This window comes from Chionomys nivalis, chromosome 25 (genome assembly GCF_950005125.1).
Source record: "Chionomys nivalis chromosome 25, mChiNiv1.1, whole genome shotgun sequence".
NCBI lineage: Eukaryota > Metazoa > Chordata > Mammalia > Rodentia > Cricetidae > Chionomys > Chionomys nivalis.
This window is the reverse complement of record NC_080110.1, coordinates 4,416,168-4,531,778: the sequence shown is the minus strand read 5'-3', so window position 1 is coordinate 4,531,778 and position 115,611 is coordinate 4,416,168. Positions and strand designations below refer to the sequence as shown.

General features: G+C 41.5%; 3 protein-coding genes and 1 pseudogene across 3 annotated transcripts; 2 read left to right on the top strand and 2 right to left on the bottom strand.

The window, feature by feature from the left end:
* Positions 1 to 13,189: 13,189 nt before the first annotated feature.
* Positions 13,190 to 46,187, bottom strand: Nup37 (nucleoporin 37). Its single transcript, XM_057757845.1, has 10 exons — positions 46,132 to 46,187; positions 44,759 to 44,964; positions 39,631 to 39,755; positions 37,014 to 37,086; positions 34,606 to 34,700; positions 21,255 to 21,345; positions 16,880 to 17,061; positions 16,500 to 16,550; positions 14,393 to 14,486; positions 13,190 to 13,475 (listed from the first exon to the last, which is right to left on the bottom strand). Exons 2-10 carry the CDS (start codon positions 44,912 to 44,914, stop codon positions 13,362 to 13,364), a joined length of 981 nt encoding a protein of 326 aa, XP_057613828.1. The 5' UTR covers positions 44,915 to 44,964; positions 46,132 to 46,187; the 3' UTR covers positions 13,190 to 13,361.
* On the top strand, positions 31,164 to 31,274 carry LOC130866699 (U6atac minor spliceosomal RNA; annotated as a pseudogene).
* Positions 46,188 to 46,303: 116 nt separating the features above from the next.
* Positions 46,304 to 82,383, top strand: Parpbp (PARP1 binding protein). Its single transcript, XM_057757583.1, has 11 exons — positions 46,304 to 46,347; positions 50,094 to 50,231; positions 53,970 to 54,200; positions 58,534 to 58,611; positions 66,629 to 66,799; positions 68,140 to 68,294; positions 73,035 to 73,215; positions 76,541 to 76,719; positions 78,009 to 78,090; positions 81,351 to 81,483; positions 81,875 to 82,383. The coding sequence occupies exons 2-11, from the start codon at positions 50,097 to 50,099 to the stop codon at positions 82,201 to 82,203; spliced, it is 1,674 nt and encodes a 557-aa protein (XP_057613566.1). The 5' UTR covers positions 46,304 to 46,347; positions 50,094 to 50,096; the 3' UTR covers positions 82,204 to 82,383.
* Pmch (pro-melanin concentrating hormone) lies at positions 82,367 to 83,649 on the bottom strand. Its single transcript, XM_057757582.1, has 3 exons — positions 83,372 to 83,649; positions 82,840 to 83,038; positions 82,367 to 82,597 (listed from the first exon to the last, which is right to left on the bottom strand). The coding sequence occupies exons 1-3, from the start codon at positions 83,609 to 83,611 to the stop codon at positions 82,548 to 82,550; spliced, it is 489 nt and encodes a 162-aa protein (XP_057613565.1). The 5' UTR covers positions 83,612 to 83,649; the 3' UTR covers positions 82,367 to 82,547.
* Positions 83,650 to 115,611: the final 31,962 nt, after the last annotated feature.

Sequence of the window (115,611 nt, the reverse complement as noted above, 5' to 3'; positions counted from 1 at the left end):
GGGAGGCAGAGATAGGTGGATCTCTGTGAGTTCGTGGCCAGCTTGGTCTACAGAGAGAGTTCCAAGTCAGGCTCCAAAGTTACACAAAGAAACAAACAAAACCACAAAAACCCACAAAAAATTGTCTCGAAAAACAAAAACAAAAAAGAAAGAAAGAAAGGAAGAAAGAAAGAAAGAAAGAAAGAAAGAAAGAAAGAAGAAGAAAGAAAAGGAAAGAAAGAAGAAAAAATGTTGGGAGTGCTTCTTAAAAGGCCCATTCCAGAGATTAACCTCAGACAAACTAAACCAGGATCCTTTTGGGATAAACCCTGACACCTGCATCGCACTCCCTGGAATTTTTCTGAACTGTGCTGTCTTCAGCAGCAAGGTCTTAGTGCCAAGTTCTACAGAACCTCAGAAGCCAGTAATTCTAAAAGATGCGGGCCATTCCTAATACTAGACTTCTTGTTAGCAGCAGTGCCTGTAGTATCTAGTAGGGGCATTGCTGCCTTATAACAGGGTAATTCCATTTAAATGATGAACTGTATACATACATACATACATACTTACATACAGATATGTGGGCATATATACAGCTTAGGAACCTTCTACAGTAGGTTTCCATATGCCTTTCCCGAAAGGTCTTTAGCGTTTCTTAGTGTTAGTTAGTCCCTCCTAGATCCCTCCTCTACCCCACCCTCGTATGTTTTCCTTATCCTGTCATTAGACGGCAGACATCTAGATGGCTTCCGCTTCCTGGCTGTCGTGAATATAGCAGGAGCAAACGTGGGTGAGCCGTATCTCTAGAACGGGATATAGACCTCAGGGTATATGCTTGAGAGTGGCAGAGTCAACATGTGGCGCGTCTATCTCTAACCTTTGGGGGACCTTCCCAACTTATTTCCAAAACGGTTGTAACAGTGTGTACCCCCATTATTAGCTCCCCCTTTCCTGCAGATGACATCTGTTGTCATTCGATTATTTTAATCTTAGCAATTCTGACCGGGGCTAAGACAAGATCTCCAAGTAGTATCCATTTCTATTTCCCTGGTGGCCAAGGAGGGTGGACATTTAAAAACTGGCCGCCATTTGTATTTCATCTCCGGTGAATTCTTCAGTTTCGTTCCGTGCCCCGTTTACTGAATCTCTTTAAGTAAGTCAGACATGAAGTCTGATGCAGCTATTCTCGTGACTTCTCTGCACATCTTTGGCAGTATTTTATTCATGCTGGTAATGTATTTCCGACATCGGGATCAGTTCCATCCATTCCTGCTGCTGCTTTGCCCACTAAGTCTGTGTAATCCTAGATGCTTTCTTCTTTCAGGGGCATTCGCCGCCTCCTCTTTGAGTGGACTCCATCCTGAGAACCTTCTTGCTTTGCTCATCAATTAAACGTCCCCCTCTGTTGAAGTGTTTTCCACAAGATTAGAAGTAATTCAGCCACATCGTCAGGCTCCACTCCTAACTCCAGTCCCCTTGCTGTGTCTAGCATCTCTGCAGTGACCCCCTTCATTGAGACATGAATTCCCTCAAGCCACCCAAGCTTTGGAACCTGCTTCTTGCACACTGCCCCCTTCCTCCCCTTTGGGACTGGCTCTCCTGTAGCCCAGCTTAGCCCCAACCTCACGTAAAGGAAATGAACTTTGAACTCTTGAACTCCTGCCTCCCCTTCCTGAGTACTAGAATTATAGGTGTGTGCTGTCACAGGCAGCTCAACTTTTCTTGGCATTGATGTTTCAACCTCTGCCCATGGATCACAAATGCTCTAAGTGGCGTTCAGTGAATTCTTTCGGAGATATTCAGTTTATTTTGCCGAGATCCACAAGAATTGGTGTGTAAGATGCTGTAGCCCTGCTCTTCCGTCTTCCTTCCCCTGTCTCCTCATTCCCTCCCTCTCCTCCATTTCTCTCTGGCTTCCTCCACTCGCTTGGTTCTTTTTTCTATCCACTTCATTCTCTGAGACACGGCCTTGTGTATTCCTTCCCGAACCCAAACTCATTAAGTAACCCAGAATGACATTGGATTTGTGATCTTCCTGACCCTATGTCTTGAGTTCTGGGATTACAGGTGTATGACACTGATATACAGGAGTATGTCAGTATTTATTTATTCAATAATAAAACTTGAAAGTAAAAATTGTATCCATTGCAGAATGGATTTTCTGTCAACAAACAAAAACATTGTGGAGCTCTTGAGTGAACAAGCAAAGCTAATGTCAATTAGCAGTGATTCTTCGAATTGTTTTCTTTCTTTTTTTTTTTTAAATTCCTGGCTGGTATGTCTCAATAATGGGCTTAAAATTGTCTGCAAACCATGTTATAAACAGACATGATATCATCTGGGCTTTGTTCCATTTACAGAATATAGGTAGAATAGATTTAGTGTAAGTCTCAAGGGCCCTAGGCTTTTCAGAAGGGTAAATTAGCATTGGCTTCAGTGTAAAACCTCCAGGTTCATTAAGCCCTAGCAAGGAAATCAGTCTGGCTTTTGAAGCTTTGACAATGGCATTGACATGTCTCTGGCTATAAAGTCTGACATGGCATCTTCCAGTCGAAGGCTGTGTTCATTTGTGGTGAAAGTCGGTTGACTAGGGTAGCCACCGGCATCCTTTATTTTTCCTAGACCTTAGGGATAACTTGCTGCATCTTCTGCATCGGCACTCAGCGCGTCGCTGTGCCCTTGTATATTATGAAGACAACTTCATTCCCCAAACAGAATGAAACACCCTTGTTAGCATCAAATTTGCCTTCTGTAGGGCCTTCACCTTTCTCAATTTTCATAGAACTGAGGATAATTAAGACCTTGTTCTGGGGTTAGGCTTTGGCTGTGGGGAATATTGTGCTGTTTTGACTTTCTATTCAGACCAATAACTTTCTCCATATTAATAACAAAGCTATTTTAGGTTGTTTTATTATCATCCATGTTAATTCCCTTCAGAAAGTTATTTTCCAGTGTGTTTTTTATTTGCAAGTTTTAACAATAAAATTAAAAAGTAATCAACATATCCTTTAAAAGTTTTCCTCCGGAGCCGGGCGGTGGTGGCGCACGCCTTTAATCCCAGCACTCGGGAGGCAGAGGCAGGCGGATCTCTGTGAGTTCAAGGCCAGCCTGGTCTACAAGAGCTAGTTCCAGGACAGGCTCCAAAACCACAGAGAAACCCTGTCTCGAAAAACCAAAAAAAAAAAAAAAAAAAGTTTTCCTCCGTCTTTACAACCTAAGTGGTAGCTTTTGGTTTGCCCATGCTTTCTGCTTGTCTTTCTCATCAACCTTAACCTTTCTAGCATTTGGTTTAAAGAGAGAGAGAGAGAGAGAGAGAGAGAGGGAGAGAGAGAGAGAGGGCGGGGGGAGATTCATCTTTCATGTGTGAACTTAAGGATTTAATTTCATTACTGTGTTTTAGGGGCTCTAGGGAGACACGGGTAGATGGACCAGTTAGGACACAGACAATGCTAATGGGTTAGGCCTGCCATCTTATATGGGCATGATTTGTGGCCCTCAAAAACAATGACAGTAGCAACATCAGTGCTGACTGATCCCAAATTACTGTACCAGTCATAATGAGGATGCTGGAAAGTGTGTGAGAATTGCTAAGATGTGGCATAGAACCCTGGCATGATCACCCACAGTGGAAAGAGGACCAATAAATAGACTTGCTCCATGCGGTTGTTACAGAGCTTTAGTTTGTCGGGAGATTAAAAAGAAAAAAAAAAAGCAATTATCTGGAAAGCCCAGTAAAACCAACCACAATAAAATGAGGTATGCCTAAACTGTACTTGTGCCACGAGTATAAATAACATAGGCGCCGTGACAGTTCTAGGCAACTGGGCTTATGTTTTGTTTTCTCCCCTTGATAAAGTCCATACGACTGGGAATTTTTCCACCAGGCTGTAAATTCCTTGGAGCAAAGGCTCTTCTCTTCTTATGAGTCCTCAATTAGTACAAGCCATGCTGCTTTTCAGTGAAAAGTCATTAATAAATTAAACCCACAATTATAAGTGCTTAGCATGATGCGGGCACGGTCCTTGGCGTTAGTCAGCCATGCTCCCATTCATTCCTTCACCCAGCTACTCAAACACATTCCACACCATGAACTCAACATGTTATAAACAGACACGAGACGTGAACAGAGGAGAGATGCAGCTTAGGTGCTCGGGACTCTAAACAGATAACAGAGACATGCAGTTGCTGGAATTCTAGACTGGGAGACAGATAAATGAGAGATGAATTTCTCATAAAGGTTCCGCTAAAGTGTGTCCTGAGGAGCAGCATTTAATGGATGAATACATGAAAATGGGCAGAACTTTCTGGAAGACCTGCTGCTTGGTTTTGCAACCGTGAAAGTTATCGTGGTATAAAACAGACATACGGACTCCACGGCATGTCCAGAAAATGGCATCTGCATGGATGACCTTATCCTTCCCAATCTAGCCCTTTGCTTTGACGCACAGAAGTCAGTTAGGGGTGAAATCCCCATTAGCCTCTCCCGAGCACACTGCTACCTGTGACTCTCTCCTCATCTTCATCCATCCCCTTGTATCATCAGGGGAGACAGCAGTTTCCCCTGGTCCTAGCTGCTTCTAAGCCATTGTCTTTCTCTTCGCTGTTGGCATGCCACCATAGTTCTGAGTTCATGTTCTAAGATGTGATACCTGGAGCTCTTTCTTCATCTTCATTCATCCCCCGAATCATCAGGGGAGGAAACAGCAGTTTCCCCTGGTCCTGCTTCAAAGCCATTGTCCTTCCTTTCTCTGTTGGCATGCCACCATAGTTCTGAGCTTACGCTCTAAGGTACGATAGTCTTGTAGTTGGGTTTTTCTCACTCATGCTCCTTTGAAAGCTCAGAGGTGATACTGCTACCCTGGTTTCTCGGTCCCTTCAATCACTCTCCAAATATCTTTACTCTTCAGTCACGGAGCTCACTGATGCTCAGTCTTCAATCCCTGGGATTTGGCAGTCTCTTCGCCCCTCCATGTTTTTACTGAAACATTTCTATCTGTCCACTGATTCAGTCTTTCCAGCTTACTCCTTATCAGCCCACCTTTGATGGTTTATTGAGCTATAAGGAGTCTTCTATTTATTGTTCTTGTTTTGGTTTTTGGCATTTTTGAAATTTCAAAATAATTACATTATTTCTCTCCTTATCCTCCCTCATTAACTTCTCCCATTCGCTCTCTCAAATTCATGGGAGGCACCCCCATGTATATATATGTATAATGCATGTTTATATATGCATATACACAAATATATGTGCATAAATATGCACAAATATATAAATATAATTTGGTCAGCCTATTTAGTGTTACTTGTATGTGTATGGCTTCAGGGCAGGCCAGTTGGTACTGGATAATCCATTAGAGACTTATTCCTAGGGCAGACTATTTTGCCCACTCTACTCTTAGCCTGTCTTAGTTGCGTATAGTTCTTCGATTAGGGGTGTGGTCCTGTGAGGTTAACATGGAAGAGAGGACCAACCATCTGTTGGTGCTGTACTTTTCTGGGTCTTGCTTAGGCAGGACATTGTTGAAGTGTCACGAGGGAAGCTTCCCTGCCATTTCTAGGAGATGCACTCCCACAGATTTCCTGGAAGTCTTCGCTTCCGTCACTTCTCCCTTCCTCCATGTCCTTCTGTCCTGTCTTACCCACTGGGACCCTGTGCTTTATTATAACAACTCTGTGAGTCCGCTTGTCCCCTTCTGTCATATTTACCTGGCCACATTTAGTACCTTTCCTGTGACTGTTACCATAGTATACAACACTTGCTGGCTGGCCTCTACCAGATCCCTTTAAATTCCTGAGGCTAGGCCTTGCAGTGGTCCCTCTGCCACATCCATTCCTGATTCCTGAGGCTAAACCTTGCAACGGTCTCTCTGCTACATCCATTTCTGATCTACATTAGTCTTTGATCAGAGGGAGCCTTGTCTTCCCTTCAGTCACTTGGATATGCACTGTTCTTATCCTTAGAAAAAGACCATTCCTCTTTACCTATGCCCTAGACACTCACCCCTGCACATCATTCCAATGGCTGCTTCCTTCCCTCCTTCACCATCAGTACGGCCCTTTCACTGGCTCATTTTCAATAAAATAAAACATGCTATGACCTCACCTTTTTCTCCTTCCTTCCTTCCTTCCTTCCTTCCTTCCTTCCTTCCTTCCTTTTTGAGACAGGGTTTCTCTGTAGCTTTGGAGCCTGTCCCGGCACTGCCATTCTTCTGAATATATGCTTCCAGCCAGCTCTGCTTAATCTTGTATTAGCGAGTACTATATTTGCTCGCTTGTGCAGATCCATGCTAGATTGCAATCTAGGACAGACTGCCTTAGATTCCAGCCACGTTAGCTGCACAGCAAAGCCTCCTTGAGTATTTGCCAAGTATGGCAACAGACCTAACAGCCTTTGTGCTTCCTCACCTTTATCTTCCATGAACTCTCAACTGAGGTATGCCTCACAACTCTGGATGTCCAACCAGTCTTTCTGAGACGCATCCTTATTTGTTAGCCTGTTCTACCTCTCTAGAGCCACACTGGGCTCCCAGTCAGAGAGGGAAGATTCGAGAGTGGGTGAAGGGGTGAGACAAAGATCACCACTAGCCACTGCCCATCTATGAGTAAAGTGTTTGTGTGTGCATAAAACAAGATTGTCAATTTGTGAACGTCTCAGTCATCAGCAGATTGGCTATTTCCGGCTGCCTTCCTGGATCTTTGATGAGGATGGCTCATCAATTATCCATAGCTCCTGATAGCAGCGCCATTCTCATTTTGAGAGCAGAATTTCTAGGACTAATAAAAAACAATCCATAGCTGGAAGTTTTGGCAAAAAACCAGGAATCTTCTGACATACATGGTTTTGTGCAGACTTTCTCCCACTAGCAAAAAATAAAATATATTGCCAGATTTCATTTACTGTAGTGAATTTTGGCAATAAAGAAAGATTATAATGAACACTGACTTTAAGGGTAGAGGCTGTATCTGTCACTCATTTACTCATTCAAAAAAAATCTTAAGAATTTTCTGCAGTTCCTTTTGTTTTTCTAGGTGATTAAAACTTAATTTTATCGTGGATAAGTTCTTAGGCAGGAGAAAGGATGAGAAATGGGCTCCCATCTTTACTCTATTCCCTGCTTTAAGATGGAAAGGTTAGTGGTGCACAAGACTGGCTCGTGATCCCAGGAAGAATGGAATTCCTTCCTTCTTATCCTCTCCGCGATGCCTCCCTCCTTAAGAGTGATGCGACCCTCTGTCGAGACTTGGTGAAGGGAGGGAATCTCCGTCTAATTACTCCGGTGTGTCTGTTTTAAACTGCGCCTGCTAAGTGATCTGGCTTTCCCCAGGCTGCTCAGAATGCTGGACTATAAACTGATATCCTGCTGGTGGGACGCTAGATTCTCTCGAGGAAGCCAGTCACCTCAAGAGAAGGGCCTAAAGACATTTTAAAGTCCCCAGTAAAACAACAGGCAGCCCAATGTTATTCTGAAGGTTATAATACACACGCGCGCACACACACACACACACACACACACACGACTTTGGAGGAGGAATCTATCTCATTTCTACTCATGGGACTTTTATATAAGGTGACTAGGTGACAGTACAAAGAAGCTACTGGCATTGAAAGCCTTACTGGTCTGCTGGCTGGCCCTTTCACCCTACAAGATAAGAATCCTAGGTAGGTGGGGAGCCATCTGGGGCTGGCAAATCCAGGTGAGTGCTCAAGGCCTTCAGGCTGCAGGCTGGACTGGGAGACCCAGTGGCTTAGAGGCTTTTGGCTGGGCACTGCCAGGGTGAAGGCTCGTAGCTCTGGGGACTGACATCCAGCAGCTCTGGAAATTGTTGTCTTTGGCTTCGGGGAGCAGACAGCAGCAAGCAGGAGTGGGGGGCATTCTCTAGTGCTGCTCTCCTAACCTGAATGGCCAGGTGTAAGGCCGAGTGTTACAGCTCTTGACCTAGCATGTCGGGGTTCTTGGTTCTTACGCTTGGATATCCCCTGGAACCCTGGAAGTCATCAAAGAGCGCCATGCCCACTCTCCAGTTCCTCCCGTCTCCTGTTTTCTTTGTCCCTGCCTGGTTCATCCTGTATCGCTTCTGCCCTGTCTGTTACCAGGGACCCCCAGCGGCCTCTGCCGCTGTCCGTTCTTCATGCCACCAGGTCATCCCACCCTGCTACAGGGGAAAATCAGAAGCGGCCAAGAAAAGACTTCTCTAGAAGCCTTCTGAGGGCCTCAGGTTGCATACTACGGAGCAGTCCAAGAGAGGCGGTCTTCGGGCCAGCCCAGAAAGTGAGCACAACAGCGCTGCCACCGCTGGCAAGGGGGTGCAGGCATCGATCGCAGAAATGATGGACCAGGCCGGAACCAATCAGAGGCCTTCTGCTGGGCCATTAAGGGGACTATTCTTCCTCTGCCCTGGGCAGAGAAAAGGAAACCTAGATTTGCACAGGAGATTCTTGATGGCAGAAAGCTCTGTGCCCGATGTTTAAAACAAGTGTGACTGGGGCAGGGCCTTGAGGAGTCTAGCTCTGATTTAATAGCAAGCAGCTGTGGTTCCTGGCTAACTTCCTCAAAGCTGTCGTGTAGTTTTCAAAGCGCCCATTGCTGGCATGAGGGGAATGCAGCAAGCTGCTGGGCTGCTGGTCCCCTGCTCCAGGAGGCCAAAGCGCTAGGGAAGGATCAAACAGCTGTCAATCAGGGAGTCAAACTTCCCTGGCCTCCAATACCTTAGCTTGTTTAAAGGAGAAATAAATATTAAAAGGGTGATTACCATAGAGACACCATTAGCGATGCTGTTACTGCCAACGGCCCCCCCCCCCAAAAAAAAACCCCAAAACAAAGGATTGGGCCAGAAGTTCCGAGTTCACCGGTTCAGAAGAGCGGTTCCTAAGGTTTGCCAGCACGAGGATCACGCTTCTCTTCTGCTTGGATTTCTACTTTTCTGTGTTAGAGACCACACTTAGGGCCTTCTATGTGCTGGGCAAAGGCTCTACAACTGCATGCGCGTGCGCGCGCGCGCACACACACACACACACCCAGATTGTAACAAGACATCTAATCGTCATTGGACAAAGGGATACACACACATTGCTGGGGAAACGGGCGTATTAAATCCAAGTGGGTAAACTTTATTGGAAAGGCCACAGCAGTATCAACTGTTTCCAATCAAACACAGTGTTTCCCCGTTGTTTTCTAGGCTAGAGTTGATGAGTTTCCCTCATGGACCCTGCATTAGAACGCCTTGTCTCCTAGGGAACTCTGAAGTACTCTGGTTTCCACTGCAACACCAGAGGCAAACCCAGAACTACATACAAGCCACCAAGCAGAAAGACCCACCTGGATGTATGAACAGTCAGAACTGAAGTCTCGCTGGGCGGTGGTGGTGCATGCCTTTAATCCCAGCACTTGGGAGGCAGAGGCAGGCGGATCTCTGTGAGTTCAAGACCAGCCTGGTCTACAAGAGCTAGTTCCAGGACAGGCTCCAAAACCACAGAGAAACCCTGTCTCGAAAAACAAAACAAAACAAAAAACAAAACAAAACAAAAAAAGAACTGAAGTCTCTCCAGAATTCTAAATAAGGGCTCCAAAGACCACTGTGCCTGAAGACTAAAGGCCTTGCTGGCAGCTGCACTTCCCTTTCCTATGACGAAATTTTAGGGTAGGAGGTGGCAGATGTCAGGACACATGAACTCAGTGTCTGCTAGAAATATGTAAGCAAATTGGATTTTGGGGTGTCTATTATTCCAGGATCCTAAGAAATCGTCACTTCTAAGATTTGATAGTGATGATTTGAAATTATTTCTCTCCAAGGTATATTCTTGAAGTTTGAGGAGGAACGAGTCAAAGTCTTGCTAAGATTATATATGCAGAGGAACACCTTTAGAGATTGCAGCATGTGGGTGGTGGCATGCAGAGAGGACTCAGTAACACTGCACAGGCTCAGAAATGCTCCTCATACAGGAGAGTAATGTACTTGTCAGGAGAATCCAGGAAGTGCTAAGGCCCTTTAAGCACATGGACATGACTTGCTGAAAATCCATACCAGGGACCTCTTCGTAGACAGAAGAGAGCCCCACGTATCTCAGGTGGGGGTACCTCCACAGGCATTCTCCAGGAACAGACAATCGGAGAGCGTGCATGTCTGAGCGCCTATCACATGGCTTGAGGCAAGTCTAAGGAGAATAACCCACAAGAAATTGGCAGCGTATCTAAAACTCCTGAGTCTAAATATCACTAAAAAATGATTTTTCTGTATGTTGGATATCAAAATGAGTTATAATACAATAATTGTAATAAAATCCATCTGTTCTATTTTAATGAAAAAAGACTTCATTTTCACTAGGGTTAGTGAAAGACCAAAAAAAAAAAAAAATACGAACAAGAAGTTCATTAAAAAGTAACTTGTTTTGGTCTGATTTAAACTTGATGTGAACTGAGAAAAGTAACTTCTTAAGATGACAGTCTAAACAGAGATGAAGCAAAACGAACTAACTTGGTGACTCTCCATGTCCTTATCACTGTGTTAAAATTCATCATTAGCTGTCTCTGGCTTGCTTCAGAGGCTGTCTGGGGCCTATTTCCTTTGTACCCTGCCTCAAAAGCAGAGATTCCCTAAAACAGTATTAGAAAGCTCTTCTTCCTTGAGATGTTTGCAAAGATTACCCTTAATTTTGGCCAGAGTCTAATCTTGTCTGGATTTTGCTCAATGATAGGATGACAGCTGTGTTTATGAGAAAGATCAAAGTTCTGTAGTTAACCACTTTCCTAAGCAAAGAAGCCAGCTGCTTTTGCCTTTTATTACAAAGCAACAGAGACTCAACAAAGCATTCTGAATACAGATGGCAGAAATGCCTACTTCATAAAGAGTAAATCCACTGCATGATGCAAATTGCTCGCAAAGGTCAAGAAACCTGGTGGCCTCATTTTGTTTATTATTCGACGCTCATATGGAGTTTATAAGCTTGCAGAAGAGTTACGAATTCCAAGGTCTTCTGTCAAAAATTACCACGGAATGCAAATACAGACAAGACAAAGGCATACATGGAAATAAGTCGACCCAAAGAAATTTCCAGACAAAAGGTCACTTGTTTCTACTCAGAGTGGCCGTTGTTTTATCAGGTTAGTTATAGAACAGCTGAAAAGGTCAGAGAAGAGATTAATGCTCTGGTTTCCCATAAAGACCGTGTCCATGTGTGCAACAGAAATGCTCATGCCGAACCTGGCAGTAAAAACACCAGAAAACATCAAGTTTTCATTTTACAAAATGAGATCTTCAAAATGATGGCTCAATGATTTTATTGTATTATTGTGCTTAGGTAATGTCTTAGGATTTTTATTACTGTAGAGAGACACCCTGACCACAGCAACTCTTATAAAAGGAAAACATTTAATTGGAGTGACTTACATTTTCAGAGGTTTAGTCCATTATCATGAGGTGTGACATGGTGGCGGGCAGGCAGACACGGTGCAATTGCATTTAAAGGTAGAGCTGTCTTTGAATCAGCAACGTGCACTACGGAAGAGACTGCCTGCTCTGTCCTGTTCCGGAGGACACAGGGAGTGTTAAAGACGCACTGGAGCAGAAAGCTGCTTCTAAGGGCCTGACTGAGCTCCTCTAAGGGAGTCTGAGGAGGCAGCAATCAAAACAGCCGCTTCCAGTTTGCAAACATTACTTCTGCTTAGAGCAAAGGCATCACTGGTAGGGTCAAACTGAGCTAACTTTTTAACTATAGAAAATTATAAACAGTCTGGAGTAGCTATTTCTTAGAACCATTAAAAGTCGCCTGGGGCATCACGTTGTCTCATTACTCCCTCAGCGTTTCTGGGATGTCTGATATTGGACAAATTAGATGCAAGGAAAGCAACAACAAACAAGTCACACATACGCAAGAAAGATTTCAATATTTCTTTCCGGACACGAGATTTCAAACAGTTATCTGATTTAAACATATCTGAGTCAGTGTCAACATGCAGCCACAAGTTATCATAGTAAGCAAACACGAGTGTGATTCTGTTCTGGCAGCAGAGAGACACTGAAATTTCTCAACAGCCAGATCAACAAAAGCAAAGAAGCCCTTAACTGTATCCTCCTGAAAGCAGAGGATTAGTCCTGATATCCTGCAGGCTCGAGAGATCCTGACTGCTCAACAGTGCAGTTAGAACATATCAGCATGGCTTTTTCTTTCCATGATGCTTGTGAGGGAAACTGGACTTCAAAAGAAGGAAAACCCTCTCAGACATATTTATAAACAAAAACAAGAATACTGAACCCAGGAACACAGTATCAGAACCAAGTTATCTAATATGAACTGGAGTGATGACTAATAACTCCCAGTGGACATTTCCCCCCATTTTAGTCTGACTTTCCTATCTATCCATCCACCCATCTGTCATCTATCTGTCTGTCTAACTGCACAGGCTGGCCTGGAGCTGATGGCAACTCCTCGGATTACGGCTTCTGTGCTCGTCTAACGGAAACACATTCCACAGAGCAGGCTTACTAAGGAAAGAGTTCCACGAGACCGAGGAGAGCCGCTGGAAAGCGTCCTGTAGCCTGTCTATAACCAAGGGCAACGGTCAACTTTAATTCTTTCAACTAAAAGATCAAGGAATCCCTCTCATTTCTAGATAATATCTTATTGTATAGAAATACATAATTACAGTTGGAAACAGCATTTTCTTCCCTGTTAGGTTAATACCTCCTGTCTATTTTTGGCAAAACTGTATTTAAACATCTATAAGTTATCTTTTCCCAATATAGGCACTTTTAATAAACGGATGGTAGTATAAACTGGATAATTTCATTATACAAGTTTTACATTCTGAATTAATTTACAACTGGCAACTCATGCTTGATCCCAACTTCTGCATACTCACGTCCCCAAACTGGATCCCTAAATATGACTATGTTTTTACAACACTTCTTAAGTTTACAATAACAATTTTCAAATATGGTGGCACAGCTGATTAACTTTGGGTTCTCAATGTTTTTATTTCTGACAATTAGGAAAAGCTTATATGTCCTCAAAATGTAGAGCTGGGATGTTCAGCTTCATATTCCTTAGCAAAATGTAGACCTAGGACATACAGCTTCAAGGCTCAGAATAGAGCTGGGACGTACAGCTTCAACACTCCTTAGCATGTTTCTTGTCCTCTCGTCTCTGGAGCTGAGCTCTTAAGGTCATTACACAGTTCTTACAAGATTTTACAGAGTATGCACACACATTTGACAGGCAATAAAGAACAACAAGAACATATGTTTCAAGAAGTCTTCATCATTTTATTTATCAAAGAAGACAACTGAGGCATTTCTAGACTTACAGTATATTTGATATAAAAATAAGGATTTCTCCAAAATATACACCAAAATACAAAGTATAGGATAAAAAATACAGAGGAACATCATATTTCTGTCACCCAAAACAAGAGCTTGTGGTCTCCTCCAACCGCACACAGTGGGAGTGTTCTATGCCAGGAAAGACCAGATCCGACTGCCACAGAACCAGTGAGGATGGGCTGGAAATATGTGAAGAATTGAAGAAGCACAGTGAATTCTTAAAAAAAGGAAAACCACTGTCTTTCTTCTATTTCTTTTTTTTAGAAATGTATTTTACATTTATAACTGCTTGTTAAGTGTTGATGAAATAATTGTCATTTATAGTAAGGGATGTTACTTATTAAGCTACTATCCTCTAGAGTCAGAGACAGCATCACAGAACAGAGATCTGAATAGTGCAACATGTGAGCAGGCGTTCAGATGACTGGACAGGTGCTCCTCTGTAAGAATTACGTGGAGAAAGAGAACTGCAAAGCGGTGGGCTCTTTGCCAGCCCCTAAACTACTCTTATAAGTTAGAAATGGGGCTGGAGAAATAGCTCAGTGGCCGAGGGCCCTTTTCGAGCCCCACATGGCTGTTCTCTATCACCCCAACCCCAGTGCTAGGGATCCAAGGCCCTTTCTGACCTTCGTAGGCACCAGGCATGCATGTGGTGCACACATGCAGGTAAAACACTCACACACATAAAATAAGGTAAGAAACTATTTTTGTAATAGAAGTATAATAATGATAAAATACAAATTATCTACTTGTTCCTGACTTGAATGAAAACCTATGTACCACCTATGAATAGTGGTACAGTTCAGAGTCAAATATTTCTGTAGTCTACACAAACCAAGCAAACAAAATCAATATACTTAAATGAAAGATAAAATGCAGATAGAACAGATGAAATATGATTTTTACATTAATTTTGAGGAAAAATAATCTGTTGCTACTGGTGATCAAAACATTCAAAGAAACCTTTCATTGAAGCAGAGAGCAGACATAGTATCTTTAGTTACTAATTGCAAACTTGGGAGCTATGGATAGAAAAGTCAAATATCCAGTTTAAAAAACACCTACCCACAAATGCCATGAAACATTTTTATATTACCTGAGAGTGTCCTAAATGGTGAATCTGAAACTGACTTGTCATTTTGCCAGGATACCCAGTGGTAGCAAATAAGTTTTCGCTGATTGCAGACCACCTAAGAAACAAGAGGGCATAACCGTAAGCACTGTCCTGCAGGCAATTATGTTTGTTTGAAGAAGGCTATATCCGTCTGTCAAAAGCAGTCATTTCATAATTCCACATCTGTCAATATGGCTTCCAGGTAGACTTTCAGCTTATTTAGCCACGAATGCCTCCCTTTTCTGGATATTCGCTGAGTGCTCACTTGGAGCTCAGGACTACATTCTACCATTATGCAAGGTTAGCACAGTCTCCACAGATGGAGACACAAGGCATCAGCCATGTATGGACATTCTGAAGATCAAAACAGCTATGCTCTGTCATATGGGTGCTGAGATCAAACCTAGATTCTCTGGAAGAATAGTGTTCTTAACGGCTGAGTCATCTCTCCAGGCCCATTCGCGGTCATTTCTTTTAAATTCATGCGATACACTTGTGTTTCGGTCACTTGGGATGGCATAACCACTCAGACTATTCAAGTCTTCAAGGTATCAAGGGAACTCTCTCCATTTCTCTAAGTCAGCGAACGCTCTTGGAGACATGACAGATGACTGTCGGTGTCGTGAAGGAGGCAGAGGAAAACAATTCTTTGACAATCAATATCTGGCTCAGACATTATTAACTGTTCAACAGTGCCCCTGTCCTTTGTCTATACCAACTAAACCTCCGCACTGCTCTGTGACAGGGTCCAGCTCTAGGAGGTGAGATGTAATTGGTGAAGAACGCCATAGCCATTCTCCACAAATGTGGGAGCGCTCCATTTTCTCGTGATCTTAGGCAACGCTGCAGCAGACTGAGATATCAGCCAGAGGAACACATCCAATACCTTCTACTAGTCTCCTTCCTACTGCCTGCAGGCAGGGTCTCTCCCTGAGCCAGAAGCTCACCATTCCTTATAGGCTGGCAGGCCAGTGAGCTAGGATCTGCCTGTCTCCGCTTCCCAATGCTGGGGAGGTGGTGGAGGTTGGAACTCAGGTCTCAATGCCCGCATAGTAAAGGTCCTTACCCACCACACAGTCTCCCTACCAATGTCTGGGTTTTTAATGGCATTTAAGACCTACTAACACACTGAGCAGGTGACTCTCACTCTCTGGAGAAGGGGAACTCTAACATCTTTAGAGTTCTCACAAAGCACACATAGTCACTGAGTTTAAAACATGCCTTTGCTCATATCTCTGAAATTTGGGTTATCTGATAATCTATGGAATTTTTAAAAATATATAATTCATTTTTATGTGCACTGGTATTTTGCCTGCATGTCTATCTGTGTGAGGGATTCAGAAGTCCTGGAACTGGAGTTACAGGCAGGTGTGAGCTACCATGTAGGTAATGAGATTTGAACTTGGATCCCCTGGAAGAGCAGCCTGCACTCTCAACTGCTAAGCCATCTCTCCAGCCCCTAATCTATGGAACTGTAAGACTATAATGAATATATTTCACTTTTAATAATAATGGAGTCTCCATGATCCTATTAGGGGTATTTCAGACTTGATTTAAAACAAACAAACAAACACACAAACAAACTCCAGCAAATTTCAAATGTCTCAGTGTTTTCAGTCTGGTTATATGCTTTTTCTATTATTTAAGACTCCTAATGACTATATAATGGAATAAAATGACAAAAACAAGACATATTAATTTAAGTGAAGAAACAAAACTAAACTTCAGCATGTTAAAGAGACATACTAGCTGGCACGATCTTGCTTACAATCCAGTGATATTCTCATGCAAACATGGGCCTATGTATGCTGTAGTTATCGGGACAGAGCAACGCTGAGGTCGCACTGGAAGACTGGCTACACGTTCTCTGTGAACGATTATTTCCTAAGTGTTTGAAAAAGTAGATTTTCCACTTGCTTAAAAAAACTAAGCAACTACATAGTAGGGAAAGCAAGATAACCCTGATAAAGCGAGCAGACAAAGCAAACCAACCCCCAAACTCTAATGCAAAAGGGAGGGCTGGGGAATTCTGGTAGTGGCATACCACCAAATCAAGGATTCACACAACTCCAAAAAAAGAGAACATTACCTAAACAGATGTGCTCGGTCCGTGTGAACGGGTCTCGTCTCTTGAGGGTAACTGCGAAGCAAGAGTTTGCATTTTGAAATTACGCGTTAAACTCAATAGACAAACTTAAAGGTTTTAAAGGTGTTTTTTTCTTTGGAGCTCAGTAAATTTAAGGTGCAACAAAATTCCAAGTAAGCACTCAGTTGGAAATAGACAGAAGCCAACAGACACGACTTAGAATCACCCCGGGCACCACAGACACTAACATTCCCAGAACTCCTGCCCTTCTACAGGAGACACTTGTTTTCAATGTACACGGAGGCTCTTATGTGTAAGAAAGGCCCACCGGGTCACTTAACAACGTACTTACGTAATGTAACAGTAGATATACTAACAACTACCTGGACCGAGTGATGTCCCAAATTATCCAATCATTTCCTGCGACAGCACCAACTTTGAAGGTGTTTTTCAAGCACCAGTGTGCTGACATTAACGGTGTCTGTTCTGATTGAAGAGATAAAATTGCCTGTTGGGCCATTAGATCATAAAACCGGATTGTTCCATTCTTCTCAGCAACCATCAACTGTAACACACAGAGGAAGAAGGGAATTTCATGTCATCTCATTAGCTAAATCTAAGAAGGAGATTCAACATCATAAAAATAAACATGCACACACAAACACACACACACATACATATCACAAACAGAAGGCAGATGCATAAGAAATGAGAGGCTATATAAAAGTATCAATACAAAAACATTCCAGAGGAAATTGGCAAAAAGAAACAAAAAAGTTAAATTTTAGGGTATCAGCTTTGTCACTAGGAGGATCAAGATTAATACTCTAGGAAAAGCTATATTTACGCTAGTTATAAAAGGCCATTATGTATCCTTTGACAGGTAATTTGTTACACGTGTGTTTGCAGATGTATGTATGTATACATGGCATGGAACAGTCAAAGACAGACAGGTCTGGACAGAAAGATGGCTGCTTCTTCCACTTAAAAGTGATTAAGTGCTATGTGATTGGCGGCTCTTATCTCTGAAATGGAGATGTGAGGATAAGACTCTAGCCACTGTGGGAACTGTAAGATGGACCAATGCTAGGTACCACTGTGTCCTGAAGTTTACGACCTATGTCCTACCTCTATAATGCCAAAACAAACAAACAAACAACAAAAGCTGAAGTAGATACTGACAGAAATAAGGCCAAGCCACAGAAGAGCCACATGCCCATCTGCTAAACTTTAAACTTGTTCCTGCGAAGTCAGGTTCCAAGCTTATCAAGGTCTCTAAGAAGTATTGAAAGGAAAAAGCTAATCCTGGCAAGGAGGGGAGCACCCTCCAGAGTCTGCAGAATCTGAAACAGAAAAGGCTGATGATGCTGGAGATACTTCCAAGCATGTGTATTGTTGATAATTCTACTTCTGTTGGCTAGAAAATTTGAAAAAAATATTTTAAAAGCAAGTCTTATAAAAATGCAATCTTAGCCGGGCAGCGGTGGCGCACGCCTTTAATCCCAGCACTTGGGAGGCAGAGGCAGGCAGATCTCTGTGAGTTCGAGGCCAGCCTGGTCTACAAGAGCTAGTTCCAGGACAGGAACCAAAAAGCTACAGAGAAACCCTGTCTCGAAAAATCCAAAAAAACCCAACCAAACAAAAAAATGCAATCTCTCTTTTCCAAGCTATATAGCTAGCACACAGAACCCTTCACTGCTGTAGGGGAGAGAACATGTGTTACTAACAGTGTTTCCAAAGTCAGACTGAAGTATAGGAAGGAGAGCACCTCTCCCTGCTAGTTTTAAGACTTTCTCTTGAATCGTAGGATGAGGTGTTCCCTGACATGCATACACTTGGCTACCTTGTGAAGATGCAGGAAAACTCAAATTTATTTTTATGTCCTTTTCCCCTTCTACCATCAACTTAGATTCAGTTGTCTTAAGGCAGAGATAATTTGAAAAGGACTCAGGGGAGTCTTCAGATTGATACTTCTGCAATTTTCAATTCCTGGATGTCAGGGCTGGCTTATAAAACGTTGTCAAACATGATGTGACGGCTAATACCACTTGTCAACTTGACAGGGTGTAGACTTGCCCAGGAGACATGCGTGCCTCAGAGTGAACCCCCACCAAGAGTCAGCCAGTTCAAGTGGGAGGATCCACTGCAGGTGCTGGGGTCCTGGACTGCACTGAAAGAAACCGAGCTGAGCACTGGCGATTATCACGCTCTGCTTCCCAAGTGCTGTCTTGTGCTGTCATGATTTCCCCACTTTACCAGGCTTTTTTGTTGTAGCAACGAAAAGAACAACTAATACACAACCCTAATGTGAACTGTCCATCCTCACTTTAAGCTTCCCCATTCAGAACCAAGTATAGACTTTATGCAATCTGATGGCATCTTTCCCATTTTGATAGCTCATGTATGAAGGTAGTTTGAAAACTGTTGTATACTGTTAATGACTGCCCATGTCTTGTTTGAAATATCATAATGGCTCATGAAATCTATCTCTAGTAAGCTACATATAAGCTGGCACAGAAAGAGTAGTAATAGGCTCGTTTTGCAAAGCATCTAGTAAATATTGAATTTTTAAATAAAGAATATTACTACCTAAATATTCCCTTATTCTAAGATTCCATTAGTCTTAGATGTTTAATAGACTAGTTTTATCACTATATGAAATATGTAATCAAATGTACTTTTATACAATAACTCCCAATTTTATAAAAATTACATGAAAGTTGTTTCTTCGACTCACAAAAGCATGCCATTAGGATATCATCTATGGGAGAAAAGATTAACAGCTAATGTCCAAAGAACACGCTTCATCTCCTCTGTAAGGCTCCATCCTCCTGAGAGTGTCCTTTGATTTGGACTACAGAACGGTGGCGACGGTGACGACGCTCCTGGACGTGAAGGAAGAGCTACGGAAGAAAGAGCAGGGCTGCTGGGAGACCCTCGGCTCTCACACTCAGTGTGTCACAAAGAGGGAAAACAGTTCACAATCAGAATGCAAGAAACGGTGACAGAGCACAAAGGGAAATACACACACACACACATTTATTTAATGGGATGAGTTTTAAGAAATAATCAACAATGTGAAAACTGTCTCCATTTAAGCATTTTTTAAGAAAAAAAAATCCACTAATGTATTGTTTTTTTTTTTTTTCCCACTAATGTATTGGAAATACCACTCGTAATTTGAGAAAATCTTGGTAACTAAATGACATTATAGAGTTAGACTAAGATGAAATACAACTAAAGTCACAAGAGGGCTGACCTCGACGCCCTAGACCTGCCGCATTTATACACCTACATAAAAGTTATTCTAGGATCCGCATCGGAGAGAAGACATGAGCCTCACTCAGACTTAGTTACTTAGTATAGGTTCAACTTCCATCTACTGCCCTGCAGCTGTCGTGTCTTCGTTTTCCTCCATGGCTGAACACATATACCACATTTCCTTCATTGATCTGCTGATGGACATCTAGGCCACTCCATTTGTTGGCCATTCTGAAAGGCATAGCACTCGTCAATAGAGTCATGAGAAGTGGAGAAGAAAAGGGATTAGGGAGGTAACAGAATACATGTGACATGAAGAACAGTGGAGGTGTTGGGACAGGAAGGCGACAGGAGGCGACCAGGCAAGAGGGCAGGAAGACAGTGGAAGGGGAGTGGGTCAGTGACCAACAAGAACATACATGTACAATAACGAGATCCACTAATCTGTATTTTAATTTTAAGAAAGCTAAACAAAGGAAAATATACCCAAACATTTAGAAATAAAAGGTACAACAGAGACAGCTTAAAATTTAAAAGGAAGTTGGAATGATTTAATTGTTAAGAGAAAAAGCTTTACCACTGCATATTTGCTAAATTTAATCAACTCTATCTTTTTGTGCGAAATTGAGGACACAGGAGTGAACTGGAGAAAGGCACGAAGCTATTAGAGGTCTAGGAAAATCAGGTGCTCAAAGAATGAGGGTGCCTACAGGAAAAGCTGAAGGATCCATTCTGAGATGAACACAGACAGTCCATAAAAAACATATTGGCAGATGAGAAAACTTGTTGAATGGCTCCTGTCTTCACCATGAATTAAGGGTAAACAGCAGTAGTTAAGAACTCAGTGTAGCTTTAGTATCTTAGGAAGCTTTAATTTGAACAGCCCTGATGGCTCAGTGGTTAAGAGCACTACCTGCTCTTCCAAAGGTCCCGAGTTCAATTCCCAGCAACCACACACATGGTGGCTCACAACCATCTGTAATGAGATCTGGTGCCCTCTAGAGGTAGAGACCTGGTCAGTCTTCCTCATCCACTTAGACCATGAAACCCAGTATGCACAAGTTCAACAGAAACGCCATACATGGGCTGCCCATGCATGCTTCAGCATGGGCAGGGCATAGATTTCATTTCAATTTTTTTTTTTTTAAATTTGAACAGGAACGGGATGTCACTAATACAGAACAGATGAGCCTTATGCCACTGACATGCTTGTCTGTATGTAACTTCTGATGTTTTGTGTTTGTGAGCTGCACACTGCTAACTGGACTGAGCCTGGGTCTCCAGGCTGCAGACTCCACAGGCCAGGAAAAGTACATTCTGCATATATGAACGATGGTTGCTAAGGCAACGTGAGAGAAACAAAGTGCTGACTTCTGTACTACCTCAAATGCACTTGTGCTCGTTGTGTTTGAGGTAGAAAGTCACTGGGTCTCCTTTACAAGTATAGGCATTATACCTGCGTGTTTGCTAAGGGAAAGCCGAGTTACAGATAATAACCTTAAAAGCTTCCTCGGGGTGCCAGCATACACTCATTCCAGGAGAATGAAGAAGAAAATGAGCCGTCTGCTTTCCTTCCAAGTTCCAAATCCTAATGAAAAGAGTTTGAGGTTAAATATTCTTGATACATCACTACCAAAAAAGTGAAACTTTGACAAATGTCATCAAAGCCATTACCTACAGATTATTACATACACTTATATTTGATAAACATCTCTGAGCAAATGAAAATACTGTTGTTGAACAATGTCAAGTTGACATAAAGAATTTAAGTTTCACCATGCTCAATTATGGAAACAAAGACGTATATTTTCTAATTAATCTAACATAATAACATTAATTATTTATGTGTCCACTGCAAGCAAAATCAATGTTTCGAGGCCATTAATCTGGCTGCATGCCTACTTGAGTCATTTCAATTAATAATCCTTCCTATCAGTGGTGCTCACACACAAACACACACACACACACACATGCACGTACGTAGTATCTATACACAAGCCTTTCCATTTTCAACATAATGAAGTAAATATGAAGTGACAGTAATTTAGTGCATAGCCATTTTCCATGACACTTGTTCCTTCCAACTTTGAGCATGTCTCATCTCACAGTATTTTGGTCTAGCTGACTTTTCTAATGTTTTCTCCCCAAAGCTGGACATGCTTAACAGTTACCAGATTAAAGAAACAGGCACTTGGTTCTTTCTAACGTCCATCAAGAAGCACCAGCCTACTCAAAATTAAGGCTCTTTTTCTCGGCAGCTTTTTGAGACAGGGTTTCCTGGTATAACAGCCCTAGCTGCCCTGGAACTAGCTCTTGTAGACCAGGCTGACCTCAAACTATCTGCCTGCCTCTGCCCCCCAAGTTCTGGGATTAAAGGTGTGCACCACCACACCCCAGGTCTCAGAACTCTCAGGCAGGGCACTGTCCCCAGGACGATGCTCATTCATCTCAGAACTCTCAGGCAGGGCACTGTCCCCAGGATGATGCTCATTCATCTCAGAACTCTCAGGCAGGGCACTGTCCCCAGGATGATGCTCATTCATCTCAGAACTCTCAGGCAGGGCACTGTCCCCAGGATGATGCTCATTCATCTCAGCAATCTCAGGCAGGGCACTGTCCCCAGGACGATGCTCTTTGGCTTGCTCACAATTCTCACCCAGTCACTGTTCCACTGTGCAGAGTGGATTAGCATGGCAGGAGACAGAAACCCGAGGATCGGGGTGGCAAAGTGCCTCCAGCGTTCTGGTCTTAGTGAGTACATTCACAGCTAAGGGGTACAACTCAGTGGAGTGTGTGATGAGCACATGAGGCCCTGGCTCCGTCCTCAGCAACCCTCATCAAAACTGATAATCAAGATTAGGAGTTCTCCCCCGTTTTGTGTAGGTTTTATAGTTCCTACTTGCTTTAGGACTCTGGAGGAGTCTATAAAAATTGAGGAATGTAAAGTAGGGAAAGTTTACTTGTGAAAAGCATAGGCCGTCAAATTTGAAATGCCGTAGTAACATATAAGCTAGACACATACGTTTCAGGATCACCTACTTGATTAAATATTAGAAGCATATCTTTTCTTTTACCAAAAGATACTTTTCATTTCTTTTAACTATATGAAGCAGACAGCTCTGGTTTAACTGAAGAAGCAAATCAACAAGAGTTTAAACTCCTGTCCTTCAATACCTAGGATGAGACTGGACATTAAGGCAACTAAGTCTTTCTCCTCTGTTACCATTTCCATAATGAAGCATTGGGCTAGCAACTATTTTATCACTATTGGAATAGCAGAAATCTGTCTTCTCAACTCAATGAGTCTCATTGGGGGTGGACTAAAACATCCATTCTTTTGATTTTATTTTAAAATGAATTTGATTTTTGTTGGCTATTATATAAATTGAGCAAATACATGCCAAAATATTTTCATGGTTCTCCCCTCTTCAAATAAAGAAGACAAAAGAGGTGAAAAATAGAGAGACAGTTATGAAAATAAGTCAATTAACTAAGTATATTGTGGTCTAATGAGCCAAATTTTAGTCTAATTTCAGCAGTATTTTATCCCGATCAGAACCCGATGATCCTTTTAAAAAAAGGGGAGCTAGTTCAAGCATGAGGAGGGTCATATGGATTATATTTCAGAGGACTAGGATACAATGATTTATGATTTGTAATTATACACTGATTCAATAATTCCCAAACGTTGCATAATCTCAGTACTAAGTATGCAAAATACAACAAATTGGACTAAAATAAGTTATCCTAACTAAATTAGCTGCAGATGGTACAATTTAAGTTGTTATGTCTTATTTCCCTTTTTGATAGATTCCGTAATTAAGCCCTCTGAAATTCTTTTGTGGAGCTCAACTCATTTTCTATCTTTACCAAATATATTAAGTCCATCTGATCATGTTGCATTTCATCTTCTTGTGTGAAGTATATCACAGACACAAACGGTAGATGAATCTTAAGCACACAAAACAGAATACACTCAGAGAGCAGCAGCTCAATCTAGACATCCCAAACCACCCCACACCACCCACAACGCTCTTTTCTAGCTGTTTCCTCACTCCCGGACAAGGTAAAAAGTCACCATTATGACTTCTAATGAGGCAGCTTACTTTTCAGTAGCATAAAGACAACGCCACAGTGTGCACTTTTGTTCTGGCTTCTTTTACCCGCTGCCATGTCCTGTGAGAACGCTGTTATAATCTCCCCACTCGTTTCAGAGTTCCCAGTTCAGCACACAGCCACACACACACTGCCACAGATGTTCAGACTGTACTCTCCTAGTCCATGTCCACCCTTGGTGCCTACAGACCTCCATGTCCACCCCCAGCCCCCCTGCAACACATAGGCATTCCCACAATCCCTACTGTCTGCTCAGTATATACCTACGCATGGGACTGGTGGATCAAGTTGACAAATGGGTTTAACTTTGACAAGACAAACATTTGCCAAAAGCTTTCCGGGTGAGCCACACTGCTTTATTCTTCCTCACTCATGGCTATAATCACCACCGTAAAAAGGTAAAACTCTCATCTTATGTGCTCATAAAAACATCACTGGTCTGAATGTCCAAAGCTGCAGTTTTCCAGATGATCTTCTTTCATGAGACTGGTTTCATTTCTAAGATTGAGTTTTTATTTTAAATTGTGTGCGGTGCCTGTAGAAGCTACACGCATCAGATTTCTCTAAAGCTAGAGTTGTAGGCGGTTTTGAGTATCCTGGGCACTAAGAACCAAACCTGTTCTCTACAAGAACTGTCCTCTACAAAGCCATTATGAACCCTTAACCATCCAGTCATCTCTCTAGGCCCTAAGACCGAGTTCTTAAATTATTGTTCTTTCCTGTATTTGATGTCATTTCCCTGATCTATGCATGGATACATTTGGACAAATTTTAAGACGTCTTTACCCTTGTTTTTGTTTTGTTTTTCTTTGTTGTTTGTCAATTTGACACAAGTTAGAGTTATCTGGGAAGAGAAGCCTCAGTTGGGGAGACGCCTCCACCCAGATTGACTACAGGCAAGTCCGTGGGATGTTTTCTTGATTAATGACTGATGTGAGTGAGCCCAGCTATTCTGAATTGTGTAAGAAAGCAGGCCGAGCAATCCATAGGGAGTAAGGCAGTACACGCCATTCCTCCAGGCCGAGCAGTCCACAGGGAGTAAAGCAGTGAACGCCATTCCTCCACGGCGTCTACTTGTGTTCCTGACTCAAGGTTCCTACCATGACTTTCTCAATGAGGAGTAGAACGTGAGGGCTCAAGCTTTTCTTCCCAAGTTGCTCCTGGCCATGGTGCTCTAGCACCACAACAGAAACCCTGACTGAGACAGCAGATCCCCGCTGACAGTTCTTCCTATCCCCCCCCCCCCCCCCCCCCGCCGCTCTGAAATCACAGGAGAAAGCTGTTTCCGAATGTCTTCTAATGCCCAACTGCAGTATGCTCGCCAAGATGGACCGTAAGTGCTCTGTCCAGCAAAGCACTGTTTGCATGTGACTTAAAACCTTATTAGTTTAATTAATTATGTAAACTGACAACACATGAAAATAAAAGAACTATTTCAATGAAATGAACTTGATGGCAACGAATCAATATTAAAAAATCTAAATTAGGTGTGTGAGACAAGCAAGCACCAAACAAACAAAAAACCATCAAATATTGATGAATTATAAACTTTTTAAAACCATGCTGTTTACACTGTAGATATTTTATTATGGTAGTTGCTCATAAAACAACAAGAGAGAGACAGACAAGAGAGGGAGAGAGAGAACATGAGGAAATATACACAAGAGCAAGAATGCCTCAATGGCAATCAATGGATTAATAACCTAAGACAAAGGGCTTTGCTCTGCTAGCAAATCAATCTTCATACATGTGTTGGATATTAAAATGAGTGGCAGGCATGATTTTAAGATAGTTTCCCAGCTTTCTGCTTTTCTAAAACTCACTGGTATAGCCCATACCACATAGGAGGGCTTCCCATAAGAAGACATTGAAATCTGAAAATCCAAATCTATTTGAGTTCAACAATGTGTTCATAATGTTTTTCAAAAAAGCTGGCACACTAGAGAACAAGAAAAGCTTTAGTCGGGGAGCAGGCAGAGCACTTGTCTACCACGTCTAAGGCTTGGGTCAGATCTCCCGCACCTCACAGGGAAAACAAACAAGCATTCCCAGTACACATAGCCAAACTACGGGAAGAAACAGACAGTTTATAAAAATATGGTGTAAACGTCGCCAGGTTAAATTACTGGGGCCAAACAGCCAAAAGCTATTCGAAGTGGACAGGTACATAAATGTAAATGATTGCAATTAAATATCAGAGGTAAAGGGTTTAAGGTCTCAATCAGGAAGCCAATCTCCAATGAACCAAAGGCACTAGAGAGTGGATGATAAAGCACCATCTTTAAAGAGAAAGACAACAGCAGTCTTCACCCAACGTGAACTAGAACAAAGAACTTCCCATTCCAATACCATCCTGTAAACAGAAGTTAGATTTAACTGTAACATGGAGGAATCAAAACTTAACTGGGCCAAGTTTATGAATTATACTTACTCTAGTTTTTCTAGTAAAACCATTGCCTTATTTTAGTCTAAGAGCTTTTTAATGGGATGTAAAATTTCCTTACCATATGGTATGAAAATATAATTGTCATGTAATTAATGAAAAGATCCTACAAATTGTGTGTTGGCATGAGATACCATAGTATTTCCAAGGACCTTTTCAACTGACAACTGGTGGTGGGTAGTCTGAGAACTCTAGAGGAATCTCATGCATCACACACTGTTCTTTTATTTGTTTACTCTGTTTCAGTTGGCAGCTCACTGTCAGTAGAAAGTGTGTCACAGAAGGACATTTCTGCTAGCAAATGTTTTCAAACAACAGACAAAAGAAGGGATGAATGACATTAGGTGACGCATCTGTACCCATTAAAGCCAAAATACAAACCACAGGATTTCTACAAAACACCACTAGATCACATGCGTCGGTGTTCTGGTTAATTACATAGAAAAGAACAAAAGTAAGGGGCAGAGATACAGTCGTAAGGATGAAAGGGACTTTATCTGTCCTCGTGCACAAGAATGGGACTGCCCGTGTTGACAGGAAATATATTTTGTTCAATTTGTTGTGATAGCAGAATGAAGATTTTCCTTCTTAATTATGAATTATCAAGCAACTCAGGTTAGACGATCAGAGAAAGTGACGGGGAGACAAAAGACTTAAGTGTTTAACAAAGTTCAGAGGTATGTAGTGGCATTTCATCTGTATTTTAATAAATAAAGCTTGCCTGAAGATCAGAGAGTAAAACAACCCCACTGGTCAGCCTTATGACTAGATAATGGTTAACACACACCTTTAATCCCAGTAACCACACTGGCTGCCATAAGAACCAGGCAGTGAGCCGGGCGGTGGTGGCGCACGCCTTTAATCCCAGCACTCGGGAGGCAGAGGCAGGCGGATCTCTGTGAGTTCGAGACCAGCCTGGTCTACGAGAGCTAGCTCCAGGACAGGCTCCAAAACCACAGAAAAACCCTGTCTCGAAAAACCAAAAAAAAAAAAAAAAAAAAGAACCAGGCAGTGTTTGCCTTTAATCCCAGCCCTAGAGGATTATAGACAGGAGAACACAGCCCTCAGACACAGTCTCATTCTGAGATTCCTGGAGGCAGGATCGCCATTTCAGACTGAGGCTGAGGTAAGAGTCAGTGCCCTGCTTTGCTTTTCTGACCTTCAGGGTGAACCCCAATTTCACTCCCTGAGTTTTTATTACTTGTGCTAGAGGTGGGACTCTAATAATTAAAAGCCCAAATCTAGGAATTAAATCTTTACAACTTTTGTTAGTTAATAGCTTGGACTATAGTAAAGTTTGGCAGCTATGTAAAGCCTTAGAAGTAGAGGTAACCAGCCTGGTCTACAAAGGGAGTCCCCAGGACAGACCTGTGCTTTGAATGCAGACTGTCCTCTTTGAAACACTAGGGAACGAGTCCTGGACTCTTGAGATGCCACCAGCCTGATGACCCGAACTCAACTCCTGAGATTCCCGCGGCGGAAGGAGATACTCCTGTACGTTGTCCTCTGAACTCTAACGCACACCCCCGGTATGTTTGAGCCCACACATGTATAAGTAAATAAATTCTAATTTAAGAAAAAAAGTAGAGACAACTAAATAGTATGATAATTTGAAGCAAGGATTTCTCAAAGGGTATGTCAAAATATGTCATTTTCAAATACACTCTGAGGGCTGGAGAGATGGCTTAGCCGTTAAAGGCTAGGCTCACAACCAAAAAATATAAGAGTCAAATACACTCTGAAATTAACATTAGAATTGATTTTTACCTTTTTATAATACTAATGTGTACTAAGCAAGCAGCATCACAAACTTTAATATGCATGCAACATTAATGATGAAAGAAATGGATTGCTAGTCACAAAATGAGAATTAAAAGATTAATTTTTAATTAATTGTCCCTGCACTGCCCTGTTCCCTTCCACAGCCAATGTTCCCGTTCCTGCAGATAGGAAGGGAAAATCTCCATCCTGTCTCCTCCATGCTGTCCTGAGCTGCAACCCTGACTTCCCCACTAAAAATAAGAATCTGAATGTGAAAAAAAAAAAAAAAAAAAAAAAAAAAGATTAAAAATGAGAACTGCGTATGCTTCTATTTTATCTTTCATTAGCATTAATTCATTCACTGAATTAATAAAGGTATGCAAATGTGATCCAGTCTGTAGTGTATTTATTCCCTAAAACCTCTAGTCATAACATAACAATGAACAATCCTGATTTTGCTCTATGTTGGGAACTATTAGGCATTTCCTATGAGGTCTTCAATAATGATTACTCTTAAGAAATGTTACATTGGCCTCTCTTCAGAAGGCTCAGTTTCCCCTTTGCTACTTCCATCAAGGGCATTTTTTTGTTTTGTTTTGTTTTTCAAGACAGGGTTTCTCTAACAGTCCTAGCTGTCCTGGAACTAGCTCTTGTAGACCAGGCTGCCTCTGCCCCCAGTGCCAGAATTAAAGGTGTGTGCTACCACCGCCCAGCTAATGGTTATCTTAAAATATTTCACATATTTTATGGTTCCAACTGAAGAGAGGTAGTAGAGAAACTCCATATTAGTAATGGATCCTAAGAGATTTTCCACTGTATGTAAATAGACCGCCTATGGCAAGAGCTTGCGAGTGTGTGGTACACGCTTCTCTTGTAACAGCCGTTTAAGCGACGACATAATTGGTTCAGTGGCCATCTTAGGGCATCATTTAGTATCTTAACCAGTTATTTGGTCATACCTGTAAAAACAAACAACAAAACAGAGGGACTACATACAGAGACGGCCCAGTCCATACTGCTCCTGCAGAACCTGCATTCATCTCCCAGCACCCATTTCAGAGGCTCACAGTTCCCTGTAACTCCAGTTCCACGAATCTAATGCCATTTCCTGGACTCTGGAGGCTCTGCACTGCATATGCAAATCCCCAACCCCACCAATACACACAATTAAAAATTATACAATTTTTAAATGAGTCTCATCTCGTAAGGAAAAGCTGTACCCTACCCTTCTTCCATTCTTAGCAAGAACAAGAGAGCTTTAACAGCCCATGTTTCAGAAAGAAAGTGAACAGTATATACACACCTCACATACGTTAGTCTTGAACTAAGAACCCCTCATTTGAGGGAGTCAACTTTTCCTTCATCATAATTTTATCCACTAGTGTTAAAGGCTAAGGGGTAAGGAGGAGAAAAAGGTTCTTTTTGACATCTTTTGTAATTACAGTGAGCACCGAGTCTATCCTTTTGTATCACCCAGAGGACAAGTGGGATCTGTACTAACGTGTTTAACACGTGTTGATAAAACTCTCCTTACAGAATGACACTGTTTCTAATATCCAAGAACATATGTGACTTGGTACTGACTAGGAATGGGATGTTGTTCATTAATGAATTTTTAAAGTAATAATCTAAACCCATTAATCACTTAAACACAGGCTGGAAAGCTGGTTCTCCAGCTAAGAGAACGCACTGTTCTTGCAGATTTTACTCCCAGGACTCAAGACTGGGCTGTTCACAATCCCTCCCCTGTAACTTGAACTTCAGGATCTGATACCCTCTCCAGCCCTCCACTGGTATCCACGTGTATGTGGAGAAAGAAGCACTTATTTACACATCAGTGATTTCAAAATGAAACAATGACAATCAGCGAAACGCATGCCAGGAGAGGAGAGTCGTCAGGAGGACTCCCTGCAGAGGTTGAGCACAGCAACACGAGGCCCTCAGTGCAAGCTGGGCTTTTTTTTTTTTTTTTTTTTTTTTTTTTTTTTTTTTAATATTTATTGAGAAAGGGTCTTGGTATGTAGCCTTGGCTGTCCTGACACTCAAGTAGCTCTTGAAGGCTTCAAACTCAATCTCCCAAGTGACCAGTATAGGTGTGTGCCACCACGTGGGAGCCCACAGTGACTCAGTTTCCATCTGGAATCCTTGCTGACTTAAAAAGTCATTTGAGTTCAAGCTTGCCTGCTCTGTCTGCTCTAGTATCCTTGAGAGTTGTATGAATGTCCTGACTAACTCCACAGAAAAGAGCATTTTGCCCACGAGTTACAACACATTATCTAAGCCACAGGCTGGAGAACGCCAGCCGACTGCACAATCAGATAGAGAAAGCGACTGCTTGCGGCTAGCGGGACCCACATGGTAGACAGCGAGCCTGCATGCACTTTCTCCCCAGGACAGTGCAGGGCGGTAGTTCACTGACTGTAGGCTCTGCCTTCCGTCTTCCACCCTTAATCTGTATAAAGACAAGTTCTGAAATAAACTCTGGGCTGTTTGGCGTTGGCCAGTAGGCCTCCCAGATCTGTCCGTGTGTCCGTCTCACTCTCTTTTCACCTGCATCTCCTCAGCCTCGCACCGCCCTCCAGGTGCCCAGGCTGACTCATCGGCAGGCTCCAACACCTGAATTTGACAGGTTCTTTTGGGCATAGTTTTGCAAAATCCAGTTTATTTAAAGGACTTACTCTGAATTCACATTTGTTTTATCTTTTAAAAATGTTTTTTCTTCCATAAGATGGTGGTAGTAGAGTGTGAGATCTTTAAATTTCTTTATACTTGCTAAAAATTTGTTAATTCTCATAATATTGGGAGAATTTAACTAGTCTACAAAAACAAAACAAAACAAAAAACAAACCAAAAGAAACTCAAACAAACAAAAATAAGCAGCCTCTCCGGGCGGTGGTGGCGCATGCCTTTAATCCCAGCACTCAGGAGGCAGAGGCAGGTGGACCTCTTTGAGTTCGAGGCCAGCCTGGTCTACAAGAGCTAGTTCCAGGACAGGAACCAAAAGCTACGGAGAAACCGTCTCGAAAATCCAAAAAAAAAAAAAAAAAAAAAAAGCAACCTCTCAGTCTAATCTAAGGAAAACACAAGTGTTGCACGCATGAGAGAAGGTTGGCACGCCCATGACAAGGATGGAGGCCGCTGGGAAGCCCGTGTAAAGGCACCACCGCCTACTTTGTGGCATCTAGCCACTGTTTTAGAATCATCAGTAACAGAGGAAATAAAGGTCCAGCTAGATCTCTCTTACCACCAAATAAAACCTCCAGTGCAGGAAAGGGTTATATTTAATTGAATTGTTTGAATTGTTGGCCAAACAGGCAAATAGAAACCACCAAACAATCCAGGATGTTGCCAAGGTTATTGGTTGCTCTCCAAAAACTGATGGTAAGGCCCTATTGCTGGAGACAACATCAACAAGGCTAATCATGTCAGTGGTGACGTGGAGAAGTAGAGCTGATGCCTACAGAGTCATCACCGTTACTAATTCATGGCAGTGTAAGGAACTCTGCACACTACCAGAGAAGGGCAAACACCAACCCAGCTGCACACCGCTGATCTACAATGGTGGTCTGCCTTCAAGACAGGCTGGGGCAATCGTGGAACAAGGCTGTGTGAACAAGCAACCGCTCAGTACTGCTCAGGAAGCCTAGAACCTGAGACTAGATAGTCCCTGTACTGGGGAACCACATCCTAATGTTCTCAAAAATCAGTGTCTTGCTCAGCCATCATCAGAGACACTGCCTCCTGCAGCAGATGGAGCACAGGGATCCACAGCTACACAACGTGCAGAGAACAAGAGACTTTGAACAGTTTTATGTCTCCATAAAAATCTCTCTCCTCAAAGCTTAGAGAACTCTGTGGAATAAGAGGCGGAAAGATTGTATAGGGGTGGAAGACGGCAAGGAAAAAAGGCTCCAGACACAACAGGACGGACACACATGAAGAGACTGGCAGCGTGCACAAGGCCAGGTCCCAGAACTGAGGTGAACACAGTCCCTGCCCTTAAACCAGAAAGTTTTCTCCAGCTGATAGCTAGCTACTCACAAAGGAATCTCACTGTGCATACAAACCACACTTGAGGGTAGGTCCCAGGCCCAACAGCAGATGCTAGAACAAAATGAGCCAATCGTGTTTTCTGAGGGTTTCTGGTCTTACCATGCTTTGCTTAGACATTTTCAGTCTCTCAGTCTCTCAGTCTCTCAGTCTCTCAGTCTCAGTCTCTCTCTCTCTCTCTCGCTCAGTCTCGATCTCTCTCTCTCTCCCTTTATATATATACTGTTTTAAGTATATTATTAAATATACATAAAATAATGTTATTTATATATTACATACCCCATATAAAATAAAATGATATATAAATAAGCATATTACTACAGTAAATATAATTATAATATGTAATTAATATGCTTTAATGTATATTTTATGTACCTTACAGGTTATATAGCAAGGTTTCTGGTTTTGGGCTTTGTTGGATTCCTGTGTGCCAATGTACATGTTTCTGTGTCTATGTGTGTATCTTGTTAAAGGAGTTGTCGTGGGTCCTCCAGCCAATTGAGGAGCGTTTTTTTGTTCCAAGAGGTGCATTGGGGATGGACCTGACCAGGAGAAAAAGTGAACAGAGGTTAAGATGTCCCTTTCAAGCCATGAGCCAGCGACTTTGGGAGTTAGCTGTGGCTTGTGATTCGAATCAGGTTCCCCTTTTGTTCTTTAGTATTTGTCCATGAACTTTATTTATTAATAAATGGTAAAGAAATTTTACATCAGTTTCTGTGGGGTTTTTTTTGGCTTTTTACTTTTTTCCTGTTCCTTTTTTGTCCCATTCATATTTGTTTGCTTTAATTTTATCTTTTTCAAATTATTGTTGTTATTTAGATGCCTGTTTGTTTTATAGTGAGAGAGAGCAAGAAAGGGCATGAATATGGGGGGGCGGTGAGGATCTGGGAAGAGTTAGGGGAAAGGGAAACCCTAATCAGAATATCTATTATCTATCTATCTATCTATCTATCTATCTATCTATCTATCTATCTATCTATCTATCTATCATCTATCTATCTATCGCGTGTATATATACACATATATTTGCTTTTCAATAACAAAAAGGAAAAGCAAACAAATGACTAAAACTAAACCAAACTAAGCCAAAGCAGAAGAAAAGCCCTGGAGGAACAGTCCCAGACTATGGAGTGCGCATCGCTGCAGTCTGCTACTCGTGGGTTCCTCCTTGGCTGTCAAAGACATTAATTTTTCCCCTTTCAGGCTTTATTATTCTATTTTTTAAAAACTCCTATTTATTTATTTATTTATTGTGGTGTTTTATATGCATGCATGTCTGTGTGAGGGGGTTGGATCCCCTGGAACTGGAGTTACAGGGAGTTTGTTAGCTGCCATGTGGGTGCTGGGAATTGGATCTGGGTCCTCTGGAAGAACAGCCAGTGCTCTGATAGGTTTCATTATTCCAAATGCTTTTGATTAGAAAAATCATTTCACAGAACCAAATTATCAAAATTTATTTCTACTTTCCTATTATTTTAAATGATCTGTTTATTATTTAGGTCTTATACAAACGGGTTAGTAAATAAAATACTTGGGGACTTAGGTTTTATGCCTACAAACCTTTCATGCCCCTCACAAGGAAACTTTAGCAGGTAGTACATAGATACAATAGCCTGTAACTCATTATGCCTTTGACAAACTGTAAGAAGCAGCTGTCAGGCTGACTTGCAGTGTGAAGCACTACATGTTTAGACGCTGTACAGAGATCTATGTGCATTGACAAACACAGTGCTGAAGGTGCAGTCAGTCAGTGAACTCTGCTCAGGGCACCGCTAAAGCCATGAAGCAAATGGCACCCTCACTGACTCCCCCAATTTACCCTGCACCCTTCAGCTCATTTCTACCTATACCATTGCATTGCATATTAATTATTTCTGATATTCTACAGCTTTGAGCGTTATCAAAATGTTACACATATCCTATCCATTCTGCATTATCAAAATGTTGTATTTATCCTACCCACGCTGCACTGGGAAAGGAGCCTGTGGGGGACACACATCATACTGAAGTGTATCCACTGAGACAGACTTTACGATTTGTCAAATTACTCAAGTTTCCTTCTTAGGCAGCATATGAGAGTTATAGTTCACTAATGAACAGTAACCTATCTTTTGTGATGTAAGAAATAACTTCACAATATGATAGGAGACTGATATTATCCTTCTGAGCTTGCCCAGTATTGGAGACTTTAATTCAGTGGTATATATAGGCTTATAAATCCACACATACATATTTATAGGCTTACAAATATGCAGATCCAAAAGAAGAGGACAAAACTACTGATGAACCAGCAAGAGGAGTACCCATTAATTGTATGAAAACTTAATTTATTGCTTTTGGAATATTTGTGCCTTGTCTACAATTTAAATAAAATAGATTTCATTTATGATACTGCATGATATTACAATTTCCTAATTTTTAAAATGTTCACTAAACTACAACGACAATTCACAAATGTGGTTGTAATAAACAACATACCTGCAGGTGTGGTCGTCACTCACACTGGCAATCTCATGGCCTTCCTTGGGATGGAACACCAAGTCATTGATGAAATCTGAATGGCCCTCCAAAACCTGGGAGAGAAAGAGCATTAGGGAAGCATGGCCACAGCCTACAATCTCCCTATATAATGTTTTCACTTTGTAATTTTTCCCTCCTATTTTTTTTTTTTTTTTTTTAAGGTTTTTCGAGACACGGTTTCTCTGTGTAGTTCTAACTGTCCTTGAACTCTGTAGATCAGGCTGGCTTTGAACTCAGAGTTCTATCTGCTTCTGCTTCCTGAGTGCTGGGATTAAAGGCGTGCACCACCACAGCCCAGAATACTTCTTCTCTATAAATATATTTTAAGAAAGCTGCCATTTTAACAGTATGTTTTATATAGCCACTTTCCTAGAAAGTTGCATTGGAAAGAAGTCAATCATTCGACACACAGTCTTTCTTTGCTAGTATGTATTCCTTATAGAAACATACTAATTTTTTAACTGCATCTGTTTTCATAGCATCTCTGTGCTCTGTTATTACATAAAGCTCAAATAAAAACTGAAGTTGTAAAAAACATTTTGGGCTTCCTGAGACAGAGTCCTTCTAGGCTTCTTCTCGTGGATCTGTTGCTTTACACACTACAATCACCTAGCACATATACACAATGTCAAGTTCACCTCTAATGTATGCAGTCATTTGTGCAATGTGAACAACAGCACAGGAGACAGCTAACACTATAAGCCCACAGCCACAACCAACACAAAAGTCCTCTTCTGGTCCTTGAGGGAACGAATGGGAACTTGCAATGACCATTATTATTCTGTAAGTACAATTTCAATTCATCATGAGAGCTACTTACTAATAATAGAATATATCTATATCTCTTTATATAGATACACATGCGACTTACTATGCATAAAGCATCAGTCTGAAGGTCTTACATGAATTAGCTCACTCAGTATCCACAACCCAGAGGGAGGCGCTAGACCCCAAACTTTATCAGTAGGAGTAGAGTTGCCAAGAAGAGTAGAGTCCCTGCAGGCAGGACTGAGCTTTGAAGGCAGGGAGTGTGACTCTGGAATCTACAGTCTTTGTTCTTTTTTTTTTTTTTTTTTTAAAAAAAACCTTTCTTTTTATTTATTCTTTGTGTTTTTTACATCAAGCCTCCTGATCCCACCCATCTCCCCTGAAAATAATATAAAATAAAAACTTAGAGAAAAAAAGGGGGAAAAAAAGGAGAGGAGGGTCTCATCATGGAAGCTGCAGTGTGACACAGTGAGTCACACAGTAAACTTTATCCATACATTTTTACACGCAGGCATTCATTTCCAAGAACCAGGGGTCTGGTTCGAGGCCCCTTTCCTCTGTCGCACTATCAATGCTGGGCCCTTGCTGGGACTCCTCATGGACATGGCGATGCGCCCGGTGTTGCTGCACCTATTTTCCTAAAGAGATCTGCGTTTAGTTTTCTAAAAATCAACTTAAATCTTTCCGGCCTTTATTGAGGCTTCCTACGTTAATTTAAGGAGTATGTTCACACTGTAAAGATTATAGTGACAGAGCTGGCCCACCCACAGCAAGTTTTTAGACATACTTGTCCCACTTTCCTTATGTGTACTATGGGAACACCTAGGACCTATGCCCTCAGCAAATTTTAAGAATGCCGTATACAATTTTTCATTTTTGTAGTTATCAATGCATACATCATGCTCATTCTCCTTCCCCACCACTCTGTGATCCTGCCTGGGCTACTCTGCACTCAATACTTGTCTCCTGAAGCTACATTTCATTCTGCCCTTACTACATCTGCATGTAAACCCCTCTCTTGCTGGCTGTTCCCAGCACCTGTAAGTGTTGTGTTTACTAACTAGCTCCTTTTAAAATTCCATCTACTAGGGTGTATAATACAGTAAATTAAACCTAAATTGCAGACCTTGAAGAGAGGGCGAATCATAAGCACGAGCTTGACTGGATCTTGAACTAAGACACAGGCCTTTGTTCTTAGGAAACCTTCCCCCAGAGTGCCTGCACCGGGTGTAAATGGTCCCAGGAAGAAGCCTTGTCAGCCTGCCTTCACTTCTGGCTGCTGTGCCCTATTCTTTGTTGACATCACACTGCCATGCACAGAGACACTGGCACTGCTGAGCTTCTAACTTCACTGACGGAACAGCAGAGCTGCCAGCCCCTTCAGCATGTAGACTGTCACTGCCGGATGACCCAGTTCCTATTAGTAATGCAATATCCACTTTTATAATACGGATTCATTCTACTGCTTTTGTTCCTCTAAAGAATTCTTGATTAATCCAATAGCCATTAAAAGGTCATTTTAAATCATAAGTATAATTTAATAAGCAAAGAAAATGAACATACTTTAACATATCAATTTATTGTAGTTGTCAATATACCTTATATTCATTTTTGTCTTGAAGATCTGAAGTAAATAATCTAATCTTCATATCAGCAGCTGAAGTACAAAATCTGAAGAAAAAAACCAAACAAACCAATTTTTAGCCTTTGGAAATTAAAGGTTTCTCCCTATGCCACCTTGACTTCTAAGTCATCAAATCTTGTCATAACTCATGACGCTTTCTGGGATCAGTGGTGGTTGGGGGCAGGGATTACTGCAGTTTGCACTAAAAATATTACAGCCATTAAAGAAAGTAGGAGACAAAGCCAATGTCTGGAACACATAAAATCTTAGTACAGTCTGGATTTGTGCCTCCAACTATTAACACAAAATTTCATGTTAAGTTGGCACGGAATGCCTCGCATTCCCTACCGCTCTCTGAGTTTTTGCTACTTTAGGGCTTACAAGTCATCCTTTAAGAAGAGCAAACAACCTCAGAGACGTGAACCAAGATGAGTAATGTGTTCTCTGCTACTGTGAGTGACAAACAAGTGGGATCGGAAGGGCAGCGAGTTAGGAGAGGACAACGAACAAACACAGCACACCGCGTCACCAGCGAGAACTTCTTAAATACAAACTAAAACTCGACAGTGATTCTAAGCCACACCTTAGCCATTTACAGAGCCCACGGTGTAGTCACAAAGAAAATTCTATGTATTTCAAAATACTCTTAAAAAATAAAGAAAAAATAGATCATATGACCATAATCATATACAATTATATACGAGTCAGGGTACCAACTTGTTGGCTTCTCTTAGCTCTACTGGATGAAGAACTGTCTTGAGGAAGATATCAAATATATAAATATTAGTAAGAGCTAATGAATGAGCAAGTCTGTGTATAACTGCTGCCACAGAACAGCAAGAGGTCCCCACATAGTCACCCTAAAACCAACAGACACCACTCATGAAGAACATGGACATATCTAAGTAACACATGGTTTTCTTCTTTCATTATGAAAGTACAAGGGTGACAGTGAACAGATGGGACACCGACATTGTGGCTGAGAAACCACTGCGCCAGTGTTTGGTTTGATGAAGTAGTTACAATTCTCAGTGTATTTTCAAACTGCTTGTCAGACGGTCTGGTCTGAATTTTACTTCTATATTTTTTAAAGTAGTTGCCAACAAACATAGATGCTGCCAAAAAGTGATGACATGAATGGCCGTGAAACATGGAGTATTTGTCTCCGGAAAGATGGGATTTACAAAGTATAGTTAAAAACAAAACAAACAAACAGAAAAACAAAACAAAACAAAAAAAAACAGGCCAGTAAAGAGACATGATCAAATTCTTAAGCTGAATGTCAGATGGCAACTCTGTGTACTCCATGTAAAATCTGGAAGGTAACGTATCGTGTTGATGTCCTCTTCGTCATCGGCTTGGCAGAATTTAGAATTATCACTGAAACAAATTCATGGGCATGACCAAAGGTACTCTAGACCATCAAATAAGCATGGCCCCTTTTCCATCATGACACCAATGTCCACTGTTAGCTCTGTCACAACAGTGCTGGTGACCATGGTGTTTCACTCTCTAAGTCACTCTGAGCATATTAACATCTGACGGCACTAATTCCACTAATGACACCTAAAGCTGTACACCAGCATCTGTACCCATGCGCGCACACACACGCGCACGCGCGCGCACACACACACACACTGCACAAAAGTACATGCACTTACCAAAACTTTATAAGACTGTACTTAAAATATTTTTATCTTAGCTATGTGTCCATGTATGTGTTGGTGTCTGTGGAAGCCAGAGGCATCAGATCCCCCTGGAGCAGGAGTTGCAGGTGGCTGTCAGTCCCCTGAGAACTGAACTTGGGTTCTCTGCAAAAGCAGTATATGCTCTCAACTCTTGAGCCATCGCTTAAACTATACTACTAAGAGCTCACGGTTTCGTTAGATATAAGTTGTCCCTTAATTAAAATTTTAAGTTACTTCAATAATAGCTAACTTAAACTTATTAAATATTTTTCTTCCCAAAAGACAAATCTTTAGGCTTTGTCATTTGTAGGAACCAAAATCAGGGATCTGTAACACACCTTAAATAATCTATTTTTAAAAAATGTTTTCATCAGAACTGAAGCCCATTGACCAAACTAGTGATTTATGTTCTCCTAAAAATGAGAATATGACCCTGGTTCACATTTGGGGTCAGAAAGGCAATACTACTGTTTCAGAAAATGTTACTTTAACAAAGTAGAACTCTGCTGTTTCTATAATTATTTTGTGTGTGTTTGTATGTACACACAATGGCGGTCTGTGTGGGTCAGCGGACAACTTGAGGGAGTTGATTAGCTTTCCTTCTATCTGATGGCAAGTACGTTTACCTACTGTGCAATCTTGCTGGCTTTTAAATCGTTAATTCAAAAGTGCAGACTCTGTGATGACTTTGACCAATTCTAATGAAACTCAGGTAAAGAGATTCATAGTTTGGACCACACACATGGTCAAGGCAATGGCCACAATCACAAATCTAAATTGCAAAGATGATATGTAAAATTATTAAATAACAGCAAATATCTAATCACTCAATAGGCAGAGGGCACTTGGGGTCAATGGACGTGAAGGCCATCATTAATACTGCATGGGAATGTTTGAACTTACTTGATCACGGGAGGCAGGGAATCTAGTTTGGTTTCTGGGCTCCAGGCTATACCATCAACTCGGACTCCATGGTGAAATGTCCGTAGTGTTTTGTATTGAATTCCTTCAATGTCTGCTTCTTCCTCCTAAATGTATACAGTAAATGTTTTAATATGAAGACAAACGATGCTCTGAATTTCATCTCAATCAAAATTTAATAGAGGTATGCATATGCTTCTGAAGCGTGTAGAAGAAAACTAGATATTGAGAGCATACTAGTTCATGGGATTAAAAGGAATATTGGGGGCTTGAGATGTAGCTTTAGTGTCAGTCTAACATATAAGGCTCTAGGTTTGATTACTGGGGCTTGAGATGGATTTTAGTGTTTGATTAATATGTACAAGGCCCTAGGTTTGATCCCTAGCACCCCAGGGGAGGGGCAAAAGAAATGCAAATGAACAAACAAAAACAGTTGTTAAGCCTCAGTTACAAAGAAAGACAAAATACCTTAGGTAAAACAAAGCAGTAAATATGTTTCTTTACCTAGGAGACGTAACATTGCCTAATAACTTTTTCAAAAATGAGATGTATATGTATCTTATCAGTTGATAGACAACTGAACATATACTTGAGTTGTTAACTATGTGGCGGACCCTTTGGATGACAGTTCAAGCTTCCACATCAGTGCCAATTCCCAGGGTTAATATCCATAGGACGTTGCAATGCACCTGTCCCATTAGAAGCCATGGGCGGTGACTATAAAGGTATACTGGTTCAGAATTCTGGCACATAATGATAATACTACATAGAAAATAGCGAATTGGTCACAAAAAAATTCCAAGCACATTTCCTGGGAGAAAGAAAGGCAATGAGGGAAGACACTTCGGGGTCTTCCAAAATAGCTGCTACTCTCCCAATTCTTAGACTTACGAGGATCTATTTTATGTATTTCTTTACACACTTCAGAGACCACTCTCACTTGTGTACTTGTGCTGAATGCCAGTAGATGAACTGGTTTTCCCAGGACAGCTTCTGAGATCCTAGCAAAGCCACTGCCCAGGCATCTTCCCCATGTCTTTTAAATTAAAACACCATTTGCAAGTAACTTTAAATTTCAGGTAAACTTAACAAAAAGATTTCCCACTAATTGAAGAAATGGATAGAAATAATACACTTAGTGGGAAAAGGTACCTGACAAGTTTTACTACTTCATAATTTGTGTGCATCACAACCGCTCAGCTAACAGACGCACAGGCAGCAGCCACCATGCAGCTGAAAGTGAAATCCAGCAGCCCAATCGCAGCTGACTGCAGACTGACTTAGCTCTATTTTTCCATACTTGACAAATCTAAAAATGAATTTTTATATAAAAACACACATTATTTTGCTACTGTAACGAGAGTGATGAAAAGCAGGTCCTGTATTTGTCACTCAAATTAGATATGGAATTACTGAGCAGCCAGAGGGATGGTGAAATCACCAGCAAGCCTTGCCCTGCCCCGGCAGGACTGTCTCTTACCGAGCAGCCGGTGAAAGGCACAGCGTGTGTGGTGCAGGCAGCATTGTATAGCAGGAAGTTAGAGCCTTTGGAAACTTGCTGTAATAGAAGTGGTTACACAGGCTCCAGCAGTGTGAGGCTGAGGAACAGCCCAGTCGGTGGAAGGGCTATTAAAGGATCTGAAAGTGGCGGGCTTTCTACCGCACCCATTTAGAGCCACGTACAGAATTTCAAGTAAATTAAGGCTGGTTTATCTAATGCAACTCTTATTTAATGCTTTCATTTTTATTGAAACATCTGAAAAAATATTAAAAAAAGAATAGCTCTTTGAACACTTCCAATGAGAAAGAAAGGGCTGCTTTGGGAGAAGCAGATTCAGCAGTAGATAGGGTTATTAGAGCTCTTAGCATTAAGCCGGACTGTCTCCATGTAAATTCTACTTAATGCCCTAGTCCTGTCTCTGGAAGTGTAGAGAATAAGTTTAGTTTAGTGATGGCAACCCTTGCTGTAGCCATCCTACTAGGTGAACACATTCATAGCATAATTTAGCGCCAGTCTTGAAGCAACAGCTGCAAACAAACGGAGGTGATACGTCAAACTCTGCCAGTCCAATACCACTTCCATATGAGTTCTAAACAATTCTAATAAGGCTCTGACACTTGTTTTCAAATATACTATCTCCCTTTAATCAGAGTTCAATGCTGAGAAATAAAGATTATTATATAAAACATTATAAATTTATAGAGAACTGTGCTGTCTGATAAGGTAGTAGTAGCCACATAGAACCTAAAACATTTGAAATGCAGCTAGCATGTATACTTACTTTATAAGGTATAAAATATATACAAAGATCTCTATTAACATATCAACTATATTATTTTTATTGACTTATGTTATTATATTGATTACATATGAAGTATTTTAGTTACCCTGGTAAAATATTGAGAGTTAATCCGACCTTTTATTTTTATTGTCTGGGAATGTGTGTAGATGTGCACAAGCTGGAGCCAGAGGACAACGTTTAGGAGTTGGTTCTTTTTCCCATCACATGGATTGCCAGGATTGAACTTAGGTCACAAGGCTTGGCAAGAAGTGCCTTCCCCACTGAACTATCTCATGGCCCTACTTTTATGTTATTACCGTAACATTTAAACTTATATTTGTGGCTCATATTATATCCTAACTGGATAGTATTGAATTCGCTCTGCTTGGCTCCCCATTGTGTTGACTCGGGTTAATATTCAGGTGGCTAAAATTTCTAAGTCCTAATTCTCCCTTCCCAGTTCTAAGTCTATTGTCTTAAGACTTATAGTCTTCTTTATTAAATTTTTGCTTGTTTGACTTGGTCCAATCTGTTAAACAATGTTTGGATCTGAACACAAGAGTTTGGCATACAAGTGGAACTCAATAAATACTTGTTAAATGAAGTTGGTTATCCAAAGGATTAAGGTATCTTTGTTTCATTTTCTCCACCAAAACAATGTACTTGCCTAAATCAACGCTCGCATTCAAGCCCAACTAGAGACGTCTTTATTACTCAGGAGTGAACGAGCTGCGAAACTTTATCCTCATTTGGTCATTTACAAATGAGGCTTTTACAAGAGCACTGATTTAAGATCTCTTTGGGGATAAGGTCTTTACCAGTTTTTATTTCTGAATTTCCTGGCCCTTAGTACTCACGCATTTGGACAAATGTCTAACAATCAACAACTCTACCATTTCAACCCGCATTTCTGGATCCTTCTGAGGACAGCATGAGATTCTGAAACGCTTCTGCTGAAACTCCAAACTTTCTGGACTCAGCCTTTCCTGATAATCTTATTGTTTCTGACAGGCATGGGGAAATTGGTTCCATTTATATAAATTTTCTTACAAGATATGAAACTGGGTGATACCACACTTAAGGGTTCTATGGTGAGAGAATGGGAATGTTGAATAGCATCTGAACAGATACACAAGAACTGTAATTTCTTTTCAGTCTCCAAGGGCAAACTAATAAAAATAAATCCTTCAGAACATTTGAACTATCGATTTAATTTAAACAGAAACAGAATAGGTTTGATGGAAGGAAAGAACAGGGTTTAGAAAGAGATCTAAATCTTGTTCTCATTTCTTAGTTATGTAATCCCCTAAATATCTTTGAGACAGAATGGAAACTATTCTCTTCTGGAATGGAAAGGCCAGTGGTTCTCAGCTCTATCTCCAATGTGTTCATTATGGACTAGGAGAACAGAAAGCCCATTGTTTTTTCCTTAGATTACTTGGAAGACCTACTTTGTAGCTCTCACAGATCTGAGGATCAATAAAGACAAGCCTTCTGAACCATACAAATACTTCGTGCATCTTCCTTCTCGTTTTCCTTTCTCCTCGTTAGCTACTTTCTTTTTTTCTTCTCCTAATATTTTTTCCTTTCTCTCTTTCTTCCAGCATTTCTTAACTTAATTTAAACTAGAAGAAAATATATTTATCAGTATTTGGAAACACAATTCTGTGTCTTCATCTATTAATTCAGGAAGCACTGACAGTAATTAGGGGAAACACAATCCCACCATATGAATTTTTATCTGCTCTTCTGTAGATTAGTGGCCCACATTAGAGAAAGTTTTTAATAAACCTTCCTTAATACAATGCTACATTATTTGGCTAAATCACATGACTTGTGATTCTGACAGTCCAGTAAAACTTAGGTCAAGGGCCATAAAAATATATTTCTGTAAACATTACGTTGGTAAACAAAGAACTGCAGAAATTCTAGAGGGTTGAATCCTCCTTGCTGAGTGTTTCCTATATGTAACCCCGGTTTCCTGTGAGAAAACATGGTATGGGGTCTCTTAGGAGCAATTGTCCTTTGATGATTAAATATGAGGGCACAGCTGTCACTACTGCTCCTCTTGACCACAACAAAAACTCACATACGGGTTACAATGTGTCAAATGTCCTATGGGAAACTTACATGCACTCACTCCCTGCCCCTCACAAACCGTACTGGACATCATATTCCTCACATCTAGAGAAGAGAGGTTAATTGTCTAATGAAGGTTTAATAAGTCAATGTCTAGGCAATGGGGCTGCAGAGTTCAGAGCTACGAACTTCCTGCTGTACACGCAATCACACACTTTGCTATTCTACTTGTACACTGCAGATATAGAAAGTGTGAAATCAAATCCATAGGAAAGGCGAATATTACAAAAGCTACAGATTCTTTCAGAGAAATTTTCTTTAGAATTTCAACGTAACCCTGTTTCCTATAACACATTATAATGCAAGGAAAGTGAACTGGACTGAATTTAATTGGACTTTTTTTTTTTTTTTTTTTGGTTTTTTTTTCGAGACAGAGTTTCTCTGTGGTTTTGGAGCCTGTCCCGGAACGAGCTCTTGTAGACCAGGCTGGTCTCGAACTCACAGAGATCCGCCTGCCTCTGCCTCCCGAGTGCTGGGATTAAAGGCGTGCGCCACCATCGCCCGGCTTAATTGGACTTTTTAATACATGTGTACACAAGTCTCAATCATTATGACTGGGAGAGCCTTTCTCTGTGGATCGTCAAGTCATTTTTTTAAGCGCAACACAATTCTAAAGTTTCGCCTTGGTTTGTGTATTCTGTTATTGATAAGACATCTCCACCATCGCTCCTTGCAGTTTGCAGACTAACCTGAAACGTGCACAGGCCAATGACCACAAAATTACTGCCACCATATGCAATTAGGTTTCCCGAGTCCCCACTCTCAAAGGGATTAAATTCTACCACATGGACATAGTCTTCACACTCCACGGTGTAGGCGGCATTTCTTGTCGCATCCTGCTTCATCTCGGATGAAGTTGTGAGGATCAAACAGCCTTCGACTGACTGTCGCCAAACTGTGGGCCAGAAACAAAATGAAACAGTGTTAGTTTTCCAATGGAGGAATCAAAATAAGGCTAGGCATTGCAATACCTGGGGCAGCTTAAAAGAGAATTCTGCTTATATTAACAAACACACATGGTCATCACCTGAAGGTTGAATAATTTTAATAAAAATAGATTCATAAAACTATCATGTAGCAGAGATACAGCACTATTTGTAGTTGGCATGCTTTGCATTTTACTGACATCATGACACCTAAGAGTTCCATAAAAGCTGGGACTAACAATAGTCCCCATTTTGCCTAAGATCTTGCCAAGTGGAGGAGCAACGGAAAGAACTGAGGACTTGGTATGTATTGGGCCCAGACGCTAGAGAAAACACAGATACACACATCTGCCTTTCTTAAGACTATGCTACAATATCTGTTTTAATTATATGACTTTTAATATTCCAATTTGACAGTCTAGCCAAATTCCCATCCAGTGGGATGAACTGGAAACGCCTACCACTGCCTAAAGAGACAAGGAGTCGAAGAGCCTAGGATATTATGGTCTAGGGATGTTACGAATCAACGTTAACTCACGCACTAAAACGAGCAGATATGAAACACAGGACCTGAGGTAACGTGAGATATCCATGCTATAACGCCAGTCACAAGGCTCAACATATCTGTAGTGGGACAGGTAGCGGGCACTGAATAGCATCCCCACAAGAGAATAATTTTAATTTGCTGTAGCTTAAGACGAGGTGTCGTTCTAGGCTCAGAACAAACACATTAAATATCTTTTGAGTATCTGCGGAGATGCAGGTGAGTCCTCCCCTCAGGGAGCTTATATATCAATAATAACCTTAATAAATGAGCATTCCAGTCTGGACACGTGTTACATGTGACCACAGACGTCCATAGAGCAGAGAGGTAATAGGACGTGCAAGAGATTCGCGGGCCGGACTGGAAGACGACCCCTCACACACCTCCAGGTCTCTAAAGCCTGGGGTCGACATTCTCAGGGCCCGCCTAGGAGATCCAGTCCCCCACGGGTGTTCCCCCCGACGCCTCTCCGGAGACAACCCACGCCCACCCCGCGGTACACAGGGAAGAGCTCCGGGGAGCAGGGGAGGGTCCCTGGGGGAGCGTCACGGGCTGGCAGCCCCTGACCCCGCCATGCTCTCTACCTACGCACCGAAGGCTGGGAGGGCGACCCGGGCACAGCTTCCTGGCTCTGGGCGGGTCCGGCGCTCGCTGGTTCGGCTTCCGGGTCGGAGGGCGAGCGCGGCGATTGGTTCCTGGGTCCGGCCGCGAGATTTGAAAGACAAGCCGAGGCCATTCAAACGTCCGCCGTCTGGTGGCCAGGCAGCGCTGCTCCTCCTTTGGCTCGCACCCATCTGGGCTTCCCGAAGTAGGTGAACCTCGCCTTTCCTCTGCCCTTCGGTCCCATCGCGCGTGGTCATTCAGGCTGCTGCTTCGCGAAGGCGATTCGGGTGACCGCGGGATTGCCTCGTCGCCAGGCAGCGGCGTCGTCTGGGCAGTCGCTGCGCCCTGACTTCGCAGGGTCCTGTGCGGAAGGACCCGGGAGGTCGCGGGGGCTTGACTTGTCTGTAGCTGGGCAGCATGAAGGCCGTCCAGATCTGCTGGCAGTTCGGTCACACGCCCTGTGCAGATTCCCACGTCCAGAGTGTGTGTCAGCTGTTGCATCCTTCAGAGGGACCTTTCAGGATCGGACTAGGAGAGGAACAGTGCCAGCTGTCATCCCTTTTATGCAATGTTTTCTAAGTGCTGGCAATAAGAAAGTTGTATATTGCTTTGCTTCACTGATGCCTCGTAATTCTTTTTAAGTAGAAATGCCCGTCTCTGTGGACGTGAAGAAATGTATGCTCATCGCCGTGTTCAGCTAATGCATGGATGTGGTAGCAGGAATGCCGGGCCGTGTGGCGCTCTCTCAGTTTAGCTTCCAGGGACAATTCCCAGTCTCAGAATTTCTGCTTTAGTTCACCTTGAGTCCAGATTTTGAAACGAGAGTTTATTACTTCTGCCACCTTCTATCTCCTTCATCCTCCCCTCGCCCTTCTTTCCTCCTCTGTATAGGGCCCCTTTACATTCATTTTCCACATTCAGTGTCTCATTGATTCTTCACAACGGCTGGGAGATAAGAGCAGAGGGTGAGGCATCGCCCTGCCTTTCCATGTGATAATACATCTACCGGGGCAGCCAGGTCCAGAACGAATGTAGGCTTAGGCAGCCCTGGAAGAGCTGGGGCGACAGAAGATGTTGGCAGGCCAGCTGCAGGGCCTATTTGTGAATAGCCGGTTCCAGAGCTAAACATTGCTTTTACATGTTTAAATGGTCGGCGAAAAAAATTGAAGGATAAAATCTTGTGACTTCTGAAGATTATATGAAACAGGTTTTGGTGTCCAAAACTAAAAGAAATTTTAGTGGGGTCCAGCTATGTTTATTTGTCTATGCATTATTCCTGGCTGCCTTGCTATGACAAGGTCAAGGAACGTGGTTGTGAAACAGACTGAATGGCCTGAATGTCTCACATATTTAGTATTTCCCTCCCTCCAAAAAGTAGCCTCCTAGATGAGACCTTTGGCTTTCTGACACTGGTTGTAAGGTTCTTTCAATTTTAACTCAAAACAACTTACAAACCCATGATGCACGGTCATAACTAATGTGATCGGTGTTGCTACAAAAGTGTTAGATGTAGTTGTGTCTTTTACTTCTCCCTAAACTATGGGAGGTAGGAACCTTTTGTGTTTTCGCTGCAAGGAGGTTGAGGCATAGAGAAGTGATATAAGTTGCTAAGATCTCATAACTTAGTAGATGATAGAGTGAGGGATTCGATCTACTTCTAGGTGATTTTGATAGAAATCTAAACCTTAAAGTAATACCAATAGGTAGTCTTCTACCAAAAATTGACTTCAGGCAAACTAATCATATCACTGATGTTAGCTCATGTTTTTATTACTTCTTCACTTTCTGTTTTTTAAGAGATACGTGTGTTATTTTTAAGAGGAGGGAAGCTCCCAGCAATGAAGATTACTGGTTATGGTCATCTGCTATATGTTTAAATTGCATCGCAGATTATAATGTATTGTTTCACAAGTCGGACAGGTCTGAGCTACCCACGTCTGTATTGCTGCACTAGTCACAGCCAGGTCACATGATGACGTAGATACCCATTGAGGAATGAATAATGGGGAAGTGGCTCAGTAGGTGACGCCCCTGCTGGACAGTATGGGGACCAGCCTTTAAATCCTGAGGACAGAAATAAGTGCTGGTATACAGTCCAGTGTGCAGGAGGCAGAGACGAGAGATCCCTGGAGCAAGCTGGCTAGCCAGACTAGCTGATGTGGCAAGCTCCTGGTTCAGCAAGAGATGGTTCCGTAATGGATGAGGTGGACAGCAGTAGGGGAGAAGCTCCCAGTGTCACTCTTGGGCCTCCGTACACATGTGCTCACATGTAAGTGACTGCACGTGCACGTGCGCGTGCACACACACACACACACACACACACACACACACACACACGGCATTTAAGAAAGGGTAAGTTCCATCAAGAAGAATGAAAACCGAAGAGGGACTTTGCTGGTTTGGTATCTAAAATGTTCACACCGCGCCAGATTATTTTGAATGTTGTTTGTGTGCATCCAGGAGAAGTTATGAAATACAGTGATTTAAGTGCCAGGTTTTGGGATTACGAGTCTTGGATTTATGCATTTCGGCTATATGCTAGCATTGTGTCATTGCAGATAATTGTAGACTGACGTCATTAGGACACGTGAAAATTGAACAGAGTAATTAATGTCAAATGTGTGAAAAGGATTGGCATTGGGTAGCTTCATGTGTTAGAGGAGATATTGATTATCTTTTTGCTGTGTAACAAAACACCAATACCATGGTCACTGTAAAATAACCAAGCATTTGCTTCAGATTCTGTGGGCCGGCAGTTTGGGCTGGATCAGGCGATTCCTCTGCTTGCCTGGACGGAGATGACTCATGTTGCTGAGGTTCACCTTCCGTGTTGACTGGGGTCTCCCTAGAATACGGTGTCCTCTTTCGTGTCTGTGGAGTTGGGATAGGTTGTCAGCTCTCTCAGCTGTCCTCTGCAGTTAGCTGGGTTTGGTACAGCAGGCCCAGGACAGCAAGCAGTGTGGGCTCCCCAAGACTGGCGGTTTGCTAGGAGGACCGGAGCGTCAGCGTGCGGGTGTAGCTGTGTATGTGATAGCAAAGGGATAAGATAGCGTCGGTCTAGGAGGACCGGGAGCGTCAGCGTGCGGGTGTAGCTGTGTATGTGATAGCAAAGGGATAAGATAGCGTCGGTCTAGGAGGACCGGGAGCGTCAGCGTGCGGGTGTAGCTGTGTATGTGATAGCAAAGGGATAAGATAGCGCCGGTGTTGGGGAAAGGCATGGGAATGAAGTCCAGGGAGACCAGACGTGGGCTTCTGAATGTCCTTTCCGTAGAGTCACAAGGTCACCCGTGTCGTCTACACGGAAAGTTATTAGAAACTCTGCCAGACTTTACTGGACTCAGGTAAGCCTGTCCAACGTGCACCAAAAACGCCAATCAGGTGTTCATCGTAAAACAGTATAAAAACAGCTCAGCACAAACACTCTTAATCAAAACTCGACTGTTTTAACTCTTGCACAAACCTCTTAAGGTGTGTCCTTAGAATTCTCCTGATCTCGTAGTCTTCCAGTCAAATCAGGTCATAACTGTTCCAGATTCAGATGGGCAGAAAAGTGAGCCACTCGGGGACACCGCGGGAATGAGCCCCCCAGCTCTCCGCTTATAGTGCCGTTTCTCTTAGAGCAACTATCTTAAAATACGGATGTAATTATTGGTGTCTATGTCTATAATTATAAATTTGCAGAATTTGCATGTCTGTTTTTTGTGAATTAAAAATTGGAGGTTGGATTTTTGTTATTTCAAAAGATTTGGCTTAAGGAAACTAGAGGAAAATATGATTGGGCAGCAATTGTATTCTGTTTTCCTAAATTTAATTAAAAGCAATCTTGGTAAATATGAAATGACCCCTTGTTCACTACTTATTTTTTTTCTAACCATGCTTTCTTACACATGTTAAATGTTAATTTCCAATTACAACAAGTCACTTACACATTGTATTCTGTTCTCCTTTAAGAGGATGTCTGTCTTGGACATGATTAAAGAGTTTAGGAGGAATTGGCGTGCTCTCGGTTCCTCTGAAAGAACGACTTTATGTGGTCCAGACTCCATGCTCCTGGCGCTGCAGCTTTCCATGGCCGAGATCAACAAGCAGGTTAGCAGACTATATTTAGTTCAACTTTTAAAACCTGAATTTTCTCACTGCCTGTTTTAATAAGCTTGAGCTTAAGCAACATCACTTTCTTTGCAGTTTTGCCCTCCTGTAATAGGCTGTTCCAGAAATGCTTCTGCATATCCGTGTCAAATACTGCAGTGTATGCATCTGAAATGATTTATTAAATTATTTCTTGTGTATAATCTGAACATGGAATGTGCACATTTGATATTTAATGAAAAAGTCATAAAGATTACATCTGCAACTCTTATGCTATATATATATATATATATATTTAATAATTGTTCCTTTTTTTCCTAAAAGAAACTCTAGAGGAGCACATATAATTTTATTCAATATATTTTATGTCTAGTCTCAGCACTGTTGTGTGAGTTATGTTTTCTTAATCAGTTTATGGCTGAAATAAAAATAGGGTGCATATTATAGTCTTACACCAACCGATGGTGTGTAAGTTGCCTTATTTTCCTGCCACTGTGACAAACAGCTGAGGAAGGAGACGGAGACATGAACTTACCGTGGCTCATGGTTTTTCAGGTCCTAATTCAGTCACTTGTCCTTGACCCGTTACTTCACGGTACATGGTCTGGAATAGCATCCTGACAGTGAGACTCTGTGGCAGCCGCTCCTCAACTTGTGATGGGCAGGAGGCAGAGAGAAAAGGACCTTGGATGGAGTCTAGCCTTCAGATCGTGCCCCCAGTGACTTACTTCCTCCATCTTGGCCCCGTCTCCTAAAGTTTCTAAGCATCTTCCAATATGGGAAGCCAGGTGTTCAGTGCATAAATCTATGGGAAACATTTCCTCTTCAAATTCTAACAGTCTTGCCTTTGTATGGAGAGTTGCAAGTTTTCCATATTTCAACCAGTATATAGATAATTTCAACACTGACATGCCAAGGTGGATGAGGTGAAATCCGAAAACCTCTTCCCTAGATTAAGAGCATCAGGCAGTCAAAGACTTTTGAGAGAGGGACCATCAATTTTCTTCAGAGGCGAGCTCTGCATAGCTTGTTCTATACCAAGTGGCTCTCCCTGAACACATGCACACTCAAACAATGCTAAATGGATTTATTAGGCTGTGTATACACATGTGTGTTATCTTTGGGTTTCTATTGCTGCAATGAAACACCATGGTCAAAAAACAAGTTGGGGAGGAGAGGGATTATTTGGTTTATACTTCAATGTTGTAGCTGATTATTGAAGGACGTCAGGGCAGGAGCCTGGAGGCAGGAGCTGATGCAGAGGCCATGGAGGGTGCTGCTTACTGACTTGCTTCCCCTGGCTTGCTCAGCCTGATTTCTTATGAAACCTAAGACCAGCAGCCCAGGTGTGGAACTACCCACAGTTGGCTGGGCCCTCTCCCATCAGTCACTAAGTAAGGAAATGACTGTCAACTGGATCTTAGGGAGACATTTTCTCTGTTGAGGTTCCCTCAGATAACTGTAGTTTGTGTGTCAAGTTGACAGTCAACTAGCCAGCACTTATGTACACGAAACAATAAGATGAGATCATGAATTTGGGGGTGCACCGGAGGAGTTAGGGCAGGAATAATGTACATGTAGTATTTATATATGACATTCTCAAAAAGTGGTGTAATTTTAACACTTCTCATTTCATTCTTGTGAAATATGACCCATGTCCATAAGAGAACTAAAGAACTGAACAGTTTGAACTTGCTTCGTACATTAGTCAGCTGGCTGTTTTCATAGTAAGCAAAACATTGTCTGAATCATAAGGTATTCTGTCTTGATTGGCACCTAATGAAAAACTAATGTCAGGAATGCATTTTTATTTGGCTTTAAAACAGTTTTTTTTACAGTCCCGGTATGAACACTTTTAATCTAGTAATAGACAAGATTATGAGTTGCATAATTTTACTTCAACTATCTCTAGTCTACAGAATGAGAATAAGTTGTATGTTTACTTTAGTGAGGAAAACTTATTTTTTCTAAGTATAAAGGATTGTCATACTAGTAATAATTTTAGAAATTTTTTAAAAAAAAAACAATTTGGTGTTGAAACTCACTGAATTTGTTTTATATTACTTAAAGTGTATTTATGATTATAACCTTTAAGGGAGTAGGAAGTATTAAAATATCTCATTTTTGATATGGTGCTGGGAAGCTATCTGACTTATGTTTGGGTTGTGGTAAACCTTGAGAGTTAATGGTAGGGGCCATTGAGTAGTTAGCTTCATATATTACAGTTGACTTAAATATTTGTGATATAGCAGGCCTCTATTCTAAGACAATAGGGCTAATTTATTGTCTCAGTATGAGTAAATAAACAATTAAGTTTTAAAAGACATTTTAATCATGTTTTAAATCTGGATCTCAAATAAATAATAAAAGATAAATAAATAATAAAAGATAAAGGTATAGATTTTTAATAATTCAAGTATATATAAGAATGTATGTTTTGAATGTATTGATTGCTCTGGATTATTCTTGACTAAGTAAGATTTAGTCCCAGACAACAACAGTTGCTAACTATGTAATTACTGTCCACCTTTGAAAGGAACTAGAGTAAGCCATAGTGTGAGCAGAAGCTGGAAGAAGCTTCACCGTGGAAGCCCGCACATGTTACATTTCATAGACCCACATATGGATACTCAAACATATTTGTTATTCATGCTGAATTGAAAATGAGAAGTCAGAACTTTTTAATGAATCAAGGCTGGTGTTTTTGGGAGGTGCCATTGTTAATATCTTGCATATTATGTGGAGAAAATGCATTGAATATAGAGCAAGGCTTTTGCTTGTCCACTGAAAATGTGTCACATGGCTGCCCAAGGAGACACTTCAAGGAAAGCGGTATACGAGGTGACTATTGACCTGTGCACCTGTAGGCAGTGCTGTTGGGTCTCTTGTCAACTGCATGTCAGGGTAGTCAGATCACTATCTTTTGATTTCTTTCATATATATGAAACAGAAGCCAAAAAGTAAAAGAATAAATTTGCATCTGAGTGCTCATAGAAGCATAACCTCATTTTTAGTACTTAGTTATTATAATTTAGTGTATTTAGGACCAGGAAAAAAACAAAAATCTTTCCAGACCCTGAGTTTTGCGCTGATCCCTTTCTTTCTCTGTAATAACAAAACACAGGTCATAACAATGATGACCTGAACACTGTGGCTGAGTTCTAAAGCCAGCACTTGGAATATATGTTGTTGTGTGGGATCCTCATGGCACTGGGGATATGGACAAGAGATTGAAACGCTCAGCGCAGTTGGTTGTGCGCCCATCCTTTTATTGTGAGGAAAAGATGCAGTGGAGTTTGAAGGTTGAATCATGGATTATGCACTTATAAAACTTTTATTTTATTTTTTGTTTTGTTTTGTCTTTCAAGACAGGATTTCTTCTGTGCTCCTCTTCAACTTTCTCTGTAGACTAGGCTAACTTCGAACCCAGAGCTTCTGCTGTCTCTGCCTTCCAAGTGCCGGGACTAAAGGTGTGCTTCATCATGCCCGACCCATTCACCATATATTTTTATTTGCAAACTTGCCTGCTGTATATATTTTATCAACTTCTCAAAACTTTATGCTTACTATAAACACATGCTATTTGTATTTCTCTTATCAGTTATAAGCCACTAGATAAATATGTCTAAGTATTAATATTAAGCACTCAAATTGATCATTTTCTTTCTTTCTTCCTTCCTTTCTTTCTTCCTTCCTTCCTTCCTTTCTTTTTTTTTTTTCTTTTTGCATCTCCTTCAGCACAGTGGAGAATTTACAGTCTCTCTCAGTGACGTCTTACTGACATGGAAACACTTCTTACATGAAAAACTGAGCTTGCCCACTGAGAACATGAAAGTGGTTGACCACTATGAAGACATTAAGAAAACATACAATGATTTCTTGAAGAATAGTAATATGCTAGATCTGATTGATGTCTATAAGAAATGTAGCAACTTGACCTCCAGTTGTGAGAATACCATGATATCCTCTGTAAGTATTTTAAAAATAATTCTACTCTAATCAAATTAAAGTTCGGCTTTATTACATTTATTTTACACTATAGAGTTACTAGTTTAAAAAATATGGTGGAGGGCAGAGACTGTAGTCTTTGTTTTCAGTAGTAATGTACTGGGTAGAGACAAAAGATAGAATAAGTTGATTTTTTTTTTTTTACTTTTTAAATCCTATTAAAAATGGAAAGATACCTGAATGCTCGTTTTTACTTGAAAGAAATATTTTTGATAAGTTTTGTTGGTCTTGTGATATTGCTATTTAATATAAGAAAAATCTTCTTAATGTATAAAAATTTGACAAAGAAATTAAGTTCCAAATGTCAGGTTTCTATCTAATTAGATCATAAATTGCCTGTCTACAACTTTTTTCTTCCTTGTTGAATGTACATTTATTTATTTGGTGTGTGTTGTATAAAGTGATTGTTATAATTCTTTTACATGATTTAATATCTTTTCTTTAGATAAACACGTGTATATCACTATTAGATAATAGAATGATATAATGTCTATGAGATAATAGACTTCATTGTGTAAGCATATTTATTTTTAATCGTGTATAAGTTTAGAAGCTATAGTGTCCTTTAGATTTGTTTATATTAGAATTGATTAACAGTTTTAGAATCTGTTTGTTTATGTGCAGGTTTTATTTTTTGAGTCTTGAAAGTACTTTAATATTTTCTGTGTGCAAATAAAGAAGTAAAGATTGATAATGGCTGAGTAATTATAGCTGGACTTAGGAACTATTTACTGAATTTTGTGAGATACTAATCCCTTTTCATATGATAATTGGGAATAGTATTTAAGTTCATTGTAATAGAAATCTGTACTATAAAAATGTACTTAAGGAAAGTAGTTTGTTTCACTGCCCTATAAATGGCCAGAGGTAGCTGTTGAGGTTCCAATTGCCGCCGTGTTCCTTGTAGGAGGCGGCAGGGCTGGAGGATGGCTCTCTTCTTTTAAGGAAAACAACTTTGTTATTCAGTCTCATTGCTTACAGCTTGGTTGAAGGGCTGTTGTCTTTATTCAGAGTAGAAGGTGCCAAGGTGACAGCCACCATTCTTTAAGCAAGAGTGGACATTGGGCAGCTTGTGGCCTTTTTTCAATTTGTGCATTCTACTAACTTCTGCACTGTTATAGCTTCTTCAAGCGCACATCTTCCTTGGTGTCTACATGCAACACTTTGGAAGATGACTTTGTAGATTTTCCTGCTTATAAGGCTGATTTTTGACTAGCTCTCCATAGGTAACGTATAGAGCTAGTCATATTAACCACTGAGCTGTAGAAATAACAACGGTGGCATGTCTGATACCTTGGTCACGTTATCCCCCCCTTGCTTTCTCTTCCTTGGGTTCTCTCCCTCAGGTCCACGTTGTGAGGAGACCTGTAACGGTTCTTTGCAGGCTAGCTATATGGGAGATTGTCTGCAAATGTTAATGTGTCTCTGGAGGACACCAAAAATCAGCCAAAGCTGCCAAGAGGTAGCTCGTGAAGAAAACTCTGGAATTCTAAAGCTCAGTCTCTGATATTTAGGTTTTCTCCAAGGAACTTTCCCCTAACAACAAAATTATACAGCAAAACATACTTTGGGTTGATTTTTTTTTAATTTTTAACCAAAGTGTGTTAAATGTAACCCTAATTAATTTGTATTGTGTCTTTAAAGTTACATATCAGAATACTCCAAATGGTCCTGATTTTCATGCTCTTGAATCTTCATGGCCTTCATAAGGTTAATTTGTTTCTTATTTGTTGGAGCTTAAGTAATGAGGAGATTATTGGGAATTAAGATAAAGATGAGGTAGTTCTGGAAAGGTGGTAACTTGAACTTTTACTCCCTAGTTTATTTCCTCCCCATCTGGGAGCACAGAAGGCTTTGGATTCTAGCTGGAATATCAAGGAGAGAGAGCTGGGACAGATTGGGTTTTTCATGAAGTTAAAGTATGTGGCTTGCCATATCAGAGGCTATGACCAACAGAAGTGTAGCTCTCAGAAGAACTTAGGCCCAGAGATCTGTGGATCCTCTGGGCAAGATCAACAGTTGTTATCTGTGGGTGGACAGGGTATCTAACAAAGAAGACATTTGCTGGGGGCAGCTTGTGAGTGACGTCAGCAAGGGTCAGCACAAGCTTGCGCACTCTCCAACTGTCGAGGCTGCCCGGAAGGCACTAACGTTAAACTCTGGGTCCGAGAGCTCTTTTATCCTGATGAGGCCACGCTTAAGACAACACAGGACTCCTGAGGAAGCTACCCTTAGCTGTGGCCAGAGACCCGCGGGCGCACCGAACCTTTGTGAACAGAGTGCGGGAAGTGGACTCCTGATGTCTTCATGCCTTTCCCAGGGCATCCACGCGGCAGAAGTCAACGCCGCAGCCGCCACCGCAGCCGCCTCTCGGAAACGGAAGCCGATTTCCAGGGCTTTCAAGCGGCCCTGTGGGCGGTTAAGGCCCTGCCAGGATCTCTCAGCTCCCGCGGAAGAAGCTTCTGTGTCAGCCCCCTCGACCCAGCGTCCTCGGCAGAAGCAACAGTCTCTTGCAGCCATGTCTAAGAGCTCAACATTTCCCAAGGTTTTCCACAAAACCCGCAGCAGGAGACGAGACCCGAGGAAGCTGGCAGCCGCCATGGAGCGGGTGAGGCAGTGGGAAATTCGCCTGCTTCGGAACCTCGAGGAGGCCTCGCAGCACCACCTCACTGTCGAAACCGAAAATAAGAGACCTGTGAGCCAGGGGCTTCAGTTGAGTGCAGAAGACCCGCCAGGGGCCAGCTCCGATCTCCACACAGGGCACGGACTTTTGTCGTTCTGGACACATGTCCACTAAATACGAAGCTGGCATTACTCTTATAAATGATTGTACCACTCACTTTATCCAAAACACTTGTTCTTTGATTGTAAAACCGTTAAGCACCCTAACCTGCTGGCCCCATCCTTCCTCTCCTCTTTCCCTCAGCCCTTCTTCAGGGGTAGGGGCAGGAGTGCCGGCTCTTCTCTGGGATGCTAGAGTAGACCCAGAAAACACCGTGACTGGGCGACACTGAAGAACAACGTCCACGAGATGCCAAGGGCATATGTGGTCTAGGACATTCCAGGGGCAGGAGAGGTTTATTTATTTATTTTTTTATTTTTTATTTTTATTTTTTTGGTTTTTTGAGACAGGGTTTCTCTGTGGTTTTGGATCCTGTCCTGGAACTAGCTCTTGTAGACCAGGCTGGTCTCGAACTCACAGAGATCCGCCTGCCTCTGCCTCCCAAGTGCTGGGATTAAAGGCGTGCGCCACCACCTCCCGGCGAGAGGTTTATTTTTAAACTTCAGGTAGGGCAGAAAGTTTTTCCCCCAGCTCGTGTCGGGTTAGAAGCATGTTTTGAAGGGTGACCGACATTGGGACACCCAGGAAATCCACCACCAATGGGCGTGATGCCGGCCGACAGCTGCAGTTACCTGGCTAGAACAGCATTTCCGCTGCTCCAGCCGTGTGTGTGTGTGTGTGTGTGTGTGTGTGTGTGTGTGTGGTGGGAACTCACTGTGTAAGATGCCTCAGCATTTGGGACCTTTATGAACTTCCTCCTGTGTGAACGACTGCTCAGGTTATAAAAATGATAGAAGTCTTTTAACTTGTCAAATAAAACATAAATATAAAGACACAAAAACTTACTATGTAATGACATAAAGGCAAATACTTCCAAGTAATTCCTTCTAATTTTTATGAAAAATAAACTGTTTTCTTGACAACTCAGAGGAAAATATGAGGAAAGATTTCTCAATACAGAAGACTTATTGACACAAAAATTAATATCCTAACAAACAGTAAATTTTAAAATGTTAGAGTTAGAGCTTCAGGTCCTGACACGAAGATGCTAGTAGTCCCAGAAGGGAAAACACCTGAGGGTATACTAAATAAAAATGTATATGTCATAATAAATAGTACTGTTAACTGAAGAGAAATCTAAGTTCTAGGCTATATTAATCAGAAAAGATACATACGTAGATATGAGCTGATAAAATTCCTGTATTCTTAAATATTATAAATTTATTTACTTACAAGTTATTATTGAGTTATAATTTAGATATGTTTGTTATGAGCAAAAGATTAAATAGAATGTTCCTTCCCAACCATAGTAATTATTTTTATCATTCATTTAAAAGGGTTTGTGAGAATATGCAAAAGCATCTAGAGGAAAATGTTATGTTCATTTATAGTTATCCACAAATGTCAAGCAATACTTTGTCGTGGAGCATCCGTGACACTCACTGTGCAGAATCTTATATAGCATACTATTCTGTTTGCTGTGACCTTCATTATGCCGTGTATTGTTTACAGAGTCAGCTACGGGACTTTCTGTCTGGCAGTCCTCAGTTACCTGCATCCCCAGTGAAACGCAGCCAGGACGATGAGCAGGTACCGGTTCGTTGTCAGTTAACCAGGATGTGACTCCCTCAGATCATCCGTCTGTTGGTTTACTGCGGTTATCATTGTTTTGTTTTTTGTTTTTCTTTTTTCCACGTTTTAAAGTTGTTTAAATAAAGCTGACTCTGCACAGGATAATACACTGGGACTGGCGGAGGTCATCTTAGTTCGCATCTTCGTGGTCTGGTCCGAGGCAGCCAACCGGCACTGAGCGAGTACAGGCACAGCCTAAGTGCCAGAGAGGTGGTTATGTTTCAGATTGCCAGGTTGATTTTTTTTTTAACTTTCTATTAATTAAAATTCACGTCTGCTGTTTTAGATGGTTGATTCTTGAGAGGATGTGCTCCGTAACTGAAAATGTTCTTATGGCTGGGTGTATTATGCATGCTACTCCAACTAATGAGGTTTATTTGCCTGTAGCTGAGTATTATACTCCGTACCTGTCGCCTCAGCCAACCATGAGCTGGGTTTATGAAAGTTTCTATGTTTAATAGAATCACCATGGTGAGAGTTTAAGAATGTTGGCAAAATCAGTAAAATTTTGTTGAATGTGTTTTTTTTTTTTTTTTGGTTTTTTGAGACAGGGTTTCTCTGTGGTTTTGGAGCCTATCCTGGAACTAGCTCTTGTAGACCAGGCTGGTCTCGAACTCACAGAGATCCGCCTGCCTCTGCCTCCCGAGTGCTGGGATTAAAGGCGTGCGCCACCACCGCCCGGCTCTGAATGTGTTTTTGAAATCTACTTTCGTGGCCATCTACTCCAGTAAGGTCACCACATTTGACGAGTCTCTCTGGTCAGTTGTCAGGAAGCCGCGCCGAGACTGCCGAAGTCTGGTGCCGAGCAGAGACCCCCGCTGCTTCTAGCTAAGGCTTGCTCGCTTCCTGGATTTAACAGTGCACTTGGTTTTCCTTCCATGCTTCCTTTTTCCTGTCTTTTTTTAGTGTTACCCAAACCCTGTGCCGTTTGTATGCCTGAAACTCTTGTGTGTGAAAATGAAGGGTAAGCAAATGTCTGGTTTCTCTATGATTTCCTAAAGTAGTTACGTGTCTCTGTGGACTGTTTTAGTCTCAAGGATTCCCTAATTTTATTTTTTTCCTTTGTCTACTTAATGCTTTACTGTCCCTAAATTTGTTGTGTCTCTGATTAAAAGCTGTAAGTTAATATTTAGTGTTACTATTTTATAAAAAATACTTTGTGACTGATATGAAGTATTTCGTTTTGCATCACCCTAGGAAACAGAAAATCAGGCTGTCCTGAACTGGCAGATCTCTCTAGTATAAAAATTAGTTCCCACTTTGCTGTCATCACCAAACACCTGTGCGAAGGTCCCCTGCTTTGCAGCAGCAATCCTGTCTCCCAGCAACCATTACCTAATGGGTTCTTTTAATACCTGCCGTGATGATCCTTGCCTGAATCAACTGTTGCTTTTTTTCCCAGCATTTGTAGAACCCTGAGTTTTTTTATTTGTAATATCTTCCTTAGTCACCTTCAATCACCAGAGCTTTATCCTGTATCCATATGGTCTCAGGAAGGGCTGGGATTTCACTGTATCCATAGGGTCTCAGGAAGGGCTGGGACTTCACTGTATCCATAGGGTCTCAGGAAGGACTGGGATTTCACTGTATCCATAGGGTCTCAGGAAGGGCTGGGACTTCACTGTATCCATAGGGTCTCAGGAAGGACTGGGATTTCACTGTATCCATAGGGTCTCAGGAAGGACTGGGATTTCACTGTATCCATAGGGTCTCAGGAAGGGCTGGGATTTCACTGTATCCATAGGGTCTCAGGAAGGGCTGGGACTTCACTGTATCCATAGGGTCTCAGGAAGGACTGGGATTTCACTGTATCCATAGGGTCTCAGGAAGGGCTGGGACTTCACTGTATCCATAGGTTTCTTTATTTAGGAAACACTGAGAGTGACTTGAGGTGTAGAAAAATGGTAGAACACGTGCTTACCCTGTAACTGGACTCCATCCCAAGCCCATGTGAACAAGTGTGGCGCGCACACACACACACACACACACACACACACACACACAAAATAAAAAATGGTGGTTTTTTTCTTGAGTTATATTTTCTTTTTCTATTTTGTTCCAAGCCTAGCTATATTCTACTTAAGTAAATACTTTCTATAATCATGATATTTCAGGTGAAACATAGGCAGTCATTAACAGCATGCAGCTTTCAACCATCTTTTAGGGTGACAGAGAGCTATAAAGTCCGATGAAGGCTTCGTTTAACACTGTGAACAGGCCAATGTTCCTCACTAAGCTTAAAGTTTCAGACTGACCCTCACTTTCAGGAAGTGGATGAAAATGGCAAAACCACCAGTCTGAAGACGACAGTATGGGAAGGACCCACTGTCCTCAGGAGGCACGCCATCTCTGACACTACTAAAGCCAGTTTCAGGGAATCAGGCCCTAACGGATTTCCGCTCTTAAGGGAGTTCTTTGCTGATGCAGGAAGGGGGAAGAAGACACAAAAGTGAACATGCCCACATCCCAAGGAATTTGGTCGAGTGAGAGTCAAGAGTCTCAGGACGAGCAGGAAGGGGAGGCTCTCCCGCACGTCAGTCAAGTCAGCTTTGGAAACATTGTTAGGAACGCATGCGTCCTCTGCCACAGTGGTGAAGGGTTATGTGTGCTAAACATACTACTTTTGATAGAACTCGATGTAAAAAAATACTTTCGCATACTGTTCAGCCTCCAAAAGTCACATAGTTCACACTTGGTGTCTCCAGAACCCTCAGCTGGCTGTGCCTTCTCAGTTCCCACGTGTCCGTGATCTGCAGAGCTGGTTCCGTCCCTGCTGACATCATCTTCCCTCTCTCGAGGGTGCTTTGCTTCCTTTCTAGGGACCCTTTAGGCTCATGCCTAACTGATAAGGCATTTGTAGAAGTCGGCATACTAAATCTTAACGTGACTTTGTGGGGGGATATACCTTGGAGAGATGTGTTCTGATTGTCAAGTACATTTCTTAACGGCACATCAGAATCTTCTCATGGAACTGTAAGATCACTTTAAGAATACTCTTTATTTTCTTATTTAATTTTACTCTATTTTCCCCCTAAAGTGTTAAACTGTTGCTTAAACTGACCATTAAGTGAATAAAAAATTGTGTCAGTGTATTAGTTCTAGTCCAGTCATTTGCCGTTATTCACAAGCATTTATGTCTTAGCAAGGAAAGATTTTAATGAGGAAATCAGGTAAATTTTTTGTGGTTGTTAAAAACCTTGATTTCAGATTAAGGCTGGATATATTTGCATCTTAGTAGGATTTGCAGGAGAGTGGAATGAGTGCGAAGCAGTCACGAGTTAATAAAGCTGTCCAGCCCGCAGAAGCTGCAGGTACCTTGTGGTGTGGATAGAAGCGGGTATTAAGCAAATCAGTTCTCTTTTTTTGGTGCTGTGCTAAAGCCTTCGTCTTGGGATTCATTCAGTCTTCGTCCCTGCTTCTGGATGTCGTAACTGCATTTATGGGCTGCTTTTCCAAGGAGCCTTTTAAACACTAACTTGCACATACAAGAGCACAGCAACCGTAACTGCCATGTTATCTGGCCATAATGAGAAGGAGGCAGGTCCAGCTGCAGCCAGAGTGTCAAGAAGCCTTCATCTGTGAGGACTCCGATACTTTCCCCCGTGTTTGCCCAGCGGCCTGGATCAGAGAAGCGGGATCTGTGAGCCTTAAAGAGCAAGTAGTAGGTGTGGGTGCTTAAAGGTTGGCTTTATATATTTATGGCTATATATATAATCTTCCTCCCCTATCCCTATTTTTTCTTTCCAATTTTGTGTGTGTGTGCGCACACACACACACACACACACACACACACATGTATTTAAGTCCACTGAGTCCACATAGTGCCGCCTCTATGAGCACGGTGTAGGAGCATCCACTGGGCTTGGGCAGCCCTGTAAGGGCCGCAAACCCTGAGGATGACTCTTTCCAAGCACTCAGCTGTGCCCAGTAGCTCCTCAGCTGGGGTGGAACTTGCATGGGAGTAGCTTCTGTATGCAGCTTCTGCTCTTGATGGAGACTGCCCTTCTTTATTGTGGTAGGACTCTTGTCAGTCAGGCGGGCAGCTTTAGGAGGGACACACAAGGTGTGGGGGGGAGGGAAGGTCCAGCTAGCCAGGGGAGCTGAGGCAGCCCTGTGAGCAGGGCATTAACATCCCTCCCCCTTACCTCCCTCTCAGGGTTAATCTTTGGGCGCTTTTTTCTTTTTCTTTTGATGTTTTTCTTCCTTTTTTGTTGTTGTTTGTTTTTGAAAAGGGCCTACTATGTAGCCCTGGCTAGCCTTGAAAGTCGTGTGAGCCAGGCTTGCCTCGAATTTAGAGATCTACTTGATCTCTAAATCTAAGTGCTGGGATTAAAGGCGTGTGCTACTGCCTGGCCCTAATTTTGTTAACAGTTTATCTAAAGTCTATAATTTCAGTAAGCTTACCTGTCCTATGAAGTTTTTTTTTCCTTTGTTTTTGTGAGGCATGGTCAGCTCAGGCTGTCCAGGAATTCATTATGTAGTCCAGGCTGCCCTAAAATGCCCAGTAATTCTCCTGCCTCAGCTTCCGAAATGCTGGGAGTTAGAGTTGAGCCACCGTGTTGGTTGGGCACTGATTAAGGTGTTTTTCTTTTTATTAATTATGAGTGCTTCTTAAGTCCAAAAAATTATTTTACATTTGCATATTTAAATAAACCAAAGCTTATCTTTAAATTTTCTTTTAAAATGTACATTAATTTAGGATCTGCTTACTTACTATTTACCAGAAGAGTCTTCCTAATGATTTTGTTTTTTATCTATTCAATTTTCTTTTACAGTTCAACATTTTTAATGTGGGAAGACAGAACAGATACAAATTAGTTAAAATAAGTTTTATTCATTCTCTGGCAATTTTATATATGCTCTCTTGATTACTGTTCTATTGCTGCGAAGACGTTCTATGGTCAAGATAACTTAAGGGGACTAAACAGTTTTCAGTTGCAGAGGGTTCGTCCATTACCATCATGGCAGGGAGCATGGCGCTCAGCAGCCATGGCCCGGAGTAGTAGCTGGGGGCTTATGTGTTGAGACAACCACCAGGAGGCAGAGAGACAGCTAAATGGCAATCGTATGAGCTTTTGAAACCTCAAGCCCTGTGCCCTCCCCTCCCCACCAGTGACATACCTCTGCTAACACATAATCCTTCCAAGACATACCCACCAACCAGGGGCCAAGTATTCAAATATATGAGCCTGGGCTGGGGTGGGCTTCTCATTCAAACCCCCTAGAAGTGCACATGATGCATTTTTATAATATTCATTCCTACTCTCCTCTCTTAACCTCCTTTCTCAACATATCCCCTCCTAATTTCATGCATTTAAAAAATAACCTATTGAGATTAGTTATGGCCGCTTGCCTGGTCATCGGTATATGGTTATTTACCAGGGCTCGTCTGACTCCAGCGGCTGGTAGCGGCTGGTACCTGCCGACAATTCCTCAGCTGGGGCGGGAGTCCTTTGTGTCCCCCCTTCATGGTACTGGAGTGCTGGGTGGTGCAGGTCCTGTGGAAATAACCGCCGCTCCTGTCAGTGCGCATGCTCCGAAGATCGCTTCACACTCTTGCCTTCTTCTCAGGCTCCTCCAGTCTTCCGGTTCCCTTTCCTTGGATGCTCCCTGAGCTCTGGAAAAGCATGGGGTGGGGGCTGGTACAGCTGTCTCACTTAGGGCCGGGCACTCACTTATTCTCAGTGCTTCCAGCAGCTGTGAGTCTCTTCATTGACTGTTGCTGTAAAGAGGCACTCTGACTCTGGCTGGGAGCACACTGCTGTATGCATATTTAGAGGGTGATTTGACAACATGACACTGTATGCATTTAGTGAAACAGCAGAGATAGTTGTCTCCTCACCTCTCTTGACCCTAGTCACGGACTTTTGAACAGGTTTATGGTACCAGGCACAAATTCCCTTCTGTAAGGAGAAGGCTGTCAGTGGTCTTACCTAGCTAGTCATGTGTATGCTACAAAACCGACAAGCTAGGCAAGATGTGCCAGAGGCACAAGGCACAAGAGTCGGTTGAACAGCAAGGGTGCGAGCAGGCACTTTCTGGAGCTAGGAAACCTAGCAAGTAGGTCAGTTCCAATTTGATTACTCCATGCCCTGCAACCAAAGCGTGCTGTATCTTCAGCAGCAGGCTCCGTTTATCTACTTCTGGTAGACAACCAGAAACAGTGGTGGTAGCCTGTAAGTTTTGGGGGTTGTGGGGTCTCCGTGGCCAACAGTCCACAGGGAGACATTCCACCTTTTACACTGGGCTAAGAAAATTGGAAGAAAATACTTTCTTAGAGTTTGGAGATGATACATTGCAGGGCAAATGTATCTGAATTTCTGGTGTTCCTGAAGTACTTATGAATTGAGCTCAGCGCCTGAAAATCTGTTATCTGCGGGAAAGATTGCAGGCGTACGATATGAGAGCGAGAACTAGAAAAAACAAGCCCAGAGCGTGGGAGTAGTCATAGTGGAAGGGAAGCAACACGAAGAGAGTCCATAAAAGGAGTTTGCTGAGATCTAGCTGTTCTTTTCTTCCTCGCCCCTCCCCCGAGTGTGCTTTTGGTGTCAAATCTAAGTTCTCTGCCCCACTCTAGGATTTAAGGATTTTTTCCTATGTTTTGTTCTAAAAGTTGCCTTACTATATTGTACATTTAAGTCTGTGGTCCATTTTGAGTTAGTTTTCATAAAAGTTGTGAGCTTTTGGTTGAGGTTCATTTGTCTTCGTGTGGATATTGGAGATCTGTTGTCCCAGTCCCAGTGATGGCACTGGATTTTGTGTTTCTGTTGCCGTGGCTTTGTTCATCTGCTTCTGGGTTCTCTGCAGGTTCTCCCGGGTGGTGTATATGTCCTTCTGGGTTCTCTGCAGGTTCTCCCGGGTGGTGTATATGTCCTTCTGGGTTCTCTGCAGGTTCTCCCGGGTGGTGTATATGTCCTTCTGGATTCTCTGCAGGTTCTCCCGGGTGGTGTATATGTCCTTCTGGGTTCTCTGCAGGTTCTCCCGGGTGGTGTATATGTCCTTCTGGGTTCTCTGCAGGTTCTCCCGGGTGGTGTATATGTCCTTCTGGGTTCTCTGCAGGTTCTCCCTGGTGGTGTATATGTCCTTCTGGATTCTCTGCAGGTTCTCCCGGGTGGTGTATATGTCCTTCTGGGTTCTCTGCAGGTTCTCCCGGGTGGTGTATATGTCCTTCTGGGTTCTCTGCAGGTTCTTCCGGGTGGTGTATATGTGCTTCTGGGTTCTCTGCAGGTTCTCCCAGGTGGTGTATATGTCCTTCTGGGTTCTCTGCAGGTTCTCCCGGGTGGTGTATATGTCCTTCTGGGTTCTCTGCAGGTTCTCCCGGATGGTGTATATGTCCTTTTGGAATATACTTCCCTGTTTTGCTTACTGTAACTTTGTAGTAATTCTTAAGATTTTTCTCCATATATTTAATGTTTTCATATAACTTATGTATTTCTTAATAAATCTGTTAATGTCAACACTAAGTGTTAATGTTTTCTAAACATTTGTTTTATTTTATTCATTTGACCTTTAGTTATTTAATAATGTCAGTCGCTCTCTAGTAGCTCTCAAGACTTAAGCATTTCATTTTAGTTGTGTGTCTGGTGTTGGGATATAGACTTGGGGTCCAGCGACCGGACGGCTCCCTCTCTAAGGTTCTGGAAACTTTATCTTCAGCCGTTATTTCCTGGCTGTCTTATGCAGATGAATAAGATGAAACCTCAGCAGAAAGGCCTCTATGAACTATCTTTTATATCGTTTTGAAGAGCAATTTTCCATTAATCATAGTTAATATTTTCTTGTTATTAAGTTCATTACTGTAAGAAAGAATATCAAGTTGGTCATCCAACTTTGATCCCAGTTTGTTTGCCTACTCTTTTTGCCTAAAGAATGAGATGCAGTATTGTGACTACAGATCCTATGTATTCTTCCTGAATATAGAAAAGAGGCTTAGGACAACTGAATAAAGAAAATAACGGAATACTTTACTGTACAGGTACGGAAACTGGTGAAGAAAATTTTCTTTTCCTATTTGGGCCTGCTAGTGAATTCAAAGAATGACCTGGCTCTGGCCCAGGTTCTCAACGTCCCTGATCGAGGACTGGGGAGAGAGGCCTTCACCACCTTGAAGCACGCTGCTCGAGAGAAACAGCTGTCCATGTTTTTGGTATGGATGCTTACACTTTCAGGACTGTTTATAACTCCTTGAGCAGTGACCTTTAATGTAGATTTCTTGTAATTATAATTATAGAAACAGTTTTTAAGTAGTTAATTTATATTTTACCTTTGCATTTGAAAATCCATTGCTTTTTTTAAATCTTTTTCTCTGTCTTCCAAGTTTAGCAAAGGGGGATTTCTCTTTAGCAGTATTCTCTACATAGTTATATATTATAGGCTGTTAGTCCTAATAAATATACAATCTTCCTCTTCTTCCTTCTTTCCTTTCTTTTCTTTGTGGTGCTTTACTATGCGGCCCAAATTGCCCTCAGACTCTTAGTCCCCTTGCCTCTGTCTCACAAGTGGTGATACATGCTAAACGTGTATCACCGTGCCTGGCTTTGATAAACTCTTCTTCTTCTTTTTTTTGTTTTTTTTTTTTTTTTGTTTTTGTTTTCGAGACAGGGTTTCTCTGTGGTTTTGGAGCCTGTCCTGGAACTAGCTCTTGTAAACCAGGCTGGTCTCGAACTCACCAGATCTGCCTGCCTCTGCCTCCCGAGTGCTGGGATTAAAGGTGTGCGCCACCACTGCCCATCTGATAAACTCTTCTTGAGTAAGTGTTTCCAATGGTAGAGTCTTCAGACATTGGTTACACAATGCATACGCACATGTCAAGAGCTGTGGGAAGTCCCTCACTGAAGTAACGCCCTCATGTCTTATGAACAGCCTTGTTACTTCCTCTGTTGCTCTTCCTCAAACCATTGACCCCCAGAACTTCCCCACAAATTACTGATGTTCCATAATGTGCCTTTCTTAGGATAATTTGGAAGATACTGTTTGAGAACATGGTATCTTTTTGATGGAGATGTTCTTGGGGATAGCTATCAAATATGCATTTTTCCCAGTGTAAAGATAGGACTTTCACCTGCTTATCCTGGATGTAAAAACTTGCTGGAATCCAGTGATTATCCATCCAGTACGAGTCTTGTTTCTCAGCAAAGGTGAAGTGAAGGTTTGGGCCCATGTAAACCAGAGTCATTGGCGTTGAAAGTGAATTCTTCTACGTGATGACTTCAATAGCCAATTAGCCGTATAAGGTCTGAATAGTAGTGATCTGCTCTTAAGGTACGACTGTTCTTTCATCCTTGCTCCGACATTGCCTTAGCATCTCAGTCTCACCTGCAGATAGTTATCTGAAGTCCACATGGCACTCATTCCTGTGATTATTTGCTCCTCAAACTGTGACATGATCCATAAAATGTTCTTCAGTGTAACCATATACCTAGGATTGTATAAATGCTCCTGGCTGTATTAGCTACATTGTAACTTAGCTTCCATCTTCCTTCACAGACGGCCACCTCGTTTATTAGAACACTAGAGCTTGGGGGGAAGGGATATGCCCCGTCCCCATCCGATCCTCTGCGGGCACATGTGAAAGGGCTTTCTGACTTCATCAATTTCATTGACAAGTTGGATGAAATTCTTGGAGAAATAAGAAATCCAAGGTAATAATTTATAAATTATAAATGTTAGTTGTTAATCTGTCTTTAAAAGTTTACAGAATCAGAGGTAGGAATGAAGGGAATATTGAAATCACCAAACATCAGTACGAAGCATAGGTAAAGAATAAAAATATCAAACTAAATAAATCATAGCTGCATAACCTTCCTCTCCAAATTTCTGCCTTGCTATGATACTATTTTTTTTTAGTGTGGAAGCCAAAAGTTGTGCTCAAACTAAATTTGTTTAGTGAAGATGATTATTATTTATCTCTCTATATGGAAGAGACAAATTTTTCAGAACTAGAGGTGACCAAGTAATTTCTTCAAAGTGTTTATACTCAGCAGTAAAGGAAATCAATACCAAGAATGAGGAGGGAAATTGTTTTTTTTTCTATTCTTTTCTTTTCTTTCTTCCTTTCTTTTCTTTCTTTTTTTTTATTTTTTATTTTTCAAGACAGTGTTTCTCTGTGTAACAGTCCTAGCTGTCTTGGAACTTGCTTTGTAGACCAGGCTGACCTCGAGCTCACAGAGAGCCACCTATCTCTGCCTCCTGAGTACTGGGATTAAAGTGTGTGCCACCACTGCTAGACTATTTTTTTAATTTTTTTTTCATCTGCAAATCTTTGGTTTATCTAGGATTTGTTTTATGTGATATTAGAGATAAACATTCTTTTTAAATTTCATAGACTTCCATTTATAGTGCAGATATGTTAGCTGTTTGGTTTATAGTAATTTTAGGGGGACTAGGCTAGACCTGTTAGGAACTGTGAATTGTTATCATTTTGATGGGTACGCCATAGCATTGTTCAAATAAAGTAGCTGACTGCATTTCTGCACTTTGCCAGTAGGTGCCACCATAAAACGCATGCCACACCTTTACCTGAGAAGTGTCTCGGAAGCTTCAGCTTTTACAAAGTAGATTCTGTTGTTATAAGAATTTCACAATGCTGTATTTAGGCTTACTACACAACTTTTTAATGCATACCTGTGTTGTATATGGACTAAATATATGGCTACAGAATATTAATTTGGCCGGAAATTACTTGTCTTGTGTATGGTTCGTTATTTTTTTGTTTGAAAAGACTTCAGAAGTATTTTGATACTATTTATGTGTCTTAAATCATAATTTTAAGAATGTTAAAGCAAATAGTTTTCAAATTCTTGAATATATAATGGGAAAGCCTTATATTTTGTTTAGCAAAATGAAGAGTAATCAATTGCATAAAAGTATTTGTTCCTATTGTTGTTCAGTATTTTCTTCCTTCCATTTAATTTTTAGTTGTGCTTTTCATTACCAGCCTCCTTGTATCGAGTGTGATGGAGTTGGGAGCTACAGTTCAGTCCTTTTCTCTAGATTTTCCTTTTAATGTTTATCTAAATTAGCAAAACTGTATCTTTTGGGAATGACTCATTCATTCTTCCTTCCTCTTTTCCATTCAAGCTTCCTGTGTACTTTTAGTGTCATTCTCTGCTGTGGGGCACCGGTCTGCACCCTGTCACTTGTATTTTAAATAAACGCTGATTGGCCAGTAGCCAGGCAGGAAGTAGAGGTGGGGCAATGAGAATTCTGGGAACAGGGAAGTTTCAGTCTGCAGTCGCCACCCAAATGCAAAGGAAGCCAGACACAGAGCAAGTAAGATGTGACTGCCTCGCCGATAAAGGTACCAAACCATGTGGCAAACACAGACAAGAATTATGGGTTAATATAAGTTATAAGAGTTAATAAGAAGCCTGAGTTAATAGGCTAGTCAGTTTATGATTAATGTAGACCTCTGTATATTTCTTTGGGACTGAACGACTTTGGGACCTGTGGGGACAGAAACCTCTGGCAATAATACTCCTCCCCCCAAAAACCAGTGCATAGCTGGGTGGTCTGGAGCACTGGGTTAAAACTCGTGGAGCTTCTAGTTCTAAAAGCAATAGGTAGAATTAAGTTACAGTGTTGTCAGCTAGACTAGGAAGTCTAATGGTTGGCTTTGGTAGGGTGTGTATGAACTCACCATAGTAGCCGTGTTCAGAACGTTTGCTGATGGCCAGAATTAACCTTGGCAAGTAGTTAAAGCATATACATATTTTCCTAGATACAATCTGGCAATGATTTATACCATCTTGAGAATTCAGCAATTTTCTCTTATCGAATTAATGGGGGAAAACCAAATGATAACCTTTTCTTAGTATTATTTGAAATTTTTATTCTTATAATTTGCAACTGAGAAATTCTTTCATATTTTATTATCCTTTGAATCTCTATCAAAAATGTTTTTGATAGTTTATTTGTAGTTTCAATAAGCCTATGTAATTGACCTAGCTACTTCAATAAAAGGATAAATTTAAAAGCCACTTGAAAGATCATTATTAATAAAAAGGATTTTTATCAGGCTGGTAACCTAACTGAACATTTCCTAGTTGGCAGACACATTACTCATATTGGTCTATAAACCATGACTTCATATTCACCCTGAGTAAAGGATAGAATGGCTTAAGCACATGTATAATGTATTGTAAACATTTTTTTTGCAAATTAATGAAACTACCAGAGAAGCAGAAAGTACCAGTGTGCTAATTATGGATTAATTTGGGCTATATTTCACCCAATTTGTCTGTTCTTTTAATAGAAATATATTTAAAGTAACAGCTGAAAAGAAAGTTCTTATATAAGTCAAGGTATTCCTAGAATCAGCCTAGACTCTAGTCAGGGAAGGACGGCAGACAGATTCCCTGGAATGTCCCTTTCATTGACAAAATTAATAATAACAGATAACATTTTTCAGTACTTTTTAATGCTTTGAATGAATGGGCAAATGTGATTTAAAAAAAAAAAATACAGACCAAGGATCAGGTGAAGAAGAAAAGCCAGAGAGACAAGCCAAAGTGGAACAAGCTAAACAGAGTTCTTGGTGAACTGGATTCTATTCTGTGGGAGGGAAGGGTGAGTATAAGTGTGTGGTTGCGGGTGTGGACATGTGTGGAATCCAGTGATCAACCCCTTAGGAGCTGTCCGCATTGTGGCACCTGTGGTAGCACACTTGTGGTGTGCCCCAGGCATCTGCCTGTCTCCACCTTCCCAGACCTGTGGTTACTGGTACACTCCACTGCATCAGGCTTTTGATGTGAAAGCTGGGGATCCAAGTCAGGAACTCATGCTTGTGTGGCAAGCATTTTACCCAATGAGGACTCGCTCCAATCCAGAAATTCCCTTTGTAAAGCCACTAACGTCTACAGGACAGCTCAAACTGAGGTCTAATAGGAAGACATAATCACCCTCCAGGGATGATCCCCCAGCGTAAAGACGGAGAAGGACTGTGTACCCCGATGCAAGGGTTCCTATAGAAACCTAGTTGACTTGCAGGGTGGTGATGGCGGACACCTTTAGTTCCAGAACTCGGGAGGCAGAGGCAGGTGGATCTCTGTGTGTTCGAAGCTGAGTGTTTTGTTCTTGGAGTCTTCAGCTAGAACAGGGCTCCTTCGTTCAGCGGCATCCGTTCTCTCCCGCGTGTTCAGTGGAGACTGATAGTGAAGAGTGTAAATGGATTTCCCCTCTCAGAGCTGATGTGTGCACGAAATGCTTCCCACCTTGCTCTACATGGCAAGAAAGTAATTCAGTACAGAATGAAAAGTAGGATCAGGAGCGAGGGCCAGGCGGGATATGATTCCTACAATAGGAAACGTGGGAGAGGCCTGACTGGTGAGTTACGACTGGACTTTCCATTCTCTGGCTGCCTCCTGAGTTTCCTTTTCTGTTTGGATCAAATATTTACCGCATCAATCACATTTTCACATACTTGTTAGAATACCTGACTAAGATGTATGACCTGGTGATAAGGTGTTGAGGACAGAAACTTAAGTTCATAATTTCCTTTATGCTGCTACGGAAGAGAAGTGTAGTAGCATCCCCAAGGTAAGAGAGGCAGGTTTGCCATGGCTCCGCGTCACACCAGACACGTCTTCCAGGGCACACCCTTTCCCGGGATACCGCATGGCTTCAACAGAGAGGCCTCATACGCCGTTGGACACCACTGACTTCTTCAGAGCAGGCCACCCTGCTGTGTTTCTCACGCTGGGCCTGTGCCATACCGGGAGCAGCAGCGGCAGCCCAGATTCAGGCTCATGAGGAAACACTGACTTCAGGTTTTGAAAAAAAAAAAAACATTGGTCTATTGGCCCTAAGTCTAGTTTTTGGTTTTCTCAGATCATTACTGACTAACTTAATTTTCCCTTCTGTATATACTAGTGCTTCTTGCATGGTGGGTATTTCTTTCAGATCTGGCTTCTTTCCTCTTCTCGTCCTGGAAGACCATGTGATCTAGGACAAGGTATTTCATCTCTGTGAAAATGACTTCAATGGCAGCTTATTGAGTTGGTTTTAAGATTAAGGCAACATTCTAGACATTCACTGAGAGGTGACTGTTTTTCTTGTCTTAGTAGTGTGTAAAGTTGTATACTTTACATATTTCAGATAAGTAGAAATTCATCTGATCTGCATCAATTTCATACATAACTAAAATATTTTTTCCTCAGCTTTCAAATCAAGGAAGATGTAACTTGTGACATGCTGGGTTTTAGAAAGACTTGATTTTGTTGCTCATGGTTTTTTATCTTTCCCTCAAATGCTTTGCTATTTGATCTGTAAGGTCAGAGTTATATTCTTTGAAAGGTGTTAACACTGAAAAATAATTTTTCAAGCTTATAAGCTTACTGTCATTTACAAAGCTATCAGAAGCGCACTCTTCTTTCTATTCTCAGCCTGGCAGGGGGGCGGATATTATCCGTGCTAAAGATGCAGCTGATCAAAGGCCACAACAGTGGAGATCCTTTCTACAAAGCTGTAGAGGAAGTTGTTCGGGATTTGGATCTGAGGATTAAAAATATTATCAGTTCTCAAGAAGGCGTAGCCGTCAGCACCACCGGCATCAGTCCTGCAGCGGTAACGGATTTATTCTTCATTGTCCTTCTGTATAAAACCATGATCTCTTCTATTCATTGTGGAAATTGTTTGCCGCCGCTACTCAAGTCAGAAGAATGCATTTTCTGTGTTTTAAGATGATGCCATCAAATTTGATTTTCTCAATAGGATTATGTTCAACTTAGGTAAATCAAAACATCTTTAGAGCAAAGGTGTTTGTTGAAATAAGACGTTGGATAATCTCCAGTCTATCTTTTAGCACTGGATACTTAAGGTGCTTAGGGCTACTTTTCAATAATAATTTTTATAATATCATTATTTTTCTATTAACTTTGATGTAAAATAATAGTCTGGTTTTGACCGCAATGCTCATCTCTCTGCAGGACAGCAGCGGTCCTATTAGAACAGGTTTGTTATTCAGAAGTTTACTTTCCATACATAGAGCTATATAATTATTATTACTAACTACATTTCCAGTTGATTACAACTCAGTCTTCCACATACTCGGGAATCTTCTAATGACACAACATATACTCCTTCCTTGGCTTTCTTGCATAGTCAGTTTAATGGATCATTACTACAGAAATGAACTACTATGATTTTAAATGCAGAACGGAATTTTAGACTATTATGGTGGGTCTATCTTTTTTCTTTTTTCTCTTTTGTTTTTATTTGAGATGAAGTCTTTCTGTGTCGTCCAGGTTGGTTTGGAAGTCACGATGTAGCCCAGACTGGTCTCAAACTCCTATCGTAGCGTTCTGAATGCTGGAATTACAGTGTGAACCATTGTGCCTATCTACATTGTGGTATTTATTCGGTTAACAAAAGGCCCTTTTCATTAGGTGTTTTTGATTTTAGCCATTCTGACAGGTGTAAGATGATATCTCAAAGTTGTTTTGATTTGCATTTCTCTGATCGCTAAGGAGGTTGAGCATGACCTTAAGTATCTTTTGGCCATTTTAACTTCTTCTGTTGAGAATTCTCTGTTCAGTTCAGTGCCCCATTTTTTAATTGGGTTAATTATCCTTTTAAAGTCTAGTTTCTTGAGTTCTTTATATATTTTGGAGATCAGACCTTTGTCTGTTGCGGGGTTGGTGAAGATCTTCTCCCAGTCAGTAGGCTGTCCCATGGCAGGCCGTGCATGAAGAAATTCTTTTGCTTTTGCTGTTTATTCATTCTTTCATCCGTGGGCCTTGGGGGTCATTTTTATCTATTTTACCACAAAAATGCATGTTCTTAGATTTACTTCAAAGGCATCATGGGGAAGATTCTGGGATGCTACCCCAATTATTTCATGTGTATGCCAACATTTTGAGTAACTAGCTTGGCACAAAACCCAAGGGAGCTATCGCTGCAAGTGTAAGCCAGGAACCACTGCCATCTGAGATCACTCTGAGTGCCAGTTTCTCATCTGTAGGCAAACAAAATCCTGACGCAAACCACCTGTTCTCAGTCTTATGTTTTCCACTAAATCACCAACTTTGAAAACATCATCAAATAACACTCAGCGAGGGTACTATTAGCCTGTGGCTCTCTCTGATACCGAAGTAAACCATGTGGTCGGTACTAGGTGAGCATAGGCTCGGTGAAGGCACTATTAGCCTGTAGCCCTCTCTGATACTGATGTAAACCTGTGGTGAGTACTAGGTCAGCGTAGGCTCTTGGTTTTAGTTTGAGTGCAGCTGTGCATTACAGTTTGTCTGGTAGCCTTAGCTGACAGAGAGGGAGAGAGACAGAGAGAGAGAGACAAAGAGAGAGAGAGAGAGAAAGAGAGACAGAGAGAGAGAGAGAGAGAGAGAGAGAGAGAGAGAGAGAGGGAGAGAGAGAGAGGCCAAAGCCGTGTTGGTAAGTGCTGAGGCGACTGGCACAAGTTCACCGAAGCCCTGAAAGAATAGCTCTGATGTTTAGGCACAGTGTCCCTCACCTCAGTGGACAAGGCTCTGCCATTGCTCTTTGGCAAGTGAGAACATCTTGGGTGTGGGGAAGCTGAGTGTTTCTCAGAGCCCCGTACTACATGATTAGTAGGGTATTTCTAGCCTAACAAGAATCCCCGAGAGTTGATGTTCATGTGTCTCTGGTTGTGACACGGTACCATGCGTTGCCACCTCCTCCTGTATTCTCTAGTTACTCCTTTCCCGGCTCTCCCTTTTAATCTCTTTCAGCACTGTTTATTCAGACCATTTCATTTCAAAACTAATTTATTGTAATCTTTTAATTTGCTGTAGCTGTGTCCATATTTGACAAATTTTACCCTAAAATATATTTTACACACTGCTGTTGTTGATTTATAAAGTCTAAATAAGATTATTGTATTTACTTGCTTAATAAAGCAGACTGCCCTTTAACTTCCGTGCATGGACGAGTAGTTTCTTCACACTCCCTTGAACTCTTCCTTCTGACTGAGGTGCCTGGACCTGTTCTAGCTCCTTGTCTCCACAGCTCCTTCCTCTCTGTGAGCTGTCCTAGCCCCTGGTCTCCACAGCTCCTTCCTCTCTGTGAGCTGTCCTAGCCCCTGGTCTCCACAGCTCCTTCCTCTCTGTGAGCTGTCCTAGCCCCTGGTCTCTGCAGCTCCTTCCTCTCTGAGACTCCTCTTAGCTCCATTCTCTCCACAGCATTCTCACCATGATGAGTTGGGTGTTTCTACCACACTGTGCGTGTGTGTACTAGAAATATCACTGCACTCTAACGTAACATTTTACTGACTTATTTGTTTTATCAAGCAGGCCATGATTTCTCTGAAGGTAGTGCTTTTCACCTTAGAAACCTTAGTTTCTTAAAATAATGCTTAGAACATAGGGTAATCATGAATTTTCATTTGATTAAGCCTTTCGTTTTGCATTTTTGAGATAGGGTCTAATTATAACCCAGGCTGATCTTAAACTCACGTAACTGAAACTAGTCTCACGCTCAAGCTCTTGCCACGTCCCCATCCCCGTGCTGGGGAAATGGGTGTGCCCCACACCTGACTCTTGATCAGATCCTAAGTTCATGGAGGTTTGCTTTGGATTGCCAGAGCCCTGCCCTTTTGTACAAGAGAAAAAGCACACGATATTAAGAGATAAAGTCATGGGGTTGAGGCTAACCAGATAGCGATTAGATTTTTCTGTCTTATAAGCCTAATGTTATTCACATCAGAAACAAATGTCGTCCTTTGATGATATTCTTATATGTCTGAAAATTGATTATAGTGTGGTTTAAAGGAGAAATGTCTAGATAGCTTATATCTGCAGCTGATTTTCTGTGATTTCAGCAATAAAGAAAAATGACATTTGAAATTGAAATTCATGCCTGATTCACCTAGATGAGGTGATTATTGTGTATAATTTAAAATTAATTTTTGTTCTAGCCAAAATCTTTTGCCATAAACCATGACACTGCGTACTGCGGCAGAGATGCTGTGAAAATTTTGCTGGTTCTTTTAGATGAAGACGCGGCCAGTGCTCCAGCCGGAAACAGAGCAGAGCTTTTATATAACGACGAGAGTGCAGTGCCGCACAGCGGGCCTTCTTTTCTCACGCTCTTCAGGTGTGTGGTGTGGCAGCTGTACGTGTGTGTGTGTGTGTGTGTGTGCGCGTGTGTGTGTGTGTGTGTGCGCGTGTGTATGAACACATACCTTGCTGATTATCAGGAATTTATACCTGTGATAGGAAACTTGGAAGCAGCTGGACAATATGGAAAAAACAAACACAAGTTAAAGGGAGATTGGACATTTCACTGTAGCACAGTCATATTTATAATGTGGTACTTAAGAGTGTGACAGGTGATTTGGGTTCTAAGTGTTTTGCTGTGAAAATATTTGTTTTGGTATGCGTCAAGAACCTTGTTGAACCACAGTCCTTCAAGGGGTTCCTTTAATGGTGTCCTCACTGTCTAAGAGGAGAACTGAGACTTGAGAGAGATGTCATGAAATTCCCGAGAGAGCTCAGTTGACAAGTAGCCAAGGTTTCCTCTCGCAGCCTTGAAGTCTTTCTTTGTGGACCACTGTTCTGCTTAAGAGTAGGACGGACTGCACACCGTATTGACAGCAGAATCAGCATCTGTTGGCTCCTTGTGCATCGCGAAGGAAAGGATCCGCTAGGCGCGTGTTGGAGTCACTACAGCCCTTGATACTGCCTTGCTCTTGCTGCAGCAGCTGTAATAAAGACCATACATAGACTGCTACCATTGCTGTTAACCAACAGAAACCTAGTGTGGGGTGAGAAGCGGCAGATGCGGCGTAGGTGGGCTCTGTGAAGAACGCTGACAGTGTTGTTTTCCCTAGATGACCTCTCTGTAGTGCGCGTGCAGAGGGGTCGCCCTGTTGTCCCTTTCCCACCAGGTGCTTGTCCGCTCGTTGAGAGTTTCCTCCTCACTGTGATTGTCTCCTGGAATCTTTATCACGATTACAGCTTGTTTATGGGAGTAGAGAGAACACTAGTTTAAAAGCTACTCTGGTTTATGAGTGTCATAGTTCATTTTAGTTACTACCAAAAGATGTCTTAGACTGGGTGATTGATAAATAAATTCATTTCTTATAGTTCTGGAGCCTAAAAATTTAAGATCACAGTGTCAGCAGATTGACTGCCGTTTGTAGGCAGAGGCCTGTCTGTTCCTCATGAGTTGCACCTGCTCATGCTTCTTACTATGGTAGAAAATTTGAAAGGACAACAGTGGCCAAGCAGAGTCTCAAGCTCTTTTATAAGGACACTAGCCTGAACACCTTCTAAAGGCCTTCCCTCTTAATATTGTTTCATTGGCAATTAAATATCAATATAATTTTGAAAGGACAGAAACATTCAAGCTCTATTAATTTGTGTCTTTTTTTTCTTATATAGGTCTCCCACACAAGTAGATAATACATCAATTAAACCCCTCAGAGAGCGAATCCGTAAGTCAGTGCAAGCAGAAAAAGTTAAGGTATAATAACGTTTAATCATAAAATGGTAAATATTGTTTTATTTTGGAAGAAATAAATATACAAACCTGGGTTGGATATTGTAAATATGCAATTCACGTAACACAATAAGAAGGAAATGAGAAATACGCCACGACAATGACAGCTGGTGTAGAAAAGCATTGTTTTTACACAATCGTGACCTGTCTGTAGCTTTTTAATTTACTGGAGTAAATGAACGAAAGGCATAAGCAGTCGCAAATGTTACACCATTGTCTATGGCATGAGAGAGAGGAAAAGTAAGGGAGCTGTGCCCATCATGTAGGATAGAAACCCAATAAAGAGTAGTTTATTTTAAAAGATTTTTTTATAGGAAGAGAGTAAAGAAACTTCATATGTCACTTCACAAATAGAAAACTATCTGAGCTGGGTATCCTGGGCATCTCCATAATCCCGGCAGCCTTACACTCTGGTGTCTAAGGCAAGGAGGATCTCAAGTTCTAGGCCAGCCTGGGTGCATGGTGAGATCATGTCTTAAGCAAGCATACAGGCGGAAAACCCCTCAATGTAGTCTACTCCCTGCTAGTTTAGATACAACCATTCCAAGGTCAGGTAGAACTCTCATGCTCTTTGTATTTTGATATGCATTTCGTGGTTAGTCATTTTTTTCTCACCTGTACCTGGCCTTGTTACTGTAAGAACGTGTTACCTCGTAACTGTAGTGTTCTGAGTTGGATCTGTCACCGAGGCTTTGGAATTTCTCTCTGTGGTGCCTGAAGGCGGCCTCTAGCAGGAGACATGGTCACACTAGTTCTCGACAACATGGAGTGGGAATCAAAAGCTTTGCTTAGATTGTGTATTAAAAGTAAATGAAGTGATTTTATAAGAAAATTTCTGTTCTTGCTACACATGAAATTGAGAAAGGCATACTATCCTAAACAGCACAGTTACTCTTTTTATTGGTGTTTCCTATAGGTGATGCTCTAATGGGTACAGGTGACCTGTAGGTGCCACCACCCTCTGACCTACATTGTCTTACCATACTCTTTATAACTTGTTTGTCTGAGGAAGGGGATCAGAGAGTGTCACTATGTGGCCCAGGCTGGATGGAACACTATACTACCTCAGTCTACAGAATACTAATTAGAAGCGTACACCATTGCATTTACTCCTCGTTATAACTTTATAAACACGTTTCTAAGTCTTTGTGAGCAGTAGAAAGAGTTGCCAGAAATCCTGAGTGACAGGAAGACTTGTGGTGAGCTGACACAGCAGAAGGTGTGTTCCCGGGGACCACGGGTGCCCAGTGAGGGGAGTCTTGCCACCGTCAGCTCCCGGGGACCGCGGATGCCCAGTGAGGGGAGGCTTGTCACTCTCAGCTCCCGGGGACCGCGGGTGCCCAGTGAGGGGAGTCTTGCCACCGTCAGCTCCCGGGGACCGCGGATGCCCAGTGAGGGGAGTCTTGCCACCGTCAGCTCCCGGGGACCACGGGTGCCCAGTGAGGAGAGTCTTGCCACCGTCAGCTCCCGGGGACCACAGGTGCCCAGTGAGGAGGGAGTCTTGCCACCGTCAGCTCCCGGGGATCACGGGTGCCCAGTGAGGGGAGTCTTGCCACCGTCAGCTCCCGGGGATCACGGGTGCCCAGTGAGGAGGGAGTCTTGCCACCGTCAGCTCCCGGGGATCACGGGTGCCCAGTGAGGAGGGAGTCTTGCCACCGTCAGCTCCCGGGGACCGCAGATGCCCAGTGAGGGGAGGCTTGTCACTCTCAGCTCCCAGGGACCACAGGTGCCCAGTGAAGGGAGGCTTGTCACTCTTTTCTAGTTTCTGTCAAAAATAGCTTTCCACCCGTGTGCATTTTTACACCTTTTTTTTTTTTTTCAGCTTTTCACTTCTTTGTGATTAACAGGCTGTAGTTGTCTAGTTCTTCAGTGAAAAATATGGAACAAAATTTTTCTAATATGGAAATGGCTTTCATTAGTTTTAAAGATAATTTATTGATCAAAATGAAACTGGCTTTTATGAAGCAGCTGGAAAGGTGGCCATTCCCGTATCTTTCAAGCTATGGTCAGTTATTTTATTGCTGTCACCTTTGCAAACATCTGAGCGAATTAGAACACTAGTCCCTGGTTATAGGACATAGAATGTAATTACCAAATATAATATATAATTACATTTTAATCAGTAAATACTCTTAGTAATATCCAGCATAATGTAAATATAATTTGAAGTGTTAAAAGGCTGTGAGGTGACTTCTAATAGTTTGGGGAATTCTCTGCATCATCATCAATGGTTATGGACTAAGTGCGATTGATGATGTATCCGCATGTTCTGTATAGACTAGATACAGGAATACTGGAATGTACTCCTGCTCCTGGGATAGCTCAGCAGTCTCACTGTAGAATGCACTTCCAAACTGCGTGTTTTCCCGTCCTAGTTCATAGACCGACTTTCCTTCTTCCTTCCCCGCCTCGCCCTCCAGTGTCTCCGTACACGTGTGACCCAGGCTGACCTTCAGCTTCCGAGCCTCCTGCTTTAGTCTGTTAGAGTTAGGACTACAGCTGGATGTCGCCATATCTTCTCATTATTAACTTTATCTGTCTGATAACTTTTCTTCATTTATGAGAAAGTCGGGCTTTCATTTCTTATCTCTGAGGTTAAATGCAAGTGTGTATTGTGAAATTTTCACCATTAAAACTCTTTGTTAAGTCTCTCTAGAATGATACAGTTAAAAACTCTTTCTGGTTTCCCCAGATATTTATTTTAACTAAGAAATAATGTCTTCCCATGTTGTTTGTGCTCCCCTTGCTAAACATTTACTATTTCCGTCTCTTTTAACACCTCCATTCCCATTTTTGCCTTATTATTTCTCCTCCCACCAGGGTCTTTAATTGCATGTGCTACTTTTCTTTTGGAGTTTTTTTAAATACAATATAGAACTCCCATTTTTTATGGTTGTGTGTATGTATTCAGTTATCATAACATTCACTCCAAAGCCGCCCAAAGGAATGTATTACAAGACCTCTAGAATATAAAATTCAATTTTATAACTGTTATAAAAATATAAAACATATGGATAAAGCTAGATATTGCTACAAAGAACTAAGAGACTATCCATAGTAACAAGTGAGTTCCAAAACTGTAACAAAACTAGATAGAAGTTCCCAGTGAGTGCTATTATTTGTAAGAACCACCTTTATAGTATGCGTCAGTTACTAGGGAGCATGTCTGTAACTAAATGGAAAATAAGACAAAATATAATTGCATTTTTTCTTTGTGTTACCAGATGAGGCAGACATTAATTAGATCACAGTTTGCTTGTACTTATAAAGATGACTGGACGATGGGCAAGAATAGATGGAATGGTAATTTATCATCAAAGCCGTCTCATGCTCCGTGCTTGGAAAATGATGTTTCTGGTAATTAACCTTGTTTGAGTAATTAGTCAACCAATTATTTTCACAAATACTAAGAAATGTAAAGACTTGTTTTTAAGGCCTGTATTTGTTTAAGAAATCGAATCTAAGTACAAATTTATGGATAGGAATAGGATATGATTTAACCTAGCTAACTGGATTTAAAAAATAATTCATAGTATTTACCTGTTGTATTTTTACATAGATATTCATTGTTTGGGGTGAGATGTGGCATAGTAAAAAGACAATATAGTTATTTCTTGACATTTGATTGGGTGGGATTATTATATTATACATGTTTTTAGATGCGCTAGCCATTTTAATGATTATTTTATATGTGTCGTGGTTTGTAATACTAAGTATTATATGATTCCTTTCCCCTTGTCATTTTAAGGTGCCCTTTCCTCTGTTGGAAGAGAAAGAATTGAAACAAGTTCTGAAAGTGTGCATCAGGACAGAAGTAAAGAGGACAAAAAACCTAGGAAACCTACAGAAAATAAAATACCCAAAAGGAAGCAGGTGGATCGAGACAGTGACAGTGTCCCCTGTGATAATGGAAATGAACCGTACCAACATAAACTTGTTAAGTTCCCGAAAGTACCCAGTGACTCACACAGTAAGGCTGGTGGCAAACCAGCCCACGGAGCAAAAGGCAATAGGTGCACTGCCAAGGTCAAACTGATTCCTGGCCAGACCAAGTTAACTCAGTTTTTTAGGCTATGATTTTGTCGTCTGTGTGCTTTAGATTTGTGTATAGAAGACCATTCACCAAAGCCATGAGTTAACTTTTAAATATCACGATGTAAATTCTGATGCTTTATTATTTTGATAGATGTATGAGAGGCGCACATCTTAACTGCTGTCCAAAAATACCAGTAAGTCAGGATTATGCAGGAATTTCATAAAGTTTAATGCACAAGTCAAAGCATATCATGTAGGTTATTATGTCTTAACTATTTTAAAACAGACATTTAGGACAATACACAGGTCATATCAACACTAAGGGCTTTTCTCTCCCCTTGCAATGAATTGCGTTCTTCTGGACGGACGGCGTGGACCAGCAGGACTCAGACTTGCCAGCAGGGTCGGTAGACTCTCCCCAGCATACACCTGAGCACTGAGAGGAAACAAATGACGGCGCAATTAGCAGACAGAATGAAGGAAAGTTGTGGAGCTGTTTTAATAAATTCGGAATAAATCAAACCACAATTATGATTTTTAGGAATTTCCCATTTTGACAGGGTCACCTGAACCCGTGTTCCTACTACACTTTGATATGGTCAGATCCAAGTCAGTTAAGCTCAGACCGCTTTTTATAGAATTAAAATGTAGGAATTGAAGTTTTAAAAAGCTACTCACTGTCAAAATCTCTCCTTCCTATGGGAAATTTAGCTGAGTTTTCTTCATCCCCAATTTCTCTCTTTTCTTGTGTTGACTCAGAATTCTGAACTCCATTCTCAGCTGGAAAAGCTACTGATCCTTTCAGAGCGAGATAAGGTTTTATAGCCAGGTTCAGTGGCAGACCATGACTTAGGAGATTCTGTTTGGAGCCTGGGTTCTGTAAAGAGAAGGTTGGTTTGTGTTCCAGCTGTGGTCTTCAGCACAGACAAGCTAACGCACAGTTGCCCAGCTTGCTTGCAGATCAGTTCTAAGGTGCTCTACACTGTTTCTCCCTTCTAAAATATCCTCGATACAAGAAACACAGTTTTTGGATAGGATGGGGAGGTGCCTGGCATGTGTGAGATTGTACTAGTTATCTGAACGCACACTGTGAGTCTGTTGGCAGCCTTCCCGTTTATAAAATTAAAACACCAAGTTTACTTGTAGGTGATTTATGATATGAAAGTCATTTTCCTTCCTATTGTAATAAAATCAGACTGCACAGACTCACCTTTGCATTTTTGTTCTCATCGTCGCTCAGGAAGCTGCTGTCGTCGTTTTTATATTGTTCCAGAGAGGGAGCCACAACAGATCTTTCTGCGGCGTCTTCCTTCTGGAAGGCTTTCCCCATCCTAAATGTATTAAATACCATGTCGTCTTCTAAATTTCTTATGGACTTGGAAGCTGAAAGTAAAATACCTTGAGAAAACAAAGACACAATCAGCATTAATATGTAGGAAGAGAGACTCATTTTTGCCGTCCTTAGTTTGATGCTTGCCTAAAGCGAAGCAAGAATGTGTAAAATGAAAAATTTCGCACTCTGACAGTGGCTGATGCCCTGCCTTTATATGTTTTCTGCTTGAATAGAAAACACTTGAAGGACTTATCTTTTCATCATTTGGAAGTGACTCATTGCGGAGGGCCTAGCCTTTTGTAAAGCTGCTAATGCCTGATTGCTTGGGTTTTAGTGCCCTGTTGTTTATTTTGTGTGTGAATTTTCTCAGAATCTGATTAAGGCCTTTGATAGAAGGCTTTCTGTTGAGTAGATTATAGGCTCTCGAAAGTGGGTTGTTATTAAGGAAGACCACAGGACACCAGGCTCTTTTCATAAGACTGTTTCCTTCTTTGTGGTTTCCGATTAAGCTATTAAAACACAAGTTACTTCATTCACGGATGATAAGGATAAAGTTTTATGCTCTTTTAATCCTTCTTAAATAGAAGTTATCTCCAGAAAAGAGTTTTATTTTCTAAATACTTGATATGATCTTTTGTGATCTAAAGTACATACACTTGTCAGTATTAACAAAATAAACAAACGCAAAACCTCTTCACTTCATCCAAAACTCAGCTGTCTGGTGTTTCTTCTCAGTTCCAAGAGGACAATAAATATTTATTAGTGAATTTAGTAACTAAACGATAAAAAGTCTGTGAAAAAATATTGATGGCTTCCATAGAGATGAATTTTAGAAGTTTTACGCCTTTGCTTTGTTTCTTACTTATTGAGACTGGGTCTTGCATTGTAGCGCTGGCTAGATTTAAATCTATGGCAATCCTCCTGCCTCACCCTACCAAAGGCTGGGATTACAGGTAGGTACCATGCTACCACAGTGAGCATAGAAATTGTTTCTTTTAATCACACGTTTCAGACTTAATTTGTAAGATTTTAGTACATTCTCATGCAAGTCTTTGTGTGTGCGTGCGCACGTGTGTGTAGTCTCTAGGCCGTAGTATATGTCTGTGTTGGGTTTTAGAAATGCTTTCGTTTGCCGGGCGATGGTGGCGCACGCCTTTAATCCCAGCACTCGAGACGCAGAGGCAGGCGGATCTCTGTGAGTTCGAGACCAGCCCGGTCTACAAGAGCTAGTTCCAGGACAGGTTCCAAAGCCACAGAGAAACCCTATCTCGAAAAACCAAAAAATAAAAAATAAAAAATAAAAATAAAAGAAATGCTTTTGTTTAACAGGGCACAAGAACCTGTTGCCCGTGTTCGGCCGTGACAGTGCTTGCGTATCTCCTCACGCTTGGGGCTTTTCTCTCACCTGTTCTATGTGTCCTCCCCTCCTCCTGAGCTTGCATGTGCTGGCCACATGCTCTATCACTGAGCGGTATCTCCAGGGGGGCCTTGAACTCACTCTGGAGTTGAGGCAGGCCTTGAATTGTCAATCCTTCTTAGCATTCAGAGCTGCTAGAAGGGCTGCCCGACTTTGGCTGTCTTTTGCTAATTGATTATGAGCACCCTGTGTACACTATTCTGGACATTATTTGTTAGATATGCATGTTGGAAATATTTTTTTTGGTTTGGGTCTTGTTATTTCAACTTCTTTGAGGTGTGTTTTGGTGACCTCAACAGCTTAATATTAATATGTAAATTTTTCTTCATGTTTACTTATTCTTAATATGTGCTTTCTCAAGAAACTTTTTCTAACTCTGAGATTATTAATGTATTTCCATGTATTGTATTTATAAGCTTAAATATTTTTATTTTCACATTTGTCATTTATTAATTAATTCTAAATTATTTAGAATGTTGCAAATGGTAGTGTATTTAGGCTTTTGAGTTTCCGGTGTCTGCATGTTTCCTGGGCCGTTATGCATCCTCTTCCTGTTGATCTGCGGCTTACCTGTGCAGTGTGCCAGGCTTCCCGGAACGTGTGGGTCCTTTCTGAATTCTTCGCTCTGCTGTCACATCGACAGACTTATCAATTTATATTTTAATGTTGAAGTGGGTGAAGCCTCCCAGCCATTTCATCTGCTGTTGACTTTTGTGAAGCAGCTCCTTGGCTATTCTTGGACAATTCTTAGTTCCGAAGCACATGGATTTCTTACAGACTTTTTATGAAGACACACTAGCCCAAACCTCCAGCTAGTGTTGAAAGGGAGAACACAGACATCGCGTAGTAATCATTTTACAGAGCATAGTAACACTTTGCCCTTGAGCACGGCCAAGGTCTCTTGTGGACTGTCGAAAGCGTAGGAGATTCCCTTCTGTTTTTGCCTTACTGACATTTTTTTTTTTATCAGAAATTGCTGGTTTTTATTGAATGCTTAGTACTCTGTGTATTTTGGAAATGATCATATAATTTTTTTCTTTAGTCTTTAGTGGGCTAATAGATTTTCTCTAGTACTAAAATTTTCATGTGCTGGAAAACAAATTTTCATTTATATTCAACCTAGAAATATTTCATTTGGTTATTTTAAATTTGTTATCATGAGTGAGATCTGTAAGTTCTCTTTAATACTGAATTTGTCTGAGTTTGACATTAGATTGTAATAATTTCATAAAATGTAAGAAGGGAAAGTCTTTTCCTTTACTGTACACTATTTGGGTGTGGTTTTCCCATAGTGGAATTTAAAATTGTTTTTGTCCTGAAAAGCTAGAGGTATTCAACCTCTCTGTTCTTTGTTTTAAGAATTTACTATCTATGATGTGTGCAAAGTATATTTTATCAGGTAGACATAGTTAATGTTCAGTCACCCGGGGCTATTAAAATTATAATAGGTAAGTGTTTTCTGGGTGTTATATAAACAAAAATCTCTCCTCTCTTAGAAAGTGCTTATCTAGTTTTTGCTGCTGGCTTATTTGCTTTTAATCTTAATGCTGTTACTTGTGGCCTGCTTTGTTTTCCAGACCTAAAACCTGTTTGGAGGTGTGTGCATGATCCATAGAAGTGCTTATTAATACTAACCTTTCCTTCTGAGCTGCTGTTGGAGTATGATAATATTAATAATTATGTATTTTGTTTTAAGTTTCCACTGGCTGAATTGTTTTGGCTAGGTTTCCTCTAAGATTCGAGCCAAATCCAAACCATTCTGACAGTTTAAAAAATTAGTTAGTATTTTCCTTTATTTTGCTTAAACTGTTTTAGCCTCTGAGCAATATGAGGTTTTCTCATAACCATTTAATTACAGAGATAGTTTCCAGTTTTTAATGATAACTCTTTTTACATCAGTTACTCTGATGTGCAGTGGAGCATGGCAGATTTCTTTTTTATTGATGCTGAAAATTTAGTTCCCCAAGCAGTAGAAAGCAACTTTGAAGAAGAAAAAAAACTATTGCCAGATGGAATTGTGTGGTTCAGGAAACCTGGGTAAGTACTAGGTTTATATCAAATGCAGCTTCATTCTCTGAAGAGCTACTATGAATACTGTCTTTGTTTGTAAATCATTTCATTATTAACCTTTCTTCCAGTTAGCGTACTGTTGCTATGTAACGAGAGTAAATTTGCCGAGAGTCTTGTCAGGTGGACACCGGTTTACTAAGAATGAAGAATTTCTTGCTGATTAAATTTCTCAGTGTAAGCCCTAAGGTTGTTTCAGAACTTTTGTGTGTAGAAAAACAGTGCTTTAGGAAAAATTCTTCCTTGTTGAACTTGATTCAGTAAAAATAAGTAAATATAAAAATAATTACTGTGGATCTTCAAATACACAGAGAAACATTAAACTCCTAAAAGATGTTCATCCCAGAAGAAATCCACACACAGGTCTACTGGGAATGGAGTCTTGAAATGTAACACATTTGTACCAAGAGGACTCACATCTGAGTCAGCCCAGGATGCTTTAGGCTGATGGGGGCTTCTCTTGGGAGCCCTCTATTGGGTCTGCCGAGAATTCGGGCCAAGGCCAGACCAGTCTTAGAATTCACCAGCAGGTTTAATTTGAAAAGGCATTTTTGTTTGTTTGCAGTTGTGTCTGTACAAAACACTCAGTTGTTTTCTTTGCTGCAGATGCAGTGAATAGCCTGGATATTTCCACCTAGGTTGTATCCCTTGATTCTTTCTACCTTTTCTGTATGGGATGTTGCCTTTTGTTAACTGAGTTGTAAGAGTTAATTATGAGTATATTGTTGTGTGTGTGTGTGTGTGTGTATGTGTATGTGACTGTTATCTCTCTGTCTGCCCTTAACTTAGTTCAATTTTTGTAAGCATATAAAAGCTTCTTTTTGAGGTATTTTGATTGAGGGAACCATTATGGGGCTAGCAAGAAACCTGGCACTAGATAAATTCCCAGGAATCCACAAGGATGACCCCAATTAAGACCCTAAGCAATAAAGGAGAGGGTGCCCGAACTGGCTTTGCCCTATAGTCAGACTGATGAATATCTTAAATGTCACCATAGAACCTTCATCCAGCAACTGATGGAAACAGAGGTAGAGACCCACATTGGAGCACTGGACTGAGCTCCCAAAGTCCAGTTGAAGAGTGGGAGGAGTGAGAATATGAGCAAAGAGGTCAAGGCCATGATGGGGAGACCCACTAAAACAGCTTTTCTGAGCTAATGGGAGCTCACTGACTCCAACTGGACAGGGAAGAAACAAGCATAGGACCAAACTAGTCTCTCTGAATGTGGGTGACAGTTAGTTGTATGGCTGGGGCAGACTGTGGGGTCACAGGCAGTGGAACCAGGATTTATCCCTACTGCTTGTACTGGCTTTTTGGAACCCATTTTCTTTGGAGAGACACCTTGCTCATCCTAGATATAGTAGGGAGGGCCTTAGACCTTCCTCAAAGCAAAGTGCCTTACCCTCTCTGAGAAGTGAATGGGGAGTGGGATAGGGGTGGGGTAAGTGGGAGGGATGGGAGGAGGAGAGGGAGTAGGAACTGATATTAGTATGTAAAATGACAAAAGATATTTGTTTTCTTTTCAAAAAAGAAATTTAAAAAGTTTCCTTTTGATTAGATACAGTTTATCAAATTAAGAATTGTTATTGCTTTCATTTTTTAGAAATATTTGCTTATTTCTAACACACGAAGATGTTTTCTTACATTGCTGGAAGCTTTTTTATCTTACATTTAATTATCACCTTTCATATTAATCCTTGCATTTTTAAATGGTAGGAGGTGGTTCTCTGGCACGGAGGGCCAGCTAGGTCAGCAGATCAGCTGACAACCGTCTTCTTCCTCTAACTGCTCCACTTTGATGTGCGTGTCGAAAAGAAAACTCCTGGCAGTACAGAGCTGTTCGGGACTTCCTATCTTGTTTGTTTAATGGCCGATGTATTTATTAAAATTTTACTGTTGTATCATCTTATGTGTCCTTGACCCTTGCTAAGAGAGCAGATTTTGAAGGTTCTGGAATAGCTTTGCCCTGTATCAGCTTGTCTTGATAATAATATTGAAGTTGATTGGGCAGTTTGTTTCATTTTCATGATTGCTAGATATGCTAAGCTTTGTTTTTTAAATCATTGATTGTGCTTTGGAATCACACTGGAAGTAAATTTGAAGTCAGTAATAGTAAAAGCATGTGCTTTAAGAAGTAACCATAAAAAATTAGAGAATAGTTTGGATTGAAGATAAATATGACATAATTTGTGGAACCAGCTGATGTGCTTAAAAGGAAATATATGCTTTAAAATGTGCATTTTCTAAAAATAAAAAGCAAAACCCAGTTTACACTTTAAGCTCTGATCTTAATGAATACAAAAAAGAATCAGAAATAAATTTAAAAAATTAAAAATACATAAATAAAAAGTAAATTAATTCAGAAAATGAAGCAAGTGAAGGACAAGAAATAAGAGAGCAAAGAGATGGCTCCATTGGTAAAGTGCTTGCTGCAGCAGCATGAGGACCCGAGTTCAACTCGGCACCCACCTAAGAGTTGGGCATGGTGACACACCTTGCTAATCCCCGCACTGGGGAAGCCCAGACAAGAAGATCTGCAGGGCTTACTGACCAACCATTGTAGCTAATTAGATGAGTTCTAGGTTCAGGGAGAGACTTCATTTCAAAAGTACTAATAGAAAGAATGTGGAGAGCAACTGTAAAAGTTACTCAACATAGATCTCAGGCCTCCAACACACTCAAGCACATATGCACACATGTTGTATATTCATATGCCTGCATACACTTAAACATGTACACACAAACATATACACCATGCACACATACACATATTTGTACATAAACATACAAGCACATGCCACATGTACACACAAAGCAGTCATACATGCACAAACGTACATGTATATGCTCACATACAAAACATACACAACCACCAATAAAAGGAAATTTTCAGTAGTGTTTTTACAAATAATTGAATAATAAATTGGCAAACATCTTTCTGCAGAGGGCTAAGTAGCACATGCATCAGGCTTTCTGGCCCACACAGCCATACCTGCTTGCTATGGGACAATGGTCTGTACCCTGTCACTTGTATTTTAAATAAACATTGATTGGCCAGTAGTCAGGCAGGAAGTATAGTTGGGGCAACCAGGCAGGAAGTAGAGGTGGCAGAAACAACGTGGAGCTTAAAAATTCATGGAAACTGAACAACATTTCTGAATGAAAAATGGGTCAAACAGAAATAAGAAATTAAAGACTTTCTAGAATTAAATGAAAATGAATATACAGCATTCACAAACTTACGGGACACATTGAAAGTGGTGCTAATAGGAAAGTTCATAGCACTAGCGCCTGCATGAAGAATTTGGGTAAATCTCATTCTAGTGACTTAACAGCAGACATGAAACTTTAGAACAAAAGGAAACAAGCACACCCAAGATGAGTAGACAGCAAGAAATAAATAAAATAGAAACAACCAATGAAACAAAGAGTTGCTTTTTTTTTTCAGAAAACAAGAAAAACAAATCCTTATCCAAACTAACTAAAAGACACAGAGAATATCCAAATTAACAAAATCAGAAACAAAATGGGAACAATAATGACAACGAGGAAATTTAGAGAATCATAAAGACATACTTTCAAAACCTGTACTCTACCAAAGTGGAAAATCTAAAGGAAATGGATAATTTTTACAATAGATATAAATTACTAAAGCTAAAGATCAGACAAACAATTTATATAGACCTATAACCCCTAGTGGAATAGAAGTAGTGATTAGAATTCTCCCATTGAGGGAAGAAGAAAAAGACAAGATCTCCTGAGTAAATTGGGAGCATGGGAACTATGGAGAGGGTAGAAGGGAAGGGGAGGGGAGAAAAAATATATATCTCAATAAAAACATTCTCCCATTGAAAACAAATCCAGGACCAGATGTTATTAGGGCAGAATTCTACCATACTTTCAAAGAAGAGTTAACACCAATATTTATTGTTATTCCACAAAATAGAAACAAAAGAAACATCACACAATTCATTTTATAAGACCACAGTTACCTTGACACTCAAACCATATAGACCTAACAAAGAACAAGAATTGCAAACCAATTACCCTTATGAACAAAGATGCAGAAATGCTCAGTAAAATCCTTGTAAACTGAATGCAGGAAGACATAAAAAAGATCATCCACAATGATTAAGTAGGCTTTATCCCAGAGACAGGGATATCCCTGGGAGGGGGAGATAGAATATATTTTATGGGTGAACTGGGGATGGGGGCGGACAGTCAGTAGTATGAGAAAAGAATCTATTTTCAATAAAATGATACCGAGGAATGCAGGAAAGTTGAAATGTAGACAAAAAGGGGCGTGATACTAAGGGAAGTATTCTGATTAAAAAAGGAAGATGCCGCATGGTGATAATGGTGATAGGGCAGGTGAATTTGTGAGTCAGGTAATAGAAGATTTCATATTTCCCTAACAGTGTAGAATGCGAATGACATTCATCTTGCTTCCCAATATTAAACATGTGTGGTAAAGATCAGTGAAGCAGAATAACTTCTAAACACACTTGATATTCAAATAGCATAGTTTAGCGATTGGAGGAGGGACAAAGAAAACAGCTCTGTAATGGACATGAAGGTGTGGGAAAACGCGTAACCAAAATGGTGTCTGTATGGAGAGCAGGGGCAATAGAACTCAGGAGGATCATGAGTTCTAGGCTGCTCTCAGCCCTTCATAGTGAGGTCAATCTAGTCTTGGGTCTCATTACCAGACGGTATGTTGTGTTTAGTGTCATGTGAACAGAATTAAGCTAAGCGAAGAACCAGTTGTAAGGAATGGAACATACTCAGATATTAGAATTTTAATCTGCTAATTTTGAGAATCCCCTTCACACTCGTGTCACAAACCAAGGTTTAAGTAACATGAAATGTTGGTGAAAATGCTTAAGCTTATATTCATGACAGTTTTCTACTTCCTTGGAAAGATGATTCTTAAATTTTGTTTTAATTCCTAGCAATTTTGGAGTCATCTGATATCTTGCTTCCAGAAAAACAATCTGATGATAGCGTTCAGCATTGGGTTACCAACAAGGATTGTTCTATGTGTATATGGATTCATAATTCCAGGTTTCTTCATGTCATTTACTGTAAAGCTACATTGAGTCTTCATTGTTATGCATGTTAGGAATCTTGTTGATATCTTCAGCCCTCAGACATTCCTACTTATTAAATTTTGAACTCTGGTCTCCTAAAACATTTGAAAATGTGGTTTCTCCTATATAGGTTAAAGTTTTTTTTGTAAGACTGCATTTTTCCCATGTGTGATAGATTGGATAGTGAAAGCATCTGGATAACTGGTATACCTGCTAACCTTTTCCCCATTTCCACATTAAGTACTCTTCTCCATCATCATTGTTTTACTCACAATAATTCTTGCTCTTAAAATACCCCCATTTTATCTATCCATCCATCCATCCATCCATCCATCCATCCATCCATCCACCCATCCATCCAAATCTGAAATAGCCTTTGAGATCCTTTTTCTGTTATTGGGATACCATTCACATTCATTCCATAAAATTTGTTCCATATAAGGATAAGGACTTGAGCTTGTTCTCCAGAATTCTGTAAAAGAGCTAGGCTTAGCAGCATGCACCTATAAATTCTAGTACTGGGTTATGAATATAGGCAGATCCTTGGAGCTCATTGGCCACCCAGCCTCACTAATTGGTGAACTCTAGGCTCAGCAAGAGAACCTGTACCCCAAAGTAAGATGGAGAACAATTGAGGCAGATATCTTGTGTTGACCCCTGGTGTCTACATATGTACACTTGTATTTGCACAAACATGTATACCCACATGCATGCACATACCACCACACAAATATATGCACCCCTACTCCATAAATGCACCATGTACATAGATATATACATATAAACAAAGATCCTTCTCCTTGCAGCTTTGTCTGGGTACTACAGTCAAATTTCATATTTTTGAGTCTCTACTCTTGTAATATACTATTATAATTAAAATTAATTGTGTATTTATTAGTTTATAAAAGCTACACTTGTCTGCAGAATCTTGCCATCATGTCTTCATTCTTGCTATAACCATGCCATATAACTTTGTAGCCCACTTTAAGAGCACACTTAAAGACTAAAACATTACACATGATACTAGAAATAGGGTTATATTTGGGAAGCCTTTCTCACGCCAACTCTTGCCATTATCATGAGAACATTCACTAGCTAGGAGGTCCATGTTACTCCAGGCATGTTATACAAGCAGCAACATCTATTTAATTATACGATATTAGAGCAAGGTAAGTTGAGATCAGCCCCTATGCCTAGCTGGTTCCTAGTTGACCACAAAAGCATAAGCCATAAACATATTTTCACTTGGTGCCTTCTGAAGCCTCACATGCTTTTGTCACATGAAGGGAAAATTGGTGCTTTGTTTACTCCCTCTTCCTCTGAAGAATAAAGACTGACACATAATAAACTTTTGATGTATACAAGATTAAAGCGTGGATGCTTTTTCTTGTTAAGAGAATAAGTGGTACATGATATGATAGTTATTAATTATCTAGGTCTACCGTGACAAAAGACTGGAGACCTTGTGGCTTAAACAGATGTTACTTTTTACAGTTCCTGAAGCTACAAATCTGAAATCAATGTGTGGACAGGACAGTTCTCCCTCCAGAGGCTCCAAGGGGGTGGTCCTTCTTTGCCTCTTCTTCCATCTCCTGGCAACCGTTAGCTTTTACTGGTTGGTGGCTGCATCTTTTTCTGCTCTGCCCTTAATGATGTTCTCTTTGTGTCTGTCCTTAATACTCCTCTGTTTTTTTCTTATAAGTGTTCATATGCTGGTGTTCAGTGCCCACTGATGACACAGAATTGTTTTCTTATCTTTAACTTAGTTCTACTTGCGAAGACTTTCTAAATGATGTAACCTTTACAGGTTGAGGGAATGTGATAATGAATTAGTGTGGGGGGGATAAGTTAGCATGTGAAATGTATGTGAGTCACGGGAGCAGCATTGAAGAGCACCTGCTAAGGGGCCTAGCATCCTGGGTTTGACTTTCAGAGTTGCTGCTTGGATGGATATGACCACACTGCTCTGTGCTTTTTGCCTCTTTGGAAAAACCCAGACAAGAATACCTACTTTAGAACTTTGTAGAGACTGGTGTGTGAGCACTCGGAGCAGTTCCTGTGATGGAATCAGCCGCCAATCACTGCACTGTAGAGTCATACTTTGTGTTAACTACGTACCAAGTTTCTATATGTGTTTCAGGTTTAGCTAACCGAACTACTGGGGCAGTGCCTAAGCCATCATTTAAGGTCATACGTGGAGTTTGTGATACAGATGTAATTCAGTCAGACACTGCTTCAGGAGTCTGACTGATGGTGTTATTTTTAAATTATTACCCCAAGAACAGAGTTGGCTCTTAATGTTTCCAGGAAAACTAGAAGTTTCTGGGAGACATGGGCATCAGAGAGTAGAAATTATGAATCTTTGTGTTCCTGTGTTGTTGACCTCCTTTGGACAAGGTCGATGCTTATTAATCTCACTACCTTTCTATGAAACATGGACTTCCTGTACGTGCTCTAGAGACATCACCCCTTTGGGGATTTAGGCAAGTAGAATCAGTCAGCACATCTTTCCAGATCTCATTTTGCTTAATACCTAATCTACTTGTTCATTTTCGTCTCTCTCTCGATGTTCTGATAAACTGCTTTGACAAGACAACACAGGGATTACTCTGACTCCATCATTGTGGGGAGATCAAGGTGACAAGAGTGTGGAGTAACTGCTGTGTGACATTCACAGCTGGAAAGTGGTGGTGCCCAGTTCTCATTTTCCATGCGGTCCAGGACCCCAGCCAGAGAATGGCACCACCTACTTTGGGCAGTACTTCTACCTTCATCAGTACAACCAGAATAATTCCCTATGGACATTCTCAAGAGTCTCAAATCACAAGTGATTCCATATTCCATCAGCCTGACCTGTAACAGTCCAAAACATCACAGTGTCCACCAGAAGTTCATTTTATTCTGCGGAATGTTGTTGCAAATGTTTATGACATCAGTTTTTAATGGATCATACATGTTGGTGTAAATAGTATCTGAATGAAGACAAGGCCCTCTGTTACACTGAGCTGAATTTGTTCCCGATTATTTCATGCCCATTAGAATGTGAGCTGGCAGAAGGTGGAGGGGCATTTCCTGCTTTGCTTCAGTCCTCTCCTAACCTCCCTGCCACTCCCTACCCTCCACATCCCCTTTTTAATTTATCGCCCAGAGTAGACCTTTGAAAATGCAAATTGTATCACTTTTTGTGTCCAATAGAAACCTTCCAGGAATGCTGGCGCACACTACACTCCTACCCCTCGGGAGCTGCAGCCAGGAGGATCAGACCAGCCTCAGCTACACAAGTTTGAGGTCAGCCTTGGTTCCATGAGATTCTGCCCCCCCAATAAGTAATTAACAAACAAATAAGAGTAAACCCCCCTGAACTGTAATCTAAGGGTTACATGTGAAGTCCGTGTCACTGCGCCCAGCTTCTCTTCAACCCTGTACCATTTCTGATCTCCTCTAATGTTTGCCTTCATCTTGATTGAATTTGTGCTCCAAATGTTTGTAATTCTAACAGTGTTGTGTGCTTCAAATGCTGTTAGTTCTCAGTATAGCTAACGATGACAAAGCTCTTTTCTAGTCTTTCTTTAAATATAACTTAGAGAAGTACAGCTCCCTGTAAACAACGTCCTGATTATCCTTCTTGGATTTTTCTTTGGCTGTGTATATTTTGGGTGTAGTGGCAATGGGGAAAGGGATGCTTTTATCCCCACACATAATTTAAGATTCCCCGCTCTCTCCCCCAAACTCTAAGAAATTCTTCCGTGAATGTTTAAGAAACACTAACGGGCGCTGCCCGGAGTGAGACGACAGCGAGGCATTGTGGTGATGCTGCAGTAGCCACATTCCAGGAGCTGGCTTGCCACAGGGGAGTGGCGAGCGTCACAGCGGAGAACGCAGAGTATCCTTCTCCGGAGGGTGTTCTGCTAAAAATCATGGTTCACGTTAGAACCCTGATGATTCTCTCTCATCTCGTCTCCGGTCTCTACCAAACTGCCTTCACCCTTGGCAGTCCTTTCCCCAGGTTTATGACTTTTGCTTTTGTCTTACGACCCAATTGCCTTAGCTAGGGCCATCTACGTGATGGCAAGGACTCTCTCCTCCATGCATCTATCAGTAGCACAAAGATGGGCAGCGAGAAGTAGGCTTCTCCAGCCCACCACCATGCCTGACTGTTGATAGGTTCATTCTTGTGCAGATCCCTAGCAGGCCTCCATAACTCCCGGGAGTTCATGGGAATTGCAATGACTGTCTTGCCTAAAAAATAGTGGTTTTCAGCCCTTCTCCTTATCTTTTGTGACTTACTTTCTTTCCATCTTCTCTTACGCAGTGTCTCCTTAGCCCTAGCGGGCATGGGATAAATGTGTTGTTTGCTCCCCCTCCGTGTGTGTGTGTGTGTGTGTGTGTGTGTGTGTGTGCGCGCGCGCGCGCGTGCGCGCGTGAGCGTGAAAGTGCAGAGGCCAGGTTAGGCCAGATTTTGATGGTAGGTGTCTTTCTCTACCTCCATTCACCCTACTTTTTGAGACATGTTCTTTCAGCGAAGCAGATGTTTACCAGTTTGGCTAGAATATTTGACCGGGATGTTGTCTCTGCCTGCGCCAAGCATATGCTGCTGTGTCTGGCTTTTGACTGGGATCCTGGGGGACCTGAATTCAAGTCCTCTGCTTGGACAGCTATCACGTGCCCCACAGAGACCTCTGCCCAGTCCTGTTTTATGTTTTGTCACCCCAATGGGAAATGAAAAGAAATTTCCCATTTTTTATAATTGTACTTATAATTGTGTCTTATAATTGTACTCTCTCACCAAATGGGTTTGATCCCACACGCAAGGCCCTGGAGGAAGCCCTAGGAATCCAGTTGTGGATAAGATAGTTTCGGGCTTTTGTATGGAGTATGTATTCTAATGGAGAGGCAGTTATTAAGTCGTCAGATAAATAACTAAATCACACCGTGAGATGTATAGTTGGCGTGTCTGTGACTCTTGAGGAATTGACTTATGCATGCCTTTCCATCAACTTCTTTGATACTGACAAGTTATAGGCACAAAAGCAAGATAATAATTTATGGCCAAGGCCCACAGACCCCACCAGCATTTTAGTGCAGTCAATAAAATTAAGTAATGTTCAGGCTGTTTTCTGTGTTTTTCTTATATCTGACATAAAGCAATGGTTGTGTGGGTTGCCCCGTGGTTGAAAGCCACAGTTATTCTGGGAGGACACAGTTGCCGTCAGTGAGCGACACACAGTTGCCGTCAGTGAGTGATACACAGTTGCCATCAGTGAGCGATAACTGATCCAAAAGAATTCTGGCCGAGGTCTTGCCCACGAAGGAAAGAAATGGTATGTTCTGGCAGCTGTGTTTCTCCGGTTGGTGACAATCTTTTTGTCTCTAAACTCCTTGAACGCTGTGACTTGCGGACGTGAGTGATGGCTGAGAGCTATGAGAACTAGAGATCATGCTAATTGATTGGAGCAGTTCTCGCCTGGCAAGAGCTGACGCTATCTGGATACCTAAGAAATCGTTTGCTGCTGCTGCTGCTGCTGCTGCTGCTGCTGCTACGGTAAATAGCATTCTGTAGAAGGTTGTAGAAGATAACCAGGAACGTAGAGAATTCACTGTTGTTTATGACTTTAGTTTTCTTTCTCTTTTAGCCTCAATGCCTGTTATTCTGTGAGTCCTGACAGCCTTCTTTGACGTGAAGGGGCTAGGGTGTGTAATTCCTTTCTCAGAGAATTGGTTCTTTTGTTAGCATGCATATCTTTTTTATATAACACAATTCTTTATGGATTCTTTGGGGATTTCACACCGTACATTCCAACCTCATTCACCTCCCAGTCCCTCCACATCCTCCCCTTGTTCCTGCAGCCTCCCCTTATTAAGAACGCCTCCAAAAAATCGATAAAAACAAAAGAAAACAAACAGACAAAAAAAGAAAACAACCTTGCTTCTCTGTCTTTTCAGCACCTCTCCATTCATTCTCGTGGCATTGGGTGCTGCGGACAGGGGGTGTAACCTTTTGTCCAATCAGCCCCAGCCACAAAAGGTTCACTGCAATGACTCATTGCTCTGGTTCAAGGCCCGGCACACCATTGTCCCTGGACCCTCACTGAGACTCCTGCTGTTGCTCTGAGTCCTGGGAATCCCGTGGTTACCGTTTTATCATCAGGCAGGACCAGTCCCTTCGCACCCTCCAGCAGGTTGTAGATGAGAGAGAGAGAGAGAGAGAGAGAGAGAGAGAGAGAGAGAGAGAGAGAGAGAGATGTTCGGGTAGGCCATCCTAAGGCCCAGGATGTGTGTCTGGGAGGTAGCTGAGCTGATAGGTCCCTGCTACTTGGGACCGCCCCCCTCAGGCAAGGGGCAGAGTCAATTCCCATGGTGAGAGGTGTGGCCATCTCTCCAGAGTGTTGAGGAAGGGACACAACTCTTGGGGATGCTTAGGGTTATGGGGGTGGGGGATAGAGGTATTTGGGGGTATGGTCGGGGGTGAGGAGGGCAGCTCTCCCATAGGAGGCGGAACCAGTTCTCCTTCAGTAATATCTAACAAGGGACAGGGCCAGCTGTCTCAGGGCCAGTATGGCCCTCTGGTTTCTGTGGGAACAGAAACGGGTCATGGACATCAATCATCACAGACCCCAGTTGCAGCAGGTAGTGTGTGTATCTTAATCTGTGCTTCCGGTATACGTCAGTGGATGCTGAAACCATTGATATAAGAAGGAAATCACTGATGATTGTATCAGTAATTATCCGAGAAGCAGAAATCCGCAGTAAAGGAACTTAACTAATTCATCTGATGTGATGGTTTTGAATGCTCCCGAGCACCAGACTCCTTTCTTTCCTGTGGGCGAACTGAGTGACTGGATTCTTTTTCTTCCAGTCTTGTGGTGGTTGCTGCAGATCCAGCCACTTTAGATTCCTGCCTGAAAGGAGCTGAAAAGCAGGGAAAGAATAAAAAGCATGTCATTGGCTCAGTTTTCCCCTCTAAAATCCTCTTCTTGAACCCCACAGGGTCGCTCGAACCTGACTACCTCCCATACAAGGAGTGCCAGTAGAGAAGTTCTCACTATCTTCAGCTGCCGTTCCAAACTGCGTAACTTTATTAAAAGGGATCTTAGCGGCACAGAAACGGTGACGAGACCAGGTAGGGTGGTGCCTGTTTGTAGCCCAGTGTTAGAGGGGCAGAGTGAGAGACCAGAGAATTCCAGGCTGGCCTGGGAGACATTGCAAGACCCTGTCCCAGATTTCCACAGCTAAGGAAAGAAACGGCACTGGTAGCTTACACTCTTACCACTAGATAGCTGTTTTGTTGGTGAAGAGGGGGCAAGAGGAAAAGACAGTTTTAATATAACCCCTAATGTTTTTTATTTGCAATTTTTTGTAATAAAGTTCTAATTACTAGAAAAAGCAGTTGTAAGAGGCGTTCTGATTGACATAACTGAATGTGAGTTAATGTAGCACTATAGAAAGTTAGAGAAATGTCCATTCTCCTGGTTATGTTACTAAGTGCTTCAGGTAAACTTGGTTTAATCATTGCTAGTCCGGCTAATCCCATGACCTTCCATAGTAACTATTAGGAGAGGAAACTAGGTATTGAATTGATGTTATGGAAATGAATTGTATTGACCTGTCTTTCTTTAGAAATTCTTCCTTATTAAATCAAATACCATTCCACTGACTGTGGATTATTGATGGTACTCGGTACGATGTCATCTTGAACTAAAATCAATTTCTTGTTTTTGAAGGAAGAGAAAGTGTTTGTTTTTCATTGTTTTATTTTTAGTTTATGTACGGAAGTGTTTTCTCTGAATATATGTATGTGTCTTGTGTGTGTGCATTTCCCATGGAAGCTAGAAAAGGCCCCCTGTATCTGGAGTTACAGACTATTGTGAACCACCATGTGGGTGCTGTAAATCAAATCCACATCATCTGCGCTAGCATCTTTAACTGCCGAGCCAGCTCTCCCAGCCTCGTTTTGCGTTTTGCGTGTCTTTGAGACAGGGTTTCCTTGTGCAGCTCAGGTTCGCCTCGCAATCTTGGTGCAGCTTACAGTGACCTCGAATACCTCGTCCTCTGACACCACCTCCCCAGCGGTGGGATTACAGCTGTGCTCGGCCACGCCTGTCACGTTCCTTCACAGTTCAGTTTCTTTATTTTAAATCACGACAGAACACTTACTAACTTCCAGTGACAATGATTTGGTGCTCATTCAACCAATAAAAGTTTATAAATAACGAATTGTGACTGTTTATGCCTATTGTTGTTTTTTTGGGTTCTGGATTCACCTCGGAGGTAAACCTCTGGGCACACCTGTGAGAAAATGTCTAGATTTGGGTTAATTGAAGTGGGAAAACCTGCCCTAATTATGCGAGGCACCGTTTCCTGGGCCGAGTTTCCAGGCTGAACAAACAGGCGAAGACAAGCTGGACGCTGGCGTTCATCTCTCCGCTCCCTGACAGTGCAGTGTGGGCTGCTGCTTCCCACTTCCACTGCTGCTACCTCTCCTCCCATGATGCACTGCGCCCTCAGTCTCACACAAGAAGCCAAAATAAGCCCTTCCACGTGTTGCTTCTGTCAGATATTTTGTTACAACACAAGAAAGGTGATTAATTGCTTAGTGACTTAGTTACTAATAATTTATATCGATGTTGGTCATTATAAAATTACATTGTATTACACACAAAACAGAGACACATAATATTTAATAAATTATGAAACACAGTAACTACTACCCACGTCAAGAAACAACATTTCCATGTGTTACCCAAGCCCACCTGTGCTCACTCACTTACGCCCTCAAAAGATAAGAACTCTTACTGTTCTCATAAAAATTAATTCATTGAATTTATGTGTTTTTCTTTGTTCAAGCGCACATGCCACAACTTAGAATTTAGCCTTGCCCATTAAAAAGGTGTTGTCCCTTTTGATATGTAGGTCTCTCCTTCATTATGTTTTACTTCTCATAATTCATCTGATGAAAAAATCATAAATACCTGATCTATAGAATTTCCCAGTCTGTATTTTGTTAATAGTGGACTCATAGTGAAGTTCAGCTTCTTTATTTCCCTTTCATACAAATTAGTAATAATATCTAGAGAATTAGTAAGACGCACATGTTCGGGCCTTTTGACATGGGTCTAGGTGGGGCTTTTTATTTCAAAATTAGAAGTAATATAATTATTAGCTGTTGATGGCTAATTAACTGGTGGTTTAAAGTAAGGGTATTTTACTTCTGTACTTTTTAAATTAATACATTTATGAGTATTTTGCTGCATATATGGGCACCACATGTATGTCTAGTGCCTATGGAGGCTAGAAGAAGGCACCGGAGTCCCCGAACAGCAGTTACAGATGGTTGTGAGATGCTAGCAGGGTGCTGGGATCTAACCAGGGTCATCTGAAGGAGCACTCAGTGCTCTTAAGCATGGAGCCATCTCCAGCTGCCTTTCATCTCCTTTTCATTTATTATTTGGAATAATTTTCCAGAAACACACACCTTTATCTGTTATTTTGTTACTCAATGATATGATTTATGCAAGAAATGAAGAATAAATGCTTATTTTTATTTATTATAGCTTTCAGAATAATGGGAGATACCGCTCCTCTTCCAAAGGTCGTTGACTCTCTAGATGTCAGCACAAACTCATTACCTTAAAAGTAATTGCCATTTCAATATGCTGGCATCATTATCCAACCTAAAGCTCAAATTATCCCACCTTTGGCCACTGGAAGAGTCTTGACATAAACACAAGCTTGTTGCCAAGACGTAACACATTCCAAAATCCATCCTGTATGTGTCTTGCCTTAGACCTGTAACCTGCTGGTTCTTTCAGAAGCCTTGACATGAACATTGGCATTTCAGCAGAATGCTCTTAGCTGCAAAGACACATGCTTATTGGGATGATCTTGTCTAGGTTTCTGTGGTGGAAAGGAGCAAAGGAAAGCAATGTGCCGAGCGAGGCGTCTTGTGAGTTTATACTGACGCTTCTGCTTAAAATGCTACCGGGGTTCTATATTTGATCTCTTCTCCAATTTTTTGTTTTGCCATGTTCCTTACCAAAAAAAAAAAAAATCCCAATTTTTAGCTTTAGAGTGGATATTGAAACATCTAGTAATCATTCATTTTATCCTAATCTGCCTACAATGTCAAAATGTTCACCTACTGCTGCTTCCGCCTCCACTGCAGTCACAGGGAAGAGTCTGTGCGGCTTCCCTGTGTGTGTGCTGCCTTTGTTTTTTGTCGTTGTACAGGAGATCACAATTATCTGACCACAGAGCCATCTCATACGGTTACCTTCCCTTTTACTGAGCGTTTAGTCTTAGTCTTATCACGACTTTTTGTTTTAATTAGCACAGTCTAGTGACAGTCTTACTTTATCTTGAACACTTATCACTATCTTTAGTGTGGTTTTCTAGTCATTTTGGTTGCGTGAAGAAAATTCTCAGCAAGGGCATGTGAGAACAGTACTGTGTGATCTTTGTCCTGCATCTCAAATGAACCCTGAAGGACTGTCTCACCTTTTCTAAGGCAACTTTAGCAGTCATTTTTCTGTGTGTTCTGCATGTCCAGTTCATACAGGATAACATCAAGCAGTCCAGACAAGAGCATTTTCTTGCCCAAATGGCTAGCAAACTCCATAAGGAGCCTCTTCGATGCCCATCATCCTCTTGAAATAGGTTGGTGCTGCCAGGGGCAGATGTGTCATGAAAAGTCCTAAGTTCTTAAAACATTTAAATGCCATATTCTGTAGTCTTTGAAAGATTTGAAGAATACCTATCTAACTGAAATATATCTCTATATATCTAGAAAACTTAACATGACTATAAGATTGACTATGATAGATGATTATCTATTAATCTATATTTCTTAATTATACATTACATTTTTATGAGATACACAGTCACAATACCTTAATCAAGAGCAGAAATATACATATAACAAGATTGATCTTAAATTTGTATCAACATACCAAGATCCATACCAATGCAAAGTATTGATTTCTATATCATATACCCCTTTAAATTAAACAAACATCTATAAACAATCCATTAGCATAGTTCTCTCTAAACTAATGTCTGCTTTGTCTAGGACTAACAATTTCCTCTTGTCATGACCCTAGAACTCCTCCCCACACCTGGTGATTGACCTGTGGTTAGTTTTGTTGCAGCATGCCGCCATGTATAAATAGCTATAGCTACTCAAGATAATATTCACAAAGATTCCAAAAACAGTGTACTTTATCTCCAAATATTGTTGGAAGTTGTGATTAAGAATCTTAATAGGATGCTCTAGTTTTGTCTTTGTCGTGTTCTTTGGAAGAATATCATTCTATTTTATTATGTTTCTATTTGAGAAAAATAAAGAGATCTGTATTCCAGTATTTTTTAAAGATTTATTTTTAATATGTATCGGTGTTCTATGAGTGGATACATTTGTGAGTACAACTGGCTACAGAAGCCAGAAGATCTTCCTGAAGTGGGAGCTACAGTTGGTTGTGAGCCCTCTGATATGTGTGCTGGGAATCAAACTCAGGCCCTCTGTATAAGCAGTGTATGCTGTTAACAGCTAAGACATTCTTCCAGCCCCTGTTCCAGTGTTTTCAAGACGTAAGAACATTATTTTGAATATGACTTCTCCTTAAATGATCCTATGAGATTCTGACTCATCAATAGAGTGTTTTTGTTTTTTTTTTGTTTTTTGTTTTGGCAAATAAAAACCATGCCAGACAACTCACAAACATCTTGTTCCATATCTAGCCACCTTGGACTTCTGTATGAAGGACTTATCTATAAGGACGGTAAAAATGCGGCTGTGCTTGTGATGTAGTGGTCGTCACTGTCTTCTCATCATTGCTTCCAGTGACTCTGTTTTCACAGTGCTCCTGCAACAAGGTCCATCGGTATGGAACTCCGAAGTTGTTATTTACGGTGTTGGTCTCTGAACTGGTATCCGCCCAAGCTAGAAATAGATTGCAGTAATTTTTTGAGGGTAGCAGAGTCCCCAACTATCTGTCTAATCCATGACTACATTGTCTTCAACATTCCTCGTGGCTTTTCCGTGACGTCTTCTTTTCTCTTAGGCCCTGTGTTTCTGGCACAGTCTCTTCCTTATGCAAGTCTGCATTCTGCTGAAATACCTGTAGAATTCACCCAATCTCAAGTCAAAAGGCTTACATCTGGTCATCCATTTCTCTTCCACTCAATTCTTACAAAATAACATTTAGTGTGTGTCTACATTTACTTAATTCTTAATTGTCATTTTTTGATAGCTAATAGCTGTTCTATTCTGAATGAAACTTACTGATTTTTAAATATGATTCTGCCTTCAGGAATGCAGTACTCTAAGTTTTTCTATTGCATACTTTAAGTGGGGGAATGAAGAGAGTCTATTACAAGAGAAAACATCAGCATTTTAAACATATATATATATATATATATATATATATATATATATATATATATATATCAGAGTAGATAATGCACTTCATGCCTACCTAGGCCTATTCTCTCTCCATGCTGCTAATGGAAATGCTTCTAACACTGGCACCAAAGTAGTCAATTTTTCCACTCTTTCTCCCAGAAAAGATCAGAAAGTGCAATAAGGTTCATGAAAATTTAAACTCGAAGTTTAGAAAACTCAAAACAACCCAAAGCCTCAAGCATTCGTTTGGTTTGAGTCTTGGACAAAAAGTTTGCTCTGCAGCGCAGCAAGTGGAGCCCATCCAGTTAGAGGGCTGCAGTGACTTCATTTCAGGGCCAGTGACGGGGGAAGTTATGGAGCCATAACTTGGACCTCATTTTAACAAAACCAAGAAACAAAAACACTTGCTGGGGAATCTGCTGGGGAGAGGGGCCGCCTAACCCCAACTGCTGTTATTTCATTGTGGCAGCCCCTCTGACTATAGGAATTATAAAAGCATTCTGGGCCACCCTCCACCCCGGGAGAAGGCTGACTTTGGAAAGGGATGGTGCAGTCTGTGTCCAGTTTATAAGCCTCCCGATGTGCACAACAGGGGAAGATGTCTCCTAGGTGGCTCAGTCCAGCAGAACGAAGGCCTGTCACAGTCACTTCCCTTGTGGTCAGCTTGCATTTCAAAAGTCATCCCAGGAGAACAGCTGTAGCTTTTCTACCTAGTTAACTCCTGAAACAAGCTTCCTGCTTCAGCGACAGCCCAATAATTTAGACCCTATCTACCTCGTCTATGGTTTATTCGTCCCAGGAATAAAAATCCAGTTTAACGACTATTGGTGGCTTTCTTCTGTTCAGCAAGGCAGAACAATTTCAAAGCATAGATACATAACACAGGAAAGACACCATCAAAGATTCTATACGTAAAAATTACTCAACAATGAAAACATCTTAAGGCAAACAAAATACAGGGAAGGATTCATTCTGAAAAACCACCAGGAAATGCTGTTTGATTAGAAAGGCTAAGCATATGTAAAAGAGAACCTTATATCTTTAGAGCTGATTACCTATCAAATACTAAGCAACAGGAGATCAAGCTCAGCCTCTGCAGATGTGAAAGATGAACAGACTGAAGACAAAGAATTAGCCCCGCTGGAGTTGTGAAGCCTGCAGTTGCAAAAGAACGTAGAATTTGTCTTATACTAAAGTGACTAAATTGGCAAAGGTACAGTTAGGATTGAACTATGCACAATATCTACATTATTCAAACACATTTTTAAAATCGTGAGTATATTTAGTTAGTGAGTTAGTTGGGTTGTATCAAGCATTAACTATTCTTTTAAGTACTCATTTCTGCTATTACATGGACTCCTGTTACCATGAAATTTGAACTAATTCACATGAAATTGGTGAGTCACACGCCAGGGAAATGTGGTTAATGATATTTGGTATGACTTGAAAGTTTTCCTGTTTGCATTTCTTTTAAAATAAAATATTGCTTGAAATATTACGCTCTGATGACATCAATAAGTAGTTCATTTCCTCCCTTCTGTTTGTCTTTCAGAGCTACAGGAAGAACGTCTGCTTCTTAGAATACAAATGCATCTAGCTAACTTTGCAACATTTGGATAGTTCTTAGAATGATTTTCCAACGGAATAATGATTCAATAATGATTGCAGTTGACAACGGAATTATAGGAGTCTAATTCTACATCTTTTTTTTTTGAGCCTGTCCTGGAACTAGCTCTTGTAGACCAGGCTGGTCTCGAACTCACAGAGATCCTCCTGCCTCTGCCTCCCGAGTGCTGGGATTAAAGGCGTGCACCACCACCGCCCGGCACTAAATCTTTTTAAATCAATCAATTGATTAATTAATTTTACATACCAACCACAGTTTCCCCTCCCTCCTTTCTTCCAGATCCCTCCCCCTACCTCCCTTCTACTTCTCCCCCATTTGTTCCTCTTCTATCTCCATTCAGAAGGGTTAAGGCCTCCCAAGGGAGTCAACAAAGCATGGCACATCAAGTTGAGGCAGGGTCAAGCTCCTCCCCCTTGCATCATGACTGGGCAAGGCATGCTACCATAGGGAATAGGTTCCAAACAGTCAGCTCATTCGTCAGTTTTGGTCCCGTTGCTAGGGGTCCCACAAAAGACCAAGGTACACGACTGTCACCCAGAGACAGAGGGCCTGGGTTGGTCCCATCTAATTATACATCTTGATACTGGATGTTTACCTGAGCTCTTTTCAGCCAATCAATAAATGTGGGTAGACTGCTATACTTAGGAATGAACCAATGGTTAAAGAAATGAAATAATTCTGAATGTAAAGGTCTTTTAAGTGGTGAAGGCCATTAGTTCCAATCACAGAAATTATTATTTCCAGACAGAAATGGACTAAGTGTTCACGGAAGATGTGATGTTGGTATTAACAAGTGTAAGAATTTTGAGAGAGGTAAGCAGGATATCTCAAATAATTGGAGGTATTAGTGTGTCAGGGGCCGGGAAATGCATTCTGTGGGAATAAGGAAGCCACACATATCTATGTAGTTAAAATGGGAGAGTAATAAGAGTCATGGTTTGAATTGTGGCATGAAGCCAGATTTTGGAAGCCCAAGTCAAGGTATGTTGATACAAAGACCAGTTCTAATTTATACTACATTAATTCGTAATAAAAATTTGATCTGCTTTGTGTGTAAGTAACAGTTGCGGTTTAGATAGGTGAGGTCACCAAAGAAACAGTTCACATGTGTTAGGAGGGGAAACGCAGGTGTCTGAGATTTGAGCTGAGGGTGAGAGAAGGTGGATCCAGAAGAGATGGCAGTTTGAAAGCAAGGAGAGAACCAGAACATGAGAGCATTCCAGATAAGGAATCAAGCAGGTCTTGATAGTCATAGTTATAGGCAGCTCTCACGCTTACAGAGGCTAAATGGGAGATGGGAGGGGCCATTGACTTTAAAAGGAAGAGTCTTTGGATCGGATTCAGAGTTGTTTTCATAAAGGAAAAGCAGCTGTATGAGAAAAGGAAGCTCTGGCAGTAAAAGTGGGGGCGGAAGTTAAGGGAGTGGGGGCGAAAGTTAAGGGACTGGGGGCGGAAGTTAAGAGAGTGGAAGCAGAAGGGAGTGGAGGCGGAAGTTAAGAGAGTGGGGGTGGAAGTTAAGGGAGTGGAAGCGGAAGTTAAGGGAGTGGGGGCGGAAGTTAAGAGAGTGGAAGCGAAAGTTAAGGGAGTGGGAGCAGAAGTTAAGGGAGTGGGGGCAGAAGTTAAGATAGTCGGAGCAGAAGTTAAGGGAGTAGGGGCGGAAGTTAAGGGAGTGGGAGCAGAAGTTAAGGGAGTGGGGGCAGAAGTTAAGGGAGTGGGGGCAGAAGTTAAGGGAGTGGGGGCAGAAGTTAAGGGAGTGGGGGCAGAACTTAAGGGAGTGGGGGCAGAAGTTAAGATAGTCGGAGCAGAAGTTAAGGGAGTGGGGGCGGAAGTTAAGGGACCCCTCTGCTGACAAAAGCGTAGCAGGGTGCTTTCTGGTCTTCCTTCCGAATGCGACGTAGTGCCGCCTCTATTTAATTATCATCTATATGCCAATGATCCCCACAGTTTTATCTCTGACTTAGACCTTATTCAAAAGTTCCTTAATGCCTATGTATTAATTATTGCTGGGATGTTACTTCCATTTCTGAAGCTAAACTCATTCCCCATTTCACACTATAAAGCAAAATGAACTACAAATAACAATAAGTAAACAACCTTGGTGACCTTCGATTTCTGTATTTCAGGCACACTACTGCATTCTACTTGGTCGCTTATGCTAGACACCTTGAGGTGATTTTTTTTTTTAAAAATTCAGATTTAAATCATAATATTTTGTGTTGTAGAATATTATTTTAAGTTTTTTTTTTACATTTGTTTATGCTCTGGAACATTTGTTTAATGGCGTAAAGATGTGTTGCTTTTGTCTACACTGCATTTGTTTAACTCTGGGAACTGTGATTCTTTGCCTGTCTAAAACACCTGATGGTCTAATAAAGAGATGAACAGCCAATAACGAGGCAGGAGTAAGGATAGGCGGGACTTGCAGGCAGAGAGACTAAATAGTGGAAGAACTATGGAAAGGAAGATCAAGGTTAAGAGACTGGGAGTGGATGATGATGATGATGATGATGAGGACCAGCTACCTGGCAAGCCACAGAGCCAGTGACACCAGAAGAGCCAAGTGAAGGTAAGATACACAGAATTAAGAAAAAAAAAAAAGCCCAGAGGCAAAAGGTAGTTGGGACAATTTAAGGTAAAAAAAAAGCTGGCTAGGAACAAGCCAAGCTAAGGCCGGGCATTCATAAATAAGAATAAGACTTCAGGTGTGATTTGTTTGGGAGCAAAGAGTCCAACAACATTGTGGTGTTCCAACGTGGGGTGAGAGTAAAAGAAAATCCAACTATAATTCTGTTGTTTTGGAGGTGATTTTGTACCCCCTATTCTCTCTTAATTTCTCTTGTCTAATCTGTTGCCAAATGTTATGAACATATTTCTCTTGCTGGTTGAAGTCAGTGTTACCTGGGTTAACACTTGGTAACTGTCCATCTGCGCTACTCTACCTGCTTGCTTGTCCTATACCCCAGGGTCATCCTTTAAGGTCATCAGTTGGGTAACCTTCCCCCTCCTTTACACCTTCCAGTGGCTCCTTCTGTCTTTAAAGGGAAGTGATATTATGGACACATGTTGGTAGGCTGTGGCACCTAACTCCATACGGAGAACTTAGGGAAGGATTTGGTTAGAAGCTGGCATGTGGATTGCCCTTATGGCTTCCCAGAAGGATCATGTAAGAACAGATTGAGGATGTGAGCAGAAACCCTTTCCGTTGGTGGGTATTGTATGCGACGACAGCAAGCAAGAATTCAGGACAGACTGACAACTTCAGAGTGACTGCATGCAAGTGTTGAGGGTAGAAAGGTTTTCTGTGTGTTTGTTTAATGTTTTACTCCTTTTTTGTTTGGTTTACCTTTTTTTTTTTTTTTTGAAACAAGTTTCACTGTATACTCTTGGCTGGCTTAAAACTCACAGCATAGACCAGGCTGGCTTTTAACTCAGAGATTTTCCTGCCTCTACCTCTAACTCCTGAACACTGGGATTAAAAGTAGCTACCACCATACCTATCCATCTTATTTCTTTTTTAAAAAAAGATATGATTTTTATTCTGTGATCCCACACATTAGTTTGTGATCTCATACATTATTTGTGATTTCATAATACAGGCATACACACTCAATTCAATAATCACATTCATTCCCTATTCTTCCCCCAACTCCTGGCCCTTCTTCTCTTTGCATGCTGAACACCAAGTGGGCTGTATTTTCTCTGTCACACTTTACTCCCATATTAGTTGCTGCAGACCCCCAAATAATGGAGCCAGCCCATCATGGAACGAAAGATCCAAGACGGAGTCCAGCTGAGCCTTTTCTTTTTACATTTATGCTGCTTTGCTATAGCAGCAGAAGGCTTGCTAGCGCTGGGAACTGGGAATGAGAAGTTGGGTGGCATTGTAATGTAAGTGACGGTGTGAAAGTGTCTTAGGAGCCAGTTTGAAGGAAGACTTTGGGAAAGCTTGTGGGAACGGGTTAGGGACAGCCTAGAGTGCCGGCGAGAATGTCGACATTAGGCACAAGACTGATGAGGCTGCTGATGAAAATTGGATCAGTTGTCCTTGTTGCGCTGTGGCAAACAGTCTAGTGACATTTTCCCATTCTCCGAGTCTTCGTGGGAGGGTAAGCACAGAAAGACGGACTAGTTTGTTTGGCAAAGGAGAGCTCAAGGCTTCTAAGCACTCAGTGAGGTGGGCACTACCGATTGCATTTAGACAAATTTATCGTGGGAATCGGGAGCAAAGAGGGGCAGACAGGAAGATCTGAAAAGCTTGTAACTTGGCAAGAAAAGTCATATATTATATAAAGGTATGGCTAAGGAAGAGAGAAATGTTTGCAGTGAGAGAATAGAAAACATGCCTTGAGCGTAGCTAAGCATTCTGAAGGTCATTCTACCCACCACAGGCCCAAACATGTAAAATCTTAATTTTTTTTTCAAAGACTTTGATTTCAGGGAAGCTACTTCCTCAGGCACAGTCAGAAGCACTCTGCGACTCCTTTTAGTTTTCATCCAGCAAAGTTTGCTCAGAAGGCCCTGCAGCCGTGATTCAGGTGGGCCCTGGTAGGGCTCACACTGGCAGCAGCCCTTGGCACTCTCCATGTGATGCTGGTTTTGCAGGAGGCATGCGTTAGAGCTGGGGGGTCCCTGAAACCTCTAACAAAGTTTCTAAGGAAAGCCTGGCATCCAGACAGTCTTGTTGTATGGTTGGTGTCCTGAGGGTAGCCCCTGATAGGTCTCTGCTGTATAGGGGTTTACACACGAAACTGTCACTCCTGTGGAGAGCCCAGGGAGATGCAGGGCCAGAGACATAGAATGCAGACACTGGTGAGCAGAGTTTGCCAGAGTAGCCAAGTGGGCTGAAATAAAAACCGCCAGAGGGGAGGAGCTATCCAAACCCTCCTGAGCCCACACCCTGCCACCCTGTGTCCTAGATAATGGCACAGACCTACAGAAATCAGTTTGCACCTTTGTATCTCAGAGTCGCTTTGGTTCAATCCCTTGGTATTTTAGGATCCTCTTCTTTAAAATGGGATTAATTTTTAGCCTGTGCCTATTCTGCTGTTGTTTTGGAAGCATGTAGCTTTCTATTTTGATTTTTAGTAAGAACGTATATCTGTTTGCCTTGTATTTCCGAATGCTGGACTTAGATATTTGAACAATATTGAAACAGTTAAAGGTTGGGGCTTTGGGGCATGGAGTTGATTGCATTTTTGCATTGTAAGGTGACCTAAACCCTTGGAAACAAGAGGCAGGTTCTACAGTATGAAAAAGTATCACCCAATTCATGCACCAAGGTACATGAATTAGAGACTTGGTGACCGTTCCATGTCACTATAGGATGCTCTAGTGGTGAAACCTTGTTTCAGGCTTTTGGGTCACTGGGAATGTGTTTTCTAACAGGATGCTGGAATCTGACCCTTTCTTCTATTCTATTGTGTCCTGGCCATAAGACAATAGGTTTTTGTGATGACACACATTTCTCCTGTGACATGCTGTCCTACCACAAGTCCTAAAGGAGAAGGCCAACAGACCTCCAAAGCTCAGTACTCCAGTAAGCCTCTTCAGGTTACAAATTGGCGAATCTGGGTATCTGTTAATAATAGAGTTGACCAACTTAGCTGGAAGTACACATAATTTAACAAAATTTCTTTCATGTATGAAGCACTGTGGAGAAAAAGAACAATAGGTAAAAGAATGTTCCAACTTGAATACAGTAGATTATCCAATGGGTAAACTTAATGCTAACAAATACTTCGGGTGGGTAGGAGTGGCAGGCCCATGGTCAGTGTGGTTATTCTAGCCTCAGGCTTACCAATGAAGCCTCTGGGTTATGGTAAATGCAGTGCCTACATTGCTAAGCAGGTGGATGGCAGGGAGTAGAATCCAGGCGATGGGTCTCAGATAGTTAATTCAGTTGTCTTTTGCCAATGTGATTAAAGGATTTTAATCAAGACCATTAACCAACCAAGATCACAGTTTTCTGCTCGTATAAAAAGTACAAAGTGTGGGCTCCATGAGAACGGTTCGTTGGTAAATAGATACAGTCTACATTTTTGGTGAGGCCGGGATGAAAACTTTGATGGGGTTATGCAACTGTGGCGAGATATTTTCAACTGTGGTGCTGGTGGTCAAGTCATCAGTGGAGTTAGCGTACTACTTAGCAGGCAGACAGGCCTGCTGGCATAAACAACACACGGGGCTGCAGACTAAACTGAGGAACGACAAAGGAATGGGATTTTACAGCATATTTATGTGAATTCCTCTTGCTATGTGTATCGCATCCAGCTCTTGGATGAGGGCCATCCGATTTTCTGGGTTGAATTTAATGTGTAGGTAACAGAACTGGGTTCCTAAAGACAGGATCTTTTATGACATTCACAGTCTTGCTCAGATAATCTTTGTAATTTACTATTCTAGACAATAATTGTTTTCTGGTGGTGAAGTAACATTCTTTATTGGTTTGTCATTGTGCTTTGAGGATCACAGGTGAAACGAAGCTGGAATAGCCATAAATAAAAGTACTTTTCAGTTTTAAAGTACATAAGAATGTAAATTGTGTGTATACTTGTATGCATTTTGGTATATTCTGTATCTTAATCAAATTATAAGTGTATAGAGGAAAGTTGTGGAATTATGACAAAAGTTGCTAAAATTTTAAATTTTATTACTATTATTCTGTGGGGAGGGGAGAGAGAGAGAAGGCAGTGGTATATCATAGCCTCTGGGTGTGTGGAGATCAGAGAGAGCTTTCTGTGGTCGTTTTTCTCATTCCAGCTTTAGGTAAGTTCGAGGGATTGGTTTCAGGTTGCCAGGCCTCCCCTGTGAGCATTTTAATCAACATAGCCAGCGATTCTAAACCTGTGGGTCAGGCTTCATACATCAGACATTCTGCATAACAGGTATTTACATTATGAGTCATAACTAGCAAGATTACAGTTATGAAGTATTAATGAAAATGGTTTTAGGTTTGTGGGTCTCTACCAGGCTTTTTCTTTTAGGCCACCAACCAGCTCCAAATCATAACATGGAGACTTATTATTAGTTTTGAATGCTTGGCCTAGCTTAGGCTCCCTTCTGGCTAGCTCTTTTAATTTAGATTAACCTTTTTATTTTTATCTACCTTTTGCCTTGGGGCTTATTATCTTTCTCAGTTCTGTATATCTGACTTTCACAGATTCTCTATGTCTGTCTGTCTGTCTATCATCTGCCTAGCTTCTTGTCCCAGGCATGTCGCTCCTTCTTCCTTTTTCTCCTGGAGCCTGCTTTCCCCTCCTATTTATTCTCTGTGCCTTCCAGCCCCTGCTCTCCTTCGTCTGCCTACTGACTGACTGACCATTCAGCTTTTTCTTAGACCAATCAGGTGCCTTAGGCAGGCAAGGTGAAACAGACGCAGCCTATCTTTACACAATTAAACACACGTCCTTACATCGTTAAGCAGACACAGCATGAGCAAAAGTAACACACCTTTCCACGGGTTAAAGTAATATTCTGCAGTGTAAAAAATGCAATACATCTTTGCTTAGTTAAAATAATTTTCCACAATGGGTCACCACAACACGGAGGACTCTGTTGGAGGGTTGCAGCATCAGGAAGGTTGTGAACCGCTGCGCTAAAGCCATCGCTCCAGTCCCTGTGACCGTGCAATTCTACAGTAACTTTCAAGATTTGTAACCTGAGTGTGACAAGAAGCCCGGGGCCCCCTCAGGTGCCTCCACTGCCTAGCATCCTCCATTCAGGTCCTCATGTTTGTACACAAGCCCTTTACCCATTGAGCCATACCCTCAGCCCCATTTTTCTCTTTTTGTGCCATGTAAAATCACGTTGAGGCTAATATTAAGGCACTGTAGTTTAGCTGGAGTGGGGCTTGAGCCGCTATGCTTTCTTATCTTATCTGACCTAAAAGAAACTGAACTAAACAGAGATCAAGTTCAGTCGCTTAATACCAAGGTGCCAGAACCCGGATTCCACACAGCTGTCAAACTCAGTCAGGTCTAGAGCACGTAGCCAGCCCAGAACCCTGTCTGCTGGTCATCCACCAGCACCTATGGCTCTAGCCAAAATGAGCGCTGGGGCGGTCATGTCGGATAGCTGTAGATTCGGGAGGGTGGAGGGTGGGGGGAGAAGAGTTCACAGAGCCCACCATGGACAGCTGAGTGAAGAGGCACGGGGCCACAGTGACCATAGGCAAGATGAAAGCTGCAGGAATGTAGGGAAGCAGGAACGGGGAGGCCACCCACGTCACTGTTCTGTCCAAATCCATGTGCAAAACACTTCTGTGTAGTATACAGAAAGAAAATCCCTATGTGTAAGATGTCTAGATCTGTATTTATGCACCCCTATATCTACACACACACACGCACACACATTCTGCTTTTTGAAAAGGGTGTTCTCCTGCTAACAAACTGTTTTATCCTAATCTTAGAATGTAAAGCCTTATACATCCTGCTGTGCTTGCTTATTGGCTCCCATGTGCCACGGTGCCTAGAGAAGTTCATTGTAAATATTTGGAAGGTGATGACTTACCAACTAAATGAGTAATAACTTTCCCCCTTCACGTTCCATACCACACTGAATCTTGGATCATATTTGAGTGTGGAAAAGGGAGGCTTTGAGGGGAGGGGCAGAGAGCCTCTGAAAGGCAACGGACATAGCCAAGTGTTCTATGACTTCTGTTTCTGCTTCTCATGAAATGAGGTAGACAAAGTCCGTTAGAATGTAGCACCGCTGATGCTTCCAACGGTAGAGAAGAGCCAAGTGGAAAAGAAGCCAGTGAAAATACTCATTCTTTCTGTCAACCTCATGTTCGCATGTGCGAGAGTGCATGGCCCAGCACGTACACACGCACATTTATAAATGTAGTATTTCTTTTGTCTATTTGTCTAGTCAGCTCAAATGCGTAGACTCGTGTTTTGGCTCCTAGAACCAAACCAGACTCTGGCTCGCTCTACCTGTGAACTTCGTGGCCTATTTGGGCAAAATGAAGTGGTTTAAATTTCTGAGAACAAATAACTCAGCTCTAGGAAAAGGCCATGGTTATACAAAACCCGCTCATTTCTTTCTGCTTCTGTGGGTTTGGTGTCTCTGTGAAAAGGAACAGCGAGTCAGAGAAGGACAGCGTTCAGCCACGTGTGACTTGTGGCATCTCGCCTTTAGTGCTATCAGAACTGTTTGAACTTGTAAATCCTGCGTGTGCTAAGCTACAGAGTTAATGCTTCTAAACCACATTGCCCTTTGTCTGGCAAGTGAGTGCAAAGAGCTGGTATTGGCAGAAAGCTGACCTTGATTCTTGTCTCCCTTCTGGGGCAGTGAGATATCACATTATAAAAGGGGCATAGTCAACTCAAGTAGGTCATGGACATGCTATCCTTGTGGACATTTTGTTCTACTTATTCTACCATCCTTTTCCATGCTTCTTGGGTTCTTTCCAAACAGTTAGACCATGGAAAACGGTGTTTTTGGTGCCACCCCCACTTCCGGTAGAGATGTACTGTTCCCAGTGAATTTATTTTCATTGACTGGAGACAGTGTTTGCAC

Coding starts and splice junctions, on each gene's coding strand:
- Nup37 (XM_057757845.1), bottom strand. CDS start 44,914: ATGAAGCAGGATGCGACAAGAAATGCCGCCTACACCGTGGAGTGTGAA. Junction 37,087..39,630: donor TCCCTGCCTCCCGTGATCAA/GTAAGTTCAAAC, acceptor TTTTTTCTTCAG/ATTTTGTACTTCAGCTGCTG. Junction 13,476..14,392: donor ACCATTTAGGACACTCTCAG/GTAATATAAAAA, acceptor ACATATTTCCAG/CCCATCCTCACTGGTTCTGT.
- Parpbp (XM_057757583.1), top strand. CDS start 50,097: ATGTCTGTCTTGGACATGATTAAAGAGTTTAGGAGGAATTGGCGTGCT. Junction 54,201..58,533: donor AGAATACCATGATATCCTCT/GTAAGTATTTTA, acceptor TATTGTTTACAG/AGTCAGCTACGGGACTTTCT. Junction 73,216..76,540: donor CCGGCATCAGTCCTGCAGCG/GTAACGGATTTA, acceptor TTTTTGTTCTAG/CCAAAATCTTTTGCCATAAA.
- Pmch (XM_057757582.1), bottom strand. CDS start 83,611: ATGAGTCTCTCTTCCTACATATTAATGCTGATTGTGTCTTTGTTTTCT. Junction 83,039..83,371: donor ATGAGAACAAAAATGCAAAG/GTGAGTCTGTGC, acceptor TTCTCTTTACAG/AACCCAGGCTCCAAACAGAA. Junction 82,598..82,839: donor AGGAAGGAGAGATTTTGACA/GTGAGTAGCTTT, acceptor GTTTCCTCTCAG/TGCTCAGGTGTATGCTGGGG.